At 36.5% G+C, this 105726-nt stretch overlaps 4 protein-coding genes across 6 annotated transcripts; 2 read left to right on the top strand and 2 right to left on the bottom strand.

The window, feature by feature from the left end:
- The first annotated feature begins 3098 nt into the window (after window positions 1-3098).
- Window positions 3099-75040, top strand: LOC143177016 (Fanconi anemia group J protein homolog). The gene is made up of 15 exons (XM_076374742.1): window positions 3099-3225; window positions 3456-4005; window positions 4085-4196; window positions 60612-60653; window positions 71219-71354; window positions 71561-71659; window positions 71731-71824; window positions 71916-72140; window positions 72275-72508; window positions 72591-72902; window positions 73716-74024; window positions 74103-74435; window positions 74505-74701; window positions 74769-74820; window positions 74897-75040. The coding sequence occupies exons 1-15, from the start codon at window positions 3134-3136 to the stop codon at window positions 74978-74980; spliced, it is 2871 nt and encodes a 956-aa protein (XP_076230857.1). The 5' UTR covers window positions 3099-3133; the 3' UTR covers window positions 74981-75040.
- Window positions 75041-75132: 92 nt separating this feature from the next.
- LOC143177018 (coiled-coil domain-containing protein 86) lies at window positions 75133-76338 on the bottom strand. Its single transcript, XM_076374746.1, has 3 exons — window positions 75767-76338; window positions 75492-75696; window positions 75133-75376 (listed from the first exon to the last, which is right to left on the bottom strand). Exons 1-3 carry the CDS (start codon window positions 75949-75951, stop codon window positions 75287-75289), a joined length of 480 nt encoding a protein of 159 aa, XP_076230861.1. The 5' UTR covers window positions 75952-76338; the 3' UTR covers window positions 75133-75286.
- Window positions 76339-76442: 104 nt separating this feature from the next.
- Window positions 76443-78789, top strand: LOC143177017 (protein HGH1 homolog). 3 transcript variants are annotated; one of them, XR_013001523.1, is made up of 7 exons: window positions 76443-76754; window positions 76860-77094; window positions 77166-77399; window positions 77478-77762; window positions 77833-77994; window positions 78068-78237; window positions 78370-78789. XR_013001523.1 is itself a non-coding variant. In XM_076374743.1 (6 exons), the coding sequence occupies exons 1-6, from the start codon at window positions 76670-76672 to the stop codon at window positions 78171-78173; spliced, it is 1107 nt and encodes a 368-aa protein (XP_076230858.1). In that variant the 5' UTR covers window positions 76443-76669; the 3' UTR covers window positions 78174-78305. The 3 variants fall into 3 exon arrangements, 2 of the variants coding, with proteins under 2 accessions (XP_076230858.1, XP_076230859.1); XM_076374743.1 differs by lacking the exon at window positions 78370-78789 and having other exon boundaries at window positions 78068-78305; XM_076374744.1 differs by lacking the exon at window positions 78370-78789 and having other exon boundaries at window positions 78073-78292.
- Window positions 78790-78800: 11 nt separating this feature from the next.
- Window positions 78801-91644, bottom strand: LOC143177015 (uncharacterized). The gene is made up of 7 exons (XM_076374741.1): window positions 91475-91644; window positions 90838-91030; window positions 85680-85996; window positions 82331-83955; window positions 81834-82232; window positions 80605-80990; window positions 78801-79886 (listed from the first exon to the last, which is right to left on the bottom strand). Exons 1-7 carry the CDS (start codon window positions 91585-91587, stop codon window positions 79536-79538), a joined length of 3384 nt encoding a protein of 1127 aa, XP_076230856.1. The 5' UTR covers window positions 91588-91644; the 3' UTR covers window positions 78801-79535.
- Between the last annotated feature and the right edge of the window lie 14082 nt (window positions 91645-105726).

Genomic DNA, 105726 nt, shown 5'->3' on the forward strand with positions numbered 1-105726 from the left:
GTCCGGTGCTTTGTGACTCTCTGGAAGGGTGTTACACGCAATTTGCCACACTTTCCAGTAATGACTCGGTCCGACCCTTCGACATATTTTATGGGTATCATACTGGGTGTGCATAACTTACAACCCAGTGCCTGAATTCAAGAATTACGTGATCCTTCGTCGAGTGTAAAGCGGCTAGACACTGGGAAGGAGGAAGTAAATCACATTCTGTGATCGTAAAACTGTAAGACACTCAAGATTGAGGATACATTTATGGTCCATATATTGTATTCGATTCAGTTACATTATAGAAAGTCTGGGAAAGCTTGTCATATTGTTCAGATCCTGAGAAATATTATATTTATGCGATAATTAAGAGGAGTAATAACAAATAATTGATTTAGTATATATTATGTGTTTTATGATATTTATTTCCAATGAAAGCAGTGTGATCAAGAAATGATAGCAATCAAAATTATCTTCTAGATTATAAAATACTAATCTGTGGGAATTGTTGACAATCAATGAAAACAGGTGGCCTATTATGTTATTGGTCTAAGAGCCATCTACAGACTGAACAATCCTCCTTTTTCTATCTAATACATAAGGCGACAATTGATATACAGAAATCTGTTAAATCTGTAATAGACTTTTAGATTACTTGTGCATTTAAGCATAACTAGACTGCTGACTTTTACGCAAATTCATATTTTCATGAATGTGATTACAGAAATCGAACTTAGATACAGATCCTGTCCACCCTCAGAAAATAATATTATAACACGTGCCTACCTTAAAAGTTCTCCATATTTTCACAAATTATTAAATTTCTCATAAGTACCTAAACATCCGTAGTCTATTAATAATGATAATGTATAAGAATCAGAAGACCATGAAAAATGTTAAGAAAAGTTTTGTCTTGATACATGTTATCAGCTTGATATCAACTAGGATCTTATAAAATGTAGGTATTATAAGGAACTTCTTTCTAATTTTTCATACTTGCAACATGTATCTGTATCATCGATCTTATATCACGACAAGACTGGATTGTATAATTTAATTGACAGGCAAAGAAAGGCAAGGGAAAAGACAGCCGTTCAGGGAAGTATTCCTACCGCGCAGAGTGTTATCGTTAAGATATACATCATAACCGTGTGAAAACGCGAGGATTCCGTGGCAGAATTGTTCAGCGAGGATACGTGAGCTGAAACTGCTCACTGGGCTGAGTAATTTCATTCCACATACGTGACGAGCTGCTCCTCGGACGTCCTACGCTCGTGGCAATATGGAAACTGGTGCTGGTTGCACACGAGAAAGCGCTTCGAGTGCGTGGGAATTTTCAAATAATTTGATAAGGAGCGATGTCGCGGCGGGATGCTCCAGTGGTACCAGTGAGATTTCTTATTCCAGTCACATCGTCTTTCTACGGTTGGCTTTTAAATTTTGTGGCCCACCTTTGATGGGGGCCGCTTTCAAAGCTCCATGAGCACGACATCCACGTAAATCAGAAGTTTGATACGTTGGACCGACGAAAAGGCATAAATCACAACCAGAAATTATTCCTCACAAGGAGAATCTCTATTATGAAGGTCACCGAATAACTCTTCGAAGTTGAAATCGAGGGACTCGTCTGTTCCACCTGTCTGATCTTATTTGCGTTTAAAAATTATGTTTCCACAATGGGATCTGTTTGGAATACCGCTTTACGTAAATATTCGTTGCTAAAAGTAGTTTCATTTGATGAAAACGTATAGTGTACGTGTATTCCAAAATTTTCCTCAAATGTATAATTCAAATGAATTTTTATTAATAAAGGGATTTGAAAATCCTTTGAATTATATTTAATCCTCATTCATCCCTGATGTCTATTTGGCACTATTTTCAAGTTTCAAGATATGTTAATATGCTGCCTGTAAAAAAATTTACCTGTAACTTTCAGTTTTTTAATATAAAGTATATATACCTAGTATTTTAAATAGAAAAGTATGCGACGAAAAGGTGTGATAATATTTCTTACGAAAAGGGCCTTGTGAGTCAATTTGACACATATAATATTAACGAAATGGATAAGATGTGTTACGTTATTTTTGCCGAAAGAAGCTGTAAGTGATTTAAGAATATCCAAATTTAATATTTGGATTGGAGTTTGAATATACACACGAGATGTGTTTGAGTGCATAACAAGTGTGTACAAATTTTGAACGAAGAGTAGTAGTAAAAGATGGAGCGAAAATCACAATATGTACACTACGTCTTAAATTATCAACAGTAAAAGACAGAGCAAAAATAATCAATAACAGCAATAGAGAACGGAGCAAAATCAGTAGTTAGTCAACAAAATGATACTCTGGTCAATAAAATAATAGGTAAAATACATTTTGCTCCTCTCATTTTATTGATATTTAACCAGTGCCAATTTGTCACTCGAGGAACACATTGAGTTGAGGAAATGAGGGCCAAATAAGGGCTAAATTATTGATCACTATCTATATTTTTATAAGTGTAGGCAGCGAGCATCGGGAAAATTCGCAAGGTGTTAAGATTTAAATTCGGTACAACGAACAGCTGATCGAGGGGCGCGAACTTTCCCGCGCTGGTTGGGCACGAGAGAGCGAGCGAGCGTGTGTGTATGCGTGCGTGAGTGTCGTCTGTTGTGTATGTGTTTCATACGCCGCGAAGACGGTTGACAAGCTGTCGCACGTTAAATTCAAAATACATTTAGATACCTACAGGTACGTCTAGATCAGTCGAGAAAGTTCCATCGACATGACTTAAAGGGACGCGACGCTTGTTCTTGTTTCCTTCTTTCTGTACATCTATTTCCTGTATTTTCTGTCGCATGATTGTACTTCTCGTCGATTGTTCAAATAAAGAATAGATTCAAACAGTTTTATTCCTACATAAGTTATCGTAAAGTAAAATAAAACGCGCTGATTTTTGGATACTTAGTTTTATTATCTAATTGCAATGGATTATTTATATGGATATGCATTACCGCGAAAAATTCTCAACTATTATAATCGTGACACCGTAGTCACGTGTTTGTTCGATTAGTTGATCGCGAAGTCGCAATAATCTAATAAAAGATTTCCTCCTCGTATCTGACATTTAATTTCTTGATAGTAATGAAGTTTTGTAAAAATATAATTTAATGCTTGTAATTTATGTAATTTCTGGAGTGATTGGATTCACTATTTATATGCTGATTAAAATAAAAATTGAAGAGTGGCAAGAAAAATTAAGGTGTGTGATAATGTGTACGTGACAATCAGTAATAATTGAGGTTATGTTCTCCTTGAACACCTGTTAAAAACAACATTTTTTCGTTTAGTTCGCGTGTCATATAACAAATTTTATTTAAAATGCGTTTTGGAATTATAAATTCTTTTTTTAATGTTGAAAAGTGTATAATAATTACGTATAAAGTAGTATTTCATAAATTTTAAAGTAATTTCAAAAATTTGTCTTCACAGAATGAGCAAATTAAGCTTAAAGAGACACAGAATATCAAGTGAAGGATCTCAGTGTAAAGATGCGTCGCCAATAAGTTCAAATAGCATCATTGAAATATCGGACGATGAAAGCGAAGCTTCAGAAGTTCAAATTACATCAAATGATGATGAATTATCACCTCTATCTAAAGAATTCAATAAAGAAACACTGCATAAGTTTCAAGCATCTACAGATAGTATAGAAACAGATGAAGAAACAGAAGACCTAATATTTCCTTCAGGTTCAAAGGCTTCAAGTTCCATATTCAATTGGAATAAAATGAATCTAAACAAGCATAACTTTACTAATGATTCTGATTCTTCTGATGATATACATGATGAATCAAAGTTGTTTCACCACAAACAGGAGAAAAAATTTAAACCCTTTCATAACACTGGACTATCAGGTGAAATTGAATCTAAAGAACACACTGTGCCTGAAGTAACAATACAACATGAATTGTTAATATCAGGGATCAAAGTGAAGCTTCCAGTGAAACCGTACTCTTGTCAAATTGCTGTGATAAACAAGGTAAGAAATCATATACTTATATTTTAAAATTAACAGCCTAAGAATATTTTATAATAAACATTAGTGACAATATTTTTAGCTCATACAAGGTTGCGTAAAAAAAGAAAATTGTCTTCTGGAAAGTCCAACAGGAAGTGGAAAGACGCTAGCCCTACTGTGTGGTGTATTGGCATGGCACGACCAGCATTGTGGTGAGTAGAATTTACATGTCTTTATAAGCATTGAAACTAGTATGTAACGGCCAACTTCAGCATTAATCTATAATGATATTTTACAATATTAGTGTAGATTAATTTGATCACATTCATATAGCTGACAGTAATTACTCAGATTATTATACCTACCTATTTAAAGATAATTACTTTTATAAAGCGATCTATGTATCAGAAAATTTTTAATTTATTAAGTTCATTTCAAAGATAAAAAATTCCATTATTTAAAATTCTGATACTGATTTTTAATATCTAGAAAAACAAATGTTATATAGACTTCAAGACTCAATTTATCCTTGAAGTTATCTTGACGGCTTCTTCTGAAATGTAAAATCAGTTTCAAGTATCGAATTAGTAAGAAGGAAAGGGGCAAGGGTTTAATAGAGTAAATATCTAAAACAATCACGCTTGTAGACATCAAGCAAGTTTCAAAGTATTTTATTATGAAATCCTCAATGGGTTTGTTACTTCAAATCACTCAACCCATTAAAGTATTGAATGGTTTCACAAAACTAAGCATTTTTCTCTTTTTGTCTTGTTGTCAATGGTGTCGCATCGTGCTCTCTGTTCAGTTTTTTCCGTGATTTTGTGTCTGTCGCTCGTTAACCGGAAGCCACATCCTGAAAGTTACCGTCATTCTTGATCCGTGAGATTTTGGGATACCGTGCGAATTTTTGAAATTGGAACAAGTCTCCGGTTTATGGAAAGATACAGCCTGTCGGCTCTATTAAACTTTCACCAAGTTTCTCGACGTTTAGTCGTCAGAACTTTAAAAAGTCTTCCAAACAATTTCTTAGCGCGTGTCACGACGACGACGACGACGCTCGTTGCTCGTTGAAGGATGCAAAATGATCACGTCGGGCAATACGTACATTTAAATTGGCCGCCGACTCCGCTTCTGGGAAGTTTGCACGTCGCGTCGTTCTAAACTTTCGTGAAAGTTACCGCGATGGCCATCATCCCTGTAAATAACGGAGAAAATTTATTTTCGAAGACTGCTACGAAATGAGCTCAACAAGGTTGAAGCGTTGACCAAGTCAGTTTTCCTGCTCCAGGTTCTTACATTTTTTTGTGTCGACGAAGTGAATTGTCATTTGTGAATGTCTTATGTAATAACAACACTTAGCTGATATGGTGAAGTCACAAAATTTACAGTAACTCAACTTTTTATGTTTGGTATGAACAATATTTATGGATAAGTAGGAAGTTAAACTAAAAAATTGTGAGCATTCTGTACAAGTTATAAAAAATAATGGTCAGGGTTTTTATGGGTGAAAGTAGACTTCTGGATTGATAGACATTTGTACAAAAACGTTGCCGCAAAATTGTTTATAACAATGAATATAGTTGTCAATTCTTTTTTATATCAATGAATTTGACTTACCGAGTAGAGAAAGTTTAAAAGAAACCATGCGCCAGAATGCACTGTTTAGGCGTTATAAAATTGTTAACATGTATACAGGGATGAGACTCTGTAGCGCCGCTCGTTTACACAGAGCCTAACGCGTGCTTCACGCACACGGCCACACGCGGATTGCCCGCGCCATCCACTGCGAGCGCTGCGCAGCGTCCTATACTAGTAACGTTGTTATAAGTCCATAAAGAGATTAATAATATGTGATGATGTAACACCATATCAGTTGAGAATTAATTGTATGAGGACCTCCATGGGACCCCTACTTCAGAACCTGGTGAGTACATTTTTAAAACTTATTTGTTATCTTTTCTTATATTACTCTTACTAACTATACAAATGTAACTGTTTGGTCAATTTACTAACGACTGTCTGCAGCCAATTAAATTTCTGACATATTTATGGTAATACCGCATAAAACTACCAAACTAACACTAAAGCTATGAGCTTGACGGTATCATTGAGAATCTTTCCACGCAGTAGGTTTCTATAGTATGTATATAACTCGAATACTGACGTACAAAACAACAAGCGTATAATCAAGGACTTTTAGCCACGGAGATAAGAACGGCTAGGGAAAGACATTAAACAAGTTCTTTGTTGTCCTCTAACGGAGGCGTTCTCGACCGCCATATTAATTTAAGTTATTCAACCATCTCATTTGGCTCCCATTGCTTTTCGTGTCCTTCGTGGTAAGGTGCATGTCGCTAATTGGCCGCGATTCGCGCAATTTCTAAACAATTAGAGCCAACGATGCATATTGCTCGTTCGTGGCGGTACCAGTTCGCGAATGGCGCTGAAAGGGAGACGATACGTCCTTTTGGGGCGAACGCTCGACGGGGAGCGTAATTTTGCGGGGATTCCAAGTTCGATGTCGCAGTTATTATTTCACATTTGCATAATACTTTTGCCTCTTTTGTCGCAGTGGTTGCGCAACCGGAGGATAATAATTCTAGTTCGTGGATAGAAAGCTTTCTAGACTGTACTTTGGTTCCATTTTCGGTTTACATTGGGCGGTGTGCAAAACTTCGGTATATGGCACAATATAAGCATTATGCAAATCATGTATTAGTATTTCTTTAAACCACAGATTGATCTAAAATTTAGGATACATAATTTAATTTTAATACATGTTCTTGTTGTAACTCGTACTACTATCTATATTTTAAGGACGGAACCCTGATGATCTGTTCAAATTTGTATCAATCAAGTTCTAAATATATTTTTGATCTCCTAGGAAAGTAATATTACATAATTTTATTACGTTCGGTGTTAGACAGCCTAATCGTTCATCAGAAATAATTTTCCATTGTTTCTGAAATGAAATGTGTTTTTATTATTTCTTTATTACGCGAGATATCGAAAAGAGGATGTGTTAGATGACGAGTGTATAGAAACATTGAAGATTGAGATATAGCATTGAGGTTGTTTAATAAGCATAGTGACAAAATTACTTTCTTAAAAAATTTTAAATGTTAACGTCCATGTTAACGTTGAATTTTCGCTTTACGGTCACGTATTGCCTGTCCATCATCGGAAAGTAGATGGAAGAACCCAACCACCACGTCGTTCCGCTATCGGAATCACGGGATCCTCCCCACTTTCCTCTCCTTCCTTCTCCCCGATGACATCGTCCTTGTGGATTTGAAATTATTGAGCACGCGAAACCCTTTTTACGCTCTGAAGAATTGAATATTGTCCCGTGAAGGAAATCCTGGGATTAATTGGTGCCTTCCATAACGATGGCGTATCATTGCTAGTTGCAGGTTTCCTTCCTAGTTTCCTTTCTCCTCTGCTACACAGTACACTCAGTGTGAATGTTTTCTTGTTAAATATCAATATATTAATTGACAGTTTCTAGCTTGATCCAGTGGGTTCTACTTGGAAATTCGAAAAGATCTGTAGGAAATTGAAATAAGTTCATAATTCAATGAAAATGAGATAAATAAAATGACTTTTTAGTAATTCATTTTCACTTTCGGTTTGAGTTTACTGTAAATGGATAAAAGTAAGATAGACTCTAGGTACTTTTCCTTTGCAGAAATTAATCGATATTTCCATCTTAAGACAGTAGAGATGCATAAATATGATCAATAAGAGAGTTAGAGAAATAAAAGAATCTATTGCGGAGTACATGTAAATTTGACAGATGATGGTCTAATTTACTTAGTGTTTCGTGTTGTACGACACTTCATGGTTTCGGTATGCATACATAATTAGGCGAATAAACAGTATTAGGGTGTCTTGATTAGCGTTAGTCATGGTAACTACATTTTCTTTTTTTGTAGTTGTAATCCCTTTTATGTTTTAAACCTGACAACGTCACGCTCTGTTAGAGAGTCGAGTGGCACTGCTAGCCACCGAAGCTCTAAATTTCACGAAGAATAGAATAAATTAGGCCCTCGAGGAGAAATACGAAATTTCACGTGAAGTCGTTGAGTCTAATCGATTAATCTTCTCCCGTTAGTCGAGATTTCTTCTGTCTGAATTGTTTTACGTGCCATTTCTCTTCGTGAAAACCAAAGTCGTGACTCGACAGAGAACCTAGAAATGCAATTCAAGTTTTGATGGGTCGAGGTGACTTTTCTATAATTATATTTGTCTTGCTACTTTTGACGAGCCGTAAAACCTGTTTTCTTGCGGAGAGGCTTATTATTCTGAAGCACCTTGGAAATGCAATCAAACTTTTGCTTGATCACAAGATCCGGCGGTCTAGGAACAATGTTGATAATAATTAGAGGTTGGGCACGGTTCCTCGTAGTGAAAGTGCATGGTTAAAGCAATTTACTCAGTGAATTTGCATGGTTTGGTACTTATTAGAGAAAATCTAGGTTGAAGAATTGTAAGCTTCTCCTAATGTCTGTACATGTGTACGTACTTCTTGAACTCATTGGAGGACACCTAGTTCTATAAATGTGTCCTAAGGACAGAATAGCTTTTTTCAAAGTGTTAAAAGTAGAAACAGTCGTGAACTTAGTAGAGCAAATTTTTGGACTATCTGACTATATTTTAGACTCCAAATTTCCGTTTCGAGACCTTGGAATTCATCAAATAGTATTCAGTATGTGTAATCTTAAGATTACTATACCTATGTGTCCAAATCCTAACATGACTTCTATATAAACTATTCACGATCAATAGCTACCATTCAGGAAGTTTAAAAAATTGTCATGAAAATTATGAGTTACAGTAACTCCGCTGCCACGCTCAAAAAGCGAAACATGCTATTGTCCATAAGTATGTGGAGACTTAGTGCTCTCCGATTAAATTGTTCTTATCTTTACTCTAATAAACATCTTCCAATATAAATTGAATGTTATTTATTTCTAGAAAAACTAGTAAAAGTTACTTGACTAACAATGAACTTAAAATTATGCAGTGATCACCACAATCGCCCGATTTGAAGGGTGCTCTTTCGATCGAGGAATTGTGAAATGACATGGCTCATAACATACGAGACAAGTGCTCAAACTCGAAAGCGGTAGATTTACGGAAATGTTTAATCATTTTTATCAATTTACTGATACGATTTGTAACAGATAAGTTGTATTAATTTAAATATTGATAACGTTAATTAAAAGGCTTTTAGAGAGGCTTCGATTAAAATAAAGATATGAACATGTTCTATCTACAAACAAGTTCCATCAAATGTCCAAATACTCATAGGTGGTAGCGTACCTACTTTAAATTCAAATTTAGTGGTTTGTCAGGTCAAAATGACTTACGATCGACTCGTGTCCTCAACAGAAAGCATTAATCAGCGATCGTTGCAAACCTGAGGACGTGTCTCGTGCAATTACCGGGGAATCCACAGAACGGAATGGTTCCGCGGAAGAAGGCAAGCTCGTAATGCGTCGCGAGTTGGTGGAACATAGTCTGGGGGAGAAGGGGGTCGAGAGTCGTCCGTGGGGAATATAAATTTCGAAAGTTTATCGCGGAATCGCATGCCGGCTAATGTCACTTTATTACACTGACAGCGAAAGACGACGTCGACGAGTTCGAAATAACCAGCGACTTAAGCGGGCCCATTGTGCGCTTGGAAACTTGGTGGGTCGAAATAATTATTGGCGAACGGGGAATTCTGTATTGTGTACAGGGGCATCATCGACGTCGTCGTCGCCGTGAATCGTCTTTGCGCCTCGGCATGCAACGACTCGGTGCTAAATGTGCAGGCTGTGCGCTCTCTTCTGTGACGTTCAGACATTAATAACGCGACTTGATCCCTGGGCTTCACGCGACAGGTACCAACCGAGGGGTACCATCGTGCGAAAGGTACCATTGTCGAGTAGTTCCCAGAAACAGTCTAATCGTTTTTCTTAAGACTGACGTCGGTACTACAGTCGTAACAAAATCAATTGGCTACTCATTTTGGCTACTCTAGTTTTTTACTACGATATATTTTTATTTTATGTCAAACCTTAGTTGACTTAGATAGAAAGGGTGTTTAAAAAGAAAAGATAGAATGAAGGGATAAAAATTTAGTGGTAAAGTGTAGCAAGCAGTGTGGCAAAGAGAGATCTGTAGTCCTTTGATATTCACTTTGTCCTTAAAAATTGATTAACTGCATTTATTTTAGCTGTTCTAGGACATTTACTGTAGTTTGAAAGTGTCTGTTTGTTGTTTGAAGCCAAAATATAGATAATTTACATATAAAGATCGTTAAATGTAATCGTGGAAGTATAGTGAAAACGCTTACATTGAAACGAAGGAAAAAATGTCGTTGCTTCTAAAATTGAATATTTCACAGATAAAAGGTTTTGCCAGAATTTGTATTTGTAATTACGTACCTAATATTTTTGTATAGCTATGTTTCTTGATGGATCTTTATTTTAACTTTGAGATAATTTTTATGAAAATTGCAATCGAATTGCAAAGAATTAAAAAAAAAGTAGATTTTGGAAAAGGCTTAAAAAATGTGAATTAATACAAGCGAAGTATCAAATAGTTTTTATGCTAGTTTAACCAGTCTTTATATACAATTTAGTAATTTATTTTCCTCAGAATTGCAATCCCAATTAAGCGTACAGGTGCCAAAGTATTGCTAGTTAACTTTTAATCTATATTAACATAACGTCAACCTACGTTCATTTTAAGTTAATACTCTTTGGTTTTTTGCGTTAATAAACTCTGCATGTATTACATTATTTCACGTTCAAATTTTGGGCATAATCATTGCTACTTAAAATCTCATGTTATTGATTTCATTAATCAGTTTAGCCGAGAAAAAGGCTTATTCAGACAGTATCATCATTAAGGTTTGCGGATATTAAGAACACTCTGGTATCTAATACTAGCAAAGCACCGAGCCCCAAACGAGAAATCGGTTTCGATCTAACGTTACCTCGTGCGATTCGCGTAAAGACAAGAAAGACTGGGAACCAAAGAGAAAGGGAGAAAGAAACGACGAACGGTAGTTGAGGAATGGTGCAGGGCTACCCGCAGAGCACGCTACTTGCTGTGGCAGCTTCACGAAGGAAAGACAAAGGAGTACCCATGCTTTCATCCATGCCGACATTAAGGTACCTACTGTATACGCCCTTTTGGGACACAATAAGGTCTGCATGCGGGTCCAACGGATCTCACGTCTTCTACGTACGCATACGGCTTTCTTCACAATGAGAATATCTCTCCCTCTTTCTCTCTCGACTTCCCCTGCTCTGTACTATCCTCCTCCTCCTTTCTTCTCTCTTCTTGTCTCTCTATCGTTCAATCTCTCTTTTCTGCCTCTTGCCCTCTTTTTGTTCCTTTTCGATTTTTCTCTTTGCTTTGTGCGTCTTCCTTTGCTTTTCGAACTTGTGCGGTTCTTTTTTTTGTTGTAACTGTTGCCATCCTTCTCTCTCTCTCTCTCTCCCCCTCTCCCTCTTCCTCTATCTTGAAACATCTCCTTTGGGTCTATTGTATCTTCCATTTTGGAACATTGAGGAGAATTGATTGAATTTTGCTCCTATCGAATTCTTAGAGTGCGACAAATTGTCGATTCTCTTCATCTAATTTCTAATAGAATCTACTATCCTGATCCTGAGTCATCTACAGTTATCGGGTTAATAAGTTCACAAGTTACATATGAGAATCATATTGTTTTTCACAAAGACTTATATGTTGTAAACGAAAAGTAAACATAATTAGGTCGGAGTACTTTTTGACAAGTACAGGTTTCGACTAATAGAATCTGGTGCATAGAAAAGCAATAGATTCTAGGAAAAAGAACAGATCTTAAGTTCTGAAAGATTTAAAGGGATTTCGACGATTCCCAATGCCCTCGATCTCAACCTGCTCACAGGATAGCCTCACTTTACAATATTTAAGAGTTATGTAAGAGTGTATGTAGCTATTGATCGATAATAGGATGCAGAACCCTCAAGCGGGAGCAAAAGGTCCGTGGACAGGTCTTGCCAGTCCCGGATGGTCCCGAGTGGACGCGGAAGATAAGGGACCCCCCAAAGGTATGGCGTGCGCCGCCGGTTCCCAACCAGTCCTGAACTCCTCTCTCGGGTGGTCCTTAACGTTCTCGGGCTCCTCTGTGCCCCTTCCCCTTACACGATCCCCTCTTTCTCTTTTCCGCGGTCTCCTTTCCTCTCGTCGCGCATCCTTCGATTGACGATTCGCCGTCGGTTTCCGCGGACTGCTCATCTGCTCTTTTAGGTTAGCCTTCGGTTCCTCCACTGAAAACTTTGGTTTTCACGCTTCTTCTGAATCGATATAGTTCTAGCGAAACCACAGTATTGTTAGAGGGGTGTTCAGATATCTAAAATCAGAAATTAAATACAAGAGGAACTGGAAGGTAGGTGACGGAATTCTTGGTCGTGTTTGTTTCTGTCTTCTGATGTTTATGGCCTTAAAGTATAGTAGAGCCTAGGTATCGAACTAATAGAGAAGACTGATTGAGTGAGGGAATTTTTGGGTGATAGAATAATTCTTTTTCTGATATTAACCTTCATTCATGCAAGTACGTATCAACAGAGTTGATAATTTGTGTAATATTTGAGGATTCTATATCTTTTTAGTTGCTAAATTATATAAGTTTTTCAAAATGTATAACTTTCTAGAGATACTTCTTTTTTGTGCCTTTAACCATCAAAGTTCTTTTTCAAATGTTTTAAATGCTTCGATTTAAGGAGGTATATCTTCATTATCATCTTCGTTTGTTGTGTTAACTATGCTTGTCTTTAATATGTAGGTACTCCTAATGTGTAAGCTCACAAAATCACTTATCTCTGGTAGATTATTGTTGAAGTTTCAGTTGTTCCACTATACTTTTATTGTCATTATCTTTACCAGATGTGAATATGAATAAAAGAGTCTAAAATAATTAAAACCTGATTAATCGAAATTGTACTGTATTTGTAACAGGAAAAGGCAAAATCATTAGCAGATATTCTAGCCAAATGAGAGAGTATTTAGATAGTAAGACATTGATATACTTGTTACATTATTTGAATAATCGTATTCGAAAAATGTTACAAATAAGTATACCTTAGAAAAATGTCCGTAGATTACTCATGTTATGAAGATAACATTTAGTTCGTCTATAAATGGTACTTAACTTTTGATACCCAGGAAACCTCATTAAAATGGAAAATATTTCCTAGAAAACCTCGACAGCTGTCAGATCTTCAAATCCAAACAAGTCATTAAAAATTGCTGTAAATAGTTGCAGATAAACTGTTTCCTATGTCTTGCGTAGACTTCAGATGTTAAGGAGTAGTGTGGCCCTCTTTTTTATTATCCCGGCCATAGATTTGATATATCATTGGACCTGCCGGGCAAGGAACTCGATCGACCAGTCGCGATTGCACGCTCGGTTGCCTTAGTCGCGGCAGGATACGCCAGGATCTTCTCCGTCTCTCCTTCCGAGAAGGGATTCGCGATTCAAAAAGCGCCGCCCCTTGCGAATTCCAGACGACCCGCGATCTTACATAATTCTACATGCCCTGGACGATCCGCCGCAGACCCCGTCAGAACGTCCTGGAATCGCCTGTTCCTGGATTTCTAAGGCTAACGATTCCAGATAGCTCGCGTCTCGGCTCCTCATCTAGGATCTCGCCAGGCATCCCCCTATTCTTTTAATCCGCCGTTCCAGAAATTCGTTCGTTGCTCCTCAAAGATACGTTTTTTCTTTGTTCATCCAGTAGATTCCGCTAGTTGGACACAGACACGAGCGTATAGTGTCGTTTGAGGTCTCCACCTTACCTTGTTCAGATAAAAACTACCACCAAAAACAAGTAGTATTTAAGTGCTTGATGAATGTTGAAAACAGTATTTATATATTACTTAAATTTGTGAGATATTAATTGAAAACAATTTACTTTTTTATGAAATGTATTATTGGTATTACAGATTATTGGTTTTAAAAATTATCAATAGTAGATTAGCTATTTCCTTTATAGCTGGCTATTATTGTTCAAATTAATTACAATAATCGTTTTGTAAGCTTTTTAATTATTTTTAAATCAATTTTGTTCTAAATTTCTTGCAGATACCTATGAACACAATTCCATTATAACATTTTAAATAAACTAATATACGTAAAAATCAGTTTTATCATATCATAAATCTATATTGCATACATGCATAGCATATATAATAATAACAAATAGTAAATTTAAATTACGTCTAATGAAAAGTTAAGTATTCCTTTTTTGACTACATCGAATAACTTCAAATCAGAAATGAAGTCATATTTTTTTTATGAGTACGATTAACCAATATCTATGGCTACAAGGTAAAGAGACATAGTATTGTCTTGATGGAAGCTTAAAGGCATACATATTTTCTTGGAACTAGTCTTTCATTTTACTTAATCTTCAGTTTAAGGATCAGAGACTTTAATTGCTGATCTACAGATATTCTTTAAATTGTCTAAGCATCTAAGTGATTCTACATCATTTTGCTTGTTTCGACCTTGTATCGAGAGGATACTATAGAGCATAGATTTCTATTTTTGAAATATTGATGTATATTCTTGTTTCTAAGTGAAAAGTTCCATAAATTCAATCCCTTTCTATCAGAAATATACATTTTATTTCGTAGATATGAACCAAGTTGTAAGCTCAAATTTTCTAAGAATGTGGCTTAGCTACATGAAATGTATAGATGTAAAAAAATTCGAATGTTAACATGAGTCTATAAAGATTAGAACAGATACGTACAGTAACCTAGTCGAGTGACGAGTAATTTAGTAACTTACTGTATGTGGACACTAACATTGAGTCAAGTTGTCACTAATTTTTAGTATTTATATTTTATCTTACATTGGTCTCACGTTATCACATATTTATTCTGAATATCTCACCCAGTACAACATAAATATTTCACAATCCTTTTTCAACATTATATTCCTTCATTTCGTTCATCATTTAAACTTTCTTCCATCCGTCACCATCTATCGCAAGTATCTTGCACTGATTGTTACTGTCATTATCAATACCTTTAAGTGACACTAAGACTTTTTAATCCACGTGAACCACCAACAGAATCCCTCATTTGCATAAAACCAACGTCTTCTGCCCATCCGAGCCTCCTCTCCCTTATTTCCCAGTGTCTTGGACGTATCGTGCCCGTTCAAGTTAATGAAAAATGACACGCATGAACTGCGCGGGCCGATAAATTGACTCTCGGCCTTGAATGATCCGCGGCCCCGGTTGAACTCGGACGGTCCGATAAATTCGACCACGCATTCCCCGATGTAATTCACGTGGAATCGATCGTGTGGGAGAAAGGGGAGTGGGTCTATGCGTTGCCGTGGACAGGCGTTTTTCGTTCAACCGGAAATGTTTCGCAGGTAAATCGCTGGGCGCCAGGCGCCCCAGGCGTGTCGCGTCGTTGGCCGTTTTCACCAATCGATGTGCTCTGCGTTTGCAATTTTTTCCGTCGCCCTTTTTTTCCTGCTCTATCTCTATCCTCGTTTTACTCGCGAACAAGGGAAACAGTTTTTTAAACGGTCACCGATGGATTGAATGTAACATCAATTCCATCACACTGTGAACAGAATGATCGTGATAAAATCGATAATGATTTGGTGTGACTGTTGAAACAGTGGAATTGTAAATTAACGTGATGTACTGTTGTGTAATTTGTGTCATCGAAATAAGATAGCACTAAATATTTAACGAAAGTTGACAATATTTGTATCTGCTTTAAAATGTTGTCCTAATTGTAAAACTTTTGCAAGTGAAGGAAAATTATATATATATATATATATTGTTTTTCGGATTCTATTTTTTTAAAAATATAATACCTGCAGAATATAGGTCTCATTTACTCGAAAAGAAAAGAACGAAAGCAGAAATAGAACACTGCGGAATTGTTTCTTTGGTCGTTTTCATTCAACCTTTCGAATCGCTATCCCATGAAGTATCGATATTCTAGAACTCAGTTTGCCAAATTACCACTGACCATGTTTCAAATAAATAAATCCTGGATGCTCTCGCGACGTTCGATAGGCCGGCGCCAACCCATCGGCTTTTTAATTGTCACTGTAATAGCCGACTCCGCGCGAAGTGCTTTCAACCGCAGACAGCGAATCCCTGTTCGCCCCTGGGATTAACGGAATTGAAACTTCGATTGTTTCATGGCGAAAGTTCAACCTCTTTCAAGCTCTTGATCCTCGCGATTGGTGTGCCCTTTCTCGCATTTTTCGCTCTATTCAATGGTATAAAAATGGTTTTTTTCCCTGAACTCAACGTGAATGAAAAAGGGAAAGTGAATTCGGGAAACCACGAAGTGTTTTTTTTTTTTAAACGAACGAAAATCCTACATTGTTTATTATGAATAAAATTGGATAATATGAAACACAAATTATTTGCACCAAAATTTCCTTGATTTATTAAATAACTGATCAAAAACCTTATAGAGATGATAAATTCTTCATTTTCAGAAATCAGTACCTAATTCAACAAATTTGGAATTTTCTGTACGTTGCAGTAAATCATTTTTTATGATGAAATCACAATAAGCACATCATAACATGATTTAATATTATTACTGCTACAAACTCAATACTTGTGCGAAATTTAGTCCTTTTTATCCTTAGTGCTTTCTTAACCCTCTATGGGCCCGTGTAACTTTTAGGTCACATGTTAACTTATTAACATTTTATCAAATAATTTTAGTTTTTTTCATGAGAATTTCGGAAAAATTCTATAATTTCTTCGAAACAACCAATACCAATATTCATGACGGTTGTTAGGGCTAAAATAAAGAAATACCAAAACAAAGGCTGTGCAAACTGTCTATATTTAAAACAAAAATTCAGCCCATAGAGGGTTAATAAGAATTCAATATATATAAAATTCATTGACTTTGAATAATAATATTTAAGGTACACATTCGGATGTGAAAATACAATTTACACTGATTCATGCTTTAAAAATTTATTTCATTATACTTGTATATTAAATGCATGCAAACAGTGCACAAAAGTTAACATAATATACTTGACTGCGACCACTCATTTATAAATATTTATCGCAAATGATTTTATGGAACTTATTCTATAACATTGTATAGGATAAATCTTAAATTATGAGATATAGAACGAGCTTTTACCCTAATCTTCCTTGAAATTCACCAAACTGCTGCTTCATTTTCGAATATTCGTTAAAATCCGCGACGGTTTTTCATTATCAGAAGTCTCCCCTCCCCGACCGCATAGAAGCGACGAAGGGTAGAGAAGGAGCGGAACGGGAGGCTGAGGAGGGAGAGGGCGACACCCTCTCGAGCGTTTAGTTAAGTGCAGAAACTTCTCCCGCGCATTCTGCGCCGCGTGCACTTCTCCCGCGCGCGCTTCTCCGCGCACCCGCGCGACTATACAAATTTATGGCGTGCATACGCACAATATGCGTGCACACGACGTTAAACAAAAACCGCTGGCACTGGCTGGAACGAGCAAGTGAGTGAGCGCGCGCGCGGCTTCTTGCGCGTGCGTGCACACCGAATCATGAATATGTATTGGGTCTTTGCGGAAGATATGCGCGTCCTTTTTTCCAAGCGGCGTGCACGTGTGTACATGTGTGAGCGGGCGCGCGCGCGCACGTAAGATCAAAGGATGCCGCCCACCTTCTTTATGCCTCCCCTCCCCTCTCTGCGCGCCTCGCCGTTCTCTCCTTCTCCTTTTCTCTCAGCCGGCTAATCGGACCACTTCTCCCTCGCCCCTTCCACACGCTATCGCCTTTCCCCTCGCAAAAATTTCCTCTCTGTCGCTCTCGTACGCTCCACACGTATTTTTTCCCCTCGTCCTCCGCGGTTTCGCCTTCCCCCACGCGGCTCGCCCGAGCGCACCCCCACCCCACTCTTTTCTCTGCACTTTATTCGCGCGAGTGTACATTACGCGAACGTATCCTCCTTTCCAGCTCTCCTCTCGTCTTTTTTCTGCGCCTTCTGCTCTTTTTCTTTCTTGCCTTCTCTGCCAACGAAGCGCGTGATTTTCTGCCGCCGCGCTCCTCGGTGAAATTTATCAGCGGGCGTCGCCATAATCGCGGCCCTCCCTCGCGAAAACCGGCCGAACGCGAGCGATCGAAGGCTTTGCCGAGTCAATGGAAACGAACTTTATGCGTTTGGGAACTGCTAGCGGGGATAATCTCACGGGGAAAGAGGGAAATGGCATCTTGCTTTTCAAGATGGCTTTGACTTCGGAAACCGATTTTTATTAAATTAGAGCTGGTGAAAGTGAAGATATTAGCAATCAGGGTAGAATATGTAGAACTGAAGTCATTGTGTTATGTTTTGATGTAGAAAGTGTAGGAATATACCCATTTTTACGGATGGAAAATACGGAAACAGTACTGTTCACGTTTTTCATTAATTTTGTATTCCGTCCAAAGAAGATTATTTACATTACTGATTATTGCGAATTCAGGTTTAAGAAAAAGTTTCTTTGTTTAAGCTTTAGTGGGTCTTCTTCAGTCCATTGAAGGTTTTGGCTGAACTTGCGCATTGAAAACGCCGTTAAAATATGTTTCAAGAAAGCTTTGAAGTGCGACAGGTCACAAAATTTGCAAACGTAAGGTTCTTTGTAGGGTTATAATCTTCTTTTATTGATGGTTTGTTTTTCTTTATCCTCAGCGAACAATCTCAATATTAAATAAAAGGTTGATGAGAACATTGTTAATTGTACATTTTCAGGTATTAGTACACTTTCACTACTGGACAAACGTATCCAGATATCACATAAACATAAAATAAGAGTAGTTCAGTATTACTTGAATCTGTAAAATCAATTTTTACGTACCACTTGACTTTAGATACTATATGCACTATACGTAACAATAACAAATCATGGTATGATCTTCTATTTAGAATTCAAATTATACTCTGTCGGAAGAAAGTAAGTGCCCGGGTAGTTTTGGACAGCAGTGAACGTGTTAAACTTTTGCATTAGCAGACAGGAAAATTTGTTCCTATAAAATTCAACTCTCCTCTGTTTAGCTTTGTTACAACAGCCCTTGATTATACCAATTACGCTTCTTCCATCATCAACGGTTAACCAAAGAAGCGAAACTACGAGCTTCCATTCGCCCACCTTGTTTCCCACGACCAGGAGCTACGACATAGTTCCTCGAAGCCCGACCATTCGGTCTATGAACTTCCTATCCCTTTGATCATTCCTCATCGGCTTCGTCCCACTACTTGCATCCCTTGTGCAATCGACGTGCCTTAAAGGAGGTGAGAAAATCCTTGGCGGCTCGGAAATAAACGCGTATGGGACGCGGCCAAGGGCCTGTGAAACGGAAGAGCAGTCGGCGTTCAGCAAATAATGTGCCCACAGTGCAAAAGATTCCTATGGCATCGCGGTGCGGAAGCGAATACTAATTAATGACCCTTAATTCCCGTTTAATTGGTCACCGACGATCACGGCAATCCTTGGGCCCTTGTGCACCCGTACCCCTTCAAGGAGTTTCTCTCAGGTCCTTCATCATTTTCCCACACTCAACTGGCTGTGGTTCGAATCGCTACGTATCGATTCTTTTGAGTCCCTACGATTAATTTTTCAAGGTCACGAATTTTCTCGATGGTCCCTAAAGACCACAGTCGCCATCATGGTCGTGGCGCCACCTCGCGGCAAAGTAGCGAAGCTTGTCGCCACAGTGTAGAACAGAACCTTACATATCGAACGTCAATAATATAGGGTTAACTTGTGAAATTTTAAATTGATGAATTTCTTGGGAAGTTTCTGGATCGATTGAAACTGACTTAGTTTTATCACGAAATGATATTCGGAGAAGGTAATCTGAATTTTTGGAATACATTTTGGGAGTTTTAAGATCCTTTTTTTCTTTCATTTAACTATACGAAGTTATAATTTTTATTATGATTCTTTTCGTAATTCTTAAAGCACGGGTAATTAAACTTGAAGAATCTCCCGTGGAAATTTCTTAAGCTCTCTTACAAGCAAAAACGTCGTTTAGTATGAACATATTCAGCCAGGAACATATTCACTCATATTTAATATTTTTGAGACAAACACGAAAAGCACGAATCTAATCGAGATCTCGAAAAGAGTCCCCGCACTATCGTCATAGGACCGAGTTTTATTAAAATCGGTCGAGTTTTGTGCTGTGCGTGCATGGAAAAGCTTAACCGAGCAGCACAAAGAGGAAACGAGCATTAAATTTGCATAGCAAGTCCGCTTAAAAAGCTCGCGCGCCTCTTGGACGGGTCGTGCGCGCATGAAAGCGTCTGTCCATCCTGTTGTTTCCTTTTTCCACCACTTCAAAATTTCTTTCCTCATCTTTACCTTCGTTTTTTAGCCCTTTAAAGAGTTTGGACGTGCAGTGTTAATTTGACACGATTTTTTATTCCTTTGAATTGACAAAATGCCATTTTTGACACTGACAGTGAAATCCTTTTATTTCTGTAGTCAGATGGCAAGACCTAATATGTCACTTTTCTTGGAAAATAGGGATATTTACTATTTCAGTATCTAGATGAGATCTATCAGTTTGCCAAAAATGATACCTTTATATCACATAATTTATGGAAAAGGCAAAATGACAATTCATAACATGTGGGTTTACCGAATTTTAAAATCGCTCTATTGAAAAATTAAAAAATCGTGATATATCAGATTTCACCATCTGGCTACATATTCATACTAACTTTATTTTGTACAAACTACAAAATTTTGTTAGAAGTCCAAAATTCTGCCTTTAATATTATATATATACTTGTTGAGACTAAAATTTCATTTCCCCAACTTTCGATTTCTCCTGCATTTGAAGATTCCTTCGAAACGTATAAGGTAGTCTCTGTTGCGTACGTAATGGAAGGGGTTGAAAAGGGTGAGGGTGAAAGACAAGGAAAGCAACGTTGTGAGCGTTCGCGACGCATCCACGATGATGACAATGGCAATTAAAAAAGGCGACTGGAAACAGCCACGGAAGGAGGCGACAGCGGAACGAACGGGCGCAGGTTTCTCCGTCGGATTCCATATTTCCAACTCCAGCAAACAATGCCGCTTTCTCGTCAATGCGCCCTCCAGCGTGCCGATGAACTTCCATGAAAACTACGTTCGAATATTTATCCCCATTCCTTCGTCCTCCACTTCTTCTTCCCTCTTTTGTCTGGCTTCGGTTTTAGTCTGGATGTCTGGGGGCGTATCGAGAGACTTTGCGGGGATGTTGAACTAATTTCGAACCTATTTAAACCCCTATTCCCCCTAGTTCTTTTTCAGAATTTTCGTCAGTGATTGTGGATTTGAATGAACCAATAATTCCCATGCTAAAATGTCCCCTTGTTAAAGATATATTCGATACATTTTGCAATTATCTTAATAATTAGAAATTGACAGCCGTCAGTGAGTCCCTGATTGGTCTAGTTTTGTTATATAACTGTGAGTTACGTTTTATCCCTTTTGAAATTATATAGATACATTTGGATAAGGGTTAGTGATTGAGTATTTATTTAGAAAATGTAACAATTAATGAAAACAGGGGGAAACGATAAGAAATAAAAGATCAAGTTTTCGTTTATTAATTCTTTTTCCTTAAAAAATGCCTATTGCATTGATGTTCCCTTGGTGAGTGTTTCTTTTAACACAGGAGTACTATGTACATAATAATCTAAAAGTAATATCAAAGCTGTACCGACTATCATAATATCAAATCTATGGACCAAGGAACTGCTAATGCATTTGCACAGTCATTTGGCAACCGAGTGAGGATAAGTTGCACATTAATAATGTTAAATAAAACAACAGAGTAAATTGGGTTCGAAAAAAAGAAAGAAAATTTATTTCATTTGAACAAAATTCAAAGTTGCGTTATTAGCTTAGCTTTTGTAAATGAAACTGCCACGTGAATTACAAACTTAACCAAACATCAACATTTCAAAGGATACTTTATAAGGGAAAATTTCGTTTGAACAAAATTCAAACCTGCCATCATCGCTTAGCATTTTGTACGATAAAAATGTCATATCATATACGAGAAAAATTAAAAAAATGGCATGCGAGTGGGTACAAGGGACTCCAGAATTCCAAGGGACTCCAGATAGTCACCTGTCACCGTCAAAGATTATTCCGTGACTCAACGAAGTTTGCTCCACTTCGTTTTGCGTCTCTATCTCTTTGGCTTTCTCCCTCCCTGGTCGTAACCACTTCATTCCTCTCGCATCGCTTACATATCCGTTCCCTCCGGTTTCACGTGTAAGGCGAGCGTGCACGTGATGCACTTCATGTACCGAGTGAAACCGCCCCGTGCTATGGCACTAATTAACTGATTCTCATTACGTAGCCGGCGCACTATACGAGCGCTGCGTTTAATGAGACCACCGGTGGGCTACGGTACAGGCTTCATCGAGAAAGGCATTCGGGCTCGATGGGAATTTGTTATGATAATATCGATCGACCTGTGTCCAGAGGGATGGGGGGAGGCACCATGACCAGTTTCATTCGCGACAACCTAACGAGACTACCCGTGATTCCTCTTTGTGACTCTTCCATTTTTGTTCCGCGCTGATGGAAAAGTGGGGAGTCTCGTATTTTCTTTTCGGTTTACACGTGTCAGGCGATAATTAGCCGAAAGTAAACGCAGATTGAGACTGTCGAAGTAGACGATTTATTATTATTTATCGATATATAGTTTAGAAAAGTGAATCACGGTAGTTGAAGAGTAATGACATTATTTTTTTTTAATCTCTCTTGATTGTGATTAGGTGCATTTGAATTTAATTACACGTATTTTTGAAATTTAGTTTTGGGGCTAGTTAATGTGATCTCCGAAAATGGAAACTATGTTATATGTGTATATGTATAACATTTTCGTAATTTTTCCGAAAATTCGGAAACATTTTGCGCCCTTTTGTGACTCTAATTAATCATGATGAAAGGGGTCGAAATGTTTACTTGTAGAAGTATTGAGAGCTATTGAATTAATATTAGCAAAATTCAATATTCGGTATAATATTCCCAATTTGTTTATTCGATTATGAACGAATAATTCAAATTGACGGCTAAACTTACTGTTACAGAGTTAATAAAGAATAAAACATTACAGTGTAGTATGCACTATAAATAGTATAAAGTTATTATTTGCGTACTCAAAACCAAATCTTCACTCCTCTTAATAACAATAAAAATATGTCTCAGAAATTTCACTGGAAGCTCCTAAAGTCCTACTTTATGAAGACGTAGAATTAACTGAAAAATCTATTTTGTTTTACATCCCCCAACTCTTGATCTTGGTTTGATACAACGCCGTCTCGACGATGGAGCAACTACAGAGATCAGCGAGATAGGAAAATAGAGAAGATTGGTTGGAGGATCGACGAAACTCCCTAGAATGGTCTTCCGCGTCGGACTAGTCGGATACTGGGCCTTAGGAAGAGGCACTCAGGAATCTCCCCGCGACGGATGGCATTCGACTTGGTACTCTTTGTCAAGCAGAACTGTGGATGGTCTCCATCCACACGCGAAATGCCCATCTATATTGTCCTTCTAGCCCAGGAGGATCCTGAATTCCCATTGGACGAAAACCGTCACAGCCACCACGCCCATCTGGTCTTCTATAGAAGGTTCACCTATACCTTCAGAGAGATTCTCTCCCGTTCTCTCTCCTGTTGCTGTTCACTCTCTTTCCCCCTACGAAGAAGGGGTTCTCGAGCACGTCCAGGTGTGTCTGTGCGCGCGCCCATAGACGCGCGTGCATGCGTTCCTTGCACATGCACCGATGTCCGCTTGCCCTCTACACCCCCGAGGTCTCAGCGTCCTACCCTTCTTTTCTGTTTGCGCCTCTTCTGCTCTCTCTTGCCACGCCACGCCGCTCCTGGCCTCTTATTCGGTTCCGTTTCCAGCCGGAGGGAACGAGAGAGCGCGCACGGTGGAGAGCGTAACCGGGATATTCAGGCTACCCTCGCGCTATTAGCGAGGGCTCCGAACTGCCAGCGACGACGATTCGCCTTGAGAACAATTTGTATTCCTTTGTCGCGGCAACCAGTCAACAGACTCCTTGAGACTTAACGAGACGAATATTCGCGATCGGGAGACGATTGAGACGTTTACATTTGAATAATCCAAGCTGATTGGGTGGCCTCATTTGCGTTCGGCTAACGATGAAACCGGACACCCCAACTTGACTGATGGCAATTAAGAGATGAGAATGATTGAAGAGTTGGCGAGATGCTGCGGTTTAAGTAAAATGAATAGAGGTTTCCTGGATGGTGGTACCTTGGATTTTATGTTCTCTTATAAGGATTATATTCTTGTTTAGAAGAATCTTGTTTGGTTCTAGACTAGGTCTACATGTTTAATTATTTCTCAGTTTTCTGTCGTTTAGAGCAAAACTCATAGACACACGAATAACACTTCCATGGTGTTGATGGTCTATATATGTGAAGACTTAGGATCCTTGAAGCAATTCCTCCATCTTAGTTCATAGCTTATAATGTCACTTCGTGTTGACGTTGCTTCTGGTTTTGCTCGTGTGGAACTAAGTGCATCGTTACTCATGGAGTCTTAAGCGTACCAGCCCTACACTTCAGATTTAGTATCAAAACTTGGTAGCTCGTTTGTGAAATTTGAATATCATTGATATTGTTCGATACTGAATAAAAGGTAATAGAATTCTTTGTTATAGGTAAAATAAGTAGATGAATGGTGAGGGAATGAACGAATACCCGAAGATTGGAAGTCTTAAAACTCGTAGTTTAGGTCTTACTTTCTCGTTTTAAAAGTAAATCACCTAACAGGATTAGCTTTTTAAACTTGTTTGACATCTAGAAGTCTTCATACAATTTTCCAGTTCTACTTCTGCTAAAATATTACTACATTTTCCGAGTATCTTTCATCGATCACCTTCATCTTATAGACCTTTTAAGTTCTTCAACTTTCGTTCTGCCTAAAAAGGAAACAATTTGAGTTTACTTAGTCTAAAATCATCATTTGTCAACTTGTTACAAGTTCTTTGTAGATCATAGATAATCTTGTTACTCACTTAGAAAACAGACTAGGTGGCTACAGGTCATTGATGTTTATGTTATTCTGCAAGTCCACTTGTTTTTGATCACGGTTTGGTCAAAGCCTTCGCTGAGTCGGCTTCCTAGGAGGGACAAGGCGCATCTAGGAACACTGATGAGTTTTTCGAGTGGCAGCCAAGCCGTTTGTTGTGTCGAACACATGTGAAGGAGAACGAAGCCACTTCGCCCTTTGGACTTTCCTCTGGCTGACCGTGCTCATTGCTCCATCTTCCGGAGAAAAGCGCGCCTCTTCTTCCTCCCGCGAGTTTCCTCCCTCTTCTTTTCCCTTTCATCCCCTCTCTTCACCCTCGCCCCTCAATTCCTGTGTGCTCCTACGAGTCAAGCGAGAGAGAGCTATGAAGCAAAGTTAGATGAGAACGCATACATTAGACGTCACTCTTAATGCACGGTATAACGGGTGTTGCGCGAAACGAGACTCATGATCTGGCAAATGTTTGTCTTATACTTCAATCGGACTGTTTGTAACGTTTTTATCACTTTCTGTTTTCATTCAGTTCCCTTTTTGGACGATCCATTGTGCCTTTGCGTTTCGATATAGGCTTCTTTCATTTGATCGTGATTTCCTTTGCATTCGTTTTTTAATATTCAACTGCTCTTTGTATATATTCCGTTTGCAAGATTTTTAATTGAATTCTTCGTGGACTGAAAATATTTTTCTGACTTGGTTTAAGCCTTAGGTACTTCTCCTTCAAATTTGTTTCCACTTGAATCCTTAATTGTTGATACAAAATCTCATGGATTTATAAATTCTATGTGATTTATATTTCTAATTTATGATCGAACTAAAAATTGATATCTTTACGTAATTGTGAAACCTATGCTGATAATTACATGGTAATTATATATAATTCTATAAATATATCTAAGAACTGAGTGTCGGTAGTTAAGGATTAACTGAACTCTTCTCTATGAAGGAAATAAAATTATATTTTTGTAGAGATAATGGCTGCAGCTAAATTAATTATATTTTGTGAAATAATACAGAAAACAGGATTTAAATAGTAATAGTTTTTTAATTAGACGAGTTAGACTAATGAGATTACATGGCTTCATGAAAACGAAGAGTTAGTATTTCTTTTAAAGATATGAAAGCTCCTTTTATTCGAACTTTTATTACGTATAAGTATAATTGTACAAAATTCTTATTACAAAAAATAAAGACTCATTAACGTAAAATTATATGAAATACAGTGGAATAATATGTCAAACAAAATTTAGAATTACAGTCAATTAAATGTCATGGATAAGAGAGCGTTTAGTAATGATGCTACATTAGTTATTTGAACATTATTTTACATTCTATACACTCCTGTAAAAAAACAACAGAAAAGCGATCCATGAATGAGGACAAAGCTGTAGAGTTTAAATAAAACAAACACGGAGGAAAGATGAAATGTGTACTACACCAGAGAAAACAGTTGGCAGAAGTTGTAGAGAAACGTTCAGTAAACGAACTATTAGGCAAAGTGGAAAACTTAGAAGTGGTGAATCAGTTGAGAAACCTAAATGGGAGAAAGTAAGCAATAAAGCAAACGTAGAGAGGCGTGCTTAACAGATAAAAATATGACAACTAAATAATTGTATATTATTAAAGAAAAGGTATTTAATAATAAAATTAGTAACTTTACATTAAGCAACAATTATTTCTGAAACGAAAGTTTTAAATTCAGTTAATTGAAGTTTTGATATCGAAATGCAAGAAGTAAAATTATATATAGGATTAAAAAATATTCAAAAGAAGTTAAATAAAGGAAAAAAGGATAAAACAAGTTGCTTTCATTTGTACACAACTATTTCAGTTGGAAATACTCTTTAAATAATTTTTACGTAAAACTAATGGATTAAAAGAAAATGTAAAACATCAATAGAGGAAGCAAACGTCAATGATTGTTCAGGGAATTCAAATGGACTGAAAACAGCGGAAAATTGTAGATGATACCAGATCTACGCATCGCAACCTCTAATTTATCCCCATGGGAATACCACAAAATTCATTTCATCGACTAACGCCGCCGAGGATGAAGCATCCCCCTTTATAAATTACATACACGCTTGTAATCCGTCGCTATATCATGTCCAGTTTCTTTAATTAAATATGTCAGAGCGATATTCGACCATACTCAATTCTCTGCCACCCTTGGGGTAAATGGAATGCTCGTGAAACCACAATTCTTGTAAACTTTGTTACAGGAAGTCGCCTTCCAGGAACTCTGTCCTGATTCGATCGAAATTAAATTCGCGGAAACACGCAAAATCCGGGAAACCTGTTGTTATTCATGTTTTTCGATCATAAAGGGAAGATTTGTATTTCGACTCGCTGTGAAAGCTTTTATTTGTTTCATTCCAGTTGTTATTGGTTGCTTGGCGTAATGATTAATGTATAATTGATTGTTATTAATATATTTAAACTTTTTGTATTATTATTTGAACAAATTTGAATACATTTGTTTTTAAGTTTAGTTTTTCGTTTCGTTATACATATAAATTCTTGATTGAAATAAATTAATTGAATATATTGATGGACATGCTTCATTTGACAGATTTGGTGGAGTACACAATGATCTTAACTTTAAATAAAAGTTATTGCCTTATTGCCGTAGTATATTTCATATCTGAATAATCTTATTAATTTATAAACATCTAAGTAAGCATTGCTTATAATCTTTTAAATAACGTTATTAGGATCATATTGTACAAGTCATCATAAAGTGTATGTCTAGCTGTGGACTAAAATTGATTCTCTTATATTAATACAGTCACTTCAATAAAAAGATCAGAAATTAATTCTTTTGGTAAAATTGTAGAATTCATTCCTCTGATACTTTTATAGATGTTGTTCCTTCTGGTAGAAGTGTTCTTTTTTCCTTAAGATATTAACTGAAGTAGTAGCTATAAGACAATAACTGTTCCTAGCTATAGTAATAGTATTGTTCACTGAATTAAATGAACATTGAAGAGAACAATCATTCTTTAGATTTCTTACTCTACTAGATTTCTCAATAGAATTCCTTTGTCAAGTGAATCAACTTCCTTTACTCATTATCTTTCTTTTCTTCATTATGAAAAATGAACTTTCCTGTAGTAGGTAATTTATAAAACATTGACCTATAAACAAGCATACAATGTACTCTACATTTAAATTAAATAGAAATAAATTATTTATATAAAGTAATAGAAAATAAGATATTGAACTCTCTTCACGTTTATGCTTTTTCATGTAAAGTATTGTATGTACTCATGACATTAGTACGTTATTAATTATAAAATGGAGAAAAAATGTAAAATAATTATTATATATTCTTCGATATTATATTAAAAGCTCATTAGCTGCATTCACAATAACAAATAGTAAACATTACTTCAAATGAATTATTCGAAAGAAGTATATCAGGATTAAAAAATCTGAAACTGAACCTCATTTTTTAACACTCTATGGATACTACGTACATATAATACTCAAAAAGTTGTATGACTTCTACAACTTGTATTCAAAGAAGATTTTTAAAAAATCAGATCCTCGTGGCAATATTCCCCAAACCGTTCCAATTTCAAGTAAATTCCATCTCAACGAATCCCTGTCGTCAACCCCAAACTCCTCTGAGAATCGCCTAAGCACTGGCCAGCCGAAATGACACAATTCTCTAGGATGGTTCTCGACCACAGACTATCACCCTGACTGAACATCGCGTATCGATGACAATTACATTCACGTTTGTCCGTTCCCTGAAGTATCCCCAACGACCGATGAATCCTATCGATGGTCTGATCGATTCTCAGCCACGGAAACCGTCGTTGCCCGCGATTCCTCGTAGCTGGCCCGCTAATCTAGTAAAAAGTTGCCGACAGGACCTCTTTCCTCAGATCCAAGAGCATTGTACCCGCGTCTAGGTCAGGTCCTCTCTCGAGTGTTTACGCAATAGACGCTTTTGTTCATCGAACACTGCGAGCATCATTGTCTGTCCATCTGTCTGTCTGTTTACCGAATAGATATCTGCCGTTCTCTCTCTTTCTTCCTTCGTTCTCGCGAGCAGGGAGCCTCGGTCTCTCTTCCTCTCGAGAAAGATGTACTTTTGTGCTTTTATGAGAAGGAAGCACAGCCTCGTCCCCCTTTTGTTCTTTGTCCGAGGTTTTCGTTTTCGCGAGGGGCCAGGGGTGAGGAGCCAGAGGATCCTGTAGGACCTCCCCTCTCCTTCTGTCTCTGTTTCTCCATCCACCTTGTTTCTCTGCGGAGGCTTCTTTCGAGGCTGTGCACCCTTACCAGACACAGGTTAACAGCGTTTCTTCTTCCTTTTTATTCCCTTCTGCCTCTCTCTTTCTTCCTCCGTGTATCCTATGACCGCGGAGGGTTGGTCGGTAGGATCGATCCTGGAGAGATCTCGACCGACGTAAAGACTCGTCTTTTTTCTAATTGGATAAAACGCGATCGTCGGGACGGGTTCTCGTTGGATCGTTTGTCGGGGAATAAAGGGATGGGAGCGTTTTTAAACGGATTTCGTCGTCTTGTTTAAGGGTGTCCAGAGATGCAACGACGTCGTTGAATTCGAGACGGCTCATTTGAATCGCTGAAATAATGATCATCCGGCTCTTTAATGTCCTTGGAGAAACTGATTGAACTCGGGATAGATTCGAACAGTTTGTTTGAAAATTGTTGACTTGCGAGCTTAACGGTGGCCACCGCTTTGAGAAAGTTAATGGGAAATGAAGTAGTTGTGTGTTCAGAGTTTCTTTAATCAAGAGGAAATGTTGTGATGTTCGTGTAGACAAGATAAGTGGAATTCTGGAAATTAAATTTTATAATTTAATTTGTATTGTAGTTTCTAACATAATTCAAATCTAATAATTTAGATACAATACTGACTTCGCTCAATTCATGGGAAATAGTTTTGGAGCATTTCTTGCGGAAGAAAATAATAGTATATCAATGCAGATTTCAGTAGAAGTGAAATCTATTTGATGAGAGTAAACAAAATCCACCGTATACATGAAAACCGTAAATGTTTCGTTTTTATAGTGGTAGAACATTTTTTGAACCGAATAACCCTAGGTAATGATTGTAGAGAACCATTTGAATGTAAGACTTATTGATTTTGAAAAATTGAGATTTTAGGACTGACAAATTGACTAAGTTTTAGTTTATAAATATATCTTACACTGCAGATGAATTACTAACAAATATTAAGTACATTATTATTTTTCATTAGCTTATAAATATTATTTACCCATACATCTTTTTTTATAATCGAACTTCAAAGTAGGATGATAATTATTGTATTTTTCTTTCTGTTTATTTTCTTTTTACTGATGAATTCTACAGGCAAAAAATTGAATCCATCGACTTGGTTTGCAAAGTACAAAGGTGAAAGATATTCTTTTGGTGAAAGTGTGCGACGCGGCGCGTCAAAGAGTAAAATGTTGCGCGGACGCCATTACAGTGGCCATATTTACCCTGATCGTCACCCCTCTAGGCGCCTCTACACTCATGGTGCCCATATTCGCCACCGTAAGTGGTGTACAGTTACCGTCAAAAGTACGACTCGCTCGCTTACACTGCGACCGCGCATAAAGCAATGAATGGCAAACATTCTCCTAAAAATTAGTAATACTTAAAATGCTTCGGTAAAAGTCTTTCATAAAATTACTCAACACTTGTCCTCTGATTATAGAGTTCGCTCAGTAAAAACTAAAACTGTATTCCACAAAAATTGTATCTTTCAATCACTACAACAGATATAAAAGCAGTAAATAGTAATTCAAATTATCCAATTCACCAAGAAATTCCTTCAGACAATCTCCGACATCCATTCAGGAAGAAGTCGATTGCGCAAAGGATAATTAGTCGACAAAAGACAATCGAACGGCAATTCCGCATTTCAAGCTTCTAATCTCCATGACAATCCAGGCACCATGGTGTACAAACTTTGCGACGATTCCTTTCGCCGAGCTTTTATATTGCTTGATTCTGGCAATCGTGGTCGGGAAAGCTCAAGAAAGCTCGATGAAGGACAACAATGGCAGCGGCAAGAGGAAGGGGGCCAGAGGTCAGTCAAACAAAAGCTGCTCCTTCCCCCATCTGGAGTGCATTGGGCAGACCTGTCGGTTCTCCAGTCGATCAACGTTCCTCCCGCAATCTTCCTGAGGGAAAAGAGGCCGCAAAGAAGCCGGGGGTTTCCCTCTCGCGACTTCCGCCCTAGCGGCTTCGAGAAAGCCGTGGGAAGAGGCGAAGAAGAGTCCTCCGCCTGCTGTTCCTCTAGTTTCTAGTGGAGTGCCTCGACTAACAAGTTACTGGCTAACAAGCAGCCAGCTTCCGCGACTCTTCTCTCTTTTCTCGGTTCTTTCTTCCTGACTACTTTCGCTATCCGTCGACTGCCGCGAAGGAACAAGCAGACGTCGCGATAATAGGACTCCGGTATCTCCGACAGAACAGTCGGGACAAACAAACCCCCTGGCAAATGACGAAGAACGGCCAGCGTTCACGGAGGAACAGCGACAGTCGAGTGTTTACGGGACCTCGTTTCTACGACAAGGCGATACTTTTCACGTTCCAGAGGTAAATACCAGCGTGAAGACCTAGATCGTTGTCTTGCTGGCTTAGGGTGCCCCTTGCGCTGGATCCTCCGTGTAATTGAGACTCCAAGTGAGACTCTTGCGAGGGTAGTTTTTTGAGGAGGATCACTGGGTCATTTTCGGAGGAGGTTTGGATGAATGTAATTGGACTAGATAGTTTATTGCATATTTTGGTTATGATCATAGATCGATTAAACAGGGTTGTTGATCTTCTCATAAACAGTATTAGGTTTCTAAAATATCCACTCAAGTGAAGACAGTATAATGCTCGCTTAAAAAAATAGTCTTCATAGAAACAGCGGAGGTTTAGAGCCTTAATATTTCTGAGGGTTTCAGTGGAAAATTAAACTCTCAGGAAGAGTTAGACGGATTTTCTAAATATTAGTTCTTTGAACTCCTTGAGGTACCAAAAGATCACTTCAAATTCGGAAAGTGTGAAAAATACCTTAAATGTATAATAAAAAAAGAAGATACATACCTGTACCTCAAAGTCAGATTAACCCAAGTCCATTTTTTTTCAAAACAAAAATTTTCACAGGGGCTTATTGCTTTCTGTTCATTTTATCAGAATAATAGAAATTTAGTTAAGTTACACCATAATTTAAAAAAATTCAATAGTATGAACTACTTCAAATACTACGTTAAGAAATGGGTAATCGCATTTGTTTTTTGGGTTTCTTGAAAAATAACAAAAATGGTCTTGGGTTAGTCTGGCTTTGAGGTACAGATATATAACTTCGAATAAATGAATACAGCTTATATAGCTGTATACTAAGCAGCGGTGGATATTTCGTTATTTGTGGCCTCAAGGGTATCGCATAACACATCATTCAGGTCTAAGTTTAGGCGCTAATCTCTCGACGAAGCACTATACTGTATACCGAAGTATCTAAGCATCTATCTCTTCTTCCACTAGCTCCATCAACGCAGCCGCGTTTTGCGCCTAACGTTTTGTTAGCTGATGTTTATGCGCTACAGTGCAGGCATAATGGGACCTAATACGATAAGAACACGGTCGAATGTGTGGCCAGATGGATTGCAGGCACAAGCAACAGCCTCCGCTAGGGATAGGTAAATCTGAGGCCGGGAATTAGTGGTGCGACCAGCCATGGTACAGGCGTGTGCGCGCGTGTGCACGCGCCGGCTGACCAATCAAAGCCTCCTGGCCACTCTATGAAGCCTATCAGATCCCTTATGCGTTTCCCTGTAGCTTTGGCCCCCACGTGCACGTGCGTGTAGAAGTAGCTACAGCCAGCCCTATTAACTGCCTGTCCCTTTCCACCCTCGATTGAATTTCCGTGTGCGGAATTAATTGCACACACCGTGGACGGTTTAAAGCTTGGTGGATGGGGGTAGCACGCGCGTGTACTACCGCATAACTCTGTTGGTTGGTGAGAGACTCTCGATACACTGTGATATCGGGATATTTTGATTCGCCGAGTCACGAGACTTCACTGTTCTTCATCCCCTTCACTTTTTGCTCCCATCGTCTGCTTATCGCTAAAAATGGAGGGTAAGTTGACGGTATAACCGAGAACTTACAATGGAGGGTGAAAGAAAGTTTGACATTAGAATTTGTGTACCTGAATATTGCTATGTTTGTCGTGGCGTTCGGTTTACCTTATATTGGTAACACATTTTCTGTGGTATACTACAGACTAAAAGTTTAGAGTTATTTGACAGTTTTTTTTTTTTAATTAAAAAGCAAGGAATTTTTTACTTGAAGTTACTACTTTTAATAGTATTTGCAATGTCCTTCATTTCTATAAAATACAAAAAATTGATATACAAATTGTTTATTGCTAATTAAGTTGTGTTTAAATTTTCCTTTTTCTTCTAAAGTTCTACACATTCTTTTGACTATTACTGTACCTATGTACGCACATAATTTCTTCTTATGGCCAAGTTGGAATTATCTCAAGTCTGCCTATTGCTACGTTACTTCTATGTTGCCTTGAATACTTTTTACACCGAGTGGGTCCACAATGTACATAAGTCTTCTAATTCAAACTGCGAAAAATTCTTAACTCTCCACGATATTCATGGTTCTGATTCTCTGATAATCATCCAGGAAGTAGGAATGTATCAGTAACTCAGACTGAATCCCAATACGATACTCCCACAGTTTCCGGGTGCTTCTCCGTAACGTATTGAATTTCGGTTACAATTGTCCATGAAATCTCATCCCACAATCGTGTTTCACTGAATCGTTACTGTTCTACAGCGCAGGAAAACCAAAAGGATCGATTTGGGATCTGAATAGATCCTCCACGAAATCTTGATCGCCCATCGGTCCCTCTGACAATGGCGCCCTTGGCGAGACAAGGAAATTGATCTAATTTTTACCAGACCCGTTGTCGAACATAGCAGATGCTGCAAGGGAACACAAATTTCTGGAGGCTGGAAATAAAGTTCAGCGAAATGATTCAAAAGCGAGAGTGTCTCGAATGACGAAGCCTCGCCTGGAGCAAAGACATCGGCTGTCATGAAAAATTCGCCACGGTTTAATAAACCCTCTGCAGGGCGGGCATGACGCGTGGAAGAGCAATTAATAATGCTCCGACGGAATTATATCGACGGCTCGGTCCGGGCTCAGGTGTGCAAACAAGCCCGCGGCCGAAATTACCGAAAACTCTCCGCTGCAGCCAGGATTTAATCTCTCGCCTACGGCCGATTGCCTTCGTTCTCTCTCAGCGCTCACCTTGTCGCCGACGGCGACATGGTTAACCCCAACCAAAAATCCGCGAATCAAAACGGGACGGGGAAAAAAACGTTACACGTTCCATCAAGAAAAGAGGATCCTCCGAGACCTCGGAGATCAATTGGAACTGCTCAAAAGAAATGTGCGTCGAGGATTTGTGGTTTCGTTTTGTGCTCTTTTCAAAGGGAAGGTAAACGAACATCTATAAGGGTAATTTTTTTAGTAAGAAAATAGAGAACTGACCAAGAGTTTGGAATCACTTGTTAATTCTCGTTCAAGTTATACTATGTAATAAAATTGAAATTATTTGTTTCAAAAATAGTTATAATGTTCCTTAGATTAGAAATAAATATGTAATAAGTTAGTACATCTGACTGCTGTTACTAGAATTGTGTGGTTAACAAAGTAGTCTTTATTTTTCTTAACTTACAAGACGGTACCAAAGCTTTGCCCAGTAGTGTACAGAGGGTGAGTCGCACAAATATATCACTTGAATGTTCTTATAAACTATTTGTTGTTTGAAAAATGTTGTAAAAAAACGTTGTTTGATGTTGAGAGTATGCTCCTCTTGATACCAAACAATTTTCGTTTGAAACATTTTTTCATACAACAAATAGTCTACAAAAAGATTTAGGTGATACAGTTGCGTAACTGACCCTGTATCAATTTGTTTTATGTAACACTTGGTTTGGTAGTATTTCAGTTTCTTTAGATCTGCGTTTTTATTTTAATTTTTCCGGTATTTTGAAAGAAAATATGATAGAAAATTAATAGGTACTTTACTATTTTTACTTAAAACAGTTTTACTTGTCATTGATAAAAAATACCAGGTCCACTTTTTTTATGTATTATTATACTTTGATGGTATTGTATCACATTTTATCAGTTTTTACTTATGTGCATAATGTAACAGAACCTTTACAGCACATCGTGGACATGCATGAATACCTACCAATTAGTTATGATCGTGTACATCATGGGCGTGCGTGTTAAAGGGTAAAGACGAGCTTTATTACAGTGTCACTTTACCTTTGATGGGAGAATTAACCCTGAAAAAAGCGAATAAATACGCTTCTTCTGAAACTGCAACAATTTTTACATGTTAAAATACTCTAAACTAGCTATATTAATAGCTATATTAATGTAATTTTACATATCTCTTGATCTAAGCATTCAGTAATTTTTGTTGGATATTTCATATTCTAATTTCACTGGCCTGAAAGACAGTCCTATTCGTCTCTATTGATCTCGACATACTGTTACCAGAAAAACTGAATTGGCGTCTTTTAGACTGTATACATTTGACAGTAGATCGTCAACAATGTGTTAAGTTATAAATCATGATATGTCAAGAAATTTTGAAATTCATTTTCTTTCCACTGAAACGTTTAACTGTATTCATGGGTATACATTCACGCGTTTATAAATTGGAACGGTTGCAGAAATAATTATATAAAATTAACTGACGTAAGCCAGTGGAAAGAGGCGCGATTAATTGAAACTTTTGTGATGAAACTCGATGTTCGTTCGTTCACGTCGCCCCAATGCGTATCAAATTTGCGTACTGTACATTTATCTGCCATTGATATCTGTACCAAGCAGATTTAACTTGAATACGTTGCGTGAATCAAGTTTTAATTGAATGGATTTTAGATCTCAAAAATTGTTATTCCTTTATAAGATTAAACTATAGTATAATCGTTTCATATGTTGTTCAAAATTTCATGGTAGCTAAATAAATTTTAGTAGTGATATTTATGTTCCTTTAGATTTAATTAAGTAAGGAGATAAGCAGTATGAGATAGTACATATTTACCAAAATGATGAGTTTACATAGACTTTGATTGAGAAATCTACGAAACAAGGGAATGGAAAGTTGTTAAGAAAATTTAAAGTAGAATCGAATATCAAATTTGTATTATTTTTATATATTCTACTTAAAAGAAAAATAAATTAATATATATTAGACATAATCGTTTTCTCCAAGAAAGTTGATTAAAATTTCATTCAATTAGGTTGCATGGAATCACTTTAAGTAACATTTTAATAAAGGGAGATGCATTTTTCCCACTATACTTCGGTTCATGTCACATGAAAGGGGATGAAGTACCACTTGAATCTTCCTCTGCGAACAACGCTGATTAATTTCCAGAATGTTAACGAATTTTAGTTAAAGATCTGCCTCCTACAACAATACGGTTTTTCTTCAAAATTAATTAAAAAAGAATCTATGAAAAGATCTGAATGAAAATCAGTCGTGAAAAGCGAAATTAGTACTTCCTCTGTGGTCTGGATTTGTCGATCACTTCACGAACTTCATCATCGGAATTCAAAGGGCACGTCACTTTGATTTTGCCGGCAAAATCCCCTCCATCCATTTCGCGAATCCCCGAAAAGGAAGCCGTCCACGATTTATTTTACATTTTTCTCTTTTTTTCTCCTTTTTTGTTATTTGTGTTTTATTGTCGCACCGGTGTTCACACAGGTCGAAGGCGTGCCGAAAGCGGTTAGACGGTTGAAACCGGAGAAGCCGACGAAACGCTTGCTCACTCGCCGCTCGCCGAACAATTCGAATTTCAAAGGGCCAACTGTCGCTCGCCTTACCTGACTTTGCCCTGCAAAGGAAATCCGCCTGGGAGCGCCGGATACCCGTTACCTATCGCCATTTTTTAATTTCACTTCGCCTCCGCAGTTCTTGATCCACCTCGAGCCGCAGTGACTTTAGACTTTCGACTTGACATCTTTTGGTCAGACGTACTCGTTCTACTTCCAGTTGCGTGCAGGCTGTGTGGGGTTCATTTATATTTGTAACCCAAAATGGTATGAGCTACACATTCCTATTTTTGAGAAATTGATGATCTATGTTTGTTATTTGAAGATTGGAAAGTTTTTGTGGGGATCTAAAGTGACCTAAGTCACATGTTTTTGTTTTCGAAATAGGAGAGTTTAAAATTCTCAGCTTCAATACTGTCTTATGGATTTGTCTTCCTAAACCGTTATTTTTAAGCAGAGAAGTTCTTTTAACATCTCTCCTTCTTTCTCAAAACATAAATTTTATATTCTATGTTCTCTGTTCTATGTTCTATGTTCTATATTCTATATACTATATTCTATGTTCATCTATTCTATATTCTGTGGTTGCCTTCCGACCATAGAGATAGTAGACTTGTATTTTATTTATTTTTTTCTTTTTTTAAAAATGTTCATTTGATTGAATCTTCGTGTATTAAAAATAAAAATTCTTCTATCCTTGGCAAAGAGTCTTCAGTCAAACGCAAAAATATGAAGTTATTTAAAAACTGTACCAGATCCATCCAATTTCCTCATAGGTTTTATGTCCATACGATAAAATTTCACATTTCAGAAACCAAAGTATTTTGAAATAACTTCATACTGTTGCGTTTGGCCAAAAACTGTTTGCCAGGGGTAGCATCTTATAGACTTCAATTAAGGTATAAACACAAATTTTCTTATATTGTGTGTCTGGATTGTCGTTGGGAATTAATTAAATAGATTAGAATTAAGAAAGCTCAGATTATTGGAAAATAAATAACATTTGAAACAACTATAGTTAAAATAAAATTTATGCCTTTAAGAATACAATTTTTGTTTCTTCTTGAAGCTACCATACCAAACTTGTGAATAACATGCTATTATTTTCTTTGTTTGTTTGAGATTTAAATGATCTAAGCTTCATTTTTATTCCTTTGAGTAGATTTTTCCATTGACTTTGCATCGCGAATAAATTCGTAATTCGATTCGCGTGATAGCGATACCGAATCGCTCCCGCTTGCAGCCATCGTACAATTTTGTCGAGTATTTCTGAGTGAATCACGGTAAAAAGGAGAGCAAGAAGTAAATGTAACTAAACGATTCGTGCAAAACTCCCCGAGGCGGCCGGTTTATTTCATAGCCAGTATCCAACCGTATGTCTCGCTATTTCTAATTTTTAACCAACTGTATCCTCACCAATACGAAGCTTACTCGATCGAAATTCACAGAAAAAACAAGCCACGATATGAAGGTGGTATAAGGGATGCAAAACTATTTGATCGACGAGCGCGTTCGGTCGAATTTCGTTCTCTGACTGGTAACGAGATTGAAAAATTAGAAAACGCGCAAATGAAAAGATTCTCACAAAATGAAATGAGAAATTATAAGTGTTTTAAATGAAATCTATAAACTAAATTTTATTGTGTTGTACATTTCGACATTTAGAAAGTTCTGTTAGTATTTAGAAGGTTGTTTTATTTTTTCCGAAATTTTTTTACCGATTTACGTATTGGTAGCTCTACCGAGGATACTGTATTTTTTTAAAGAAAATAATAAACTAAAAAATTGGGGTAACTAACAATTTTTAAATTAGAAAATTGGACTAGCCAAGAATTTGTAAGCTAGAAAATTCGGGTGGTTAAGATTTTTTAAAAGTTATCTCATTATTATAACCAGTTAACCATTCCTAGTAATGAGTTTGCATGGTATATACTAGGCGTCATATTGCTATTACCCTAACCAACTTTTCATTGATCAATAAAATGAATTGCAATATACTCGTTAATGAGAGGTAACGACAGTGGTGACTTTGGAAACTTCAATAAAACTTGACTTTTGAATCTCCCTGTAGAAATCTCGCAGCCTTCGTATTTAAAAAACCAGCCCCAAAAATATGTTTTTCTAAAATATCCCTCAACTCCCCGTATGTCCGTCTAGACGTCCAAACGTTCACGTTTCCACCTGCTTCTCAGCCATTCGAGCGCGTACCAGAGTCACCAAAAATCTCTCCCGCAAACAATTCAGTGACACTCATTCTCGAAACCCCCCCTCAACCCTCTAATACAAATGGTGAAACGCATAGAAAATACGTCTGGGCTGTTAGCCTGTCGATACTTGAGCTACCATTTTCACCCCTCCCCCAAACGCTTCCACGATCGTCAGTAGATTCTTTTCGTCGAGGATATATCGCAGCTGCGCGATCATCGCGACCCCTCAGATTGGATCACTCGGTAGATTATTTGGCTTTATGGTGCGGGGAATATACTATGCCAATATGACGTGGAGGGCTTGTTCACAGCGAGGGTGGTGGTAGCCATGGAAACGCCGGCACCCGTGAGTGTCGGCTCCAACGCCACCCGAGTCCCTCGTCTCCCTCCTTTCTAGCCACCCCCGCCTGGAGCCACCCCTCGCCTATGCCCATAGCAGCCGCCAGCCCTCTCACCCTCTCCTTCCGACATACACCGGCAGAGTCCCCCTCTGGACCGTGGGGCGAAAGCCGCCCCCTGAACCTCAGTCCTGTAACGGATCTCTATATACTTCTGACTCCCTCGGTACATGCACACGTATATCGTACCTTATGTGCACCGTAGGGGCGCGCTGCCGTGTGTGAGCGCATCGATCAGCGTACGTGCAGGGGTTGATCGCGCGTGTGTGCAGCCACACAGGGCTGCACAGGTGGGTGTACAGGCAGTCGGGTGCCTCCGCGATCAATATGGTGGACAAACGCACCGACACCCTCCACGGGAAGGCCAACTCGATTTACGAAATTCCGTCCTGCTCTGTCACCGACCAGCCCCTTCTGCTTTCTTCTTCTTTTTTTTTCCGGGAAACTCTTCCACTCTCGGGTCAGCTTTTGGTTCAGTAGAAAGCAAACTTTCGAACGGGGATTTATTGGCGAAGATGGACGCTGTATAGCTGGTGTTTTTTCAGGATTTTTTGGGGTACTTATGGGTTATTTAAAACAGTTGAATTTAGGGGAAGTTGGATTCTGGGATTTGCGGGGAGGGATGATTGAGTGGTAATTAATATATCAAGCGTTATGGTTTTTTGATAATATGATTCGGGCGACTAGTTTAAAGTTATAGTTTCGATTTTCTTTGAAATGTCTTTCTGTTACCCTCATTTTATGACGGATGATCTCTGTTTTTGTAGTGTGTCTTTAAATTTCTTCATTAATTTTTATGTCGTGATACATTTTTATCATATACATTTTTATTTTATACATTATTATCTCAATTGGGCTCTTTAATTTAGTTCGAAAAAACATGTTTTTTTAAACATTTTATTGCTTTTTCTTAACGTCCAAAAGTGGTATAAAGGAAGACTTCTCTTGGATGCATGACATGGTACTTATACTAACGAAATTGTGATCGTAAGAGAAAAGAAAAATGAAGTAATGTAAAATGTCAATTACCGAAGAATTTAATAAAAATTGTTTAATATTCTTATTTCAAATATTCAAGTTCTATATTTAAAGAAAAGGAACAATTCTGACCACTAACTTAAATTTTTATATTCGGTATGAAAAATTTCCATAGAATTGTTACGAGTATTAATCACCTAAAAAATTACAAATTTTCTATGCCTAGAGTTACCATTATTTTTATATCCTTATAATCATTTTTCGCAATACAGTTGCAGTAGGTAATCCTAGTTGTACATATAAATAAATTTTATTCTACTGATTCATATATGCAAATGTACATTCTTTAAACATTCTACACATTTAAATCTTCAGATACTCGAATTAAATTCACCTAATATTTAAGTCATTGAAGTATTCGAATACTCGATTGTAAAAAACTTGAACAAGTCGTTAGATCCCACATAAACAATGAAAACAGCAACTTTGTATTTCTAAAATCTATATCAAAAACAAATCTTTATAACATTTCGAAGAGGAAATAGATTGCGATCAGAGGCTCTTGAACGAGAAACAATCTCAACGAGGGTACACAAGAGAGGCAAGCCATGAACAAAGTTACTTTGATCACTATCACCGAAATCGAAGCGCTTTGTCCGCCATTGCACGTGTCTACTCCAGGATATTGCTACTTGATGGCTGTACGCGATCGGCGAGATTATATTTCGCGGGGTGAGAACGAATGTTGTAGAAGTCAAAATACAGTCACCACCCACAGTGATGGGGGTCAGAGGGGGGTAGCAGCAGCGAAAACGCGCCCCTCGGGTTATATTTATTTTCAAGCATTTTCATCTGACGTTTTTTCTTGCGTATAATCGAAAATATTCGACAGCAATTTCAACGGTGTAACTTTTTTCGTTTATTGATGGAGTCTCGTTTAAAATAGCTTTCGAGTTCTACTCTCATGGAGATCCAAAAATGATGAAAATTGCGCAGTGAAATTGGTATATTGAGAAGTTGTAGATAATGGGATTTGAAAGTTTGAATTTCATAGTAGAACTATATAATAGAACTATGGAATTTAAATGTAGTCGGACAATATTTGTATTTTACACGTTTTTACATCAAGCTTAATTGTAAGTGTAAGTAGATATGTCTGAACAATATGAAATTTATTTACGCTGTAATTATCTTCTCTGGTCTTTCACTGTTTCGTATAAATTCTCCCTTAAAAATCCATTCCGCGAGAAAGAAGTTCATTATTTTACGATGTATCACATTACATTCGTTATCGTGGAGTATAGCAAAAATTAATTATTTCATAATTATTGGACAATGAGGATGGTTAACCATGTTTTTAATGGAATACCAATAACAAATGAAATTAATTACTTAAAATTGAAATCTGATTATCGGTGATTGGAAACGTTTTAAGTCCGAATTAAAATTTCAATCAGCGAGTCATTTTATTTGATTAATTCCTGCCGTATCATACTCCATTTAATCGTGCTAATTTTTGCCATTTTTGTTTCTCACTTCTGCTTTAATTCTTTATTTTAATTTAAATCCTTGCCCTTTCATTGTACAATAAATTCCCATCATTTTAATAAATCCTCATCTATTAAATCCAGCTTAATCGTTCCACGAATTTCGTTCATTCACAGTTCATTTATTACTTTTCTCCTCCGTCCAATTCATCCCTTCTTTGTTTCAAAAAATTCTGAATAAAAATCCCTGTAAAAGCCTTTTTCTTCCATTCCTTTGCGCGATTTACCGTAAATATGAAAATCATGTACGAGTTATTGAATTTCTTCATTCATATCACTCTAGTAAATATCGCCTACAATTCCTCGTTAAAGAAAACTTCCACGGTACACCGTATTCGCTCTTAGCATTAAAAATCAATTTAATGCGGTGTCAAACGTTTAAATCGCAATTACCAGTTCATTGACCTTTCTGGGTGATTTCATTCAAAGATGTTTTTGTGCTTCTGGTTCTTCGTATTCCCCTTTTGTGAGGTTGCATTTCATACTTCCATTCCAACTGAAGAACATGGAAATAAAATTCGCTCCCTGAATGAAATTTATTAATTGTTAGGTTGGGTCTGAAAGAGATTTTACTCGATTTTCCTCAATAATTATTACGAGGCTCTCGTGGAGGAGTCGTTCTTTCTGTATCATCAACAAAATGGCGACCAAGTCAGAAGCGTGAAATTCGTGAGGGTCACGCGTAAAATATGAGCGAGGAGAGGAGAGAACGCGCTGGAAATCGCAGGACAAGATTACTTTATTTAGCTTCCTATTAACTATTACTGCTGCTCATGGAACTGACGCTCTTTCACCGTTTAACGCGTACGCGCTCGCGCGGCCACGAGGGTGGACAGGGAGGTGGTTACACAGAGCCCTGTACCACACCTATCTGCGCAACGTGTCACTGCCAGCATAAGGGCAAAACAACCCCTCGCGATAGAGTAGCAAGTCCACCGTTTGCTGTCAATATCAGGATTTGCGTGTACGAAGAGTGTCCACATTCCACTGTTCAGACTTTGAAAAATATTTTTAGACGTTCCTTTGTAATACTATAAAGAGAGGTCAATGAATATGAAATATTTTCTGTATTTGTTAAGAAACAAAAACTAACGGAAAAGATTGTTTTTCTTATCCTTGTGACCCTTTCACGTACACGATATTAGTTTCATAGTACATCATGATTTTTATGACATCATGAATTCTAACAATTTTATAAAAAATGTTATTTATAAATTGGTAGAAGACTAAACAAAATGATAACTGTAATATTTGATAGTGAATTGAGTTTAGAAAAATGCTAGAAGACTTTGAAAACTACCTACTGTTGATGCAAGATTTAATTATTTATGATTCTTTCTTGAATTATTTCTTACAGTTAGTATATTACTTATAATCATATTAAATTTATATGAAAACAATTTCTTATGATAATAATTTGATTTTATCCTTTCCTATTCTACACTGTCATGTATAAGTATTTGGACACTGTTACACAATTGGAAATGTATTAAATACTTACATTTCCTTATTTATACAGTACTAACTGATATTAAATAATGTTATTCTCATCGACATTTATTAATTTTATATAATCGACTGAGATGAGATTTGTAGTCAAAACTATATTACAGAATTTTATTTGGTGTATTTTACATATTTGAATAACATGATTATCCAAATAGAGTGTACATTGAAGGAATAACTTCACTTAATTTTTTTAGATGCGATATATGACGTTACTAAGAGTTGAAAATATTTAAAAATCAAAATAATTTGACACCTGACTCTTTCACACAGTTTCCTAAAAATTGTGCTTAAAAAAGTCCCCTCAAATTTCAATCAACCACCATCCCAAAAATGTTCCCCACAAAATACTTCCCAGCTACCAAAATCCTCGATACCGCTGAAATAAATTAAAAGCCATTTAATATAAATACAGCCCGAAATTATTTCTCGTCACAACCAGTAAATCAGCCTTGCATACACCAAATCCAGATTCCCAAAGTCAGCCGAATTTTAACCACCAAAAATCCACCGAGCTATCCGACGCTGGCAGTCTGCGGGAAAAGCGTAGAGAAGTCGCGAACAAAGGGGATGCTTCGAGAGGAGTGGAAACCGAAGAAGAGGGACGGGGAAGAAAGGGACGAAACAATCGCGGGACAAGTTGCAAGCCGGTGGAAAAGTTTTCTGCTAGACGGGAGAGATCCTGCCGGTGGCGCGAATCGTTTTCTCGCTGCTTTTCCCGCGGCTGCATCGGCCGGGGGTGGCAGGGAGGGTTAGAAGCGCTGCATGGCTGCTGGGTAGAGCACGGTGGCTGGCGAGGCTCATTTTGTCGGCGGCAGAGATGGTGCAGTCTCCGGTCTTTTTCTCTCCTTCGCTTCCTGTCGCGCCCTTTCCGTCTTTCGGTCTTCCTTTCGCCCCCCTCGCCAACCACCCGTCGACTCCCTCGCGTATTCTCCCCGTTCACATTTTCACCTGTTCCCTCCGCCCCGCCACTATCTCCTCGCGCCCACGTCTGTTTTCTCTCCCTCTCGCTCGCTTTATCTCGCCGTCAGCCTCCTCCTCCCAGCTCCCACCCCCGTGCACAGGCTGGAAGGGTGACTTGGAGCCGGGGGTGGGCTGCGGAACGCCTGGCTGGCGACATTATTAGACGCCCCCGATGAGTCAGTGAGGCCAGGGGTGGATGACGACGCTGCACAGGCGACGCTTGGCTACCGCTCCAGCGCGAGGGGTGAACGGGGGTTGGCCGGGGTTGGGAGGATGGTGAGGACGGGTAATGAGAAGAAAAGACGGCGCGCAGCGAGATATCGCGCGCCAGATATACGCCCTGGAAAAAGGCAGCCTCGCGCAAAAAAAGGCGCAATTTTCGCGTGCGTCGCCTACCCTCCACCCCTTCTAGCTGCACGAGGGATTAACCCCTCGTCTAGCCTCGCGGCGAAGAAAGGCCGTCGGGAGACGCTCGAACCAGTCCATTTTTCAAGATACACGTTTTTTTTCCTTCCTCTTTTGTATCTTGTTGTTTTTGTTTCCACCCTACCAGGGTAAGCGTAAGATGTTCTGCATTAGATGAGGGTGACTTTCTAGAATAATTAACACCTTTGGCAGGGTGGTACGAAAAGAGCATATAGAGGATAAATTTTTTGCATGTGAATAGCTATACATTGCACTTAAAAAAAAAACTGTCAGAAATCGAAAACATGAAATTCCTAAGGAGAAAAAGAAAATTTCTATTTACAAAATTTCTTGATTACAGTATTGTGCAATGCTAGAACCTACTCTGAAATTTATTATTTAAAATTAAAAATGGTGATAAATTTACGTATTTCAGATAAGTAAGTTGAAACTGAAATTTTTTATTTATGACACCTTTCTGTTAGCGATACGATGTATAAGTTACAGTTTTAACTATCAGTCGGTATGCTGTTAATATTACAGCCCAATATGCTATGGGTCATTCTGACTTCATTATGAAAATTGATTTATAATGTACCTACAGAAACTTCCAAAGTTTTGTGTTTATCAATTTTAATATGCTATCCATAGACATTTTCAGTGTCATATATTAAAAATTTAATTAGTGTAAATGTTGTGATTTTCAGTGAAAACACTTTCTGAAAAAAGGGTGCCACCAACATCTTTTACTGTAACAAACTGTTATGAAATTAAATATAAGTGTCATATAAGGATGTCAGCGACCAATTTTTCTGCAGGTTTATGTAAATTCAGCAAGTCCATTCACAATTTTGCTACCTCAACTACTTCATTTTCAAATCAACTGTTTTGTACATTTTCGTTTCAAATGTAACTTGCCCGAAAATTTGGCTCCAAATTGTGTCAATTTCTCTATTTCGAAATTCTTGTTCCCCGACCTCGAACATCGATTAGTGTGGATTGAAATTATTCAGTGCTCATGGTAGTCAATGGTTACCCTTCTGATACCATTTTAAACAGGTAAACGCGATCGCAGTTAATTAACAACGTAACTGTAACGCAACAATGTTCGGTTTGGTTTTGGGAAATAGTGTGTGGTATAGCGTATCATATCATGTTTCGTAATTTGTGTTTAAAAGCTTTCCAAAGATCTTGTTCGAATTCCGATAAAATAACTCATCACTCTGAGAGAACTGTTATTGAGCTTACAATTTTCTACGCTTTTTTCCTTTATGTAATGAGTAACTGTGAAAAGTATGTATACGTTTGTGCAATTTAAGATACGTCAAAGTCCTTCACGAGGGCCAAATTTCTTGCTGAAACTTTTCATGTTTAGTTAAAGCGTTCACAGATTTTTAAACCAAAATTACTGAATACAAAGACATAGTTTCAAATAGGAGCAAATTTGATGTGAAAAAAATTACAGCTGCTGCTGTTGTTTAATATATTTGTTCGCAACTCAGCAAAATATTCCTTCAAGCTACGAAACACGCCCTATTAATTTCGTAGTACTAAATCGTCTCAATTCCCTCAATTACAAATCATATATGCACACCACCAAATTAAAAAGCTATATTGTTTAACAAAAACAAATGGAAACAAGTCTTCTTATAAAATTCAGTCGTGGTCACTCCAACGACAATTTTACGCCACATAAAATCCATCGGTAAAAAAATTCCAATATCTCAAGCTCGAAGACTCCTCCCTAAAAACGGCGTATTAAAAAATGGCAAAGAAAAGATAACGCAGGGAACAAAAAACGAAGGAAAGAAAGAAGAGACAGATAAGGTAATGAGGGAAAAAAATGTGGCAGAAGTAGCGAAGAGGGTGGGAACGGGGAGAGTAGGAAGGGGTTCTTTTCATGCCGCCTCCTCTCGCCGAGGTTTTCCGCAGGAAGAGCACAACCCCCGGTTGCGTGTGACAGCCATTTTAATTCCGAGCCCCTAGGGGGGTCCCTGATTTTCATTCCCCATGATGGAACATAGGCCGTCCTTCTTTCACCTCCTCTCTCTCTCTCTTTTTTCTATCCCTTTCTCTCTCTCCCGTCTCCTATTGCTTCTTTTCCCTCTATCGTTCTCTCTTCCTTACTCGAACACTCTCTTTTCTCCGTCGTTCGCTTCCCTCTAGCTGTGTCTTTCCCCCGTTCTCCTCCCTCCGTGGGGAAAAGCTTTCAGTGGCGGCTCGAGGGGGATGAGAGAGACCGGATGAACACCGCGGTGTGGCGACTATCTCGGCTGTCGCATCGCGAATCGAATAAAAGCTGCCGGCTGAGGGATGAACTACGCTCGTTTAATTTCGGGAAAGAACGAGGCTGGCTCGGCAGTTTTTTTCTCGCCCCCGGGGACACCGTGGAACTGGGTCCAAGCGGATCCTCGACGACACTTCACGATGAAACTTCGCGACTTCCGTCTTGAGACTCGTGCTTCGACCTACTTTGTCGTGAGGATTTGTTGAGTACTGATAGAAGATTATTAGGCTTCTTTCTTGCCCTGGAAAGTCTGGTGGGGTGGTTGCAAGTGGTTTGTTGTCGGTGTCTGAACAGATGGGGAGGAAATAGGCCTTCGTGTACTCTACTGCGGAGCCTCTGGCCATTGAATTAGTATTACGTACAAAAACTGTAGTTTTCTAATTATAATACTATGCTGTAACTGGGAAATTGTTCTTGACTGCGAAAATTATGACTAGACTATAGATTTTTTTCGTATATTCATGAACATAGTTAAGAATGTGGAATCAAAATAAAAATGTGCTTCATTCTTCAAATACTATAATTTGCATTTTGGTTTTCATGTTTTGTATATTTTTTAATATCGTATGCCTTCTGTGATTTTATACAGGTTTAAAATTTCTATAAATGTATAAAAATCCGAAGTATGTTTACATAGCAATTAATTTATTGTTTTAGTACTGACGCTTAAGTTTTAGACATTAATGCGAATACAGAGTTAGCCATATTCTGAATAAAACATTGTTACGAATATTTAATATTAAATGTTGAATATTTATTAGAAAATATTTTTTCAGTTATTTAAGTAGAACGTGTACAGTATGCCCGGTTTAAATGTCTACGCGCGATTATTTCTCTAAATATTAAAGATACAAACAAATGATTTAGATAAAAGTTGTATAGCATGAAGTGGCGAATATGGTGATTACATTAATTTGAACTTAAGATAACTTGGGAGAACCCTGTGAAAGTCATATTTAAATTTTTAAATGGCACCCCTATATTTTTCACTGCATATTCTTGTAGCTGATATTGAAACATTTTTAAAACACTACTTGCTCATATATTTTGCATGAGCCATTGTTAAGTTATTAACTTTTAAAATTGACGTGCCGCCGACATTAGCATTACCCGATATACACCACGCGTAGCTTGCTCGATCAGACTTTGTGCGTCATGTTGGCTTTAAAAAGAGCCGATTGAGAGAAAAAAGTGATTAATTTATTACGAAAAACGGCAGCTGAAATTCTTCTTTACCTTGAAAGCAGCGTAGAATTAGATCCAAGTGAATTCTCGACAACACTTCATGATGAAAGTTCGTAGCTTCCATTTTAAGATCCAGATTATTTTCTCGTAAAGCTTAGCAAAGTTTTAAATCTTCTCGAACTGAAGTTTTAACTTGAGAATGTAATAGATCTCCATGAATTGCACTTCAGTTGATAGCGGAAAATAGTATTTCACGATTTCTGTATCAGTTATCATAAATCAAGTCCTCTTGGATATAAGTTGCTGGGCTTTTATAGTCATTTATATGGCTAATCGAAGTATTTTTGTCCCATATTTTAGCAATTTTTACCAAACCTTATCGTGATAGGAACCATGATTTAAACTGTCAGAATTACTCGATTCAGCAGAATTGTAGTATTGATACAATGGCCAATTAGCCACAGTAACTGTCTACTACCTCAACTACCACGTGACCATGAATTATCCAACCGAAATATTTCTTTCAATTTATGGACAAACTGGTCTAAAAAAATATACCTAAAAATCTATAGTTTACGCAATGAATCACAGTAACTGAATTAAGACACAGCTCATGCCTAACTAATTACATAGGTCATCGAACCACAGAATCCACTCCCCTCCTCTCTCCTTAGAAATCAATCGTATTTCCAAAATTTCTCCCGGGACACCCGTTAGAAGGACCCCGTCATTGTTACCAAGTCGTCGAACCAATCTTGCGAAGGGTGCGTGAGTCCTGCAGCCTCTGCCTCCCTTCTCCCCTGCTACGCCCCACCCTCCCCGTGGCCCCGAGGGGATTGAAATTAAAATGACAATGAGGGCAGATCCGAAGGGAGGCTAAAAATGCGTACCCTTGCCATCGTCCAATCAGCAACGGATCCGTGGACGCCATGGCGACCCTTCTCATCCCCCTTTTACTTTCCTTCCTTTCCCCTTTCTTTTTTTTCTTCCTCTCCTTTCCACGCGACCCTCTTCCCTCGTGCAAAAAAGAGAAACAGACACGGAAAAGAGAGAGGGGAAAACAGTGGCCGCGAAATGAAAACGTTTAAAGCGTCGGGTGATCTTCACAGAAGTTTTCAACCCCTTTCGCGACATTATTCGAGGGGGACACGAGAGAAACAAAATAGATGGGTATGCAACCGACCCCGAGCGGACAGGGATGGCATGATCGAAACGGAATGCATAATTGAGGGGATGAAGGCGGCCGAGATCGAGGATCCTTGCGATTAATATTCTAATTACGGGAATCGAAATAAAAGTATCGCCGAGGGATGCTTCCCGCCATCCCTGTGCGCCTCTCGCGTCTCCCTCGAGGCTGCCGGGGGTTGTTACGTTTTCCTCTTCAAAAGAGGCTGGAATGGAGACTCTTCGACGGAATAATTAATACTGCCGAGAGAATTGACAGGGTTCCAACTGTGAATTTCATTCCATGTGAAATATTGTGCCCTCAGAATATTCGAATGAATTCTTAGTTTTTCTCTGCTGTAATTGTCCATTTCACCGTGAATTTTTGCCGGATTAAGCGTAGTGTAAATTGAAAGAGCAAATTAAGTGCAATTACATCGCTTTGAATTCAAGCTAAAAGTTATTTTACGGTTTTTACGCTCTCAACGTTAGCTGATTTAATGAATCCCAGTAAAAAATTGTTTGCTTTTCAACAATATACCAAAACAGGAACATTGTTCATCTCTCTGTACACGCGTCGCTGACAGTTCCGCCTGTTCATTTTAGTTTTTCCGCACAAACGTATGCAAATATGAACGAATAACATAAATTCTTGATACATGGCACGTTTTCATGCTCCCATACATTTATTGGTACCGTATTTTGTATTGAAGGTAGTAAACCACTTTAACTAAGGCAAGAAAGGAATGTTTGCTTCGGCATGTGAAAAGTTTAGGGAGTTTCAACTAGCAACATTTTCTGTTAATTCAACATTCATTGCAATTTTAAAGGACCAAATATCGAATACCTTCTTCAGCATTCCTAGAATACTTTTTAGTTTTCATACTTTCCTGCATTAACTTTCAGCTAGTATAAGGGAGTCACAATATTTATACTAACTCAACTTCTTATGTTTCATATTAATAAACCAGGACATACAGAATTTTTTGTGGCTTACTATAAATTATTTTTTATAGTAAAATTGCAGTAATTCCATTGCAATATGGTACGATACTCTTACTATAGCGGTTGAAGGTAAAAATCTCACACAAACGAAAAGAATTAAAAGAGTGATTCATTTTCAACAAAATCGAAGGAACCGTGGTGCGAGCGTTTTAATTTCCGCCCCATTTTCTGTCTTTCGACGATTCCCAACTCCTTCCTCCGACGTCATCTCGTTCTCCGCGATTTCCTCTCCTCCAGCCCCTTCCTCCCCTCGTCAGTCCTTCTTCTTTCTTCCATTTCCTCTTGTCGGTGGATGCGCACCATGCAAAGCCGTAATTAGTGGCTTCGCGTGTAATTATCGTGGAAAAAAGGGCTCTGAATGCCCATAGTATTCAGGCCGCCAAGGATGAGTCCTTCGCGATAGAAGCGCACGAAGCACCCTTGAGACATGAGCTTTTTCCTTCTTTTTTCTCCACCCTCCTCACCGCCAACCACCCCTTCTTTCGTCCGTTTCAAAAGCGATCGCGTTTTTCGACTGTCATCGCTTTTTGAGGAGCATCCATTCAATCGGATGTTGCTTCGCCATTTAGCAACGTTCTACGCTCCGCCATATTTTACTCCCTTTTTTTCGCGTCAAGCTGGCAATGCGTATTCGTAGGAGAGGGCGAATTTTGTTTACTTTCGGGGTAGGATTTGTTGTGCACGACTTGTCACGTAATCACCGTAAAGAAATGAGAAAATTAACGCAGTAGGTTACACATATATCAATAAATATTCTGTGTTTAGATTTTGCATCCAATCTCAGCGTTAGTTATGTACAGGAAATCGTACGTTAAGGTTGTATGACAAAACGAAGGAAACATTAACCCTTTGTTTTATTACGAGTTATACTAATTTTCCTGATAGAAATTGTTCCTATTCCAAATATTGGAGAAGATTTTTTTACATCGTTGAACATAGCACAGAACTAATGGTAAGTAATTCAGCCTTTTAGGTATTAAGTATCATTATAGTTGTTTCTCGTCATATGATTTTCTGGGATGAAACATTACTATAGAGGCTATCCAGTAGATGATCTTTTTAGACGAAAAATAAATAACAATATTATAACTTATTCAGCTCTTATTTTATAGGCGAGACTGAGATTAGTTGACAAATGGGGTAAGTTGACTAATTATTTAAGGGGGATTGGCTAACTTACCTCATTGGTCAACTAGCCTCGATCTCTTGTACTAGTTAATAACACAATATAGATATAACTAAATACAGCAGGACCTCGATTACCTATTTCAAGCCTTAATCGATATTCTACTGTATTGTTATTACACTCAGTATCCGCAATTCTAAATAGTAGACATTTTGAATATATAAAGTTTGGTTAATGGATGTTTTATTGTAAGATGAAAATGAAGAATGGCAAAATGGCAGTTAAAATTTCGTTGCAGAGTTATTAAATTGAACAAACAGCTAAAATATGCGTGAAATGTGTGTGACTTGGAACTTATCCTACCACCCACATCAATTAGTCGGGTCAAAAATAGTGAAATCAGTAGAATAAGTCCCAAGTCAGACACTCTCAACATTCTTATTGTTATTAGACACACTCAGTATGCGCAACCCTAAATAGCAAAAATTTTGAATATTTGAAGTTCAATTAGTGGAGGTTCTACTGTATGCACTCATAAGCATCAAAACACCAATCACAGTATTAATATCACAGAAAGAAGGATTAATAATCAATTCGCGGCAGGCTAGTTCAAACAACGATATGTAACTTCCACAGCAATCTTAGTCATAATCTAAGGATTTAACGTCAGTTTGTGTAGCTAATTTTGAATACTCAACTTATACATATAAATACTTTTTAATTAAACTGCCTGCTTCTGTCATGCGTAGTTTAAGAAATATCGTAAAATAAGGGATTAAGGAGCGAAATCCAGTACGATATAGTGATTTACAATATTAATGACCCAAAATGATGTTTAAAAAAAAGGTACCAGAAAGACTACTAATCATAATTGTGGTGTGTCGGCATCGATGGTGATCAAAAACGGGTCGCTAGCTTCCGAGCAAACCGAAGGATCGATGGCAACCCCCTTGAGGGGGATCAAAGAAGGAGGGGCTTGGAAGGGGTGACTGGGGAGGAAGGAGGTTTCGAGAGGGCTCCACGGGCCGTTTTCGATTCATTGTACAATAATATGACGGAAATGTCAGTCAATTAATAAGCATACCAAACCTGACTAATTTCCGCCTTTGTTCGTTCCACGGCCGGGATAGATGAATAAGTGGCCATTATGCGGCTTTTATGATTGGTCAGATCCGTATCACGACAGCCGGTTCCGCTTTTAGAAATCCCGCGCGCCGGCACGTCGAAATTTCTCTTGCGGCGAACCTTTTTAACCGCGTGCACGTGCCGGCGGAATAGCGTTCTCGTTCTCTTCTTCGCCTCCCTCCTTCTTCCTCCCCCTCGTACTCCTTCTTTTCTACAAGCGTACCTCTTCGCTTTTTCTCTCATCTCGCGGCCTCCGCTGCATTCTCCTTACGCTTTGTCCTTTCCGAATTGCGACAGATCCATCGAATATCGCGAAATATCTTCGCTGGTATCATTCTTGAAGTAGTTACTCCGAGAAATGACTTACTTAGATATTTCTTAAAATTTTAGTGGCGTGTTAATATAAGTGTTACCTGTCTCTGGTTAAAATATTAAGGAATTTTACCATCCCAGATCCGAGATATTTGCCATCAACGTTTTAACGTTTGACACGTAATCCTGATACCGAGACTTCGCTGAAGTGACATTTTTAGCTGTATTTTTAAAAATTAATTTAGAAGTTCTTTAAGAAATTAATATATGGTGTTAAATATTCATAAGAATTTAATAAAAAGGTAAAGAGGCAATTTATTATTTAGTTACTGAATTACGACAATGTAAAGTTAATAATTTATTGAAATTCTGAAGGAGCATGATGCCATACCAATGTTACCATATCGTCCTTTTCTCTCGTCTGTGCTAATGTTTCTTGTATATATAGTGGGTAATTATGCATGTATGTGTAAATGGCGGACAAAACGCCTACAGTCGTATCGAAAAGTTTTGTCGTATCCTGAGAAACAAAATAGTCTTGTACAATGAAGCATTATATAATTCACTTTCTAATACGATTGTATTGTGACAACTACCTTAAGCCTGGCCTAACACGTTCATTAATTTAATCGAGTAATTTAGTAACCTACTGTCTATGGACACTAAAATTTAGTAGAATCTAAGACACTAATTTTTAATGTCCATACACAATAAGTTACTAAATTACTTGCCACTTGACTAAATTATTGGACGTTGTCTGTTTCAACCTTTATAAACAGTTTCATTTTGTCAGTGGCGGGGAGGATAACAGGAGAGGTTGAGAGAAATACTTGTGGTAGATCGGAAGTTCTTTAAAACTAATTGTCTTTGAAATGTAGAGAAGGGATTGATGAATTCTTGTAACAATGAATTACCAAATTTAGCGGGACTTTATTGTACGGCTCTGTAGATACTCTCAGTTATTAGGGGTGAACTTGAGATGGGTGTTAACAAATTTTCATCGTTGGGGAATTTATGTGTATAGGTATTATGGCATGGATTTTGAATATTGATAACTCCAGTTTCATACATTGTTTATTAAGAGAATCCACAATAGAGTTCTGTCTGTATAAAAAATCGTCGAACTTCATGACCCATTTTCTTTCGAACCATTGAAACCATTTCAATCAAACTTCGACTGAATATTCTAATAATAGTGTTAAATAAATTGAGTACACAAGTTTTGTTTATAAACCTGTTAGAAAAAAGTTACTAGGTGTTTAATAAATTATTCAGAGAGTGACAAGTAGTCATTTTTATTCTTCAAATATAGACACTAGTCTCCAAATCCTTTCATGTAGTATATTTAGTAAATTCATCCCTCTTGGTCAGGCTCAATCGATGTTGCCCGAAGTTGTTGCGAAATGTGTACCATGCAAAATGAAGATGGAAACTAACTTCTTTAAGTCATAACATTAAAGTATCTCTTTAAAATAAAAACTATTTAGCACTTAAATGTTTAAAAATGTATAGCTACCTATCCAGCACATCAGCGTATCAAGAAATCGAAATTATAAGTAGGTAAGAAGAAAAACCATTTTACGTTTATTTAAATTAAAAATGTGATTAAATAAATCACCAACGTAGATAAGAATGTGATGATTGCCTAGATTCCCTCCTATTAAGAAATAAGAGGTAATGATTAATTATATATTAATGCTAAAAAAAATGAACACGTACACCAAATCGAATAGCAATCCCTATTCTAAAACAAGAACTTATAAACTACATTAAAAGTAACATTAACTCCGTTTAACATTAACTTCAATTACGTACCACCTTTTTGAATCTAGAAGCTTTGATTTACAAAGATATAAACTTAATCCAAAATGAAATCATTACCAGAAAATCTAACACACGAAAATCTTCGTTACTAATAACCTTGTTCTTAATATGACAACAAACCTTCAAATAAAAGAAAATATGTGAGTCGATGCGGATAATAAAAGCGAAAACAAAAATACTTTTTATTTTAATCGTTCTTATCAAAAATAAATAAAAAGTGCTTTTCTCAAAACTCGAATTTATCGAGTTCAACCTTATTATCCACAATGCCCCATATAAACCACAATTCCGCTATAAATGATCCAAAAAACATATAGAAATTAAAAAGGATCTATTAACTGTCCGCGAACCGAGACCATACAAGGAGAAAAGAGCGAACAAAAGACAACTCGATTGACTGAGCAGCAGTCGCAGACACCCTCGGATATCACCTCATCCCCATCCTCGACGCCCCCGCCAGCGAAAGGGTTGCAAGAGATGGCGGCTGCTCGATTCTCGGAAGGCTCAGGTAATTACGCGGGCCCCGTTAATGACGATGACGTCGAGTTTCGCTGACACGAGCTATCCTTGCGCCTCCACTTATGTCCGCCGCTCGTAAGGGGACGAAGATATAAAAAAGAGGGGCGTGGCACAGGGAGTCGGGGGTGCAGCTGTGCCACGTATCAGCCACCTATATCCTTGTCCAGCTCGGCCTGGCTTATATTGCCAGGGGGGATAATACCACGGGGGTGCCGGAACGGTTTCATTACACGGCTTCCCGAGGGATAATATCCTCGGATATCTCGCTGGCCGTCCCCAGGGGCTTGGAATTCCGTGCCACCAACCCTCCTCGCGTCACGGCAGAACCCTTCTTCCGCAGAACTTGGCAACCCCTTCCTAAAACAACGGAGAAGATCGCGCTGGGACGTTCCTTTGCGACGAGGGGACGCCTCGAGGACGGAAAATGGCCGATCGAACTCCTATGAGCTGAATATTAACCCTTTGTCCGCGAAAACTGGGTACGGGGTGTTGCGAGGCTACTGGTCAAGCAATAGATGACCGATAAGCTAATAAGACGCACAAAGGCGGACAGGAATGTTTCGGGGAACTCACACTGCTGAGTACAACTTTCGAGACACTTTGTGGAATGGGAGATGCAAGGACTTTGACGTTAGGTCCATTTTAGGTACTGTGAGTGGTTGAAAGTATTAGCTCCACTGTAGTAGCTAAGGTACAGGGTTCTTAAACTAGCTTTTCACACGTTGATTGTTACATTAAATTCAGTAAAGATTCTATCACTTTGGCAGTGATTCTATTTTTGGAAAAAGTGTTCTTAATTCATTTTTATAATTATTTTAAAGTGTTTTTGTTCTTTGACTAACTGTCACTATAGTTCTGTATATTGTGATCATTCATAATTGTGTAACTTATTTGTTATTCATAATCATGTAAAAATTGTCATCAGTCAACATGGCAATCAACATGTTAACACTTGACGTACGAAATGTCCTTGGAAAGTTTATTAAGATTAATTAAATGAAAAATTGCATTTTTTTTGTAGTGGAATCGTAGCAACTCCATTGTATTATGTTATAGTGAGGGAATCATATCTGCTGATGGTTTATTTCAGAGCAGGAAAGAGATAATTATGTTGTACAGGATAATTATATGCAATGAATATTATTGTAATAAATGATTCTAATAATATTACCTATAGAGGTTTTTCTAAGAAATTTTAAAATATAAAATTTATTTATACTTAATCACGAATTATGAAAAGATGTTACACAATAACACAGGTCGAAAGATATTAAGTATAGAAATTACGAGAAAACTCTAGATGGTATTAATTTAACTATAATTTGTCGAATTTAATTAATTACACTTGTTTTTGGATTGATTGAAAATTCTCTTAGTAAATAAGTAACAAGAATTGCATTTTTGCAACATGTTGTTTCTAATAATAAGTTTATGCTTCTTTTTACGTTTGAGAAACATTGTTCATGAAAGCCAAGAATACTTCGTGGATTTAATGATATCCTTAACAGGAAAAACATCCAATTCTAATCATTAGTAGCGATTCACTACTTTGTTGAAGTTATTAAACTTTCTACAAGTCATTTTTCGATTTGCCTATTTACCATAGTTTCAAAAATTCATAAATGTATTTTTCGAACTTCTGTTCCTCGGTTACTTCCGCAATGTTTCAGCTATTTCGCCGTGGACAAATATTCATCTCCTACTCCATGAGGTTCAGGAAAGCTGGACTCCCACCTCTGATCCATGATTCAAGGATTTCCTATCGTGAGCGATAAGAACTTGGGTCAAAAATAGAAAATAAAAAAATGACTTAAATCTTTGGGAATACTAGTCTCTAAGCTCTTCTCTGCTCTCTTTCGTTCTTTGTAGGAATTATGAGAAAAAGACTACTTAGAGCATAGTGAAAGGGACTAAAAACAAGAATTTATGCACTACCGTCCTACAAAATTAGACTGACGATGAGATTGAAAAAAAGTTCGTTACTTCGTTTGTAAGTTAATTATATTTCGCTGACAGAGTTAATATACACCATTCTAAATTTTTTCTTCATTTTTGTGAGGCTGACATATAATAGACTTTATTATAAATGTGGTTATGTATTCTACTCCTGCAATTAATTTCCCCAGATTTATCGAAACCAAATAACACTTGACTCTGATTACACATTCATCAGCAATCACTCGTGTTCCGAATTCTCGATGACAATCAGTGTCACGTTACCAATACATAATCCGCATTAATTTATTGAACTCTGAATTACAGGGAAGAGTTGCATTGTTACAGACTCATTTACTGTTTTTATTTAAATTAGTTAGAGTGCTAGTATTACGAAATAATGTATGGGAATCATTTAAAGCACGCAAATGGTATTTAAACGTACTTTATTGAGTCATCTTGTTCAGGAAAAATTGAAGCATAGTCTCTTAAGATTTTATATTCTTATTAAACAAATACTTCAAAATGGAAGAAGAAGTATCAGATACCAGTCAGACTTAGTATATGAATATCAGTGACAATAAAGCAAAGCGATGTATCATGTAAATACAAAATTTCAGTTTATTCTCAGTTTAGTTTTCATTGAAGTCAACTAGATAGAATTTCAATTTTTAATCAAAAGAAATTGCTATATTAATAAAATAAGAGATCATAATACAGAATTGAAATTCAAAATTTCAAATATAAACTTTTTGAAAATGAAAGTTTTTCTTTTAACTTATATTATCTTGTCTTGCAACTATAGATATACAAATCTCAGTCTACTGATCTTGACTACAAAATATTTAGAACTACTGATTAGTGTTCTCTTGGCATACTTAAAAATAGTGACCAAATAAAAAAGTAAGCCTGTAGTTACAGTGAATGCGTTGTCCGAACCATTTATCGTACGAGCGAGATAAGTTCAGACATATTCATCAGAGTCGTCAGAGCGTCACTGTAGCCACAGCCTAAATTTAAAAATCTAGAATACCATTTTGTAGTCTAGAACTTTATTTTCAAGAAACTCAATTCTGAAATTTAATCATATTCCACCTAAATCCTATTTTACAAATACAGACACTGCGACTTGCAATTGCCTTGCCAGACGATTCATCCACTTTCTACTCAAGACCCATCCTCGCCTCGCATTCGACAAAGCTCGCTTCCCCTGCCGTTCATCGTCCTCCATCAATGAGACAATTCGTCAATAAACTCTCCCAATACTTCCAGGCTGTCAGCCTCCCGCGGAAACAACCCTTTCATCCTCCTCGAGGAGAAAAAGTAATACAACCCCCTCGCAGACGGCGAGGAAAAAAGAAATTAATCTCGACGATTCCAGGGCAAAAGAAGCACTGCAAAGAAGGGGCGCGGGAGGGTCGCGGCGATATATAAACTCTCAGTCAGTCTCCTCTGAAGAAGTCTCACGAGGTCGGCGCGCAAAGAGCACTTTTACCCCAGTCGGCGGCCTTTGATGATCCCATAGCACTGGTACAATACAGGATCCTGCTCGTGCGCATTGCGATTAGTATTTAATGCGCACATTGTATGAAGGAAAGGGCCCCGTTCTGTATATATGTTGGACGCGAGGCGGGGACGAGTTATTAGGCCGCTGACAGGCCCATAATCCCCAGCTCTCGACCGAACGAAAAATATAATGCCCATTAGCGGAGATCTTTTCAGCCTCCTCGGGACGTATTTTCTTTTCCCTGTCGCCGCCTCTGTCTTTTCTTTATTCCCTTCCTTCACCCCTCGCCACCCTAGCTCTATGTTTTCGTTGTTCCGTGTTCCTCGTGTGACAGGGTGCTACCGGAACACGGGGATGTAATTCGACTGATGATAATCTCAAAGTAAGATCTGGGAGAAGTCATGGCGTCGTTTGTCCGAAACTGAGTTCAGTAGCTTTTTTTGGGGTTGATACGAGATCGGGAATGATTTCGATCTTTGCGCGAGGCTGGATCTTCGAGTGGTTGGCGGTGGTTAATGCGAGTGTTGGTTTTGTTTGATACGTTTTGTTCTCTTCATCCTTTTGTTTCGGACGTGTTTCAAATGGAAATTCGAATGTATCTTTTCATGTGTATCTTTCTGTGTTAGATTTAGTGAAATATAAAAAAAAGAAGTTTAAAAATAAAAAATAATAGAGAAAGTAATTGATATGAAAAGAAATACATGGAAAAAATGGTTATGCAGATTTTGTAAAAATCTTTTAAGTAAATTTATGCAAGGTAAGCCTTTGTAGGATCTGTTATGGATGTTTATAAAATTAACAAAGATAGCTTGACTACAGTAACAGCATCTTTATTAAATCTAATATAAAGTTGACTCTTACTGATTCTGATAAACTCAGACCTATTCGAGTAATTTTGTAAGTTCTACAGGACTTTTCAATAACTTCAGCTGAACATTTTTTTCGTATATAGTACATGTGGATAGTTTCTAAATATATTTATAGTTTCATACACATATCGTACACTTGCTTTAAAAGTGACTCAACTTAGGAAACATGATTTTCGAATTATGATTGTAAAGTAGTTTGGTGTAAACTACTATTGTAGTAAATGTAGTTTTTCTACTGTGTCACTTTTGAAACAAGTATGCGAAAACTTTCGAGTAAATGTGTAATTTTGAAGAAGATATACAAGGGGTTACATTAAACATAACTGGAAATAAATTTAGGGATGAATTGAGGGTATCAAAGTAATGACAAAAGTTCGTATAAACATTTTTCTGGTTTGAGCTCGTGTTTGAAGTTACAGAAGCTTTATAACTCAATAATGTGCATGTCGAAATGTCGGAATCATTCACACTAATTATGTTTTAATTAAGATTGTCCTCACTTTCATATTGTACTTGAGGTTAAAATAACAAGAAGATACGTAAAATAATACAATGATGTTGAATAAGTGCTTATAACTTTGAATAAATATAGGGAATAATTTCTACCTGAAGTGATACATCATTTTGTGTAAATTACTCGTGTTTCACTAATTAACGTGGCGAGAAATTCAAATTACTTCGGGTTAATTATCCAATAATTAGTGACTCTGCGATATTTGAGTTTTATTCACATCGCAAATACAAACTAAATACTAATAATCAGTAATAAATTAGCTACTCGTTAAAGATGAAAAATTGTTCTTAATATACTTTTTCTATGTTTGTTTCAGCCGAAGTACAGAAGAATCGAAACACGAGACTAGCAGGAGGGGGTGAGTTATAACCAAACTCCATATTCTTGTTCAGTAGATTCAGTAGATCAGTAGATTAATCTAACAAAATAGAAATCACATTAGAAATATCATTCAATCCGTGTTTTAATTCTATAATGAGCAAATTTTTAAGAAATTCAACAATCGTAAATAATCAACCCTTCTGTCACCGCATTCGTAATAATCCCTTTATTTGCATAAGTATATTTATTAGATATTTTCTTTATTCATGTTTAAACGAATTCTTTGTGAAAGATGTCAATTATATTCATACTCGACAAATATCGAGAATACCGTAGCAGCTGACTAAAATTACAAGTTGAAAGAGCGGCGCTTCGAACGAAGCGAGACGTTACCTCAAAGCTTCCGGGTTCTTGCTTCCATTGTGTCGGTCCAAAGTGAAAATAGCGAATATTACGTAACATATTTTGAGTTGTTCAAGCACGGAAACCTTCGGCTAGGTTATTATATTTAATAGAGCCTGCCAGATTTTACAACATCTGTCTTCCGAGACGGTCGACACGTGGGTTTATAAGGGAAACCTTGACGCGCATCGATTATCTCGAAAAGAGATGGGATGTTGGTCTCAACATTCTCGTGTATACCTATTCTTAGAATAAATACGTAGTTTCAATTTTCTCGAAGTTTGATTTGTTTTGCGGAACTTTAACATTTCGTATAATTTTTTAACAAATTTTTTGCTTTTGTCTGATAGTAAATGTAGTACAAAAATGATTTATTTACTCGATTAAATTTGAGGAAGGGAAAAGTGAAAGAAAATGAAGTAACACGCATGTAACGATCATAATTTTTACTTAGTAGACAATATTTATCTCCCTCGATAAAATTCAAAATTTATGACAAGTGGGTGCCACTGTAATAAACTTGAGAAAACTTTTCTTTTCTTTTAGACTTCTTTAAAAGTTTTCTTTTAGAACTTAGCATAAATATAAATTTCTAAATTTTATATTTCTGTAAATATTCTTTATAGTTCTTCAAGAAATTGAATATAATAGAAATGAAATGAAAAATTCTATTGCAATATGGGGATGTTTATTGATACGTAGTAAAGGTTTTTTTCCGAATCTGTATACAATGAGCGATTATTAATTTGGTGAATACATAACATGTAACATACATTAATGCACTTGCAATTCTTACATAATTACACTGGCAATGATGCTAATGACAATTATTGTTAATTATGAATTACAAACCAAATATACTAGCGACTTGACGAAATAAATGATAGTGCAAAAATGATGCAAAAAGGAAATAAAAATCGTATCATGAAACCAAAATAAGCATAGAAAGTAAACACAGAATTGTTACTGAATCTGGAACGCCACTGAAAAGTAAATCTATCTACATATATAGACTAAAAAATCAGTAACATTACAAGTACATTATCCCCTCAACCAATGCGCCATCTTAATACTAACAGCGTTCAATAAATATTAGCAAATTCCGCATAGACGAGATACCGAAAGCATACCAACAGAACGTAAACAGAGGTACAAAAGAGGAACGAAAGAATGGAAGGTCAAGAAACGCGCTCGAAACTCGACCCGTCCGAACGCAACGAGGAAACATGTCGAAGCGAGGAGCGAAGCCAGCGGGGAAGCCGAAGAATCGGTCCGCGAGGGGGATGATCGGGGGGAGGAGGACTGAAAAATCGGGGATGGTGGAAGACTCGAGGAGAGCAAAGAGACAGCGGAGAAACGAAGAGGGAAGTGTATATCGTGAGACAGGAACTGGTGTTTGGTCGACGGGGGTTGGGCGAGGAGGGTCCGGTCGCCATGGCGACAAGCAACCCCCGGGACCCACGGAGCTCGTCGCCGGGGTTGGTCGAAAAGGGTGGCCCAGGGCGTCTGTCGGGCAGGTTAGGCCGGTCGGTATAGCCCGAATGTCATTCGACACAAGGGGGACACAAGGATGTCCTGGACGCGAGCGGAGGCCGAAGTAAGGGGTTGGGGAGGGGGTGCGCGAGAGAGACTCGAGAGCGGAGGAGAGGGTGGCAGGCAGGCCAAGATGGCCGACGACGCGACACCCACCATGTCAATAACACCCTTCTTCGACGCAAAACCGAGCTAACCACCCTCCCAGCTGCGACCCTCCCGACAGTCACCCTCGCTGCAGCCGCCTTTCCTTCCGCGACCTTTCGCCAGTCAGCTCCTGGACTATATTTCACAACGATGATGCGCTCTCTCGCCACGATTTTCCCCGGCTTCTTGCCTCTGCTCGCGGTAATTAACGCGACGAACCCTTGCCACCAGAAAGGGGTGAACGGGAGGGTGGAGGTGGGACGGAGGGAGGGCAACGAAGGCGCAGAGGGGAATCACACTGGCGGAGGCCATTGCTGGCGAGGGCGTAATTCCGTTAAGTGTCTTCGTAAACTTCGTTAGCTGCATTTCCCGACATTACTCACCCTACCGCGTTTCCACGTATCCTGCGCGCGGTTTCGCCCACCCTGGAACGCTGGAACGCCGAGGGTGGCTTTTTGGACACTGGCTCGCGACCTGCGTCGGGACGAGTGTCGACGAGTGGCTTCTAATATTGTAACCAGTAATTTGGAAGTAACGTATATGTGACGTCAACCGTCAAAGCGTTAGCCTTTAACTGATGTGGTGTTGGTAGCGTAACAGAATGCGATAAGGTGACTGCGATTATATTATGAAAAATGATTTATAATAGCGTTTCGTAAATTCAGAATTTCTCTATTTATTTAATTTTCTATGTAGAGTAGGGAGTTCGTTGACTCCAGTTTCTGTTTTTTTCTCAGAGGAGCAAAAAAATATTCATATTATATATACTGCGTTTCTGATGGTATACGTTTCATTATATTGTGAATCTAACTTCTAACCACTAAAATATGTTTTTATAGAAGAAGTCATAAAACCTGACATGGGTTGTTCTCGTTATGAGCCCCTCTATTGTTTCCAAACTTTCCTACACGTTGACCTCTCCAGAAGTATGCACTATTTATAAGCAGAAACTTTCTTCACTAACCCTTTTCATTTTTTTTCATCATCTCAGCTTCTCCATTCCTACGTGCCTTCTCGTTTCTATTCACTCCTCTCACTTCTCCCATTATTCCCCTCTCTAGAAGTAGTATCCTCGAGCAGAAACTCTCCTTGCCTGTTGCAGCTCCCTTCTTCCTCCGTTTTCACTCTCTGCCTGTTCTCCGCATATCACTCCGCGTATCACTCTCCGCTCTCGTCCAACTCAGCTGCATCCTTCTTACTCCCTTATCCTCGTACGTAGTCAGTTTCATCTCTTCTAAGCTGCGACTGCAGAGGAACCAACACAACGGCGAGGTCACTAAGGCGGATATGGAAGTTCACGTTCGTACTAATAACGTCTCCGTTCGACACGAGGGATGCTACCCTAGATAGCTGACAGTACGAGCTGCATTCTCCTCGGTTCTTCGCTGTCTTTCTTTGGTCCTTAGGAGGGGCGCGATTGTGAGCCTGCTTTGTTTGACAGCTTCTCTGCTCGGCTGTTCCTCTCCCTGTTGGTACTGTTACGTTGCGAGGGGCAGCGATCGTACTGGTTGCCCCCTTTTGTTCAGGAATGTAATGATTCCACCATCGCTTTCGCAGAGAGAAGATAAACATGGCCTGGAACATGTTCCACGCTCGTTAGCGTAGGTACCGATGTGTTTTTGCTAGATTCTCGCAATTCTGATAAGATAGATAGCTCAAAAGAGTAAATAATTAGAAGAACGTTAGAAATTGAAAAATGGGATATGGTAAATGAAGACTTTCATAAAATAAACTGATCAACTTTATTTTTTTATAAAATCTGCAATTGTATCATCCAAAAGTGGCAGACTACCTATATACTTATAGCTACTGGCATAAATAATGAAATTATGTATGGCTGTCAAATAACGTTTAATATATTTACGGAGCTATTTATGGTATACCTCAAAAACGGAACTTGTTTTCAGTAAAACGTATTATTAGGTTTTGCTATTTTTTGTTTTAGCGTCTGAGTGGTTCAGTTAGTAATTCAGTGTGGATTATTCAGAGTGGATTACTTGTGTTCGTTAAGGTATTTAAAATAAGGGAACTAGCAAATTACGACAGGGTCCAGTGCTATTAGACAATGTGAAACGAAAGCCTCGTAGTCTTTTTTGCATATTTGTGTATGGATTTTCCTTATTGTTAGTATCATTGCATCGCAAACTCAATGCAAATCAATTGAGCTCGTGTAAAAAGTGCCCCTTACCAATTTTTGTCTTTTTCTAGAATAGTAGTAAAGTACTTTAGTACCTTTAATTTTTAAATTGCAATTTTTTTAATTCAGTATTCATCGTATTGCTTATATTACGTTTTTAATAGTACAAGGGCTTACTATGTCGTGAATTTCCGCGACTGATCACTAGAATGCATTCTTTCAAAAACATTTACCAATGTTGTTTCACCCCTGCTATGGAGCGAACAGCAGCCCCTCAAAAAGGAGGAGTCAAAATTGCGACCAATAGAACTTTTTCCACGCCGAGGGGTTAAATGTTAAGTAAAGGCAATAACTTGAAAGAAAAACTATTGTAGGAAAAAGGAATTGCGCTCGCGGAAGAACCACCCTTAAGAAAGAGCAACACAACTCTCCAGATCGTCAACAGCGAAGAAAAACTCCAGCAGCGCCCAGCAACAATTTCTGAGCAAACATCAGGCTTTATCGGCTTCCGCGAGTTCCCTTGGTTCTCCCTCTTCCTCCCCCTCGCTCCACGTTCGCTTCCCGTTTGACATTCTTATTGTTTCTTGTCTTCAATTTTCGAAATACGATCCTCGTCGACTCCTCTCGGCCGCTTTGTTCTCGTCGGCGATAAATGGAAATCGATCGGTCGCGGGCCCATTGTGATCGAGGATTAGAAATTCTGCGATCAGACTCGTCATGACCGTCAACAAAGGGATTACGCGAATTTAAGTGATTGATTCGCTGCATTTTACAGTGCATCGTCCATATGTCGGGGCTAGGCCGAGCATTGTGTCCCTTTGATCGCGCAGCGGGTGCATCGCGAAAACGTGGCAATTTCAATGCGAAATTTCTATGATGCTGCGCTCGAATGAAGACCCCACGTGACCACCGATTAATTCACGCGATCCTTTTTTCTCGATGTCTCGATTGGAACAGGCTCGTTCGGTGATTAATATTTTCGCATTAGGGAGTCAGCCTGTTCTGGTTGGACCTGTTTTTTAACATTGTTAAATTAGAAAATTTTGTGATTATAGCGGCCAGATTACTATGGATGGGTTAAATTTTATCATTTTTTTTTTTAAACTATTGAAGGTTTGCTATTCATTTTCAACATACATATATAAATTCTGCTGTATACATAATGCTAAAATATTCTAGTATTTGTTAGGTACTATTATGTATTATGGACATTTTTGTTATGCAGATAACTTTCATAATTCAGCATTCCGGGCCAATATGACTAGTAATTCTTAACTCTTCGTCTAAGAGATTACTTGAACTAATCATAAACTCTCAGCATTTTCCATGATTTTTTTTTGCACGCATATACTGTCTTCAATACTAGTCACGTACATCGATAACCACAATTTCGAAATGCTAATATTTAAAGCGTTTTACAGTATTCCTATAAAACCTATTTAGTGAAATTATCTCATAATGTTTTATATTTCATCATAAATGTCTTATCTGACACCTAAACCATTAAGGTTATTTTACGATTTTAAATATTAGTTCATGAATTTCTCATGGGTAGCGAATTTGAAATTTGAAAACATTGAAGAAATTGTGGCCATCTACCTGATGTTATCAATTTCGAAAGCAAACTCAGTATTCTGGACCAATACAACTGCACCACTTCGTCTATTTTTTCACAAATTTTGTTGTGTTTCTCTACTTTCTTTAACTATCTACTTCTTCTGACTGTAGTCTTCTCAAATATAACATTTTCGGGATTAATACTACGTACCAGGTTCTACAAACTGACATAGCCGGACATTCTTTCCATCGAGCATCCATTAATCCCGATAGAGAAGCTGCGGGGAACGAGCACGACCTACAAAAAAACGAGAGATAAAAATCTCCTCCGCTGCGGAAATCGTCTCGCTCGAACCCAATAATTGGGATCTCGGAGTCACGATATCTTCCGTCGTTCTTAACGCGATCCGTTCGGCGGAAAAAGCGACGAAGAAAAAAGCAGGGCGAACCGACGAGTGGTTTTCCTCATCGAGAGGACTTAGAGTATTTGTTGTCGACGACAAGAGGGTAGACGGGCGGAGCAAAAGGAAAGTCGAGCACCAATTAATTCATGGCTGCGGCTTGATTTAGCAAATCGTCGCTAATTGGTCGGATTGCGGTGCTTCGCGAAACTTTGTGGCTGGCCGAGACAAAAGCCATATCAATACCTTCGAGACCCCGCTAATAATCCCTAATTCTCGAGGCAACTTCGAGCCTTCCATCGAGTCCGACAAAAGGAAGACCGAGTGTAGTCACTTCAGAAATTGGGGAGCTGTTGGTTGTCACGATATTCCTCAATAATTTTAGCAAATCCTCCCTTCAAATAAAACAAAGGCCTCTATGTGAAAGTTCAACATATTTTTCCTTAAAAATTGTATCGTTACCCAAACTTGTACCCGTTTTTTTAAGACACCCGGTACATTTCGTCTCGTTTTACTTCGCTCTCGAAATAATCGCGGAAACTGCGACGATCTTATTAATTAACGCTTGTGGTTATCCAGTGACGATAACGAAGCAAATCGAAGAATCACTGGCTTTATATTCGTGAATCAACTGTTTATTTATTCGCGATACGCGTTGCAAGTGGCGGGGCGGAGGCAAGAGAGAGAGATATGGAGCGAGTGATCGACGTGAAACGAGTTCATTCATCCTCGCCACGATGAATGGAAATGAAATACGCTACGGGAGACGATACTGTATTGTTCTCTTCGGTTTTCTTTTTTTTTTTGGCGGGAATTGTTCGTTGATAAGAAGACGCACAACCATAAATAGTTCACTTAACAGTTCTCGATAGCGTGAATGGCATTATTGAGAGTATCTCGGCTACGATTTTTTCTCGAGGAAGATTTATTAATGATTAGAATTGATTTATGACTAGCGGGCACGTTTTATTAATTCTTCGCGCAGCTTCCTTTAGATTAATAGTTCGTGCGACTGTCATTATATGATCCTCATTAATTCAATGAATTAAATGTTTAATTAATCGCGCGCCACGGTGTATTTGTTTTACTTTCATTTTCGATGTGTATCGATTGCACATTTATTCTTGAAACAAGAGTTGCTTATTTTTTATTATTCCCATTGTGCAATTGATGAGCATTTCTTCCCTCCTCTTTTTTCACATCAGTTTAATGTTCAATTACTATAATATTGGTATTATAAAATATTATGTCAGAATTATTGCGATTACATTATGTCAGGTGTTTTAGAGTAATGGAAATTTCATTTTTTTATTCATTACTTTGTACAGGATTCCCATAAACATTTTTTATACGCTATATTGAATCTTGAATTATGGGACGAGTTCTGTGACTCCACCATACTAAGGATTAAAGTTTAGATTTCTATTTAATATTTGTTTAGAGTCTGATGAATTATTTGTTATTATCCAAATAGACAGCTAATAAAATATTTGTAAAATGTTTCAAGTTAAGAAATTTTATAGCTTTATAAATTTTTAAGTTTTTACATTAAAAACATTCAAAATTGCATTTCACTAGCCCTGTAATTAAAATGCTACCTCGAACTGAATATACGTAGTTACAACCCTGACGATACCTAAAAATCCTATCGTTTTAACAATATTTTATAAAATTTTATATTGTACAAAGATAATCGGTAAATTAACAATTAATAATACATATATTTAATATCAATTAACGATATTTCTTTCCTAAGCAATATGAACCTATACGTATCGTATGTATTAAACGATCTCGAAACGATGAAAGTAAAAGTAGCAATAAAATATAAGAATAACTTAAATCAGGATATAAAATGTTAAAATATAGTATACATATACTTCCCAAATGTCAGGTCTTATTTAATTCCGAATTTTATTACATTCTCTAAATAGTATTCTTTCACAGGATTATACCTATCCCAGTCCTCTTACTCGTACACTAGTCCATATTTTCTACACGTTTTTACAGAATTCAACCAAGAAAATTTGTTCATTGAATGGAATGAAACTGAAAATTTTAACATCGACTTTCTCCATATTTAACGTTCCATCGATCCAGCTGTCCCTCGCGTTCAAGCAACGACCCACAAGTGTCCGGGACGTCGGAGTCAGTAATTTGATGGCGATGTTAAAGGGGGCGTCTCTCAAGGGTGCGATAACTTTCGGCGTCGACTGTATCGCCGGATGATACCCCCTCGGGGTTTTCTCCCCTCGGGTGTTGGGGTGTGTTTCGTTGCTTGGCAACGACACCCTCAAAGTCCCCGCTCTGATTGGCCCCGTCCCGCTTTTCCTGTCTTAGCCTCTCTCTTCTCACCCCCTTCGACAATCGGTTGGGCCGCGCGCACGACCATGCCTCCTATCGACGATCAAAACCACCCTCGAGGCAACGGCTGGCTCGCTGCCCTCATCCCCCCCACCTTTCCCTTCCATTTGTCCACGAAGGAAATGAAAATTCGGACAATCGTTTGCGTTCCGCACGCAGAATTGGATTAATTGGAGGATTTTCTGGAGATGTTCTTTTGATTAATGAAATTAACGAAATAAATAATGAGTAACGAAAGCTTCCTATGGGAAATTTCATGCTTGGAACATTTGGGTTTTACGACATCCTTTTGATGCTTTTCTCGTAACATTTTTTCATATATTTTATGTAAGATCTAGATTTGTAAATTTATTCGAATGCTTTATTTTATTACTTTCTGAACTATATTTATTGAAAATACATGTAAACAAAAATAGTATCAAATACAAAATTTATTTCTTCATTTTTTAATTAAGGGTAATTGACTTCTCTCATTTCCAACTTGTGAATTCATTTAAATTCTAATTTCTACTGTATTTTTGTTTTCCAAAAATTTATAATAAGTATCTCCAAACACAAAAAATATCAAATAGTTATTCAAAAGTTTAATGAATATCTTCCTTAGTCAATGAACTCTGAGAGAAACCATAAAACAGACAAGTTCCTCGTTCCAATAGAAAACAAAATTATTCTACTTTAAAAACCATATAAAAAGAGCAGAACTATCTCAACGTCTTCGAACCCTATTTCCCGAGGGCCTCCTCGAGGGCTGCCCTGGAATTCATTCGATCGTCGAAATCCGCTTACGAGTAAACATCCAGCCTGTGCCTTTCATCGTCATTTACGATCATTCCTATTTTTCTGACTCGGTAAATCGCACGAAAGGATTAATCCAGAGGGCGAGGGGGTGAGTTTCTTCTATGACTCCTTCGCGTTGCCCTTCTCCCCTTTTTCTCCTTCGAGTAGCCGGGACCCTTTTGTCGAGCCTCGTGGAGAGGGTGGATAAAACCACCCCTATTGATCCCGCTCAATGGATCCCCTGCCCTTTCACCTGCCACCGATCCACGCTGTTTTGACATTCCTCTCGCTCGTCCTCGCTCATTTCACGGCATTAATAGAGAGAGGAACGCTCACTCGATCTCCCAGCGGAGGATCCTTTCAGCGGCGAAGAACTTCCTAAATAAGCGTAATCCTTTTCACCGAGTCCTTCCCCTGCCTGTAAGAATTGCGACGACGCGAGCCCCGAGAGTGATTTCTGTCCCTCTTCTCCCATTTAATAGCCTCCTTTTTCATCCTGGCTTCGATTTGACGTTGGTTCGCGTCTTTTTTACGCTTTTGCTTGTTTCTTCCTCCTTTTTTTCCTTTCAAAGCGCCCAACAGTTCGAAGTAGGACACATTTGGAGCGAAGGGTGGCTGAAGGGGGTGATTCTTAAGGACTGTTCTTGTTTACTTGGGGAAAAGAATCAGAGGAATGGATTGGTGATATTTTTTCTGTGAAGGAGAGTTGAATAGAACAGATTGACCTATTAATTTTTTTATAGATCGCCGACATGAGACGTAGAGAAAGCATTTTGTGAATGAATTCGATTGAGGAATGTTGTGGGATTTGGTTTAATGGAAAAAAGAAAAATGTGTTAAAGAATCATTTTGAAACTTCAGTTTTATTTAGAACCTAATTTAATAGGTAATAAATAGACTACGAATATTTATGCATTTTTAGGAAATGTGTGAAAATATACGCAAAGCATATAATATACAAAAACACTAAATTGATAAAAAGTAAAGTAGAGGTTTTAACATTTGGAAAATGAAACAAATTCAGTTCTCATTATTTTAATAGTATTCATGAAAATTTGAATTTGCATAAAAATCCGCAGTCTAATTGTAGGAAATAAAGTAAAATAATTTTTGTTTGTGCATGACTTTTTTAACTAACTCATAAAAAACTCTGACGTAGAAAATAGTAGAAATCAGCTATTTGTTTACTAAAGAAAGTTATAATGTTAACGTCTTTTTTTTGAACTAAGAATTCTATTGCATAATATCAGGAAGATTTAGTTGAAAAAGATTTCCTTTCAACAGATTGTGAACCTCAGAATTTTGGCGGATGTGGTGACACTAGTTCTCCTAAAAAATTTGATAAAATGTGTGAAGATAAAGAAGGTTACAGCACGGACTCTGAAGAATTTAATGACATGTCGATCTACATGGAAAAATCGTGAGAAAAATTTTACTACGCATATGTAATATTTAAAGCATCAAATTAATATTTAAAGACAACAAATATTTTGAAACATCAAAAAATCTTTTTTGAAAATTAATTAGGCACTAATATAGTAGAACAATTTTTATCCTAATTCATTTATTTAGCTTTTTTAATAAAAATAATCGATATTAGTCTAGTGGAATTTAATTAAATTTTAGGCAAATGAAAATTTCAAAAATATATTACGGTACCCGAACGCACAAGCAAATTGAGCAAGTCGTAAGAGAGTTGAAAAAAACTTGTTATAAACATAAAAAGTAAGTCATTTTCAAATTACAACTATGTTTTGTGTAATATAATACAAAAAAGTTATTTAAATATTCTCTAGAATGACCATTCTGAGCAGTCGGGAGCACACATGCATTCAGGAAAGCACAAAGAACAAAACAGAGCTTTGTAATGAGCTTTTAGATCCAGCAAAGGTTGATTATACTCCCTTCTTTTAAGTGATTAAAGTTATCCTCAAAAATGTTTTAATTATATACATAAATTTTCAAAACAATTTTTACACAGCACAAAGGTTGCCCATTTTATAATGAACGCAACAAAAATACCATTACTAATTTTTCCGCGATAGAAAGTCGTGGTTTAAAGCCAGTATGGGATATTGAAGATCTGGTTACCATAGGAAAAAATGAAGGATTATGCCCATACTTTGCTGCCAGAAATCTAATGGAGCAAGCGGATATTATTTTCTGTCCTTATAATTACATTATCGATCCGGATATCCGTGAGAGTGTAAGAATATTATATTTTACCATATATTAAGGAATGATTACATATTTTATAGTATCTTATAAAATACGTCGCTTTTAAGTGTAAATCTACTGAATCAGTGACTATATTCGATTTACGCTCAATGATTTTCACAGATGCAATTGAATTTAAAAGGTCAAGTGATCATTCTTGACGAGGCTCACAATATAGAAGACATTTGCAGAGATGTTGCAAGTGTCACTTTTCGTGATGACGATCTTACAGCAGCTGCACATGATTGTGAGAGTCTTACAAAGCAAAGAGCAACTGATTTTGTTACTTATAACATCATTAAGGAGTACATTTTGAAGCTAATAAAATTCCTCAAAGCTATTACTCTTGAAAAAATTGTAAATATTCAATCTATATCAAACACGTTCAGATAATCATATTGTTTCTTTTTCTTTTAATCCTAATGTATCTCATTACTAGAATTACAATAGTGACGATCTATCAAGCCCATATTGGACGGGTACAGAATTATTAGAACTGTTCAACATGCACGGTCTCGGAGAAGCAACGTATTCAAATTTTCTTGCAGCTAGTAATGCAGCAATTTCAGATTGCGAAAAAGCGAAAGAGGAAAATCAACTTTATCAGACATCTGTGAGACCTATCATCTCTCCCAGTACCAGACGAATCATAGAACATTTGATGTTTGCAATGCGAATGATTACTTCTGAGCAATTCATGAATGACTACCGGGGCTGTGTGACCGAAAGCACTCTGAAGGATTTTAAACAAGTGAGTATAGTCTTGGAAGTGTAGTAGAAGCTACGCAAAAATATATTTCTTTATATTAGGCTTTCTCGATTAATACGTAGACTGTAAATACAATTTTTAATTATTTTAAAAATAAATCATGACGTATAAAAGTGGTCAAAATTAAAGGTAAGAATGATACTTTGTACATAAACATATATACATTTATGTATAAAGTATTATGTTCAAATTTTATGTATGAATATATATTATGCGTCGATAAGTAGTCTAAACAAAAAATTTTTTTAAAATTGAGTGTATCGCTTATTTGGTTTTGCTTCGAATTACGTTATGAAATAAGTTATAAATTCAACTTCTTTAGATTTTTTACTTAGATCACTTTCATAATTAGCGGCATAAATATCTGTGGTTTTACGCCAAAATTACCTAACAATAAATCACATGTTTTTGTTTTCGAAATAAGGATTGGCGTTTAAAGTTTCCGACTTGAATACTATCTCATAGACTTGTGTCTTCTTTAACCCTTATTTTCAAATAAAAAGATTCGTTTAATATTCTTTCTTCTTTCTGCAAATATAAATTCTGTATTCTAGATTTCAATTAAGATTCAACTCGAATTTTTTAAAAATGTAATATAGGCTACAGATAAAGTTTTAGTACTGAACTGTACCTGTTATATTGGTATCACTGCTCTTTTCTGAGCAATCCCTCGACTTTCTTACCGATTTATGGTATTTTTATTATAATCCACTCGGTTTAAGTTATTTATTTAACCAATTTGTGGTCACTAACGATAATATGCTTTAGGGATTAGAATTTTCTCATGAATTTCAGATAGAGGATAATACTTGGCACTCCGCGAAAAAAATAGAAAACCGCGTACGGGCCTTAAAACTGCTATGCATGAACCCTGGAGTAATCTTTTCTCCTCTTGCACAATCTGCTCGCTGTATCATCCTTGCTTCTGGTACTTTGACTCCAACTGCGTCTTTCCAAAGTGAGCTGAACACAAAATTCACACACGTGCTGAATACTGCTCATGTAATACCCAAAGAACAGGTTTACGCAACCTGTATACCAAAAGGGCCAAACAGAGTTTCCTTGAGAGCTAACTACCAAAACGTGAATAGTTGGGCTTTCCAGGTAAGAAGTTTGTTAGATACACTAAATTATCTTTTCCATAAGATTACTTTTCATTAAATCATTTTGTATTTTCCATAGGATGAATTGGGCCGAGTATTGTTCGATATTTGTGACTCAGTGCCGCACGGTGTTCTTTGCTTTCTTTCATCTTATAATGTAATGCACAATCTAATAGAAAGGTGGAGAAAGAATTCTATCTGGGACGAAATTAACAGTAGAAAGCACGTATTCATAGAACCACGTTATGGGGGTAATCTTAACGTTATTATGAATGAGTTCCGTGAAGTTATACAAGAAACCTCGGATAAACCACGGGGAAAAATCAATGGCGCCTTGTTCTTGGCAGTCTTTAGAGGAAAAGTAGCCGAAGGTATCGATTTTAAAGATAATGAGGCTCGTTGTGTGGTGACTGTAAGTATATAGAATTTTGAATCTTATTCTTTTAGAAGATAACATAGAAATTCAAATTTTCTTTCATAGGTTGGTATACCTTACGCGGTAAGGAAGGATCCTGTAATTGATATGAAACTGAAATATAACGATATGAATACTTCAAGAGGTCTGTTAAGAGGCTCTGATTGGTATTCTATCCAAGCATTTAGAGCTTTGAACCAAGCATTGGGTCGTTGTTTAAGGCATATTAATGATTGGGGAGCAGTGTTGTTAGTGGATGAAAGGTTTGCATAATTTAATAAGAAAAAGGCACATTTTTTCCTTTGTATAACTCACTCGTCTGTATTGTAGGTTTTTAATGAAAGGAAACATGGAAAATCTACCAAAATGGGTTAAAACAATGGTAACTCATAATTGAAACGTACATACATTTATCAATTTTAGATAGATATTTTTTTAACAAGTATATTTATTTACAGTGGGTTAGACACAATGAATACAAACTGAAAGACAGTCTTGCTACCTTTGTAGCAAAGCAGAAAACAAGAGAAAACAAGAAATAATTTTAAGTCAGAAAAAGAAATTGAAAAACAAAATTACAAAAAAAAACTGTTTGAAAAATTGTGATAAAGTTACTATTAAATAATGATAGTGGTCAACAGAAAGTTAGCCTTTTAAAACTTTTATATGTATGATTACTTAATACTTTGAGTATAATTTTTTATAGATTTTTACAGAGAAGTTTCTTATCATTATAACGTAATAATGTAATGAGTGTGCAAAAATATTGAAATTTCGTTTATTGAATAATAATATTTTATAGCATCTTAAATTAGTCCTATACATATTAATATAAAACCTATTAGTAGTTATCTATTTTTCAAGTTTAATGTATCCCTTTTTTCTATCATTCTGAGATGTTTCTTCTTGATCTTCTTTAATTTTGCAGTATTTGTAATCTAGAATAATGAATTTGTGATTACTTTTTGTATCATTTTGTATGCCATTATCATGTATTTTATGATTTTTTCTGTATAAAATATGTGTTTTAAATTATTAATGCAAACTACTTACAACTTGGACAATTTCACTCTTCTTACGGTTCTCTTCAGCACGTTTCAAATTTGCAATCCGCCTCTGTTTCTTAGCTTCCTTCTCTGCTTGTTTTTGTTCCTTAATTGCCTTTGACATTTCTTTAACGCGTTTTAGATCTTCCTTTAGTTTCTGTTTTTTCTCAAATGATGAATGTATGCCACGTGTTTTCACAATAGATGAGAATCTGTTTGTAAGATGTCATGTAGTTTGCACACTATAACTAATGCTAATAAATTTCTTTCAAATATACTAACCGTTTCTTCTGCTCCTTCCATATTCTTCCAGATTTTGGTTTACCTTTTGGTATTTGTTGCTCAAATGACTTTTCCTTCTTATTTTTAACCTTCTCTGATTTCTTATTTGGGTCACTTGTATCAGAGCTAATGTTCGTTTCTTTGAGGATATCCTCTGCTCTTGTAATTTTCTCATCAGTTGTCATTTCGTTGTGAAGGATTTCTTACTTATGTTGCAACAAATAGCTAATATTCTTCAGCTTGTAAACAAATACAATAGGTTAAGGGTTCACGTGGATCTGAATTCAAGTTCAAAAATGGCTTCCGTGAGTGTAGACATCTAGTAGCAACTATAAGAAACGTTCACCCAAAAAGGTTTGCAGCACCTTTTACCTTAACTAAATAATGACTTTGTTTTTTAATTTATTCATTTATTGTAATTCTCTTTGCCTACACGTTGTTCTAAAATATTTATTATTAAATTTCATGATAGTACTGACTTATAAAACCAGGATTTCTTCTTTTTATCCAAATCATACAAATCATATGATAATAAATACTTATCAATTGCGTGTTTGTAATTGTTGAACAATGCGACTGCAGGTGAATATATAGAATAAACTGGACAGCTTAAAACTTTTGTATCTGACGTTTTAAATGGTAAAATCTTTAAATTTGCCTCAGTAGAAATGAGCATACAGGATAAACTGGTCGCAATTTCTGTGTAATGCAATTCCGTGTCTCATGTTCTGAAATACCGACTCCTTGAAAAAACACTGGTTTTAGAGCGCTGATTTTCTGTGAACGAGAAAATATTCCTACCATAATCCATTGATTCAATATCTACAAACATATCAATTCTGTAACCTCGTGTACTTATAGTTGAACAGTTTTTCTTTTATTTAAGTTATTAACGCTCTTATAATGGAACCTCTTCAAGAACTGATTCAATATTTAAATCCAAATACTCGATTGGATTTAAAAGCTATCGCTTTAGAACATGTGCTCAGTGAGTAACTCACAGTAGAAAAACATATTCTAACCTCACTTTCCATACTGACTTTTTCATGAAAGTTGATATAATAGCATTCACTATTAAAGAATAAACTTCTAGGTGTAACTGGAACCAGTGAAGGACGAGAATTGTTGCTAAAGCATCCAGATTTATTAACACAGTTAATAGTTTTAACACAGGACTCCTCTGTAGCAATTTCTAAAGATGCAGCTCTAGCATTAATAAACATAACTGCAGATGAAGCAGGAGCCAATGCGTTTTTGGTTATTTCGGAAATGTCGAAAGAGCCTAATGAAGCAAAACATGATTACAATTTAATAGGTGTTTGTATTAGGTAGATTAATTTGCTATCTACTTAAAACAAAGTATTCTGATCCCTTTAAATTAACTGACTATTATTCATAGATGTACAATGGACAAAGAAAGTATCTTAGCAGATCCTTGTTGCATGATCTTATCCAATATGACTAGATCATTGCATTTGGTGGATAGAATCATAACTCTAATTGAGAATACTGGGTACACATGGGATAGTATAGTAGCTGCGTTTACCGCAAAACAGTATAATAATGCTGGAGCTAAATTACATTATCTGGGTCCTTTTTTTAGTAATCTTAGTCAGTCTCCAAGAGTGAGAAGGTACATTATAAGATACCTAAGATACATGTATATGATATTTATCACTTATTGTAATTCCTGTTTTGCAATTGGCTATAGGTATTTATTGGACAAAGATCGCAGTGTTATTCAACGGTTACTTCCATTTACAGAATATATGGATAGTATAGTAAGACGTGGTGGCATTGTTGGCACTTTAAAAAATTGCTGCTTCGATGTTGATAATCATGAATGGTTATTGAGCCCTGAAGTAGACATTTTGTCGTACATTTTGTTACCATTGGCTGGACCAGAAGAATTTGACGATGAAGATAATGATAAGTTACCCATCAGCTTGCAATATTTGCCAGAAACCAAAGAACGAGAACCAGATTTAGATATTAGGTGAATAATCATTTTATGTGATTGCAATTCTTGTGAAAAAGAAATTATTTTATAATTTTGATGGTTTTAGGATTATGTTATTAGAAACTTTAACTCAACTCTGTGCAACTAAGAAGGGAAGAGAAATATTAAGAGAGAAAAATACTTATATAATACTTAGAGAGTATCACAAGTGGGAACAAGATAAGAATGCCTTGTTAGCTTGTGAAAAAGTTGTAGATATTTTAATTAGGTATTATAGATATTTTTGTATTTCCCGAGTCTTTTGCCTTTTATTCAAATCTTATTACATCTGTAAATTTTAGGACAGAGGAAGAAATAGGTTTGGACAATTTAAAGGATGTAGAAGTTCCCTCAGAATACACAGAAAAATTTCATAAAATGGATCAAGAATTTATTAATAGTATATGATATAATGTTAATATAATGAATTTGATAAAAAATGTTTTATTATTATATCGACATTGCGCATAATGTACATAACAATCATCTATAACTTCACATATTGTAATAAAAGATAAATTTATCTCACAAAAAATGAGGTTGCAACAATTTATAATATTGCACTTTTATTAATTTATTAAATTATTTTTATTCATATCATCAGGTCCAGTGTAGCAAAAATAGGAGAATAAAGATACGTATCACTGAAAAAAATCCCAATTGCTGTGAATACAATTAAAATCGTTTAGGTATATTTAGAACATAAACTCGTTACCAAGAGTATATGAATTGCAACATAAGAATGCCACGTATTCACTTGACAAAACTTACAAATGAAAAACAGGTACTTGTAAAGTTTTTGCACGCATCGTACTCGATTTCTAAAATAACGGAACACATTTTTTAAATAATCATTCAGGTGAAGAGTAAATCGCTGATTTTAGCTCGCTGCACTCAAAGCCACTTTTACTGAGATCAAGTCTTGCAAAAATGAGAATATGGTACCGTTACGAAAACGACTGTTACATTTCTGACACATTTCTGCGAAGCGTGTAGATAACAGTACCGTTATTAATTAATATCTGTATACTCGGTATTGCCGTACTCTCATCGATTAGCTGCTTTTTATTTTAATTAATTTCAACCAATTAGGTTAAATATTGAAACATAGATTTAAATCTTTTATTTCATGAACTAGTTTAGATTCTGAAGAATAAATTAGAGTTTATAACAGGCTAGTAAATTTCTAACACATTGTGATGAATGTAATTCTATTCAAATATTTTAATACGCATTTTTAGGAATATCATTTAAATATAACTATTATTTCTAGCATGAATATTTAAGAGAAGAGAAAGAAAACAATTGAGTGTTTCATGAAGATTTTACTTCTTGATTCACCTTCTTGTTTGAACAATGTTATAATAATTACAGTTTTCTGTGAATTAAAATATCTACGAAATCTGATCAAATAATTCTCATGCAAAACTTATGTATTAGAAAACAGCTTCGTAAATACAGAATTATAATGTATTTATTTACATATCTTCTTGAAGTTCTTTGGTACCCTTCCGTTTATTATTTCATATTTTTGCTATGAATGATCTTTAACACTTTTCACTTAAGACAATATTAATGTCATTAAGAATAATCTAAAATAAGTAAATCCATCGCTGAAAATTTGAAAAACATTTTCAAATTTTAAATTATTCACTTTGTACATCATTAGAGAAATATTAATATTTGAAAATGTATATGTATAAGTTGAAGATTCTAGAATTCTTTGATCAGATCATGCAGAGAAAATCATCATCAGTGGAAAAGAGATTATCACGGCAGATACCCTAAACCAGTTTCTAAGCTAATGGAACTCCTTATGCTGGACGCGTTACTGGCTCGTCTACTAATTTTGTTTGAGTCAGACCCAAAAACAGCCGCAATCTCCGCGCTCTTTTTAATGGATAGAGCCTCGTGATGGGCTCCAGATCTACTAGAGCAGTGAGATAGACACTTCTTATCTCTTTCCGCGCCAACGTAAATCAAACGACCCTGAGTATCCCTGGCACTAACGACTAGCACCTTCTCGCTATCAGAAGACTGCTGAGATTTTCTTCCTGGATTGAAGAGATCGTAATCTAAAGCGAGATTATTCGAACTGCTATAGCTTGAAGATGACTGCTTCTGAAAAATAATGAAAATGTTATCACGATCCCGAATATATTTGATCTGAAGAAATTATTCCACTTCCAATCCTCCGTTAGTAATAGTTTTTAATTTTGTTTTGCTCACTTTTACTTTAAAAATATCTAGAAAACACACCTTGATATCTTTAATGGACAGTATTTCTAGGATGTCGATACCGTAAATTTTCAATTAGACCTGTGATACCAAAAGTAGCACGTCTTATTTATCTTACAAAAAATAGCTTATATCGACTATCCAAGAAAAAAAAGTTTCATATCTTCGTATGAATAGCAAAATACTTATTCATATTTCGGTTCCTTTGGCATAAAATTATTTATGAAAAAAACTTTTATTAAAAGTACTCTAATCCTACAAGTCAATAAGTAAACTTAAATAAAAAAAGTAGTTCCTTAATTTATGTATAAAAGTTCTTTCTCTACAACTGATTTTAATCTGAAAGCATAGACATAGGTTCGGATACAAAAATATGGATAAATATCCTAGTAACGTCTTAACTTTTCAAAGAGAAGCAATTTATTTCACCATTTCGCTAAAAAGGCGATTATACTTGATACGGCCAAATGGTATAAATGTGATTTTGTTTCTGGAAGAAAACGGCACAGAATATTTTGAATCACTTCGAAGACAGATGTGTTCTTTTTTATAAGAGAAATGAGACGTGCTAGTTTTCGAATTAATTAGACGTGACTATTACCTTGAGTACATCCAAACTTTGGGAGGGTGTCCGACTCCTGTTACTTTTCGTTCCCCGTACTCTCTCCAGACTTCCTCCTCTGCTCAAAGTACTCTCACAAGGTACTATACCTCTCTGTCTAAGTTGCTCGAGTATCGTTGGCTGAATAGGTTGTCGTGCACAGTAACACTTATTGCTTTCAGAGCAGCTGTCTGTGTCGCAAGCGCACATCACCGTATTTGATACAACATGCGGTTGTGCTGGGATCCTTCTGGATAGCGAACAATAACATTTATCTGCTGAGACGCAGGTGCAAGACTCAGAATCGTAGCTGCACTCGCTACAGCTCACGTAGCCACTGCTGCTCCGGTTTGCAGTCGCTCCTGCATGTCGGTTTAATCGTCTACCTAAAGAAAATAAACGATTCATCTTTATTAGGATTTTATTAGTACTTTTTGAATCGCAAGAATATTCAAAATTTTTACTAAATTTAACATATGCGGCAAATGTAGAACTAAAAAGTTCGATAATAGGCGTCAGAAATTTAAAATTCTGTAAGTTAACATGTGTCTGGTCAGATACTAGTCTAATCTAGACTTGCTCTACTGTCTTATTCTACTAACATCGCTCTGTCTGATCTGACTAGTTGGCTAATGCACGCCGGAAGTGGAAGAAGCCCAAAGTCAGACGCATTTCAAGCGAATTTTAAGTTCATCTTCAGCAGTTAATAACTTGCAAATATAGCCTCAAATGTAATTTTGTTACTCTTGTTTTTTGTCTTATTTTGGCTTGTAGAATCATTCTTGAACATTTCTGACACTTGTTAATAATCTAGCATTTCAATTACATAATTGAATAGTTTAAGAAGTTCAAAATTTATCCTTCAAAGTATAGAGGTCACAAGTCACCATACCAGTATCCAGCTCGAAAGACTAATGTTTAATGTTAGAATAACATAACGAAAGAATAATGTTCGATTTTAAAATAACAACAAATTTATATTATTCCTTAAATTATTAAACTATGATCTTCTCAAACATCGACAAAAATTATGAATGGTCATTAAAAGTTACGAACCCATGTCTCAATCCGAATTTAGAATCTTTTCTACTAATAATGCTAGACGCTAACGAGATGAATTTTTTAAGCTCAAAAATAACGAAGAAGTCACAATCATGTCTGCATCATAAACCCAGTCATTCTCTGAATTTTTACAAAGTATAGAAAAACTGAATTGATGAATTACTAACATGTGTCACTGTCTTCCGAAGTGGTATGACAACCTCCAGCTTTATTCGTCCGCCAAGAAGATCTCCTTTTCCCTAATCTGTTAGCCAACACTCGGTTCCTGTGGTTGTTCCTAGCGTCACACGAAGAACTACTGCCAAAACTGTCATTCAATCTCCTTGCTGGGAAAATTACGGATGTGAATTCTGTTGGTCCACCCTTTAATCTCGATACTGATCTCTTAATGGCTTTGCCTAGGAGACAAGATCGACGACTCGATCGCCTTCGTTGTGGTCTTCGACGTTTCCTCATTATGCTAGCTGATCTCTGGTAAAGTTCATCCTGCGTCAGTGTTGCTGCCAATTTTAATAAAAATTCTTTGTATAGAGGTTTCAAGTCGTTGAATGACATCCCTTCGGGATCTGAAAATTTTGAAAAAAAGAATTATTATTTTTATTATAAAATTGACTGCAGTAAATTCTCAACTCTACATGCAAGAAGAATAAAAAAAAACTATTACCAATAATAGTGGCTAAGATGTCATCAACGCTGGTTAGGCCTTCCTGGTTCCTGAACTCGTCGAACAGTTCTGTGAATCCCAAAGGTGTTCCACCTTTGATACTATTAGGTCTTCTGGCACTTCCAGGATTGAGAAAACTGCCCCTTCGAGGTAATTCCACTCTAGTCATCAAGTCCCCTCTGTCTACGTCTACGTCACTCTGAGATCTTTTCAATCTACTTTCTTGGAGTACCTTCATGGTATCCTCGGATCGACTAACAGGAGGCTCGCTGCCAGCCCTGCTTCTCTTCCTAACTTTCGGTTGGCTGTACTCTGGTAAATTTAGGTTCGACGAAGAATCGCTTAATTGCTTTTTTAATGGTTTGTCCATGGTAACTACCCTGCTTAATCTTTTTCCAGGTGAAACTTTCTCCTGTTCTCTTGAACGTCTTCCTTCTGTAGGTACAGAGTCTCTAGAGTTCTCACGACTCAGTTGGTAAGCGTCATCTCTCATAGATTTACTAAAGAATATGTCTTCTTGGGAACTCTTTATTTTACTTCGATCAAGCTTACTGTTTCTACCATCGTAGATGTCTTCCTGGGCAAGACTGTAAATTTTATCTGCATTTTTAAAGTGGTCTTCATAGAGTCTCTCCTTGCTATTTCTTTTGCTAGTCCGTTCGTATATTGAGTTCTCTTCACTTTTGTAACTAGGCTTCTCAACTCTGTCGTATATCAAAGGCTCAGACCTAAGACAATAGATTTCTTGCCTTTTTGAAACATCTCCTGAAGAATTTAAGTCATATGACCCATGGTTCTTGTCGTGATCTTTTTTCTTGAAATCAATTATATCCCTTGAAGAATACTGATTTCGTGAATTATTCTCTTTTTCAATCGACGATCTCACCGGAAGTTTTTCGTATTTATTAAGAACTCTTTCATAAAAACCATTAGTACCAATGTCATAGATCTTCTCTGTTGTATTCATAGAATAATCTACCTTTATCTTCTCCGGGCTGCTTAGGTCCTTTTTACTTCCATATAACTTGTTCTTCGTATTCTGTCGTTCTTCCTCATTAGATAGTCTCAAATCAGAGCTCTTTTGCACAGAGCTCAAATTCTGAACTATTGGACTCACCTTTCCCTTTGGATTTGGTTCTTGCTTCCTTCCTCGTGCCTCCAAAATGTCCTCCGCTTTTATATCAGAGTTCTTCTTTTTCCTCCTGGGTATTTTCTGCACCTCGACCAATTTTCCACTCTCTTCTTCTGTGATTGAGCTAGAGATTGAATTTTTCTTCGTCCGTGGAGGCCTTATCGGCTGCGAAGGCAGTGGCAGTGACTGCTCTGACTGTAGTAGGTTTATTCTACTACTGATTCTACTGGTTGGACTAGGTTCTCGAACGCTGGATGCAATAGACGCCAAACTCATGCAGCCAACACCATTTGTATGCCTTGGGCGACGTCGAGTAGCATCCAGATCAGCGAGTAGAGCTCTGTAGAGGGTAGCTGCAGCAGCCACAGCATCCTCCTCTGTTTCACATGCAAACGCATGGCATTCCAGTAGTCTAGTAGCTCCAGGTCGTCGCATTACCACTGCGAATATCGGTGGATAGTTTTCTACAGTGATTTTTAAACCCCGCATTGTTCTGTAAATAGTGGTTTCAATTAATAAGTATACTTTATCATTAATTCACTAATCAATCATTTAAAATCATTATTTACTCATTATTGTAACATGTTCTCATGTACCACCCCTAGACCCAAGGCAACGTGTCTCCAAAAATCACTTTTACAAACAACCCAAGAACCACTGTCCTCAAGAATCACCGATATAATTAACCTAAGAATCATTGCAACTGTATTCAAATATGCATTCAAGAACCACTTTTAAAACGACCCCAAGAAGTATTGCAATATTTTCCTAAGAACTACCTTTGCATTCTAACGACTAACGTCTGTTCCTGATATCAATTTGGCATATCTTATTCTCGAATATACAGGTGTTTGACAGTAAGTGCTAGAAACTTTAAAGGACGATTCCTCGTATAAAAGTAGACGAAAATCACGAATGGCAAAATTGTGTTTGAGGCTTCGTTGCGGAATCATTGGAAGTTAATTGTTGAAAAAACACCTAAAAGTGTGAAATGTGTCTGATTCGGAACTTATTCTACTCACTTCGCTATGTCTGATCTTGCTAGCTCATGTCACCAGTAGAATAAGTCGCTAATTAGACACATTTCACGTGTATTTAAAGCGTTTTTTCAACAGTTAATAACTATGAGACGAAGCCTTCATTCTTGATTTTAATTTTATTTTAATAAGACAAAAGTTAGATACATTTCAAGCGTATTCTAAATACATCTATAAGGATTAATAACTTGGAAACAAACCCTCAAACATACTTCCATTTTTCTTGATTTCCATCTTATTTAAGCTTACAGAACCAGTCTTGAAAATTTCTGACACTTATTGTCGAATAGGTATGATCCTGTATAATGAGAGCAAGAAACCAGTGTACCCTATACTTCGCTGTATTATTGTTCACAATGCGAAAAATGTTTCTGAACTATTTATTTCTTTTATTTTTAATAAAATAGATTATACACTTCATTATTTCTGCTTTTATTCTACTAATTTTTTACCATTGTATCAATTTAACACCAAGTCACAAATTAACCTTTTGACAGTTTATTCCTACTGAGACTCGCGTAAAGCGTTAAATACCGATTTGTTTTCTCCGATTGAGACTAGGGCATGGTAAGATGTTGATAAAAATAAAATAATAAATAAAACATGTTCGTTACATTTGTTACAATATACACAAATATTTTAAAAAATAAAACACTTATTTGTTAGAAATACACACGACGAATAAGAAATTGTCCCTTAGACGGTTCTGGGGTAAGTGCCGTGGGGTTCATCACAGTCCTCTTACCAAAAGGCATAGCCTTCCCCACTCCGTGGCTAGATCCTTTAGGAACAATATTCCCATTCTTTAGCAACACGGTGTCGGACCGCTTGCCTTTTTCCAAACACTCGCTCTTCTTCTAAACAGTCATACAACACCCGATGGCTGGGAGGCCCAACGTAGCCATCAGCCATCGGTCGCCGACAGGACTGTTTAGTCTCATGCATCCTCAATCAGCCTTTCGTAAACTAAGACCCTGTCATAAATTCATCAAAGACCCGTCATCGCTCGGCTATTCGTCCCAAACTTTCTCTTAAAAATACGTTGACGCTAACATATTTTTGCCAAAATTTGCAACTTTATTAAACTGTTAAATGTTTGAGTTAAGAATATAAAGAACAGATGTGGCTTAACTCCATCACCACTCGAGCAGTTAATTTCCACATAATTTTCGATATTCACCTGTACAGATCCGCGTGCTTATCTTCAGCGGCCTGACTCTGATCATGATCGCCAACCAGCGGCAAGAAAGCGTGATGCAACTCGCCAGACGGCGTTCTCTTGCATCGCAGCCTCAGCGCGCTCCAAACCGCGATTCTACGAAAGGGGTTGTTCTTCTCGCAAACCTCCGACGTGCGAAATGTCAGTCCGCACCTTGAGATCTCGAGTTCCGCTCTCACCGAGTACTCCACGCGCTCCAAGAGTTGGCGAAGAGGCTCTTGAAGGCCGCGGACACTTGCAACGCGACCACCAACCGGCGCTGCTCCCATATACTTCACCTGTCAACAATTAACGAACAATATAATTTATCCTGGGGCATGGGGCACGTCCACATGACGGCAGGGAAATTGACGCAACGTAGAAAACGCAGGACTTAAAAGCCTGGAGTTGCAGCACTTTCTGTTCGAAGTACCATAATGAAGGAGGTACGATAGAAAGTACATTATTTTATAATACACAGGCATTAAAGGTTTCTCCACTTTATCGGTGCATTTGCGATTTCTCTTACTTTGTTTTTGGAAGTTGACTCACATACCGAAGCGAACGCTCGCTGACAGCGAGTTTGCATGAACTCGTTGCCTACATTTTCAGATTAATAAATCTGTTTGATGTCTGGGGTGTCTACATCTCGTATGCATAGATGTGTAAGATCGCAGGATTCACGGTTCAATTAACATATTCACTCTTCATTTACAGTTGCCAGACACCTAAATACATACATCTGAAAGTTACATCAGACAGATAGAATAATTAAGTTTGAACGAAAATAAAATTCGTTGAAGCAACACACCTGCAACGTATATTAAAAATTTATGTGATCTTTTAGTGACCCTGTCGTTGCGATATTAAGTATTTAGAGATACTACGACGACGTTAAAAGCTTCTGTCGCAGAAGAATAAGAACCTGTTCCTCGCAGATGCCAGTGACGTTGAAAAAAGCCTATCAGATACGCTTTATTACAGGTTTTAACATTCCTCAAGCGATCCCTGAGTGTTTCCTGCTCTTCATGTTTGGTACAGTTTCTACGAAACGTCGCGAAAACATTTTTCAAGTTAAGTGTAGCACTTTTAATGTCAAGGTAGCTCTGTTCGCTAACGAGCATGCGATTTAACACATTGCGATAGTTTTAAAGGCCGTTTAAGATGGTCGATGAAAGGTCTGGATAGAAGCTCATACCATCGATTAATTTACATAATTTACACCGTATATGCATCTTGATGAACTTTCATTATCTCGCCATTTAAGCTGCGTGCAACTGTGCTTCTAATAGAGCAATTAGGTTTCCTAACAATATTGTATTCAAACATGCCACATGTTTTGTGTTTTGAGTGTTGAAAATGGTTCGTTTCGTGGAGAATGGAGCGTTGTTTCTGGAGTAAAAACTTCTTGGAAACTTCAGGTTGTTAATATCGTTAACGAGAGAAAAGTTTTAAAGAAATGCAGTATTTTTATTACTATATTTTAAAATAGAAAATTTAAGCCAATTAAAAACTATTTTTCTCTAAAAAAGGAGAGAATAAGTTTTTTGCTTATCAATCTCCATGTTTAAGAAAGTTTTGAATTCGAAATTAGTCATTTTTGTTGGAGATGTAATATTGTATTTGTAGAAAACGTGAGCTCAAATAAAATAGTTGTGTAGTACATTTTTATCTGTAGTTTTAGAGGAATATCGTTTCACATTCTAGAAGAAAATTATCACAAATAAGAAATATATACATAATTTTCATTTCTCTTGTACACTGTTTCAGTAACTATTGTATAGAAGTAGAAGTTTGATTCCATTCACTTTTGTTGTAAGTACATATGTGTGGTAAGGTTCATTTTCATATGATGTACTTTTCGAGTATTATGATTAAGGTAATGTACTAAAATCTGAACGCTTAAGATATCAAGTGTCTCAGTAAATGAACAATCTAATAAAACTACATGTAGGTATCAGGACATTCACCTTAGAGATCCGTGAATTTTTTGTGAATTGATGTCTGAGCAGAAAATCATTGAAAACTGAAATTAAGTTTCAGATCAAATTAACAGGAACAGTGCACAATAATTGATTGTGTGAAGAATCTTCTAATACATAAGTTTAACATCACTTTTAATTTTGAGTAATAAATATTTTAGTAGAGTTTTACTGTATTTTAACAAAAAGAAATTTTCTTTTCGCTCTTATCAAGAATTTTATGTTTTCTATTTGTTATAGATTTTTCGCGGGGCTGTGATTTATTAGAATTTAGCGAATACTTGACTAATTTTGTACAGAATTTGTAAGAATTCAGAGAAGTATAGACTCTGATAGAAACTCTTCCTCTGACCTAGGTTACTCGAGAAACATCATCAGTACCGCAACGAAACGATGCGGAAGCAGAGGCCCATAAAACCCGTGGAAGAAGAAAAATCCGCATGCCGATGTGGCAACGAAGGAGAATTTTTCAGTGCTCCAAATAGGCTTGGTAGCCCGTCACGCTCTGCGAATCGTGAACGGAATGAAAGTGACGATTAAAAATGCTAGGACGATGCCTGTCTCGAGGAAAGTCTTTATCTTTCATATCGTCAGGTGCACTTAGGGTAGTTCGAGGACTCATCATTATGTTCGTCGAATAACTATTCACTAAAAAATAAAGCGTTAGAGGAAGAGATAGTTCTTCAATCTTGCAACTACTTTTATCTACAGAATTCACATAAAATATGTTTTACGTAATTTCTTTAGTTTATTTGGTACGTTTGAAAATCTTGTCGTTAATGTATCGAAGTAAGTCGAATATCTTGAAGAGATATGTATTAAGGAAAAATCTATCGTTTAATTTACGCATGAATAACTTCGAATTTTTGTGACTGTATTAATTTAGTGAAATTGGGAATTAAAAATGGAGGATAAATGGTTGGAAACGAAATTTCTATCGCATTCCGTAACATTTCGCTCTAAGATTTTTCGTTAGATATTTGAAAGAATATTTGCCTCTTTCTTGATGAAAATTGCACTGAACCGTGTCGCATAATTAACAGCCTGTAATAGTAAGTGTTACAGTGTTCCTGATTTATACTTGCACGTTCGTTCTACTCTCATTCTATAAAACCAAAGTCAAAATTATATGTGCTGCATTGCTTAAGTTACATTAAAAGATCACCTAAAACGTCAGTGAAATATAACATTTTAACTATCTTGTATATGTGTATATGATAAAGAAGAATAAGATTATTAGAAGAAGAACATTAAATGGAACAGCAATTAGCTTATCGATAAATCGTATATCATGGCAATTTTACAGACAAAACCAGGATGTCTTATCGCCTCTTTTCGAAAGCTAGTTAACGTGTCTTCCTTCTGTTGATCGAACAATCAGTTCGCGACTAATTATACGCTGATCTAAATTTTATTTCTCCTCGAGACGGTACCGCATAATTTCTTCGTTTTCGGGCAAAGTACCCAATATACTTACACAATAAAAAGAAAAGAATAAATAAATCAGACAACAGTCGTAAGTTTAAAATTACGATCACGTTCAATCTTGAAAACTATATGAAATGCAATTCAAAACTGGCTTCCATGAACTGAGGATTCAGTGATGCCATTACTCTAAACTTTCCTTTCTGTGAGACACGTGCATACATTTTAACGATTCCACAGCTGATATTCTATCAGAGATGTTGTAGCAATTCGGCTTTTTCATGACGGTGGATAAAATATGCGATTGGTACGTGATCGAAGGCAACGCTCGCCAGCGAAGTAGGTGAATCCTTCGTTAAGACGCGCAAACTCGTCTCGAGAGTGGAACGAATGGCCGTTTCCCGAGATTTTCTGAGGGTGGGAGAGAAGACTGTGACTTACGATCAAATTAACATAAGTGAAAAGCTTCTTTTTTTGCTTTGATCTTATCTAATTACAGTGAAATCCTTGTGTGCAAGTTCGTTCCTATGATAGGAAACAGAAGGCACGTTTACTTTTATCAAATTGATGTCCTTTAAGGTTTTCAACATAGGTGAAGAATCAACTTTAAAAATTTGTAAAACAGAAGAAATTTTCTTCAATCCTAATCTACCCTAATCAAAACTAATTCGTACATCTGACCGAAAGCAATCTTTTAATTTATCAAATAAATAGTAAGCTTGATGTTTCAGTATTTTCAAACATTTATGTATCTTAGATATGATCTAGATTTGAATTTCAATTTAAAGTGTAAGCTCCAACTTATTAGTTGAATTGTAATGTATGTGCTTAAAACTGTCTGGAAACTTACAGATCGTTAACACCATCAAAATACTACAAAAATCTTAAGTCAGTATACTGTATGTACAATACACAGAGTAATGCACTTAATTATATTAAGAAATGTTGAATCTATAAATATGATACCATGAATTAAAGATTAGAAAACATGCGTTTAAGTCTACTCTGTACAGAATGTTCAATGCTAAGTTACAGAAATTTTAAGAGGGGATTCCACGTGCTGAAATCAGATGAAAATGAAAATAGATGAAATTACGTCTCACGCTTCGTTTCGGAGTTATTAATTATTGAGAATACGTCAAAAATACTTGTGAAGTGTGCCAGGCTCAGGCTCTTATTTTACTAGCTGTATTGTGTCTGATCTAAGTAACACTCGCAGTAAAGTAAGTCCAAAGACAGGACAAAAATTAAAAATTCTGAAACGTAACTCCGAACGCAATTTTGTCATATTTGATTCTTCATTTAGTTTGACATATAAAATCACATCTCAACATTTCTAATATCTGTTCTCGAACAACCTGTATAGTACTATCTCTTACGCACTGTTCAAATAACTATCACATACAATTATAATCAAATTTATTTCTATCGCATAAATTTTATATTCATACAAGAATGTATCTATTAAATATTATTCTTCAAAGTCAATGAATTTTATAAAAATCGTAGACAAAAACAGTACATAAGAATTAGTGTATTTTCTCTTGAATCACTAAATTGCAAAACGATATAAAGAAATTTATTGTAATCGCTTTATGTTCACTTCCAGTAATAGCGCAGCTTCAGACCTTTAATTTTGGAGCATGATAAATCGTTGCATTGAAAAACGATGTACGCGCTCGCTGACACGTAAAATAGAAAAACCCAAAGAAGAAAGTAATTGATATATTTACCGGTAAAATCGCGGCGGCGCATTCTCCAGGTGTTCCGCTTTCAGCTTCCACGGAGGCGAACATTGCCTCGATTCGCGCCTGGACAGCGCTGTTCACCCTCTTTTGCTCGTCTGTTCCGACTTCCTCTACGTGGTTCGAGTTCATGGTGGAAACGCTTCCATACCAGCCACCCATAGTAGACCCGTAAATTGATCTAAAGTGATAAGAGAACTTCATTATTTAAAAAAGGGAATCGCCATTTAAGCCACAATCTCACATGTGCAACACAAAAGGTATCGTCGACTAGTAGATGCATGTAGCATAAGTGGAAGTGTGACTTTATGAAACACTTACAGAGAGTTTTACACTTTTATGCATTTTGTAAAATATTATTATGAAGAAAAAAAGAATTCTGTTCATCTAATTCGTAAATTAATATCACAAGTTGTTGCATTTATAAATATACTTTAATTTTGCCAATAAAGAATTTGTAAAAACATTATTCATATCTTAAGTATTTACCTACATAATAATTCTAATGATAGCTATTGGGCCGCAGAACATAATATTTAATACCTGACCCTTCACACAAACAGTTTATTGATTTCTGTTCTAGACCACAAGTACACGTTAAAGAAGATTTTATTAAAATTATCACCTGGAATCTTCAAACAGGGCGTCGATTCGAGCTTTGCTCCTGAGGGAGCATTCCGATGCAGGTCCAGCCAATCGAAATCCATCTCCATAGCGGGACATTCCTACGCAGGACATTGTGAATTGCTCTGGGCTAATTAAACAGTGCACGAGTCCAGCCACTTCTTTTGCATGCTCTCTAGAGCTTCTCCGAACGAACTTTCGTTAAACGACGTCATTCGTTCTGAAACAATCCAATTAGCAACCCAGTTGCATTGTATTAATACCATTAAACACGATAAATTTAGAAAGTTTCCCAAAAATATTGTCGTAAACTTAAACTTTAAAGTATAAACCACAGTTGCAAGAGGTTACGATGAGAATCGGTGCAATGATTGCAAAGATAAAGACGGATAACAGTTGTCAATGAGCCTGTTTGTGGAGGTTTTCCTGGCTGGTGGTCGCACAGCAAATAAAAAACTGTTAGTGAACGCAAGAGGTGTTAATAAAAAGTTTTGTAAAGATACGGGTCGATGAAAAAATTTTCAAGAATCGGTGGGGGGCATTCCGGGGATTTTCTTAGGATCTCACCTCGTTTCCACGGAGCCTTGCGTTGCTCCTCAACAGGCGTTAAATTTATACGAGAACATAGCATGCCAGACAGTGGTAATTAAAACTATAATTACAGAGAAGATTGAATAAGAAATCTTTCGATTGGTGAGATTCGTTTTAATAATCGACCCTCAGTAAAAGTGATATGAAGGATCATAAACTTATCCCTTTCAGTACAATTTTTTAACTTTATCATTTTGAGTTCGTGAGGAACAACGATCTCTGTTAAAAGTTGCCTTATCTCTGTATTTAATTATTTGTTTTCTTCTAATTTACATTTCATTCGTAATGATGATTCATAAAAATTGATAGTTGCTTTCTCTGTTTAATTAGTTTTATTAGCCCCTGAGGAATCGTCTTAAATATGTTCTTAAATTGCAAATGTATAATACAATTAAGAATTTATTAATAATAGCATTTTTATTTGTAATATGACTATTAATATTAAAAATATTTTTTTAGATAACAGTAATATGATTGTTATCTAAAATTGTTATCTATGATTGTTATCTAACTGTCACTAATGTATTGATATTTTTAATAACATATAAAACCTACAAGTTTAGTTCTGTTACAATTTAATAAATCGAGTAGCAACGCGTTAACAAATCGCTATGTGGAAGAAGCATTCGTTAGATTGTTTACCTTCTTGTGGACTAGAAATCTCGAACGCATGGAATTTAATACCAGTTCGTGTAGAATTATCGCGTGCTTGCCATCGGCATCACCATTACTCGATTTTCACCAGTAATGCGTGAGACTTGCTGCGTTTCTTTAACGAAAAAATCTGAACTATTTAATGATTAGAGGAAAAATGTTTTTATAGTAGATAGTTGGCTCGCTTTTATAGTTTTTGCTTTACATATTTGTACAATGAATAATCTCACGTCAAGAAAGCTTAAAACATATTGAAAACATATATGAAAAATGAACTTTTATAGGTTTATTTAACATCATTTGTAAAAGATTTTTCTAAACACAAGTTTCATTTTTAAAGTATTATATTACTATTTCTTGATGATAATTTTTGGATGATAATGTGAATGATAATTTTTAGATCACAGAAATTTTGGATGTCGTAGTTTTTGTCCAATTGTATAACACGAAATTTAATTTTTTTGTCTCCTAAATGGTAATTTAACAAATTATATCTTTTTTAACTTTAAAATTATTGTTATGGGGAAATCATATCATAGTTGTTGCCAGTAAATTCTCAGATATTTAATAAAGTATAACTATTTGGTAATAGTAAGAATTCTTTTTAAAAACATTCATTAGTGAGTTAATTCATTAAAAATAAAAATAACTTATGGTTAATTTAAAACTTCTGTAATCTTAAAATGACTTTGACTTTTTCCGAACTTCCTTAAAACTCTCTAGATATCTATATTTTATGCAAAAGACTTCAAACATTAACACAATTCCTAAATCGTAATTTGTACGGTGTTTCACTTAATATAGTAAAACAAGTAAGATTTACACAAAAATCCTTCGACAGACAGTATATAATGTAGCTTTCGTTTTTATATTTTTTTCTGTAGTGCAATAAAAAAGAAAAAATATTTCAGCTACTTTCAATGGTACAGAAAAATATTTAAGATAAAAACTGCAAAGTTGGAAAAGGTACACATTCCAATAGTAGTAGAACATCTAGAGTAGGTTACGTATCTTGAAATACAATTATACTTTTCATGCTCTTTTTTACCTAATAATAAAATAGTTATGTCCAATGCATAATACTGTGATCTTCAAATTAAGTTTGCTATTTCGGCCAAAATTATTCATATTAAGTGGGACATCCTGTATATCTATTTTGACTATTCATAAAGTATAGTACTGTACATTTAGAAATATGTACATTCATTTGTACTAACGGTCCAATTGAGCCACATTGGTCGACAAAATCTTCCTCCGTTAAATCATCTTCGCTTAATTTTAATTTCTAATTCTCGTTCAAATTCCATTCTAACAGGGACTGGACCCAACGAACGGCGCCTTTTTACAGTTATTTGGATCGTGTCCGTCGAACCGGAGGGTCGTTTCTCAAAGACGTCGATGTCTCGGGCATCGAACGGCCTGCGCTCAAGTGGATAACTGTCGTTGGCGCGTTCATAAGCTTCATCTCTGCTTATGTGTTCCGTTGCACGCGTAAATTCATGACCGAACGTGATTATTGAACAGCAAGTGATCATTACGAACCATCATATGGGCCTAATTGCGCAACGGGAACCGATCGTTTCGTGGAAGTTTAAAATGCGCGCGCTTCATGCGACCCCGATCCTCTTTCATATTTTCTAAAATTGATATCATAAATTTGTTCAATTTTTTCTCTGATGACACTCGATTTTATGAATAAATAAAACAGAAATACTATTTAAAATTACCTTTCAATTTTGAAGGATAATCTGGAATGGGTTTCATTTTTATTTGAGTTATGTTAAAAAAATGTTTAGTTGAAAGAGCGAGAAGTAATTTTTATATAACGCAAATAATGTGGATTAAAAATATTTGAAAATATTTGGTTATTATTTTCCATCGATGGGATATAAAATGGAATACATCATGGTTTACTTGTGAAGAAAAAAGGCGAGGATATTAATTGTAAACTACTTATTTGACAAATGAATGAACTCCACAAAACAAAAATATTTATATTTGTTCGAAATGTAAAAAATTAAGTATCTATAAAGTACTTTGACGCTAAAGTTTAAAAAAATTCAAAAAGTGGAATTAATAACTTTGGCCTGTGAATATCTGAATTGTGCGGGTAATTATGAAAGTGGTCTAAGTAGAAAATAAAAAAAAATTCAGTTTATCACTTATTTAGTGCTGTGCAGATTTGCATTACAAAATAAGGGACAAATTAAAATTTATTAAAGTGTTGAATTAGACCGCTTTCCTAATTACCAGCACAATTATGCTTTTAACAAACCGTTCCATGTAAACGAGTTTCTGCAAGTTAATGCAATTATAGCAAAAGTGGTACGCAAGGTGCGCCTTTTCATCAAGAAGATATCAATTAGAGAAGGATTGTCAAGCACCTTTTTCGCAAAGAGGAGCTCCGTTTCACAACTGTCATGGCGTCGATCGGCGTATCGAAGGCGATCGGTATTAGGGTCGACAAGCAGATTACAACATCACGTGTCGGCAAATCGCGTGGCAAGCCAATAGAGTATACTCGAGTTTAAGCGTGGATCGTTCAACTTACAATTACCAAGTTCACGGCTCGTTTACTGACCGCCTTCGGCTTAATGGAAATCGGACAAACGGACGGAAGCCGCGCAGCACGAAGCTCTTCGCTGTATTTAGCAGCCGGGAAAAATCGTGTCGAATCAGTTCAAACCTTTCACGGCGAAAATGGCGAATGAAGAAAAACATTGTTCTACGTTAAGAACGAAATTAATGATCTCGCGGCGGAACAAATAATAATAGGCAGAAAGAAGAAAATGGAGAATTTTTGAAAAGAAGAAGTACTTAGCTACTTTGTTAATACTAGACCTACTGAGGCTATTGTGTGTTTACTTTTATCGGAGTATCAAGATTACAGGATTTTGAAAAACTAGGTTCATAATTCATGAAAAGAATATCAGTTATATGTATATTTCTTTAGTTGTCAATATTAACAAAGAAGCAGTATAATGTTTTTAAAGAGTAAAATTTTTATAAGAAATACTTGTGTTAGTTATCTTGACCCCTCTGGTAGTTCTAGTGTTAAAAGACTTTTCTTATTTTATCAATATTAGAGTACTGTTATATTCACATGCAAAATAAAACAAGTTTTTTAGTTCTTTAGTTTCTACATCATGCAGTGAATAATAGTGAATTCTACATTTATCATCACTCACACTACATTCTTATGCCCTCTATCACCCAACTCCTCAGCTAGACTGGGACCCTCAGGTTTCCCACTTTTCAGTACAAAATCTACGTTTCACTTACTTTTCTATCTCGGTTCCTCCATAGAGTCCTTCCAAGGATCTCAGTCTTAATATCCATCGGTGTACCTTCACAAATCTCTACGAAGTAATCCCAACTGACACTTGCACATCACCTTTGGTCCCATCGTACAACTTGCACCACACGAACTACATAGATTCCAAGAATCCAAATTGATCCAACGATATCACAGTTTTGTCCCACTGAAATTCAACTCTCCTCGAAGTATACTCCAACTTTGCCCTAATTTTGGATGACGTTGACAACGGCTTCCATATGAACCGGCTACCCATGGGTTGCATGCACAGGAGAACGTTCCCGTTGATGATCGACCTTGGCCGCTCGAGTCGATCCGGATGACCGTCGACGTGAAACTGCCGGGGATGTTCTGCAGGAGAGACTCTCGAGTTCTCTAGCCAGTGAGTCGGCTCCTCCACGGTGGAACGAGGAGGCGGAGGAGGAGGAGGAGGAGGCTGAGGATCGACGGAGAGAGCCTCTCCCGGGACGCTCTTCGGGAAGGATGAACGGAGGCAATTTCGAGTAAGAACTTCATCGCGCATCATTTCCATCGATATGGAAATATCATCTTGATTAATTGACCTTCCATCGGAGCGCGGTGCTTCTACAGCTGTTAGAGGACTTCTTGGACGTTTGGTGCAAAGTAATCTAATCTACGGTACTAGAATGATACTCTAGTTTCATTTTTAAGAAGCTTTTAATTTATTTAGATTCTTGAACTCCTGGAAGAATTATTTGTCGTATTTTTAAGGTATCATTTTTTATTTACTTTGTTATCAGAATCTGTAAGTCTGGATCTTTAAATTGAAGAATTATTATTCTTGGGAATTTTGAGGTTTTTCATACTATTATTCATAATTTCAAAATTTGTTATAATTTCTTCTGTGAAAACTACTGTTTTTTACACTTTTTAGAATATTAAAAATTCGAAAGGTATACAGCAAAAGAAATTTTATGATTTTAATTTAGGATTTTCTCAAAATTTGTTTATCTTGACACTCTTTCGTGTTCCTGGATTTTCTAGATCATATGCTGAGTACAACGAATACGCCACGCAATGATAATAATTGAATTTCCGTGGCTTGGTAACTCGAAGAAATTCAGCCATAGGAAAGTGGGTTGAAAACTAGTTACGTATATTACACTAATTATACAGCGTCTCGATACGCAATCATTTTCTGAAAGCAATGCTGTATTTGTCAAGCTATTGTACAATCTGGCTCCTTTCATTACCATTATAATATACGCTTGAAATATTTGCATCAAAATGAAGTTACAGGAGAAATCTAGACTCCATTGTTCATACTCATGAGAACGTACAATTTTTTGGTCGAAGGCGAACGTAATAGGAATTCTTTTGTTGTGGAAGAAATCATTCTTTGTTGAAGATATACGGTATTTTTCTTTCACTTTTTTTTTAATTCATAAATTTCTTGCGTTTAAAGTAAAATGTAGTTTCAGTCATTTTTAATTTTCATTTCAATAAAATAAGTTAATATTAGTATAAGTTTAAAGACGGAATGTGAAAGTAGTCATATCTAGTATTCATATGGGTTCGAATATTCTTTTAGAAGACATTTTCAAAGAGCTTGTTATTACATGTAATTAAAAAATAGCTTATAAGAGGAGAAACCAATGAACAAATATTGACAACGAATAAAAATAAAATATCTTATAAAATACTAAAGACAAAAGTATCATAAGAAGAATCATCCAATGTAGCTCAAATTTAAACAAATCTACCTCAAGAAGTCTGCAATTTTAAGCTAAAGAGGTACCTCATCATAGAAGACCTCATAAGCAAAATTCAAAAACTGGGTGGAAAGAAACCAGTAGTAAGAAAATGAAAAAGGTTAAAGTCGATAGAAAGAACCTACTGCCCCAGAAGTCCCTCCTTGATTCTGTAACCTTCTCGATGACTCTACAATCTTCAAGAGACTGCCACCAGGAGACCAAAAAGCATACATTTCCTTTGGCATTATCATTTGTTATAGATATCGGTGCCTCCCGTGACCAACATTTTTATGGTAACTGAGAAAGTAAGTGAAGGGTCAAGGAAGCAGGAAAGACAAGGGAGAGACAGAAAAGGGGCGAGGGGACAGACGCGCACAGCGTCTGGAGTCGCTGGTTTCCGTTGCTGGTCCTCCACGCCGTGGTAACGCCGTAACCGATAACGGTACCATGCTTCTACAGCGCTCACCAATGTGAGAGTACTGTTATTCCCAACGATACAGACGTCGTCCCTCTCTTCCACTCCCTACCCAGCCGTTCCTCTTCGTCCTTCTCCTGTTTCCACCTACACGAAGGAAACTGTATAGAACGTCCCTGGTCACTCTTGCGTTCGCCAGAATCGTAGATTGGAGATTGGAAGGACGATCGTGGATAGCTGAAGTAGAGATGGACGATGCGTGATAGTGACATCGGCAGTCATCCATGGATTCTGAATGGGGGATTAAAGTCAACATGACAATTGGGCGAGCGTCGAAGGATGAGATTTTAGGGAACATAACGAGGATTGCTGAAGGGGTGGTAGTTGGGTAGAACGTGTATGAAATAGATCTGGAATTTATAAGGAGTTGAGACCAAGACTAGATAGACTATGTATCTATTGGAAGACACATAAGATTGATTGTGAGTGACGTACGATTATCAGTAAGTGGTGATCAATATTTTTAGGTGTTTTGTTGAACATTTGTCTGTATATAGGTTAGAAAAAATAATTAACTAGTTAAGGATTAACCTTAAATTAATGCAGTATTTAATTTGAAATTTTTTTTTAAACTATTTATATTATTAAATTTTGTTCTTCTGCTTATCTTTGCCGACATTTTGTCACAAATAAGCCTATTCTTCGAAAATAGAAAAAAATGAACTGTTTGTCTTTTGGAACAAAGAAAAAATTAAAATATGTAGAAAATTAAATAAATTTTCTGGAAAAATTTGTCTTCTTTTTATGTAATTTTTATAAAGAAAAAGCAATCTTATATAAAAAATTGTATTAATGTTTTAAAATTAATCTTAAAATTACGTTTAGTTTTTTAAAAAAGTGAAATTTGTATTTAGTAACAAAAAATAAATATTTTGTATTCAAACAGTTTCTATGTTTGTTTAATGTGGAATACCCAAAAGTTAACAAAAAGTAATTAAAATCCTAGAATACAGTAGAATCACTGAGAAGCGAAATTTAGATGGCCATCTGGTGGTGCATCATGGAACTGTCAGTGAATGGGAACTACAGTCGGAGCAAATTAATTATATCGAATTACAATATTACGCACAACCATATGCACCATACAATTTGATTATCTCACTACTTAATTTGTCATATTTTCTATCCTAATCTAAAAAAATGATTTTTTTTCGTTTTTTGAAACTTGGAATCTCATTAAATCATCGAAGTTAAGTTATACTAAAGAAAGTTGATATTCGATATTTCCCCACAGTAATAAAATACTTAAGATAATCAGACACAATTAGCCTCAAGTTTAATTTATGTATTATAAATTTTAATAATTTTTATGATAGTTGCAATGGTATTGAAATTATACAAACTGTGTATATGAAACCTGAACAGAATAAGGATTATAGGACAATAAAAATATTGATAATCTAAAATTTGAAGTAGAATTAAAGTTAAATAAAAATTAAAATTGCAACTTTGAACGGATAGAGATCAAAATTCAAAGGAATTAAAATTTGAAATCTTAACGGTACAAAAATAATTATAGTATCTCTGAAATTCCTACTTCTCTGTAAGCTATTTCTGCTATTTATTTCCCCCTTTTATATATGTATATCGCCTACTCATTCTATTTTATAAAATCACGCTAAGAAAATTAAGTTCTTACACGATTTATAAAAATACTATTTCTGATTGCAGTTATTAATTGCACCTGATAATCTTTCCAATGACTGTATAACATGACATTTCTAAAAACACTTACCACTATCTTCTCAAAGATAGAAAGTGACTTGCAAGAGTAACATATTATTAAAATTGCTGAAGCCTGTTAATTACTAAGTTCATTCAGTACTCATGGAATGCAAGTATAAAAAAGACTTGTTACTAGTAGCAAAAAGTAGTAACTTGAGCATGCACACCTGCGATAACAAAAATACCTTCTAAGAAACGTTTTCCTTATTTCATGTTCTCGATTCTCTCGATTAAAACGCACTCCGAGCTTTGCTGTAATGTCCAGTTACTTTATTTATTGTATTATTATCTTTGGGTTGCAAGTATCGTTGCATCAGCGACAGCTGTTGAGTACCGCTTCGACCGGTCGAAGCCGGAAGTTATCACAACTCTTCATAAAGTCGCTTTCGCAGCTGCCGTTATTCTATACAGTTTTTTAATTCATTAATCACATTGGATGTGTGCTATACCATATTAATTATTTTTTTTTATTTAGGCACACTTTAAAGACCGTGTTTAATCCTATTTTTATATTAACACTAGAGTCTTCAGTACATATTTTGGGAGGAAGAAAATAAAAAATTGTAGGAACTATATTAAGGTTTTGTGAAGCGCGTGGGAGGAAGGGAGGGAGTGCTATTGTATAGTTTACTACAATATTACTAAAATATTCATATTTAGTTATACTACAATATTCACTGCTCTTGAGAGAATTTTATAAAGGATAACTATTTTCAAACCTGGACCGAAGTAAACTTCTAAGCTCCACAATAAATGTGACTTTTAAAGAGAACCATTTATAAATTGAAAATAATTTTTTTTCTTAAATAGTTACAGACATTTATTTTAGATATTATTTATCTATTATTTATTTCATCCTTATGGAGTGTGACCCAGTGCTTCCAGGTCTATAACATTGCGAACCTTTATCAAACCTAATTTAAATTAAATCGAGAAACTTGGCTTATTTTCAAGTTATCGTCTCATTTGTGCTAAGAAGATTCTTCACGCATTGATAGAGCTAATAAAATCAGCTAACTACAGTATTTTTCATTAAAAGCACTTCGAGCTATATTTGAACAAAGTTTACACATCCTTCTGCCATTATTGCTGTCTCTGGACAAGTGGGACACGCTATAATTAAAGGCCTTGGTTTAAATGCGATTCGATTGTTGAAAGACGAAAAGCGATTAAGTTCAGTAGTTGTCGTATTGATTTGAAACGGACACTCACATTACGAAATTACGACATCGATTGTGTTCACAGCCTAGTTACAGACAGAAATTGGCGAATATAAAGAAGTTGACATTTATAGTTATAAAAAGTTATAATTCGACAGATATTTCTACAAAAATATGTGGATTCTTTATTACATAATCGTATAAAATATGAGGACTAAGTATACACAATTTCAGAAAAGGATTCTAAAAGAAAAGAAAGAATTTGTCGACCTAATTTAGATATAATGGAGACTGGAATCAATCTTAACTCGGAATTTAAATGGTAATTACTTATCAGGACTAGAGACATCCAAATTTAAGATATGTAGGCACTTGAATTATATTAAACTCTTCAAAACTTTCTTCTACTTAAACTTATTCAGTTAAAATGCACGTATCTGAATGGAGTTGTTCCAGTTGAAACCTGTTTCCAAAAAGGATCCACTATCCTCTTGAAAAGGGCACATCGCATTTATTGATCCGCTTATTTTCTCCATTACAGGAAGCCCCGTTAGCAGCACACCCCCAGATCCACTCTTTTTTTGTCCATCGATGTTTCCTTTCTTGCTGTGCTCCTTTCGATCCAGACTACAATTACGGTGACGCGTGATGCAATTACACAGTCTGTTTCGTACGAAAAGGAACGTCTGATCATTGACGACGCAAAAACGTGGAAGAAATCATGATAATTGGAAGTGATGAATTGAATGCAACGCAAGAATCCAGTATTTTTTATAGCTTTTTTCAAGCTTGTCTCTTTGTGACTTCGAAGAGATCGTGCAATACAAAATTGAAAATTAATTTGATACTTAAAGCTATTTAAGTCTTCGAATTGTAAACGTTTATTGTTTTTCTTAGATAATAATAATACATCCTAAACATGTTAAGATGTCTATAAAGTTTTAAAAATTATTGAATCAGAAATGTCAAAGTCTGGCTGTGAACAGTTGCCACGAAATTTAAATTAGCCTCTGAGTCTAACACACGCGCTTCCATCGGTGGCATATTTTTGTAAAATATAGCGTAAATTTTGGTTCAAGGAACCCATGAATTATCTGGGAACCGTTAGAAAATTAATATCGTCGAGAGTAATCAGACATTCATCGATATCCGCAAAAACAAAATTCGTCATCAAGAGCTCCGTCGTCTCGTCGTTGACCTTATTTCCGCGCCAGTGTGTATGCTCGTTTCTGTGTAACTGTAAATTGTCGTGTTACGTTCTAACTGTTATTCAAGCTTTTATCGTTTCCCCACAGTAAAATGAAGTAAAAATCGAATAGATACTAATTTTATCCCCCATAAGTACTTAGTTTCGGAAATAAACTATAGAAAGCATCAGAAGCAAACACAGTGGAATCTGACGCCATGCTGTTAATTTCAATATTGATACTTTATTAGCAAGTATTTATATTGGAATAACAAGGATCAAACTTAATTCTCTCATTTATACATATAATTTATACAGATACAGTATTCATTTGTTGCACAAATACATGCACAGATAATTGTTCTATATTTCATGAACTTATTTGTACATATAGTTCGTACAAACGTAGACTGAGCAATAACGTGATCAGAAATCACCTAGACATTCAGTTCTTTTATTTGTAACATTAATTCAACCTTGCATTCCTTCGATGTCTATTCGAATTTATCGCCATTTTTAGTCTATCTAATACGTAGGATATTCGACAACAGAAGTCAGAAATTTTATGTGATTCCATGTGCCAAAATAAGAGGAAAATCAAGAATGCCAAAATTGCTTTTGAGGCTTCTTTTCCTAATTATTAGTAGCTGAGAAAATGCCTAAAATACATATGACATTTGTCTGACTTGAGAACCCATTCTACTGATATTGCTGTCTCTGATCTGACTATTGCATACCAGTAGCAGAATAACTCCTAAGTCAGACACAATTGAGCAGCTCATTTGCCAAATCGATTAACTCCACAAGACAAAAATAGGTATATTTTTTTAAATATAAGAAGTTAAGCATCGACCAAGTACTTTGACACTAAAATTTTAAGAAATTTAAAAAATGGAGTTAATTACTTTCCTGGGGGCATTTTCCACAATTATTAACTGAAGTCTTAAACATAATTTTGTTATTTTTAATTCTGTGGTTATGAGGCAAAACAACCTATGTCATAGTTTCAATGAATTTTTCCAATGAAGTTAAGGCCTTAATTGACATCTGAAATCAAGAATTTATATTCTTAGAAAACAGAAAGGACATTAAAAGCATTTTTTCGCCTACAAATAAGTATTCAAGAAAACACAAATTCATAAGAAAATATTGAAGTTGAAATCTCGAAAACAAAAACATGACTTGTGTCGTTTTGCTTTACAATTTTACAATCACAGAATTTTCGTCTTACGTTGGCACGTAAAATAACTTCTTAAAGTTTTTGACACGTGCTATCAAACATCGTATATAATCGAAGCCATCAATTCTCTTCAAGAATCCTTGATGGACTTTGAAAACTGAAGCGACCAACTTTTCAAATAAAAATTCATTTTATTAGCTTCCAATTAGCGGATCCTCCATCGTTAGAAAAGGCTCACGGTATTCTCGCAATAAATTTCTTCCGTAATTTCTAACAATTTTCCTGTTTCGCGTGCATGCGAACCGTACGCGCATTACACACGCAGCTATAACATAATGAGTCTTCTTCTTCGTATCCTCGATGGCACATTCCTATCGGTGCTCGTCTTCGGCATAAGAATAGATATTACATACACGCATGCTTCCCTCTCATTCTCTCCTTACCACCCTCTCTCCCACATGGACACGTATTATATATTATCGTCTTACAAAACTACGCGTAATTGTCCTTCTCTGATGTCGGTAACGTGAACAATCACACGCGATAATAGTGGAAGACGTCGAAATCCAATCCACCGTCTTATCCTCTCGCGTGGTTTCGCTTTTCTGCATTGTTTCGAGAAATTCGAGCCAATGAGAAGAAAGGTATCATCAGTATTCGATAGAGTACTCTTATATTATTTCAGTACATCTGCACTGTTTCGTATCAACAAGTTGTAATTAACTCGAGAAGATGCACTCTTTCAGCCTGCATTGGCGCAGAATTTATGAATTCTACCAGTTTGCATACTGCTATAATGAGTGTTAGCGTATTATAATGTACGGGTTATTCCCAGCGCTATGTAACTCTCGTTTGCAAATTATAATCCGTAACGATACCGACCGTGCTATCATATTTTAATACTGTTATGTTGGTTACTCCCATGCATCGTATGCGCTGTAATGAACCTCTCGAAAATCGAGGCATTCTGTTGCAAACTATGCGTGTTCTTATTTCATGAATGAACTGAAATTCAGTATTTATTTCCGAAATGTATGCAAAATTATGGAAACAAATTATATAGTAACACATATAGGGTGTTGAAATTTTTCAAATAACAGCTGATAACCAACAATGCTGATCAATGAAATAACAAAATTCATATTGCCAAATTAACAACTCATTTAAATTCTTGGATTGAATTGACAGTGCTGTGAAAGTTATTATGCAACAGTCGGCTTTGTTGTAACATAATTATGAATTATGTTGTAATTCGTCGATGGCGATTCGTGAAATGTTACCTGCTATCTTACATAATTGCAGCATCTCTGATGCATTTTGCAATAACTGGAAATTATAGTATTTTAATAGCATTACTAGAGTTGCCATAATTTTCGAAACGTAAAACCACATAAATCACATATCTCTATATTTGAGATTTCAAAGCTCGAAGTTTTGAATTTGAATTCTCTATTAATTCATATTTATGTATCTGAGTTTAATTGTGATCTGATTGTTTAAAGGAAATATTTCTTTTCGTTCAGTTTGCTTCTTTCAAATCACAAATTCTATTTTCTAGATTTCAATCGAGTCATAAATTTGATTAAATATTTTTTGAAAATGTGATTTATGTTGTTTGGCTTTATATCCACAGACATGAGATCTCATTATAAATTTTAAATTTCTAAAGCGCGCAATATTCACAATTTTTTATTGTACTTTTTGAATACTCAGGCTGCGATATTTAAAAATTGCTTCCCCACTCAAAGTTATTAATTAAATAACAGAAATCGTGTTGCATAACTGTCGGTAGTCGAAGTAAAAACGTTTAACGGTGAACGTGTATTTTGCAAAGACGTGTCGGTACTATGAAAGATGGAATTTCGCGGATATCTTATACATACTCGTTGAAGGTCAACGCTTACGTGTTCGTACTTCACGATAATCAGATCTTTTCTTCGCCTGGTGTCATCACTTAATTTACCAGGAGTAATCATTAATCACAACTAAGTACCATCTCAACCTTGTCGAGTAGAAAATAGCTAGAAACAAAAGAAATTGAATCAACATACTCATTATTAAACTTGTAATAGTTTTAGCTTTGGGTCACCTTGTACGCGAAATTGATGACAATACCTCTGAATACATCAGAAGGTAGTTTCTTAGTCGATTATCGAACATACGAAGCTATGAAAGGGAAGCGAGAAGATATAAAAAATGGCGTTCCACTTAAGCTACCGATCAAGGCGATTTGCATTCCAGGGACGTTCGT

This window comes from Calliopsis andreniformis, chromosome 3, assembly GCF_051401765.1.
Source record: "Calliopsis andreniformis isolate RMS-2024a chromosome 3, iyCalAndr_principal, whole genome shotgun sequence".
NCBI lineage: Eukaryota > Metazoa > Arthropoda > Insecta > Hymenoptera > Andrenidae > Calliopsis > Calliopsis andreniformis.

What these genes read in the sequence shown, in the direction of transcription:
- LOC143177015 (XM_076374741.1), bottom strand. Translation starts at nt 91,587, where the DNA reads ATGTCCTGCGTAGGAATGTCCCGCTATGGAGATGGATTTCGATTGGCT. An exon ending in GCCCTGTTTGAAGATTCCAG is followed by an intron (nt 91,031 to 91,474) that starts GTGATAATTTTA and finishes TTATCACTTTAG; the next exon opens with ATCAATTTACGGGTCTACTA. An exon ending in AAAGTTTGGATGTACTCAAG is followed by an intron (nt 79,887 to 80,604) that starts GTAATAGTCACG and finishes ATTATTTTTCAG; the next exon opens with AAGCAGTCATCTTCAAGCTA.
- LOC143177017 (XM_076374743.1), top strand. Translation starts at nt 76,670, where the DNA reads ATGGAACCTCTTCAAGAACTGATTCAATATTTAAATCCAAATACTCGA. An exon ending in TTAATAGGTGTTTGTATTAG is followed by an intron (nt 77,095 to 77,165) that starts GTAGATTAATTT and finishes TATTATTCATAG; the next exon opens with ATGTACAATGGACAAAGAAA. An exon ending in GTTGTAGATATTTTAATTAG is followed by an intron (nt 77,995 to 78,067) that starts GTATTATAGATA and finishes TGTAAATTTTAG; the next exon opens with GACAGAGGAAGAAATAGGTT.
- LOC143177018 (XM_076374746.1), bottom strand. Translation starts at nt 75,951, where the DNA reads ATGACAACTGATGAGAAAATTACAAGAGCAGAGGATATCCTCAAAGAA. An exon ending in TGGAAGGAGCAGAAGAAACG is followed by an intron (nt 75,697 to 75,766) that starts GTTAGTATATTT and finishes TCTTACAAACAG; the next exon opens with ATTCTCATCTATTGTGAAAA. An exon ending in AGAGTGAAATTGTCCAAGTT is followed by an intron (nt 75,377 to 75,491) that starts GTAAGTAGTTTG and finishes TCATTATTCTAG; the next exon opens with ATTACAAATACTGCAAAATT.
- LOC143177016 (XM_076374742.1), top strand. Translation starts at nt 3,134, where the DNA reads ATGCTTGTAATTTATGTAATTTCTGGAGTGATTGGATTCACTATTTAT. An exon ending in CACGAGACTAGCAGGAGGGG is followed by an intron (nt 60,654 to 71,218) that starts GTGAGTTATAAC and finishes TCCTTTCAACAG; the next exon opens with ATTGTGAACCTCAGAATTTT. An exon ending in CAAAATGGGTTAAAACAATG is followed by an intron (nt 74,821 to 74,896) that starts GTAACTCATAAT and finishes ATTTATTTACAG; the next exon opens with TGGGTTAGACACAATGAATA.